Raw genomic sequence first — 144,179 nt, forward strand, 5'->3', positions numbered from 1 at the left:
AGAACACTAGAACTCGCAAAATCACAGGAATACGAAGAGCGAAAGAAGTAAGGAAAAGGAAAATCATGGACCAAGGGTGTAACACTCCACTTTCTCGGACATGTTATAACTCAGGACAATTCTGGAATAATAAAAAAAAAATCTATTTAAAACTACAACTAAACCATATAATTGCTCTTATCCATCTCAAAATTTTTATACATTTATTTCAAAAGAGAATCATCATAAACATCAAATGCGGAAGCTAGAATCGAATCTAACATCTTAACATTATTCACAAATAAGGTTATACATCATTATTAACCATAAATGAGGTTATACATCATCATTTCTCAAAAAGTTCAGAGTTCAAAGTAGGAGAACTTAAATACATGAGCTACATAACATACATTCAATTCATCATGCACTTTGCTAAATGCCATTTCATGTCTCATTCATCCTCGTTTCTGCTACAATCTCCATTTGAAATGTTTGAAGGGGCAAAACCTAAGTTAGATAGTGAATCATCTAAGTAAAAGAACAAAACATTTAATGCACGCGTATAAATGCAATGCACATATCATCTTTACTCTCATGTTTGGGTCGACCGCACCCAACTGTTGCCATCCATTTTTACAGTCTCCCTTCCAAATCGAAGTGTATGGGTGCACCTTTAGCAAAGCAATGATGCTTGCCCCTAATCCCAAACCCATGCAATGTATGACCGTGAATCTTATTGTACTCATATGCATATTTTATCATCAATACATGTAAATATAATCTACATGACATGTTCACATCAAGACATGACAACATGATATAATTATTTACATAAAATCAAGTTTTGGGGTCGAACCACTTACCTTCTCAACTTATCGGGCTACCTTGATATTCACACATTGCCTCAAAATATGTGTATCATCTCGATTTGCGTGCCAACCTCAAAATTCGCACAAGTCACTTCAACTTAAGCCTCAAAGCACTCTATTCATCATATTTATTTAAACAAGCATTAAAACCTATTTTTTCATAATTTCTTGCATTTTCTTTATTATTCTCTCTATTTCTTCCTATTTTTCCTCAATAAATTCAAACTAAATATTTTATCAAAGATTTCACTATAAAAATTAATAAAATAACATTCCTGAATTTTTAAAATTTTCTAAAAAAATTTACTCAAATTAACTTAGACTCTTAGGCTTCATCGATATGTGTGTCATAACCTCAAAACACATGCTCGATCAATTTCCTGTTTTCGGGTATGCTCCTCAAGCACCAAATAAATTCCCATAATTTTTCATGATTTTCTCCATTTTTCTATTTTTTTCTTTTTCGTTATTTCTCTATTTTTTTCCCTTTTTTTTTTCTTTTTTTTTTCTTCTTCCTATTCATCTTCTTATTCATTGCACGCCACTGCGCGTGCACAATTCCGCCTCAACCTGCCCGATTTACGCCAGCCCAGTCATCACCGGTCGCCTCTCACTGCCCCGCGGCCATCGCCCGATTCCTGGGCATAGCCAGCGCGCACATGCATAACAGTGTCGCCAACTATTGCTGGCCTCCGCCAGGCCTTCACAGCCTCGCTAGACATTGCCGCAACAGCTACCGGTCGCGCCCTACCCACTCGAGCTGCTGCTTCACTCGGCCTCCCCTTGTTATAGCCACTTTTAGCCACCCATGGCAGCACGTCTGTTTCATCTTCATATCGCCATGGCTAATCAGCCTTGCACTGCCACCAGCCGGCCTCTGATGAGCTTTAGGCCACTTTTTCTGGCCAGCCATGATGGGCTTCCATCCCTCTCTCTCGATCTCACCATTTCTCTCTGCATCTCTCGCATTTCAAATCCAAATCTGAAGAAAAGAATCCTAGACAACCTGATGCGTATAGTGTATATATATTCACGTAAATTACACATCTAAACCTCAATTTTGTCTCTATTTCACCTATGAAATTCTCTAATTGCAATTACCCCTTAAACATCAAATTAATTTGTATTACGATATCGAAAATCCAAAATTAATAACTCATGGCTTATTCGATAAGGACGATTTTATCCTTGCGCCCTCACTGGACCCTTGTTTTATCCTGAAACCATTCCAGGGTTTATCCTTACACGAAACTAGAGCCTCTTTAGGGTTTCATTGATTTCTCGGGAGTCCCCTACGATGATTCGATTTTTCAGCCTGAATCGAAGCTATATTTTAGGTGTACCAAAAATCGTCTCAATTCCGATTTCTTTTAATACCATAAATCCTATCTCGAAACACTTATCGAGACCATATCATTTTTCTTAGACAATACACTCCGAGACATTCCTTGCAATCAATTAGGTACTTATAACTGCTATCAAGCCAATTTTTCGATATTCTAAATTTGCTTAAATTATGTGACAATCTAACAAAAATATGGGATCTTATAATGGGGAACCTTTATAAGGGTTGCCAAACAACATCCGACGGTCAAAAAGTTGTTTGTCGCTGATCTACCCCTAAGAAGCCGCCACCTGTCACACATTTAAAGAGCTACCAGCTACATGTCTATAACACCCCACCTCCTGATTGTAACGCCTCGAATCTCGAAACCACGCAACCACGAATCAAAGCGCGAAGAGAAATGCTTCATTACAAGACCCAAGCTGGCTCTAGATGCCTTTAGAACCAACATCTGTTCAAACAAGATTGTGCGTCAACTTAGCCATCCATCTCGGCTGAGTTCTAATGATATCGGGTCCTAACGACAATCCAACTCTCCAAAACTGGCCAATGCAGCAAAAATCACCCGGACTTCACTTTTCTAGCTCAAACGCTCGCTTCTCGAGCATCCAACATGGGGGGTTGTGGACCGTCCGAGCCTAATCTCGGCCTGGTCCTAGCCCTGCACTAGCTTGCAGCACCATCATTACAACCCCATGACAGGTATCTGCGTACCCGCTAGAAATCTCATCCTCATTAATGGCAGATCTCATTCTCATTAATAGCGGATCCCATCCACATTAATGAGTGTCCCGTCGACACCATGCCACCACCTGAGAAACTCCACTGGCGTCGTATACTCAGTCTCATCGCCTACAAACACACGACGCATGCATGCAGGAGGATATCTCCTCCTCATATATCAACCAGCTCTTTTCAAAGTCAAGGTATGTTCTTCTTTCTGACCTATTGACTCTCTGCCATTTTTCTACTCCCTTACTTACTCGAGTATCGGAGTACTTGCAGGTGCTAGCTGCCCCTCGGATGGATCCATTGCCAGAGCCCACTCCCTGCCGTTGCCGTCCTTCCTTCGATCGCTCCTTTCGGTCAGGAAGGAATAGTTTCCAACTTGACAAATCAACCAAAGTTGCTATCCAAAGTACTGACTCATCTTATTTTACGTTTTCTTTATATGTTAAACTATAAGATTAAATTGACTCGAAAATTCAGATATAAGAATACAATCAAAATAACGAAAAATTTGAGATGCTACACGAAAAAAATGTCAAAATATAAAAATTAAATTAATTAAAAAATACATGTACAAAAGTATAATCAAAATAATAAAAAGTTTTGATAATCACAAAAAAAAAATGCAAAAATACAAGAGGAAAAATATGAGTTTGGGCATATTTTTCGACTTCTATTTATTATTGTGCTGTAAAGGAGATATGTCATTTGAAGAACGAATAACTATTGAAGGAGAAATGTCATTTGAATAACTATTGAATCGGACCATTTATTTTGATAGTTGATTTTTATATATTAACCAAACTAGGGTATCAACTAGTAACTAATTTTTCAGTCACACATAATGGTTCGATCTAATTCCAACAAGATTGTTTTTTTTTTTTTTTTCCCTAATAACTAAGCATTGACAAAATTTATGCATAATAAATTATTTTATACTTATGTGTATAGATATCAGGCATATATGTATTACTTTTTGTTATATTAAATTTGTATTTAATATTCATCATTAAATCATATGAGCTTAATAATTGTCTTTACTCATGAGATCACATGCTTTGACACGACATATCAATTTCAATAATTAATTACATAAATTTTACTAAAACATCATGTAATTTGGTATCCTAAATACATATAAATGCCCTTAAATTCAAATAGATATGGTAGATTTTTGTAATGTTGCTTAAACTTTTTAACATTGTTCTTCCATTGATTTATTAAAAAAATATAATTATAGATTGGTTTATTGGATCTGACTTGCTTAGATTCGTCTCATATTTGTGGTGAATCATTCCCTATCAAAGAAAGACATGGAGTGAATTGTACAGCTATTAAATATATTTAGGTCTAATTAATTTTAATTAAATTATCAATTTATATTATTTTATTATAATTGTGACTTGCCATTTGATCCGAACACGGGGACAACAAATTTACTCATCTCCATGAGTATATGATAAAGTTTATTTATTAGGGTAGTATGGATTGAATTGTAGTGCCATGGCACAATTCAACTGAATAAATTTTAAAGGCTTTAAATTGGTTTGATTTTGGAGTATTTGGTGTGGATGCTTGCTAAACTTTGTTGCATTCCTGGTGATCTATAAATAAATATATATATATATATTATAACAAAACAGCCGTCAAACTTTTTTCCACCCATTTCCCGTTACTATTTTGATGTTTTATTATGTTTTTTTAATTTTTTTTGCTTACCCGAAATAGAATTTTTATAAGTCATTAAATAAGTCTAAATTTATGAAAAACTAGTTCATGGAACATGTAAATGATTTTTTTCATGGCTAAATAATGTTTAGAGAATGTGTAACCATGCTGGTATATGAAGAGCCAAAATATAATTAATATTATTAATTTTTAAATATTAACATAAAATTTTAATTGAAATAAATTACAGAAAAATTATACTTTTTTAAAACGGGAGAAATCTTGAGATATCAAGTAATACCGTCGAATACCGACTGCCAAGTAAATTTTTTATTTTATTTTTGTTTTATATGTAATTTAATTAATTTAAATTTATTTTTTTATAATTTTATATATAACTTAAATGTTATAATTTTATTTTTTTTTTGTTGCTTTCTTAAAAATGTGACATCTCTTAAATGTGATAATTGATTGCTATGAGGAATATGTAAAGTTATGTATGGATAATCAATTTTAAAATTTTGATTATTATTATTTATATAATTAATTATTTATTTAAATTATCTTTATTTTATATAATTTAATTATTTTAAAATTATTTTTTATAATTTTAAATGTTATAATTTTATATATAACTTAAATGTTATAATTTTATTTTTTAACTTTATTTTTGTTTGTTTCTTTCTTAAAAATGTGACATGTCTTAAATATGGTAATTGATTCTCAGGAGAAATATGTAAAGTCATGTATGTATAATTAATTTTGAAAATTTGATTATTATCATTTATATAATTAATTAATTATTTAAATTATCTTTATTTTATATAGTTTAATTAATTTAAATTTATTTTATTATAATTTTAAATGTTATAATTCTATTTTTTAACTTTATTTTTTTTGTTGCTTTCTTAAAAATTTGATTTGTCTTAAATATGGTAATTGATTATCAAGAGAAATATGTAAAGTCACGTATGGATAATTAATTTTAAAAATTTGATTATTATCATTTAAATAATTAATTGATTATTTAAATTATCTTTATTTTATATATAGTTTAATTAATTTAAATTTATTTTATTATAATTTAAAATGTTATAATTTTATATATAATTTAAATATTATAATTTTATTTTTTAATTTATTTTTTTTGTTGCTTTCTTAAAAATTTGATCTGTCTTAAATATGGTAATTGATTGTCAAGAGAAATATATAAAGTGGATAATCAATTTTAAAATTTTGATTATTATCATTTATATAATTAATTAATTATTTAAATTATTCTTATTTTATATATAGTTTAATTAATTTAAATTTATTTTTATATTTTTAAATGTTATAATTTTATATATAATTTAAATATTATAATTTTATTTTTTAACTTTATTTTTTTTTTTTGTTGCTTTCTTAAAAATTTGATCTATCTTAAATGTGGTAATCAATTTCTAAGAGAAATATGTAAAGTCATCGATAATCAATTTTGAAAATTTGATTATTATCATTTATATAATTAATTAATTATTTAAATTATCTTTATTTTATATATAGTTTAATTAATTTAAATTTATTTTATTATAATTTAAAATGTTATAATTTTATATATAATATAAATATTATAATTTTATTTTTTAACTTTATTTTTATTATTGCTTTCTTAAAAATTTGATCTGTCTTAAATATGATAATTGATTGTCAAGAGAAATATGTAAAGTCATGTATGGATAATCAATTTTAAAATTTTGATTATTATCATTTATATAATTAATTAATTATTTAAATTATTCTTATTTTATATATAGTTTAATTAATTTAAATTTATTTTTATATTTTTAAATATTATAATTTTATATATAATTTAAATATTATAATTTTATTTTTTAACTTTATTTTTTTTTTGTTGCTTTCTTAAAAATTTGATCTATCTTAAATGTGGTAATTAATTTCTAGGAGAAATATGTAAAGTCATCGATAATCAATTTTGAAAATTTGATTATTATCATTTATATAATTAATTGATTATTTAAATTATCTTTATTTTATATATAGTTTAATTAATTTAAATTTATTTTATTATATTTTTAAATGTTATAATTTTATATATAATTTAAATATTATAATTTTATTTTCTAACTTTATTTTTTTTTGTTGCTTTCTTAAAAATTTGATCTATCTTAAATGTGGTAATTAATTTCTAGGAGAAATATGTAAAGTCATTGATAATCAATTTTGAAAATTTGATTATTATAATTTATATAATTAATTAATTATTTAAATTATATTTATTTTATATATAGTTTAATTAATTTAAATTTATTTTATTATAATTTAAAATGTTATAATTTTATATATAATTTAAATATTATAATTTTATTTTTTAACTTTATTTCTTTGTTGCTTTCTTAAAAATTTGATCTGTCTTAAATATGATAATTGATTGTCAAGAGAAATATGTAAAGTCATGTATGGATAATCAATTTTAAAATTTTGATTATTATCATTTATATAATTAATTGATTATTTAAATTATCTTTATTTTATATATAGTTTAATTAATTTAAATTTATTTTATTATTTTTAAATGTTATAATTTTATATATAATTTAAATATTATAATTTTATATTTTAACTTTATTTTTTTTTGTTGCTTTCTTAAAAATTTGATCTATCTTAAATGTGGTAATTAATTTCTAAGAGAAATATGTAAAGTCATCGATAATCAATTTTGAAAATTTGATTATTATCATTTATATAATTAATTGATTATTTAAATTATCTTTATTTTATATATAGTTTAATTAATTTAAATTTATTTTATTATAATTTTAAATGTTATAATTTTATATATAAATTAAATATTATAATTTTATTTTCTAACTTTATTTTTTTTTGTTGCTTTCTTAAAAATTTGATCTGTCTTAAATATGATAATTGATTGTCAGGAGAAATATGTAAAGTCATGTATGGATAATCAATTTTGAAAATTTGATTATTATCATTTATATAATTATTTGATTATTTAAATTATTCTTATTTTATATATAGTTTAATTAATTTAAATTTATTTTTTATATTTTTAAATGTTATAATTTTATATATAATTTAAATATTATAATTTTATTTTTTTTTGTTACTTTCTTAAAAATTTGACCTGTCTTAAATGTGGTAATTAATTGCCAAAAGAAATATGTAAAGTCATGTATAATCAATTTTGAAAATTTGATTATTATCATTTATATAATTAATTAATTATTTAAATTATTTTTATTTTATATATAGTTTAATTAATTTAAATTTATTTTCTTATAATTTTTAATATAACTTAAATGTTATAATTTGTTTTAATTTTTTTTTTTTTGCTTTCTTAAAAATTTGACCTGTCTTAAATGTGGTAATTAATTGTTAGGAGAAATATGTAAAGTCATGTATGGATAATCAATTTTGAAAATTTTATTATTATTATTTATATAATTAATTGATTATTTAAATTATCTTTATTTTACATACAATTTAATTAATTTTTAATAATTTTAAATGTCATAAATTTATTTTTCAACTTAATTGATTATTGTCATTTATTTAATTCTCCTTTTTCCCATTAGTCTACTCCGAAGATGTGTTATATGTTGGACTTGGAGAAATTAAATGCAAATTAAATTTGTGTTTTGAAAATTATGTTAAGTAAGTAAGATTCAAATTGTGTGGCAAAGCGTGGGAAAAAAGAGAAATTTAATGGTGACATGTGATTTGATAAATTGAGAGAAATAGGAAAATTTGAAAGAATAGAAATTAATAAAAGAAAACAAATATCTCTCTCTTTTCTTCCTCTCCATTCCCGTTCAACCTTTCCATTTCCTCTCTTCTCCTTTCTCAATTCTTCTTCTCAAATTTTCTCTTATTCTCTACTTTTATTTAGTAAATTTTAACCTTATTTTTTTACCCAGTTTAGTCTTCTAGTGTAACATAGCATCACTATTATGTCAAGTGAGTGATGTGAATGCAATTAAAAAAAATTAGGCCTTGAGGGTTCATGTGGTACGCACATTTGAGACAAATATATACACTTGAAAATCCAAAAAAAAAAAACTTTTACCCTTGAATACATATTTTAGAATAAAGAGGTTGGTTATTGTTTATTCTTTTTTTTTTCTGTTATTGTGTAATTTTTGTACTTTTTATGCATTGCTTATTATATTACATGTTAATTTAGATTTATTTTTTATATGATTTCGCGATAGAGTTATGTGCTTTTAATTGTTCATCTACCCTTGAATGCATATAAGGAAATTTTTCAAAATTTGTAATCCTTTTGTTATATTCTATTATTTTATTTATTTTTTACTTCTTTATTACGATTTTCATTTATTGTAACTAATAAATTATATAATTTTCACTTTAATAATTTTTTTTTTTATGATATCCATGCATTGCATGGGTGATCCACTAGTATTAATAAAAGCTTTAAGTTTATCATCTAATGAATGATAGTGGAAATCCTATTTTACCCTCATTTTCAAGTTGAGTCAACGAGGGTAAAATAGGATTTTCAAATATTATTGCAAGGGAAATTGGTTGAGCGTAGTGCTGGCAATTTTTGACACGATCCAACTACATGACACGAAATAACATGAAATTAAGCGGGTTAGGATTGGGGTTAATCGGATTCGGATTATAAACGGGTTGATTATTTTCGTGTCTTAGATAGGTCAATTTGTTTAGACACGTAATGACCTATTTAATTAAACAGGTTAATGGGTTGACCCGAACACGTTAACATGATTATATATGAAATGACACGTTTAATTAAAAGAGTTAGTGGGTTGATCTGAACAGGTTAACACGATTATATACAAAATGACACATTTAAGACTAATTTATAAAAATAAATTAAAAATAATTATAATATTAAAAAAACTATTACGTATTAAAAAATTTATGATTATAATTTAATATTTATAATTAGTAGATCAAATATATAAATTTTTAAATTTTTGGATCTCATGGTTATAAAAATTATAAAATGAAATAATTATAATTAGTATATCTAATATATGTGTTGATTGTTGAGAATATTCCTATTTTAACAGGTTAAACGTATTTTATTCATATTAATAGGTTTTTATTCGTGTTAATGTATCGTGTCTGTTTAATAAGTGGGTTACCGTGTCGTGTCTGTTTAATTTGTTTGTTAAGTAAGTTATGCCTATTGTGTTGTATAACCTATTTAATAAATATGTCCGTGTTAGGATTGAAGATTTTGACACGATTAATTAATCATGTTGTGTTCGTGTTTATCATAATCATATTATATATGTGTCGATATGACACAATTATGGCTCGTCAATCTATTTTGCCACCTCTAATTGACAGGGTAAATTTAAAATTATTATTATTATTGCTCCATCTGTGTGCAATAATACTAAATCTATTTTGCTGCTTGCTTCTTGCATCTACCTGCATTTGTGATAATTAAATAAATAAATACTAAATTTTTTAGCCAAAATAAATGTATAAAGGACACTTATCATCCGTCGTCCTCCTCCAAGTTCAAGCTCTCTTTACGCTCATTTCTGATCCCAGATTTGACTTGTCTTTCCTTTTTCTGTCTCGTACTTCCTACCTGCTTGGAATGCAATTCTAGTTTATTGGCTGCTGGATTTCGCGGGATTTCGGTTTTGCGAGGCGAGTGGTGCTTGTGAATTGTAGAGCTATGATGAGATCACTGACATTTGTTCCGTTTTTTCTTGGCTTTTCAGATCATTGGAGGTTGGTCCGTGGGCAATGTGATGAGAGGTGGCTTGTTAGAAAGAGGGAATTGAAGCGAGAGGCTGGGTTTGAATGATGGCTAGCAAGAGATCTGCTGTAAATTGTCTGAGCTGTGCACAGGTCTTTACGGCGTTTGTATTGATCTATGCGGCACGACTTTTGCATGGATATACTAATCCTGCCGACGGTAAAGATGAACTCACTCAAGTACTTCTTACTTTCTTGTGCTGGTTGGTTGATTAGAAATTGAAGGGGAAGAAAATAAACAAAAACAAAAAAGGAAAAGAAAAGGAAGAAAGAGACAGGCTTCTGTTACCATGCCTCCTTAATTAAAACCGAAAGCTCATGCACAGTAAGCTAGAGGGTAGTGCTTTCTTGGTTCAATTGGACCAGTAATTTTTTTTTCTCTTTTTTTGGCTATTTTTATTTTCCTGGGGTGGCGTTAAATGAATTGTGTAATATTTACTTTGAATATTGTTGTCTTCCTGTGCTTCGGCTACAGCTCCTGAGTGATAGTCTTAAAATTCTGATGCATTCCCTCTCTAAAGCATTTTTGCTTTTGAATTTCTTCTTGTTTATGAATGCGTTTTCTACAACTTTTGGATTGTATAACTGGTTGTTACTTTATGCCCTCCATTGGAGTTTAAAGTTGATAAGTTTCTGAAATTTTCTCACAAACGTGGTGTATTATGCCATTCTTTTCCGTTGAGACAGAAAAGAATGGCATGTCATTTTCTTTTTCATGTTGAGACAGATAAGTTACTTCTTACTTTCTTGTGCTGGTTGGTTGATTAGAAATTGAAGGGGAAGAAAATAAATAAAAACAAAAAAAAAAAAAAAAGGAAGAAAGAGAGAGGCTTCTGTTACCATGTCTCCTTAAAACCGAAGGCTCATGCACAGTGAGCTAGAGGGTAGTACTTGCTTAGTTCAATTAGAGCTGGCCCAACAAAACTGGGGCCTTAGCGAAAAGGTTCCTTGAGGCCTTCGAGTATTAATATAAAAATAAATAATATATTTTTTTTATACAAATATTTTATTATTTTATTAAAAAAATTAAAATTCAATCAAATATAAAATATAATAATCTCTTAACAATAATAAATTTTTAATTAAAATATAATATCTAAGATATAAAAAAAAATCAAAATAACTTATTACAATAAATAAAAAAAAATAAAATTAATTTTTCTTGAAACTCTAAGAAGATCAATGGAAGAAAAAATCATACATTCATGATTCTCTTATAGAAGAAATCAAAATAAACTATTAAATTGATAGTATTAAAAAGATAAAATTCATCAATAATTAATAACTTTTCATTTTACAAATATGTGTTGAATAAAAAGTATATATTTTATTTGATTATCCAAGTCAGTTAATAAAATATTATTATTAAAAATATATGTATTATAATTTTTAAAATTTGAGACTTTTTAAATTTGGAAGTCTTATGCCATGGCATAAATGGCTTAATGGTTGGGCCGGCACCGAGTTCAATTGGAGTAATTATTTTTTTTTCTTTTTTTTGGCTATTTTTATTTTCCTGGGGTGGCGTTAAATGAATGGTGTAATATTTACTTTGAATATTATTGTCTTCCTGCTTCGACTACAGCTCCTGAGTGATAGTCTTAAAATTATGATGCATTCCCTCTCTAAAGCAATTTTGCTTTTGAATTTCTTCTTGATTATGCGTGCGTTTTCTACAACTTTTGGATTGATAACTGGTTGTTGTTTTATGCCCTCCATTGGAGTTTAAAGTTGATAAGTTTCTGAAATTTTCTCACAAACGTGGTGTATTATATCTTCCTTTGTTTCTCTTGTTTTTTCCGTTGAGAATGAAAAGAATGGCTTGTTATTTTCTTTTTCATGTTTCACATTCCCCGAAACTATATCTGCCTTTCTGGGAACTTTCTCCTAATTGCCTCCTAGATTCCTTCTTGCGGCATCTTTGATGCTTTACTAAAATTTTTCCCATTGCTGCCTCTTTTCCTATGGAATTTCTCTATCATTGTTCACTGGATTCATTTTCTATGCTGGATCAGTTGCTGCAATTAATGGTTTATATGCTGCACTTGGATGCCCGTCGCTTCCTGGATGGGTTCCTAATGGTGGAGACCCATGCACTGAGTCTTGGCAAGGAGTTGTATGTAACAATACAGATATTAGTTCAATGTATGGAAACCCTTCTGCTATTGCATCTTGAGATATGATTTTGTCAACAATGCCAACTTTCAATCCTCATACAATTGTACAATTTTTCAGAATTCTTATTGATGCAAATTTGGGAGGAGAACTAGGTGACAGCTTAAGCTCATTTTCTTCTATCAAAGATATGTATGTTGCAACTCTCTCTCTCTCTCTCTTTCTCTCTCTCAGACACACACACACAGTATGATGCGTGCACTTTAATTTCTCTATTAATGCCATCCCAATGCTTTTGCTATTATTTGTTGCAGACAACTGAGCAACAACAACATTGGGGGTAGCATTCCTTCCAATCTTCCAGTGACCTTGCAGACCCTGTACGTAATGCCATATTATATTGTGTTGGATTTGTTTCATTTTGTACTTCAGGTTATTTATGATCTTGAATTTCCTTAGCATTTTCTATCCATTTATGCAGAACATATAATAGCCTTTACCTTTGACAGTTTCCTTTCAGATAATGAGCTAAGTGGAAGCATCCCAAGTTCTTTGTCGTCTCTAACTCTACTGTTCGCTATGTAGGTTTTCTCCCTCTTTTCTCTATGTTATCAAGGTTGCTTGTTGCAAAGAGTTTGGTTCGCTGACAATATATCTTTTCATGTTTCAGGTCTCTCAACGGAAATCAATTGACTGGAGAAATACCCGACGCCTTTCAGAGCCTTATAGGGTTGTTCAATCTGTAAGGCTTTATTCTTTTGATAAGTGTCTACCATCACGTTTTACTTCCCCAGTTGTTGGTTATTCTTAGACTATTGATCTTGATGCAGAGATTTATCCAACAACAATTTGAGCGGGCAACTTCCACCCTCACTGGAGAATTTGTCATGTCTAACTACTCTGTGAGTAATTTATCTCACTCATGCACTTGCTTTACACCCATTCCATCTGTGTGAATGAAGCTAACATTGTAATTGACTTGACAGTCATTTGCAGAATAATCAGCTTTCTGGGACTCTTGATGTTTTGCAAGATCTTACACTCAAAGATTTGTACTCTTCTCAACCATGAAACTGTCGTAGAATGCTTATGTTTCAAGAAAAATAACTGTATAACTAAGTTGGTAGGGTGAGATACTGTCAGTCTGTAGTTTCTTGACCTACATTTTCTTTTCCCTTTATTTTGAACAGGAACATAGAGAATAATTTGTTCAATGGGCCTATACCTGATAAGTTGCTGAGCATTCCCAATTTCAAGTAAGAGCCTCAGCTCTAAAATTTTGGCTTATTTCTTCTTTTTATGCATACTTTAACATATGAGGTTGGTGTAGATGTTTGATATTCTCTTTTCTCTGAAATTTCATTATTTGTAGTGAGTGTACTTATGAGAAGCACCTCATAATAAGATAGCAGTTAGATACCTGAAGATCATCTTACCATTTGTTAGAACACTTCACCTTTATTTACCAATTTTGTAAAAGTCTTCATTGCATCTGAGATTCCTAGCTTTCATATTTTCTAAATGAACAAATTTTTTAGTGTTGTTAGTGAATTCCAAAAAAGTAAAGTTGTCTTAAAAGAACAGGTAAAAAAAGACCCGGTCATATATGTAATTGTGTAATTGTCTGAATAGATAAAAAAAGATTGTTTTATGTTGAACGCAGTGTCATTACATGTAATGTAACACTTCTTGTTGGTTTACTTTATCAATCTGATGAAATGCAATTTCCTTGACTAGTAAGTTATGGAATGTAATGTAACACTTCTTGTTGATTTTAATTAGCATTATCTTAAGATAGACATTAATGCATACTGTTACCACATCTAGCTGTGTGAGCTCCTGCATTTTCCGAAAATCACCCTGTTTCCTTTGTGTTGGTTGTCATGGCACTCTTGCTTCGAAGTGATACATTTCATAATTTAATAATTACAAAATTTAGGATCCTTAGATGGAGCTCCAATTATGTTTCACCTATCATTTAAAAGTAAATATGCTGCAAATATCCATTCCTAATGCCACAGAAATTTGAATGGAGTGCAGATTTTTTTCTTTCATTTTTAATTTTATCATCACTGTACGTCCACATACCTACCCTGTATAGGTTTCTAAAGCACTAATTAATCAGAATAATAAGGCTCTCTGCAGACTGTTATTCTCAATTGAAACTGTTGCTTCAAGTCATATCTGATATACAAATCAATTACGTGTTCTCATCTTTTTGGTCTTCGCAAACTTTTTAGGATGTACAGAGGAGACACCTAAGAGATCAATCTAAATTTGTTTTTTTATACTCGTAATTTCCAATTTTATTTTTGTCTTACAGAAAAGATGGGAATCCATTCAACAGTACTACTATTGCTGGGCCACCATCCTCGACAACACCACCATCAACTCCAGCCCCACCATTTCCTTGGCCACCATGTTGTGGAAAAGCTCCATGGGGAGAGGCTGATGGACCATGTGATGGACCATGTGATGTACCATGTGATGGACCATGTGAGGAATCAAAGGCCAAAGATGCAAAAAAAACTACCAATAGGGTAGCTTGGATAGCAACTGCTGGGGTGGTGTTATCACTTGGAATTTCGGTATTAACAATTTTAAATTTCAAGTCAGGGAATAGCTTGAGCGGTAAAATAAAGAGTGCGCTGGAGTTCCTTCGGGAGGTCCTGCAGTTAGAGTCCAACATAGACAGTGCTATAAAAACCCAATCCTCCGACCTAGGTGAGATAAAAACCCGGTTGTCCAACCTAGGCAGTGACATAAAAACCGAATTCTCCCACCTAGGCAGTCAGATAAAATGCCAATTAAGCTTCCGCCCATGCCCCTGCCCCTACCACTACCCCAAGCCTTGCTGTTGCCCCTGCCCCGGACACCCGTTCTAAGTTTTATCTTGCTTATGCTTCTCCTCTTTTACAAAAAGAAGTAACTTCCACCCAATGGATAGCTATTGCAATAGTCTGGAATGTTCAAAATTAATAATTATGACGATTTAGCTAAACTGAGTATTCGAAAAGGGCATTTCTTTTGACTTGTACTTTTGGAATTGTTGAATTTTATTGTCAACTTTATAAATGAATTCAAAATAAATCATTTTTCGTGGTCAAGATGTTATATATTTAAAAATAAATATTATATTATTTAAAATAAATTGCACTCTATGTTTGGCTTGACTTGACTTCATTGCATATTAATTAATACTAGTGGATCATCGCATGGATATCGTAAAGAAAAAAAAAAATTATTAAAGTGAAAGTTATATAATTTAATAGTTACAATAAATGAAAATCAAATAAAGAAGTAAAAAATAAATAAAATAATCGTGTTACAATCATGAGAATACAACAAAAGGATTATAGATTTTGAAAGATTTCCTTATATGCATTCAAGGGTAGACGAACAGTTAAAAGCACATAACTCTATCCCAAAACCATATAAAAAATAAACCTAAATTAACATGTAATATAATAAGCAATGCGTAAAAAATATAAAAATTACACAATAACAAGAAAAAAAAAAAGAATAAATAATAACTAACATTTTTATTCTGAAATATGTATTCAGGGGTAGATGTTTTTTTTTTTATTATTTTCACGTGTATTTGTTTCATATGTGTGTACCACACGAACCCTTAAGGCCTAATTTTTCTTTGTTGCATTCACATCACGCACTTGACAGAATAGTGGTGTTATGTTACACCAGAAGACCAAATTGGATAAAAAAATACAGTTAAAATTTACTAAATAAAAGTAAAGAAAAAGAGAAAATTTGAGAAGAATAATCAAGAAAGAAGAATAGAGGAAATGGAAGGGTTGAACGAGAATGGAGAGGATGAAGAGAGAGATATTTGTTATCTTTTATTAATTTCTCTTTCTTCAAATTCTCCTATTTATCTCAATTTATCAAATCACATGCCACCATTAAGTTTCTCTTTTTTCCCACGCTTTGCCACACAATTCGAATCTTACTCACTTAATATAATTTTCAAAACACAAATTTAATTTGCATTTAATTTCTCCAAGTCTAACATATAGCACATCTTCGAAGTAAACTAATGGGAAAAAGGAGAATTAAATAAATGACAATAATCAATTAAGTTGAAAAATAAAATTATGACATTTAAAATTATAAAAAATAAATTTAAATTAATTAAATTGTATGTAAAATAAAGATAATTTAAATAATTAATTAATTATATAAATAATAATAATCAAATTTTTAAAATTGATTATCTATACATGACTTTACATATTTCTCCTAACAATTAATTACTACATTTAAGACAGGTCAAATTTTTAAGGAAGCAAAAAAACAAAAAAAAGTTAAAAAATAAAATTATAACATTTAAGTTATATATAAAATTATAATATTTAAAATTATAAGAAAATAAATTTAAATTAATTAAACTATATATAAAATAAAGATAATTTAAATAATCAATTAATTATATAAATGATAATAAATATAATTAAACAGAGGTAGAATATTATTTTTGCTCTCAGCACATTCCTTATGATTGTTATTCTCAATAGAAGCTATTGCTTCAAGTCATATCTGATATACAAATCAATTAAGTGTTCTCTCTTTTTGGTCTTCCCAAACTTTTTAGGATCTGCAGAGGGGACACCTAAGGGATCAATCTAAATTTGTTATTTTATACTCCTAATTTCCAATTTTATTTTTGTCTTGCAGAAAAGATGGGAATCCATTCACCCCATTACCTTCACCCACATCCCCCACAACACCACCTCCACCCCCACCATTTTCTGGGCCACCATGTTCTGGAAAAGCTCCAGGGGAAAGGTTGATGGACCATGTGAGGAATCAAATGCCAAAAGATGCAAAAAAAAAAACTACCAATAGGGTAGTTTGGATATCAACTGCTGGGGCGGTGTCATCATTTATAATTTTGGTATTAATAATTTTGTGTTCCATGCCAAGGAAGCCAGAATTACCAATTTTCTTTGTCGCCCCAAGGGCGCCCGAGCAGCTTCCATCGAGGGTGAAAAAGCTCAAAAATCCATATTCGAATTCCCCTACACCCACTTGCTTGGATGTGCCGCAATGTCCCTGCCCTCCACCGACTAGGGTCTCGGTGAGACGCCCGCAAAGTTGCGCATGTAACGACTTGTTAGTGAATTAAGAGTTTTATTTGAATTATGATTCATTATGTAAGATAATTTAGCATCGAGAATTTAGTGCTAGAAATATTGTGATTTAATGAGATCATGAGTGAATTGATTTAGATGTTGAGTATTAAGGCATGGGCCTTAGCAATGAATTGAAAATTCTTAAATACTGGGCCTAAATTAGGTTTAGGCCAAGGGTTGAAAGGTCTAATGCAATGGATAGTTGGAAAAATTAAAATAAGCCCATCGCTAATGGATTGTGGTACTGGAATTAGGTTAACTTCAAGTGCAAATTGTGTTGTATTTTGTTAAGTTAAAAGGAAATGAGTTGAACCCAAGTTGAAAAGTTAATCCATTGGGCCTAAAAATGAGTTGGGCTATTGAATTGGGCTTGAGCCCATGTGCATAATATGAGATGTTTTAATTAAATGAAAATGAAATGGTGAAATAATCAAAGAGGGTTTGCCTTATATGTTGAGTGTGAAAAAGCAAAGGGTAAAATGGAAATTTCATAAATGGGTATTTTATATAAATAATTTTATGTGTATTATTGGGTGAAAAGAAAATGAGAAAAGAAAAGAAAAAAATACAAATGTCCAAAATGGGTTTAAGGAAGGCATTGGGTGTGTTTTAAAGAGAAGAGCAAAGTGGTAATTGGCCAAGGGGATAGTTGGAGAGCTAATGGCAGCACATTTCTCTCCCATACCTCCTCATTTTTCTTGTCTTTTTTTGCTCTCTCTCTTCCCTCCTTTCCCGATCGGCCATCTCATTTTCTTCTTCTTGGTGTTCTTATTCATCTCTTCTTTCATCTTCTTTTCTTCTTCCTCCATTGTTAATCTCCATTGAAGCTTCAAGTGAAGGGATTACAGCTGGTTGTTTCTTATTCTCTTGGTTTAAGCATCATTAAAGCAAGTTCTTATTGCATCTTTTTTTGGTTATGTAAGCTTTCTACCTATCTTTCTCCATTGAGCAAGTCTACTTCCCTTGTTTCTCTTAAAAATGTAAGTTCGTCTATCTTCGGTTAATTTTTCATTTCAAGGGAAAGCTCTTTTAAGCTTTTGAAATTACTTAAATCTCAAGCTTTATCTCTTTTAATCTTGATTGCAAAAAAAAAAATCTTGAAATTCCAGAAGGATTAGATCCACCAAGAACTCAACTTCTCCTATTTGAATCTTCCTATTTTTGTATCCTGAAGAAGTTTCTAGAGACTTCCCCATTGGGGTTGCCACAATCATACGACAATTCAAGTTTTCTGATTTTTCTTCTAATATTTCAGCAAATACATGTGAAATGAATGAGTGACTTGCGCCTGAATCCATCAAAACATGCATGGGAATACCAGATAATAACATAGTACCTTCAATTATGGCTGAGTCTTCTGTCGTATCTTGTCGTGTCAGATGAAACACTCTTCCTTGCTGTACTCTAGCATTCTTGGACGTCCCCGGAGATTGGCTCATCAGTCGCGGTTTGGGACAGTCTTTTGCAAAATAACCCGTCTGCTAGCAGTTGAAACAAGTGATTCCTCTCTTTGGATAGTTTTGGTTGAGATGTCCTTCTTCTCCGCAGTTGTAGCAACCTTTCATTCCAAGTCGGCACAGCTTCTCATGGTGTTGCCTCTGGCATCTTTGGCACGAAGTACTAGGCTTGAACTTCGGCCTCTAGAGTTCCAGCTTCTTGCCTGCTTTATGACTGCTCCCTTGCTGACTTTCGCCTTAGATAGCTTCGATCCGGCTTAGGTTAGCCTCAATGGTAAAGGCTTGCAATACCACTTCTGTATAGGACTGAGTACTTATACTACTCAACGCCCTTTGAATCTTCAGATTCAGCCCTCCCAAAAACTTCTGAGCTTTGATCCTTTCGTCCCCTTCATAAATAGGCATGTACCGGATTAATTGGCTAAAAGCATCCTCGTACTGGGCGACAGTCATGTCCCTGGTTTGACTTAGCTCCATGAATTCTCTTTCCTTCTTCATTCTTAAATTCAGGGGAAAGCACTTCTCATTGAATAGTTCCTTGAATCATTCCCAAGTGATGAAGGGTGCCCTAGCTCGAGGGGTTATTGCCTTCTTGACTCTTTTCCACCATCTATCTGCTTCGTCTTGAAGCATGAAAGTGGCACAGTTGATTTTCTTTTCTTCTCCACAATGCAGGTGGTCTAATAGCTTTTCTGTTTGCTCAATCCAGAATTCCCCTTCGCTGGGGTCTGCGCCAAGTTTTCCTTGAAAGATGGGAAGGTTCTGTCGACGATAAAAGTCGAGCATGTTGACCGTATGGCTGTCTCGGGAGTGAGTTTCTTGTATGAATCCCACCATACTCCCCAGTATTCACTCAATTTGATCCAGTTGACTGCTTCCAATCTGCTGGCTAGAGTCGCTTTCCGGGTGCCCACTTGTGTTCCCTTCTATATTGCCAACTTGTTGGTTGGGCGTCCTAGGTCCTACTGCTAACCTCCTTTGAGTATTCACCATCTAAAAGAAAGTAACATTTTGGATTAGATAATAAAGTCTTGCCATCCAATAAGGTAACTCCTTCATTAATTCTACAGATATTATATATTCGGCTGCAAAATGTCATGGGTACATACTACATTAGTCACATAGATCATAAGCAACACGTTATATAAGTCACGTAGATAGTTAGAATATTTCTGGCTAGATCTACTTTGGTCCCGATGACCTCCATATCCAAACGTTCTTCTCATCTTTAGAGTCGTATGGTGGTGCCTCGGGATCGTTCATCACTTCTTCAATCTCTTCCTTGTCTTCAGAGTCCGTGTCCTCGAACTCGAGAAGGTCATCTCCGGCCCAGAATATAGGTATGTTGTCTTCCTCTTCTGCTTCAATCGGATCACCCATTCCTTCATCCCCTTCTGCCTCAATCGGAGCTTCAATTCCTTCCTCCTCTTCCTCCTCAAGCGGGTCTTCCATCTCTTCGTCGGGCTCATCCGCTAGCACCAGCTCTTATAGCTCTACTAGTAGCTCACGAATCCGTGCACAATAAAGACGAAAATTAAGGAACTGCCTGCCATGTCGAACCCAATCTGCAAAATCCTGCAGGTCGCCTTCCAAGACACCGACCATCATATCTATTTAGAGCTGGACTAGGTTAGGCCAGAGTCGATAACTCAGGGGTACATCGTTAAGGATCTCTTCCATTTGGACTAGGTGTTCCATGACACCTTCGTTTGGTTCTGGGATCCGATTCTCCAGACGATGGGTCCAATGATAAAGCAAGACCTACTCCGAGAAGTTTCCAGCCATCCTGTCATTACAACTTCCATTAGTACCCCTAACTGTCCTCAAGTTGGTACTTCTCACCTGCTAGACTTAGTCTAAGTTTTCCTTCCTAGGTACCCTACTTGGTTGAGCTCTGATACCAACTGTAACAGCCCACCTTCTCAGGGCGTGTTATGCCTTAGGAAATTTGGACTTTTTTTTTTTTTCTAAGTTACATTATTCCCGAAATTTCCTAAGACCTATCTAGTGCTTAATTTACACACTAAAGATAAATACAATTTTATAAAGCAGAAGCTGAATCGAACCTGCTCATGGCATTACATAAATAACTGAACATGACATTTATTACAAAATTGATACATCAATTACTTAAAATAAATTAAAACGTACATAATTCTTGAACTATTAACATTTCAACATACCATGGTACATTTACTTGTTTTTTGACATCTCGTGTCACTACACATCTCCAACCTCTGTATCATCACTGCAAATCCCGACTAGAACGTTGAATGTTCCAGGGGCGAACCCAAGTTAGATAATAAATCATCTAAATAAGGGTACACAATGCTATGTCATGTGTGTATGCAATGTCTTACCTCGTAGGTGTCAACTGCACCCTCATGCTACCTACCATTCTAGCGGCCACCTCTATCGAAGCTGGGGTGTATGGGTGCACCCTTGGTAAGGCAGCGGTGCCAATTCGTACTCCCTACAGCCTCATATGCATGTGATCAATGACATTAACGTGTATTTATGCATTTCATAGTCATATCATGGATGCAATCTACATGATGGGTACATTTCATAGTATGTCAATATGATGTAAGCATTCTCGAAGATATAATAGTACTAAGCTTGAAATGGTACACTTACAGCTAAGTTGTCTCGAAAAGCATGCCGGTCTTGAAAATCATGCCGAGCGGCTATTTCTCAATCTTCTTGCCCTCAAGGACTCCTAAAACATCAATTTATTTTTAGAATATCATTTTACTATTTTTTTCATAATTCCTTCAATTTTTCTTTTATTTCTAAGCCTTATCTCTTCAAAATTATATAATAATTATCTAAACTTCCAAAAAATCTAATGTTTATTTACTAATATTCCTTAAATAATATTTCTAGTATTCTGGAATTTTCTTGGAATTTTTCAATTTAAATTCCTATTTTTTCCTTATTTCAATAATAGAAAAACTACTTAAATAAATAATAAAATTAGCATTTTCCAGAAAAACTTTCACAAAATAAGAAATAAACAATATTCCAAATTTTTTGGAAATTTTTGAAATATTTTCAAAATTTTTTTCCGATTTTATTTCATTTTCTTTTCTTTTCTTGCTAGTGCGTGGGAGGCACGCGCCTTCTTCCCACTCGCGGGCGAGTGCAGCCACGCGCCCGGTCTGGTTCTTTTTCTCCAGCGGCTTCCTCGCCGCCGACGAACCTCCCGAGCTTCGAAACGAGGTCCTAACCCCCCTAAACTCGACCTCCCGAACCCAAATATGGCCTTAAAATTGAGAAAAAGGCACAAGAAGTACCTCGATTTGTCGATCAAAGGCGTGGCTCCGGCGACTTGCGCATTTTCCGGCGAGCTTGATTTCTTCTTCTTCGCTGCTCCGTTAGCCACCAAATGCTCTAGGAAGTTTTCCCACGATGCAAGGATCACAACCCTACTTTCAAAACTCGCAAACGCTGCCCCAATCGACTACTTTAAGAAGTAAAAATTTTTGGATGAATGGGGTTGCTTGATCGCGGCTATTTATAGCCAAACTCGACCGCGAACGGTCAAATCAAGGGTGCCACGCGTCCCTGAGGCCATTCCTAAGGTCATTTCCCATTAAACGCCCCCCTCTTCCTGATTTCTTATTTGCAGGCGCGGCCAAAGCATGGCGTGCGCATACTCCGATCTTCTGCCAAATTTTGCATTTTTTTTTTATATACAGATATATATATATATACCTATACATATACACCTTTATATTATACATATATACATACGCATACATTTATACATATGCCTATTTATATTCATGCATACATACCTATACATATACATTTATGCTTATTACATGCCTATTTACATACTTATATTTACATATACATTCATACTATATTTTCTGGCATAAGCATATAAATTAATTACATATCATATAAACATAATTAAACTAAATTAATTACATAACACTAAAAAAATAAATTTAATAAACATTTAAAACTCTAATAATTTCTTTAGGGACACATACCTTATATCATTAAATAAATTTCGCTACTAAATTTATACATACTCATTGAAATTTCTCTAGAGCCTAAAATCAGGATATTTACGGTATCTCAGGGTATTACACTAACCCCACTGAACTTGCCCTCCATAACTAATTTTTCTTTACCTGAAATGACAAGAATAAGTAAGATAAGCCACAAGGCTCAGCAAGTATATATATAACAAATGAAGTAATGGAATCAAGGCATGGATGAACCAAAAATAAAGTACACTCGACTCCCTGGATATAAATAAGAATCATTTATTCGTTCCCCGTCATTATCATTATCCCCATGCCATCATCATTATGCATTTTATGCAACATCTCATTCTTATGAATACATAGGTTCTCATGCATCACATCGGCCCTCAAGGTCTTCCATTGACATGTTTCATGTCGGCCCACAAGACCTTCCATTCACATGCATACATATATATATATATATATCATATGCCATATCACACATCATGCCATGTGCTCATATGAAACTGTAATATCCCGAGAGCCCAGGGTTAGGTCTAAGAAAGGACTTTAGAGAGGCTAGTATATATATTGATGATAGTAAGGAAGGAAACAATACCAACTGGATACTTTTTGAGTTGAATGTGAATAAATAACTCATGGGTTAAGCATGCTTGAGTTAGGGTAGCTCAAGGATAGGTAATCCCTAGAAAATTCATGTAGTCCCATCAAGGTAAGTTAATCTAGTCCTTCCTATACTCGATGCGGGATGTTACACGTGGTATCAAAGCTGACCCTTGGAGAAGGCGGTCCGATGAGGGCGAGGAGTGGCGTTGGGGTATGAGGGCCCGAACAAGAAGTGGTTCCTAGCAGATTTCTTGGATGGCAGCCCCCAAAAAAGAGAAGATCTATGACCAATTGTAAGGTCAGCCCCCAAAGGAGAGAAGATCTGTGACTAATTGTAAGGTTACATAACGAGGACGTCATATGCTCAAGGGGGGAGAATGTAATACCCCGAGAGCCCAATGTTAGATCCAAGAAGAGACTCTAGATGGGTTAGTATATATATTGAGGATAGTAAAGAAGGAAACAATACCAACTGGATACCTTTTGAGCTGAATGTGTATAAATAACTTTCAGGTTAAGCGTGTTTGAACTAAAGTAGCTCAAGGATGGGTAACTCTTGGAAAGTTCACATAAGGCCATCAGAATAAATTGATCTGGTCTTTCTTATCGTTCGATGCGGGACGTTACAGTGCATTCCAAGAATTAGCAATTTTGTTTTGGAATTTGTAATTATGAAAATAAATTCAAAATTGAAACATGAAAAAAATATCACTTAAGGTTCCCTTTCTTCTTTATTCTTCTCTCTATCTCTTTCTCTTCTCTTGTCTCTTCTTCTTTGTGTCATCACCTATCTCTTTGTCTCTAATAAGCAAAAGCAATAAAATTTTCTCTCATGTAATGGAACCCAAAATGAGTATGTGCGAAATTCATATTGGATTTTAACAGTATTTTTGTTGTAATTTCAAAAGGAGAAAGAGGAGAGCATTTTGAAAATTTTATAAAATTAATTAACATTAATTAGTGGCAAGAAATTATGAGTTATGTAGAAGTTAAGTTCAAAGGAAATTAATGATATTTCTGTAAATATATGATGGTTGGCGTCTTTTAGCCAAACTTTAGGGATACGTAAAATCTACCACATATATATATATATATATAGATCAAACACTTATTTATAATAATATTATACTGATTTTTATTGAAAATAAAATATATTTAACCCAAGTAATATAAAGGTAAATTGATTAAATACTCTATGAACTTTGATTACTTGGTTCGAGCATATCCTAAATTTTAAAATTTATGAATTAATTTATATATATATTTTAAATTAGCCATAATATCCCTAAACTTTGTCCATCTAAAAAAGTGTCATGACTAATTTTAAAAAATTTAAATATTGATTGGGCGAATTTTAATTTCTTTTTTCTGTAAATAGAATTTTAATTTCAGTTAGTGTTTGATCCAAATGGACAAAATTAAAGGGATATATGGTCAATTTATCTAGATACACAAGGAATTTATGAAAAAATATCATCGTAATAATTGATAAATTATAATTTATTTAGTTAAACCCATTTATTTATTGTTGTTGTTTGTATATTTTGATTGCTACACACACTATCGTCTATAAATACATTTACAAGAATGCAATGATTTTAAAATTCTTGAGTAATTGAGAGATAAAAATTGATTTGGGCTAAGTAGATAAATTAAAATATTCATATAATAAACTCGTAAAAAGAGTCTAACATTGTTTTAGACATATTTGTCACGAGTTTTTTAATGTCTAAATAATCTACAATATCTATCTAGTTAGACTTAGTCTAACATTGTCTTAGACCCATTTGTCCAAATTGAAAATTAATGTGCCACGTGACAATATATAGCAAATAATCACATTAATATTAAGATATATAAGACAATAAATATAATTAATTTGTTTACAAAATTATTGCTTAAAAATTCACACATTTGAATTGTAAAACACTAATTTATTTATACACTAACTTTTAACACTTACATAAGGAGAGATACTTTTTTAAGAAATGAATAACATTTATTCATAAATTATTAAATATTTTTCAAAAATTATAAGTGTTTTCAATTTTTTAAAATTATAAACATTTTTACATAATAAAAAGTGTATTTTTAGAAAATTATAAACACTTTTTATGAAATGTAGTTGATAATTTATAAAGAAGAATTATTAATAATTTTAAAAAAATAATTATAGTTTTGTAAGTATAAAAAATTAAAATATAAATAATATTATGATTATAAGAAAACATCTTTAAAAGTAATGTACACTACAAAATGTTGGGTTTCACAATTAGTTAAATTAATTTTGTAACAACCTGTGTATATTTCAAAAATTAGAGATAGATAATAATTATAAATATCAATATTGCGGTCATTATTGGGTATTTGGAGATTTAAGAAAAAATAATAATTTATGTTGTTTTGTGGAAATAAGAAATTAAGGGTAATTAATTAAATTATTTAAAACTATTTATGGAATTAATTAGGTGAATTTTTAGGAATGTTTGGGATATAAGTGTTATTAATAAGTGGGGTGTATGTGATAATTTTTGAAAGTTATGGGGTCTTCATGTAATTTTTGAAGATTGTGCTAGGATTACATTAAAATTAATTAGGTGAAAGAATATATTGAAGGAGTAGCTAGGTGGGGCGGTCCCGCGCACGAGGGAAGAAGAGGAGGTCGTGGGTTCGACCTGAAAGCAGGGCACGCATGCGGAGGAAAAATGCTGAATTTTTCCAGCAAATCAAGTGCCTAAACGGTGCCATTTCAGGGGCGCACACTAGGCACCCATGTGCGGTCCAGCTACGCGCCACATGGTGCACGTTGGTGCCTTGCGCTTCCCTTCTTTCTTTTTTTCTTCCAGCTTCATTTTACTCCATTTTCAATGCAAATTTGATCAGACAAATTAGGATAGCTTCTGTTGACTTTGTGGGGGCAAGTATGGCCAAGAATTAGCAATATAATTGGGGCGCTATGAAATTAATTAAATTAGACTTGATGGCTTAAATCATAGCTTATTGGGGAGCGTGAATTGTTTGGTTGACAAGGAAATATAAGGGCTATAAAATGAGTAAATTGGGCTGCAAAAGAAGAGCGTGGTGAAGAAGATGGTCGTCTGCAATGAGAAATGAAGAAATACAAAGAAGAAATGACGCGTTAAACCTGTAAAAGTGGGAAGAATTTAAGATTAAACTTGGTTTAATCTAAGTTTAATTAGCCAAGTAAGTAGAGAAATATGTATTAATCATTCTGTACAGTTAGAATTTTATTTTGGGTCCGATTTTATTAATTTTGAGAGTTTTTGTTAATTTGCAACGTGTATTAATTTGGTGGTGTGCAAGCATGAAAATGCTGGACACAACTAAATAGAGGCAAGCTCCTTTCTACATTTGTGAATTCCTTTCATTTTATGAATTCCGCGTCTTTCCTTAATTCGTTTTGATTTTGCGTATTAATTATACAAATCGATGATTTTATTAGGGTTTTATTTGTTGTGTGCCTACGGGGTATTGTGTACCACCCCCATTCTTTTCGGAATAATACTGAACCCAACTTGGGGACTAAGTTCGTAGAGGTACGGGTTTATTTATGGATTTCTTGGGTATGGATCGGCTAGGGCTATCGATCAGTGGGGCAGGGGTTGGCTGTTTGGTGACGTTGGGGTAGACTATTGTACGGCCTTGAAGTGAACCGTCGGGCAGACACTCCTAGTCACTGACCGTTAACCAGTGCCGAATGCTGCTGACTAGCTCTACCAGTATGTGATTTACTACATGATTTGATATGTTGTATTACCGTTCATGATTTGATATGTACATGGGTACGGGATGCATATTAGGGGATTTATTTATTGAGTATGCTTGGACACGGACATTCTAGCATGGTTAGATTACATTAGGTACAGGCATATGCATCGCGTGTGGTTTACTATGTGAGATGACCGACGCCTGATGCCTGGATGTATGGGCGCCAGTGTAGCACGTTGATACTCACTACGTCATTGCATCTTATGTGCATTGCATGGTTACCGACAATTCACAGGTCTCAGACGGGAGGACTGTTCCGATGGAGCCTATGGCTCGATTATTCTACAACTCAGGTATTGGGAGGACCGACGCGAGCACTCGGGTGACAAGAGCATCGATCTGGGACGACACGCACAGGTTTGTTGGAAGTATATGTTACCTTTCAGGGTAGTGGCATGTTAGTATGGGACTTGAGTGCCGTGTGTCTTGTGTGCGTCCCAAGGACTGATACGTGCTTTTATTTACGCTTTTATACTGTGTTGGGCATCTCATGGCTTGTGTGTGCCTGGGAGTTAGTGTTTCGGGGAAAGGTTACTGGATATGTTCAGCCTTCAGCTTTCCTTTCTTTATGCTTGCTGAGTCTCTCGATTCACTTTTCTTTCCATCATTCCAGGTAGTGGCAGCGTGGGTGTAAGCACCCCCGCTCGGATATCCCAGCCGCCCGGACTACCCGAACGGGAGCGCCTACGGGAGGAGAAAAGTAATAAACACAGAGACAAAAACCACCCCGGCATGCATACTCAAAGATGAGAGCAACGGAAGCGAAGAAAAACACATGCATGCACTACGGGTACCCCGCTAACACAGCGGTCACAAGATAAATAAACAAACACAAACTCCTGTGCCGAAATACACAAGACTCGAGAAAACACCTGGCACAGAAGAAAATAATAGAGTAGACCCTACACAATCATCAGAGTTGACAGGGATTGACGAGACTGCCTGTACACCACACCGACTCTGCCGTTAAAGCTGACTCCCTTGCTATGGCCCACGCCGCCCCTACCTGGAATGATGGAAAGCAAGGTGAGTCGAGAGACTCAGCAAGCATAAGGAAGAAAAGGCATAAGGCTACACAAAACCAGAAGTCTCACCCCAGAATAAATCCCCAGGTACACACAAGCCATGAGACGCTACAACACAACAGCTCAATAGCATAATAAAATAAAAGCACATACCGGTCCTTGGGGGCCCACATAAGACACTTGGCACCCAAGTCCCATACCAACCTGCCGCTGCCCTGAAAGGCAACAAATGTCTCCACAAACCTGCGCGCGCTGTCCCAGGCCGGTACTCCCGTCACCTGTATCCGTCGGTACTCCCGACAACCGAGCCATAGGCTCCCTCGGAACGGTACTCCCGTCCGAGAACTAAATACTACCAGTATCCATGCAATGCACATAGAAATGCAATGGCGTAGTGAGCATCAACGTGATACAAGGCGCCCATACATCCAGGCATCAGGCCATGCTCCGCCCACATAGTAAACCACACGCCATGCATATGCTCGCGCTGGATGCAACCTAACCAAACTAGAATGTCCGTGTCCAAGCATTCTCAATAAATGGATATCCCAATATGCATCCCGTACCCATGTGCATATCAAATCATGAACAGTAATACAATGTATCTAATCATGCAGTAAATCACATACCGGCAGAGCTAGTCAGCAATGCCCGGCACCGGTCAACGGTCAGTGACTAGGGGTGTCCACCCGACGGTCCACATCAGGGCCGTACCATAGTCTACCCCAACGTCACCAACAACCGACCCCTGCCCCACTGCTCGATAGCTCTAACCGAACCATAAATAAATCTGAGAAAAACTGTAAGAAAACCCAATAAAATCGTAAATAAACCCTCACGTCTAGGAACCTAGTCCCCAAACTGGTTCAGCATCATTCCTGAAAGGTGTGGGGGCGGTACAAACCCCCTTAGGCTCACAACGAATAAAATTATAGAAGCCTCAGATTTAATTTAAATTAAAACAAATGAATAATAGTTCAACCAATAAGGCAATGTGCCGAATTAAAGTAAGGGAGGTGATAAAATACAGGAAATCACGGGGTTTCTCACGGGAATTAAAGAATACGAGGAAAGGGATTGGAACTTGCCTGAAATTAGCTGATTCCGACCTCACTCGAGCTCCCGATGCAAATTAAATCATTTCCTAGCAAATAACACAATCGGGACTCAAATTAATTAATTCTAATCGCGTAAAATTTATAATTTAAACGTAACATGCTTTTACAAATTTTTACCCAAGTAACTGATCACTTCCCTTGTCGAAAAATCCCAAAATTCCTTTATTTTTTTCTTTATTTTCTTCCTCTTCTTCTTCTTCTTCTTCTTCTTCTTCCCTGCTTCACCCGCGCCTGCAACTCCATTTCTTCTTCTCCTTTCCTTTCATTCTTCTTCTTTTCTTCTTCATTTTCCTCTTCTTCCTTTCTTCTCTTCTTCTTCTTCTTCTTCTTCTTCTTCTTCTTCTTCTTCCCCGCGCTGCTGCCTCCTTCTTCTCCTCCCACGCATCCGGCCGCCTGCAACCACGCATGGCTGCGGCCGGCCTTCACTGTCCGGCCCTCCGCTGGTCGCCGGGCCTGCCTCCGGCCATCACCGCGCGCCACCGCGCCGCCCCGACTGCCGCTGCTTCACGTCGCCATGGCCGCGACTTCTTCAAGCCGCGGCTGCTCCTCGTCGGCCATGGCAGTGGCTGCCATGGCCGATTGGCCATCCCTCTCTCTCGATCTCTCTTCCTCACTCTCTCGGTCTCGATCTCACCCCCTCAATCTCTCTCGGTCTCGATCTCTCCCCCTCAATCTCTCGTGAGCTCTCTCCCTGCTCGCTCCCTCTGTCTCTCACTCTCTGTGTTTAGATTTTTTTGGAGAAGGTCACTGTGTCAATCTTGGCCTCCAAGCCATTCACGCGCACCACAGCCACAAATTAAACTTATTAATTAATTAATTTAAGTTAATTTCTTAACTCATTATTATTATTTTGATTATATTATCAATATGTATTAATTAATTAATTCAAATTAAGTTAACATAATTTACACATTTTTTATTATTAGCAGTATTATTTTTACCACTCTTTGATTACCTTAAATCCTCAAATGCCAAAATTTAATAATTAATCAAAATTTAATAATTAATATCATTACCGAAATTTCGGGATATTACAGTGGGTCAAGGGCAAGGGAGTCAGCATCTGGCAGCAGAATCGGTATGGTGTACAGGTAATTCCGTTAGTCCCCATCAACTTTGATGTTTTCGTAGGATTTACTCTATTACTTCTGACTGTGCCAAGTCATTCCCCGTGCCTCATGTATGTTGGTGCAGGAGTTTGTATTTCATTTATTTATCATGTGACTGCTGTGCTAGCGAGGTACCCGTAGTGCATGCATGTGTATAGTTTAACTTCCGTTGTTTTAATTTTTGTGTATGCATGCCAAGATAGTTTCTATCTTGTGTTTTATTTTTTCTCCTCCCGTAAGTGCTCCCATTCGGGTAGTTCAGATGGTTGGGATATCCGGGCAAGGGTGCTTACAACCTGCCTCCCAGAGCCCCCGCTAGCATAGAGGATCTGTGAGAGGGTCATTAATAGGATGATATAGAATAAAAACACACCCCAACAACTCACATCTACTCAATGCAAAACGAACCATGACTTTCTTGTCACACAATTAGCAATGAGTTATATAGACGAGGTTAACAACGAAGTACTTAAGTTCCAAAAACCAACAAGATAAATCAAAGCCCAGGACCCCATCTTCAGGAGAGCTCTGCACACGGCACTATAACCCGACGAACCAGTCCCACCATCACTGAACGAACCCGCCAACTGAGGCGTTTCCCTTACCTGGAATAATGGAAAACAAGGGTGAGTCACAAGACTAAGCAAGTGAATACAAGAAATAAAGGCTAGGGCTTCAAGAGAATAACCCAATGCAACTTGCACACCCCGTGCGCAAGACGTACACATTCACATCATGAGACACCAGACAAAGATTAATTGCATAAGTAAATGTGCACATAATTGTCATTGGGGCCCACATAGAAGACACTGGCACCCAAGTCCCTAACAAACCTACTACTGCCATGAATTGGCAAGCAATAAATATTATGTGCTCACACGTTGAATTCTAACCTTCCGATACTCTGTGCTCCAACACAGGAGCCTAAGTCTTCTCGGGCCCTCCACTTGTAAATCACGCACACAGATCTCCACATCCAATTAAGTCTTCCTTCAAGACCTTCTCGAGTTAATCTAACAGTCTTCTCTCGGGATTCCCCCGAGCTAGTTTAAAAATCAAGTTGAAGCTCCCCTAGGCCGGTACTCTCGTCACCCGGATCGGCACGGTACTCCCGCCTAGAATAACAATAATAATAGTATTAATAATAATTGCGTGCAATGGAACTATGCAATGCATAAATAAGAATGCAATGGCGTAGTAAAAAAAAACGTAATACAAGGCCCTCATAAACCAGACATCATGCTTCGCCCACACCCTAGACACCCTAAGATGCCAGTACTCAAGCATTCACAGGAAATGACCCCACATTAGTGCAATTCCCAACCCCGACACACACTGTCAACATCAATTGTAATTAAATAAGTAATAATTTCACACACAAAAACCCAAGATCCACAACCGACACACACATTCTCATCTGGAACCTAACCCAACCAAGTACGGCATCATTCCCAGGGAAATGGGGCTATACAAAGCTCTGTGTCGATTAACAAGAAACATTGCACCAATGATAAAATGGTTGTCGCGCGTGGTTACACAATTAATGTGTGGAACTAAATAACTACAATGGAGGGAATAAAATATGAAAAACGACAAGGACTTGTAAAGGGATTAAAGCGCACTAAGAGAGGGGTTATGAACTTGCCTTTATTCGATCAATTTTTGCCTACCACACTCTTGCTACAGAGTAAAATATTTTACATAAAATAATAAGATTACGGCCTAAAATAATCAAATCTAACTGTAAAAAATGTATAATTTTCACATGCAATACTTTTAATAATTTTATCCACGTACCTAGCCACTTTAAACACCAAATAATGCCAAAGTTCCTTATTTTTTTTTTCAAAATTTCTCATTTTTCCTTCCTCTGTGTGCGTCCTCTTCTTTTCCCCACTTTTGCTGCTTGAAAATGCTCGAAATGGGCTTTAAAACAGGCAAAAATGAAAGGTTGAGGCGCGGCCACGTGGGGCAATAGTAGCTGCGCAAAGCTGCCACCGCCTTGCCCAAAAACATCGTTTTGAGATTGGCCTTGCTGGAAAATCAACAAAATCCCCCTTGCCTTCCCACGCACGCACCACCACCCGAGTTGCGATCATCTTCAACATATGTACGCACACCATTAATTTTAAAGAAATTCCTAGCCCACTTTCAGAATTTACATTTAAATCCCATAACTTTTAAAACCCTACACTTACACCCGATACTTTATTTCTTTCTTATTTGAGTTGTGCCTCAAAATTTTCAGAAATCACCAATTTAATTTATTTTATTCTTTTATTATTTTCATAAATACTTCCAAATAAAATCATTAATTGCCCTAATTGTCTATTCCCTAAAAATAACATAAATTAGTATTTTTTCTTAAATTCTCAAATACTCAATAATGACCTCAAGCATCAAAATTATTAATTATTATTTATCTTTAAAATTTTGACATGGTACAAATTTGCTTTGAACAATTCAATTTGGATGAGGCAACATTAGGCTTTAACACAAAGGCCCGGGAGCCCAAACGAGAACCGGCCCATCACTTTGAAGCTAAGTAAAAATAGCAATGACTTTCTGCCGTAATGTGTAGGATTTTTTTCCCCGGGATTTTCTTTGATGCGTTAAGGTACATTTAATGTATTTTTATGGTATTTAAATATTTTTATTACATTTAAAAATTAATAAAATATTTAAATGTTAAAAACTTATAAACTTGAAGGAGCATTCGTCATACATTCATCATTAAAATCCCATTAAAAAATAAATCAAATTCTTTTGAAAAACAGTTAGTTTTATATAATTTATATTCTTGTATACAAAAATTAATTTATAAAAATATTTTTTTTTTATTTCTGAGTTGATCTTATTTCTTACTAAAAAAGATCAATATTTTAGATTGAAGAGATAATCTTAAAAAATTAAAAACCCAGTTAAGCCCCTGCCCCTGCCCCTGCCCCTGCCCCTGCCCCTGCCCTAAGTTTTACCTTGCTTATGCTTCTCCTCTTTCACAAAGAGAAGTAACTTCTACGCAATGCATAAGCAATAGCCTGAAAGGTTCAAAATTAATAAGACAGACGACTTGCCTAAATTAAGTATTTGAAAAGGGCGTTTCTTACTACTTGAATTTTAGGATTACTGGATTTTATTGTTAACTTTATAAATGAATTTAAAATAAATCATTAGATATCGTATATTTTAAAATTAATATTATATTATTTAAGATAAATTATATTCTATGTTTGACTTGACTTCATTGCATATTAATTAATATTCTCATGTTCTAAAATTATATTATTTCTTATTTTACAAAATTCATGTCACTTTTTCACCCCTCCTAACTACTAAATTTACATTAACCATCCATCTCAAAATTTATGTATCAATTAGCACATTTTTTCAATATCTTTCGTAATTTACATTAACCATCCATTTCACTTTTTAATCAATTTTTTTCGCTGTGTATCTTTCATAATTTACTTAATGTTGAGTATTTGGTTTAGATGTGTGTTAAATTTTAAAATTTATCCAATCAATGCTTAAATATTTCAAAATTAGTCACTATACCTTTATGTTACTTTGACATTAAGTAATTTGACTATGTATTTCATAAACTTTGAATTTCTTGAACTTTTACTTTTTTTTTCCACAGTAGTCCTTCAATTTTTCTAAAAAGACTACGACGCTACTTAAACCTAAATCTTAAACGATATGTAAGAAATAAAGTTAGTTGACTTAATTTAGTTTAATTAGTGTTGATAGATATGTAAGGGTGTTCTGGCCATTTTAAGAAAAAAATAGAGATTGATTTGGTGTAAAATAAAAGACTAAGAGGTGTTTACGTTAAATATTTAAAATTTAGAAGGAATTTGTGGTCAATTTACCTATTTATAGTGTCATGGCTATTTTTTTTTTAAAAAAATAAGGTGATTAAGTAAATTTTAAAGTTCAAAACTATGGGTGTTCAAAAAAATCGGTGTATTGTGAAAACCGGCCAGACCGAACCGAACCAGACCGAATCGATCGATTTTTTATTTTTGCAATCGAAAATGGTTTATATGTTGTACAAACTGTGCAGTTTGTGATTTGTACAGTTGACGATTCGGTTTTAAATCGAATCGTCCAAGAAAATATAAAAAATATATAAAAAAATTATTATTATAAAAGTCACCCCAACAACATCTTTTCCCACTTGCGCAACCTTAATCGGCACCCCAGCCCCTGCAATTGCAAATCCCTCGACACCTCAGTGACCTAGCCCCTGCAATCGCACTCGGCACCCCAACCCAGCCCCTGCCGCCAGCGCCATACCCTTCCTCAATTCCCCCCAATCCTAATCATCTGATCGCCCCTACTGTTGCACCTTTCCATTACAGGTTAATTTAATAATTTGTTTATTTTCTAAACAGGTTAATTGCATAATTTATTACTAAACAGATTATTTTCTGCTTCAATATTGAAATGTTATATGTTGAATTACACTGTTTTGTCTTTATTTTTTGCTCCTATTTATTTACATTTGATTGTCTTTATTTATCATTTTTAAGTAGCATTTTTAGTGATTTTAAAGTTCACTTATACCAGATTTTTAAATCGCGGTGAACCGCACCAATAGTTTGGCACTGAAATAGTTCAGATCGACCAAACTGCATCGCGCACACCCCTATTCAAAACATATATTTAAACTAAATTATTAAAGTTTAAAGGATATAATCAACTTACTATTTTAACAATCATAATATTTACAAAATTAAAAACAAGAGCATTATTAGACATTTGGCAACCTAAAATGATTTGATTTGAACTAAATATTTTTGTTTCTATTTTTACACTTTTATAAAGATCTAAGAAGCAATGTCATGAGGAGATTCGACACATCTAAGAAAGATCGGAGAATCCGCGGTGGTATTGGCTAAACGAGAAACCAATCATAATCAACGGCTAAAAGCAAAAATGACAATCCAACACATTACGGCAAATAATTAATTATTCCTTGATTGAACTCGCTTTTGTATACGTGTTAGTTTTCGATTGCCCATCTCTGGGCACCAACTAGCAGCCTTATCTTTTCTTCTCTCAGAAAGCATCAAATGCAGGGGGGCTCACAACATGTTTGCAGTTAGAGACTCCTTTTTCTTTTTTAGTTTTTTATAAATATAAGAATATTTCAACCACAATTACATAACACAAGTTTAAAAATTATAAAAAAAAAAAAACCTATATAACAATAATTCTGCTTGAAACTTCTGAATTTTACGGGACTCGTAATTTTTGCCAATAAACTGAAATTACATTAATCGTCTTAATTTTAATTTAAAAATATAAAAACATGTTTTTTTATATTTTTAATTTATTTTTTTATTTTTTTACTATACTAAACCATTATTATATTTCAATAATATCCTACCATGTTTTAATTTGAATTTTATCTTTCCTAATTGGCTACAATGAATTGATAGTGAACAACTTGTACGACTGTCATTTTCATGTAGCATGGGATGGCCTCACGCTGAGAATTAAAAATATCCAAAATGCACACTGAATTGTGAATGGAACCCAACAACCTTAATTAACTGTTAATGCTGAAAACAGTGTCTGAAAGTGGGCTGTCTTTTGTCTATATTGTCATGTTTTCTGAGGGCTCAGTTGCCCCTGTCATCAAATCAAATCGAATGTCTAAATTAATTTGAGTGTGACCCATATTTTTGTTCCTTAATTTAATCCTATGAAAATGATAGCGAGACAGTCCGATCGATATGTAATGTTGCGGTTGCAATTATCAATTTGGATGTGATGCATCAACCTATAGTTTGGACTTAATTTTTTTTATTTATTTATCTTTTTGACAAAAAATAGACAATAATTTTGATAATGTTAATTCAATCACACACCCTCTCAAGATTCATGAATCGAAGGAGGATCTCACATATTGTCAAAAAAAGATTTCCTTTTTAACACTTGAGTGGACGTAGGGATAAAGCAATGTGAATGAGTTGTAAATGTACGACCCATAAACGTGCATTTAATGTCATAAATGTACGACTTTTAAATGAGGATTAAAATTAATAAATTTATAGTCGAATTGTATATTATATGAATAATTGAGTTTAAATAATTTAATTTGAACCAAAAAATTCAAATTAAATTACTTTAAACAATTATGAAAATTATTAAATTATAACCAACTGCTGCTCATTTAATAAAATCACGATTTAACAAATTGATTTGGTGGGTTTCTAACTGTATAATGTGAATGGTCCTTCGTCCGGGTGACAGACGACCTTTCACTTGGGGGCCAAAATAATAATTTAGGCGGTGGAGTGGTGGTGTTAAGATAAAGATAAAACACAAAGGCGAGGCTTTTCGTCTTCGGTGATTTTGGCAGCGTCCAATGAAGAAACAGATTCCCTGTTAATTTAGGAAAAAGACCACAAATGGCCGGAGCCCTTTTCCGCTCCAAGAAATATCTTCCAATTTCTTTTCTTAAAATGTAGTTTTCTCCTCATAAAGTTGGGAAATTTTTTATAACCATCCTTTGCAAAAAGTTGCTTTTTCTTGAGAAAACCTATTTAATTACTTTCTCTCAATTGGGTTTAATATGATAATTTTTTAAGATATTATATAATATTTCTTAATTAATATATAGACTCAAAAACTTAAAATATAGAAAATATTTCAGACTTTTATCATTTTTAATGTGTTTGTTAAATTTATCTAACAACTCTTAAAAAAGAAATCACAGAACTTCTTATCTGATATTTTTTCAAATATGTTTATCTTTCACTCTCTTTAAATAAGTATAGATTAGACCTTATAGATAAAAAAAAAAAATTACATATATGTTCTCCAATGTATTCTAAAAAATTTAACAAACAGTTTAATAAAAAATTTAAAATGTTTTCCAACCTTATTCTAATTATTTTATATTTTAATTCAAAAAATATTCAAATTTTATTTTGATATAACTTTATCTTACTTATTTTAACAAATATTACTTCAAAATATTAATAATAAGTCATAGTAATAATAGTAGATTTATTATTACATTTATTTATAAATATAACATTTCCTTTAATTTTCGATAGATTAAATAGATTAGAAAAGTATGTATTTTGATTTTCCGATTCATACATGGCTAATCTCATAATTTGTTCTACGTAATTAGCAAAGGTAAAAGTAGAAGAAAGCAAGTAAAGATTCCATTGGTGTCCCACTTTTCACCGTTCCTTTTGAGATGTATGATAGAAAAGTAATTGATCTTGAAAATCTTGTGAAGCTTGATGAAAATGTTAATGAAAAACTTATTAGCAATTCGTCAAATTATTCGTGTATTATACATGAATTATTTCATATTTTTATTAAAAGTATTATACTCATGTATTTTTGAAATATTTGAAATAATTTGTGTACTTTAAATTTAAAAAGTATAAAACGTGTATTAGTCAAATTTTTCAAAAATTCGACTTAAAAATCTATTGCGTGCTCCCATAAGTCCATGTGCAAAGCAAGAAGACCTTGTTTGATCAGAAATTTTTTTAATTATTGTAATGGCACTAATGGTTCATGATGACTATGACTAATGGCTAATGGCTCTGTTGCTAATAAGATTCTATCGGTTTCCCACTTTTCACCCACCTCTCTTTTTGAGATGCATGATAGAAAAGTAATTGATCTTGAAAATTTTATGGAGCTTGATGAAAATGTTAATGAAAGACTTGTTAGCAATTCGTTGAATTATTCGCGTATTATGCGCGAATTATTTCGTATTTTTATTAAAAATATTATGCTCACGTATTTTTGAAATATTCAGAATAATTTGAGTATTTTAAATCTAAAAAGTATAAAACGTTTATTAATTTTTGAAAAATTCGGTTCAAAAATCCATTGCGTGCACCCATAAGACCATGTGCAGAGCAAAAAGACCTTGTCTGATCAAAAAAGTTTTTTTAATTATTGTAATGGCACTAATAACTCATGATGACTTATTATGATTATGACTAATGGCTCTACTGCTAACAAGATTCCATCGGTGCCCCACTTTTCACCCATTCCTTTTGAGATGCATGATAGACAAGTAATTGATCTTGAAAATCTTGTGGAGCTTGATGAAAATGTTAATGAAAGACTTGTTAGCAATTCGTCGAATTATTCGTGTATTATACGTGAATTATTCCATATTTTTATTAAAAGTATTATACTCACGTATTTTTGAATATATTTGGAATAATTTGCGTACTTTAAATTTAAAAAGTATAAAATGTGTATTAGTCAAAATTTTCAAAAATTCAGCTTAAAAATCCATTGCGTGCTCCCATAAGACCATGTGCAGAGCAAAAAGACCTTGTATGATTAGAAATTTTTTTTAATTATTGTAATGGCACTAATGGCTCATGATGACTATGACTAATGGCTAATAGCTCTGCTACTTACAAGATTCCATCAGTTTCCCACTTTTCACCCACCTCTCCTTTTGAGATGTATGATAGAAAAGTAATTGATCTTGAAAATCTTATGGAGCTTGATGAAAATGTTAATGAAAGACTTGTTAGCAATTCGTCGAATTATTCGTGAATTATTTCGTATTTTTATTAAAAGTATTATACTCACGTATTTTTGAAATATTCAGAATAATTTGCATATTTTAAATCTAAAAAGTATAAAACGTGTATTAACTGAATTTTTGAAAAATTCGGCTGAAAAATCCATTGCATGCTCCCGTAAGACCATGTGCAGAGCAAAAAGATCTTGTTTGATCAAAAAAGTTTTTTAATTATTGTAATGGCATTAATGGCTCATGATGACTCATTATGACTATGACTAATGGCTTTGCTGCTAACAAGATTCCATCGGTGTCCTACTTTTCACCCATTCCTTTTGAAATGCATGATAGAAAAGTAATTGATCTTGAAAATCTTGTGGAGTTTAATGAAAATGTTAATGAAAGACTTGTTAGCAATTCGTTGAATTATTTACGTATTATACGTGAATTATTTTGTATTTTAATTAAAAATATTATACTCACGTATTTTTGAAATATTCAGAATAATTCACGTATTTTAAATCTAAAAAGTATAAAATGTGTAATAATCGAATTTTTGAAAAATTCGACTAAAAAATCCATTATGTTTTCCCATAATACCATATGCAGAGCAAAAAGACCTTGTCTTATTAGAAAAGTTTTTTAATTATTGTAGTGACACTAATGGTTCATGATGACTATGGCTAAGACTCTGTCACTAATAAGATTTCATCAGTTTCCACTTTTCACCCACATCTCCTTTTGAGATGTATGATAGAAAAGTAATTGATCTTAAAATTCTTGTAGAGCTTGATAAAAATATTCACGAAAGACTTGAGGAAACTGCAGATGAAGGTCTTGAGGAGAATTGTAACGCTCCATTTTCCTAGAACGTGCATTACCTCGAGATCTTGGGAATTTTTTTTTTTTCAATATCATACAACATAAGCCTCTCGACATACATACCCTCATCATAGTCATTTTCCGACAATCCAGATCATACCTTCTCAGCATATCAAAATTTAATAGACTAAGACAGGTATTATCAATTACATTAGCGGAACCAAGATCGAAACCTCAATGATATATATAACTGACAACTCCTTTTACAATAACCAAATCGATGTTTCACATGAAAATATTAAAATATTACATCATCTCTGAACATCGTAATCATAGACAAAACCTACGAAAACTGAACATAACAGTTACATCTCGACGACATCCTTTCTCTTGGCGCCACTGCTTTCACCTGGAACGTTTGAATATTCCAGGAACATATTCCAAATTAGATGCTGAATCATCTAAGTGAGAGTTCAAAAACATTTTCATGCAGATATACAAAATCATATGCATAAAACCGATAAATCCTGACATGCATCAGCCTAAGAGAATACCACACAGCATTTAACCCTAACCGGGAAAAATGCAATCTCTCTAAAGGCGACACGACCACACCGACCCATTAACAAACCAGTCCTGCTTAAAAGGGACAACCTCGACATATGAACCCGGGAATCACCCCATTGTCATTGTTAAGCTTTACGCTCCTACTCAAAAGCATTCCAAAACCCATCGCAACCCTAGCCCCAAGAGTGTCACATCAGCACTATCCCCGGAATCAACGACACCTCGGCCTTAATGCTATTGCTCAAAGGAACTTGGGGTGGTGTCCACTCCCAGTCTCGCCACTTGAGCCAACAATCGGGGTGGTGTCCACTTTCAGCCCCGTCACTTGAGTACCATAGGGTGAAGTCCGTTTCAGCTCCGTCCCAAGTGGGTCTCATAGCATTAACCCTAGGCATGCATCCCGAGTGTTGTCACTCAAGGACTACGTCACAGGTTAACAATCTACGTCCCACATGGACGACACAAACAAGCCAATGTCGAAAATCATAACATGCATAGCTTAAAATCAACATTTCGATGTATGCAATTTACCGTACGAAATTTAATGCATGTGTAAATAACCGTTTGGACAATCCATCACAATAAACCAAGCCATAGGGATGAACACTCATAGTAAACCATTCACATGTCACTTAAAGTCTTTTCGGGTAGAACCACTCACAGTAAACCATTCATATACTACTATAAGTCTTTGCGGGCAGAACCACTCACCTTTGGATTAAGTTCAAGATTCCTCGAAATGCGTGCCCGATTGACCTCGATTCTCTTTCCAGGCGCTCTATGGTTCAAATTCGAGCCTCAACGATACCCTAGACATCATGTGCATTCAAAGGAAAATTAATATCTATTTTCCCAATTTTCTCATTATTTTTCTCTAATTTCTCCCTATTTTTCTCTCAATAATTTCAAGTAAATACCTCTTCAAGCATTTTTTTCTAAATTTTTCTCCACAAAAATTCATAAAACAATATTTATAAGCTTATGGGATTTTCTGGAAATTTTTCAGATTTTTCTCCTATTTTCTAAAATTTCCATAATTACTTTTCCTTGAGAAAATTTATTTCTCATAGATTTACTTCGAATATACTTCAAGAAAAATCACCAAAACTCATAAAATATATTCCTTATCCTTATGGAATTTTTTCAGAATTTTCTAAAAATCCCTCCTATTTATTTTCCATTTACCTTTCCTTTCAAAAATCCAAAATAATTATCTCCTCAAGAAATTTCCAAGATAAAAATTTATCAAAATAAACTATTCATCTTTCTTGAATTTCTGGATATTTTTTCATAATTTTAATCCCTTTACTTCTATTTTTCCTCTAATTTTCTTTATTTTAAGTATTTAAAAAATACAAAAAATACCTCCGATCATCTTCTCCAGCGACAGCGACCGGCGACTTGCTCCGATGGCTGATCCGACGACACCACCTTGAAGCTCTCCTCAATTCGATCACAATGGCACCTTCACATGGCCAAAAAACTCACCAGAAATAGCCCAATTTGACGATTTACAGTCCGGCTCCGGCGAAGCTTTGCGTTTTCCGGCGAGCCAAATTGACATTCGATTCGAGCTCCGATTGACACGAAACTTTTCAGATCAGTTATCGATAACCTCGCGAACAAAAGCCCCTTATTAGATCCCTCGATCAATCACTCTACAATCCGATTTCACCTTCACTCGATATATATATATATATATACATACGGCCGAATGCAAAAACACCCCTATACCACTCCAAAAATTCTCAAAATCTCCAAAAATGATCCTCTTCCCTCAAGAATCAAAAGCCTCTTATTGGATTCCCTCGATTTGCCCTCAAAACCGAGCAATTTGTTACTTCATTTTCAGCCAAATCCCTTGATATTTATAGGCTAAATCCAACTCCCACGTGGCCGATTTCCTACCAAATCTTCTCCTACACGCCACCAAGATCATCCTTGGCCATGCCCTGACGAGATTTACTGCCATTTTTCCTGGATTTTTCGGCCAAATCCACGGCCAAATCGGCCATGCATGTGCTAATTTTTGAAAATTGCAATTTGGCCCCCTTGAAATTTTCTTTTGCATTTTGGTCCTTATCCTCAAGCCCCTAATCTTTCCAACACCATCACTAAGACCCTCAAGATTAGTACTTCTCATTTCTCCTTGGAAACTTCTGAAAAATTATCGTTTTGACCTCCCTCGAGCAAATTTAGAAAATTGCACTTAGGCCCGATTGATCGATTTGACTTCAAATCCACTCGATTCAACCTGAAACCACTTAAGGGTTGTTCTATACATCAAATATTAGTCCTAGACACACTCCGTTGATTTTTCGGACATCATCTATAACAATTCGGTAATACGACCTAATTGGCAGCTGTATTTTTGCTGTACCGAAAACTGTTCCCGATCTCATTTCTTCATCACCAAAAACCATAATTTATTTTACTCGATGATACTATACCATTTTCCTTGGCTATCTAGGGTTCGGGGTACTCCCTCTGACTAATTCGGTCGTCCAAAGTTGTGTTAGTATGCCCTATAGTCTTATTTTTCCCAAAATTCCATTTATGCCTTTTATCAAATATCATTTTTATCCTCAAATTATTCCCGGGTATTATAAGAATGTAATAGATAATATTGATGTTGGTGATACTTTGTGGCTTGATAGAAGACTTGGCATTGGATCATCTATATCTCGATCATTTAATTATGATTTTTTTTAATTCAATCAAGGAACTGACTTGAGTATTTGGATTTTTGACTGTATAAAAATTCTCATTTCGTGATATTGGGTAGCTTAGAATTTTAAATTGTGCAAATTTTGTAACGCCCCATTAATGGTGATTTAATTTAATTTTGGGGTAATTGGATTTAAAAGAAATATCAAAATAATTTGTTGTGATTAAATAAAATTAAAATTTATGATTTTAAGGAAATAAGGAATTAAGATAATTAATTTTGTATTTTAGAAATTTTTGGAATTAGAGAAAAATTAAAATAAAATCAATTGTGGGATTTCCAGAAATTTCGGGTGTTAATGTAATTAATTAAGTGGGTATTAGTGTAATTAATGGAAGTTTGGGGGAGGCTGGTGTGAATCGCGGAAGAGGCCAAAAGTCTCTTTAAATATAACTGAAGTTATATATAAGTTGAATGAGCATGCGGGCGCGAGCAGTCGCGCACGAGGCGGGCATAGGCGAGGTCATCGCAGGGGGACGCTATGCGCGAAGGCTGATTTCTAATCAGCCAAGCACCCCCAAAATGACGTCGTTTTGGGATAGAGGCGGTGGCCTTCAGCGGCTGCCCGCGCGCTGCCACGTGGCGCCCCCTCACTCGCTCGTCTGTTGGCCGCATTTAAGCCCAATTTTGGGCGTGATTTCTACAGTGCGAGCAGTAAAATTTTACAGAAAATACAGCAGCGTGCGCGACGTAAATTTGAGAAATTTTGAGGCCAAAAATCAGATTAAACTCTGTTTAATCCCTGATTTAATTATCCAGGTATGTAGAGCAACTAGTAATTAATATTCTGTGCGGTTGAAATTTTATTTGGAGTCCAATTTTATTAATTTTGTCAATAATTGGAATATTGTAGTTTATATAACTTTGACCCCGTTGGATCAAATTGAGCCTAAGACTATCTTCGGAAAGGCAAATTCTTTATACCCTTATTGTCGATTCTTTCGATGTCAATTTATTTGACCTCCCTTCGTTGATTTCGGCTGTTAATAAATTATGGAATTTAAAACGGTTTGTTTTAAAAATTAATTTATTAAATTAGTCTCGAGGGTTTTATTCGTTAGTTGCCTACGGGGGTTTGTGCCACCCCCAAGCCTAAGGGAATGATGTCGTACTCACCCGGGGCTAAGTTCTTAGCTGTCGGGTATTATTATTGGATTTTTGATTGTTTATTGGCTAGAGCGGTTGTGCAGTGGGGGCAAGGATTAGCTGTTCGGTGACGGAGCGACTGTCGTACGGTCTATCTTAGGCCGTTAGATAGTCTCTCCTAGTCACGGACCGCTGACCGGTGTCAGGCACTGCTGACTAGCTCTGCCATTATGTGATTATTTCATGCCTGTTTATGTTTTATTCTTGTTGCATAGTTTGATATGCACATGGGTACGGGCTGCATGTTGGGATAATCATGATTTGGTTATGCTTGATCACGGACATCCTAGTTTGGTCAGGTTGAATCCAGCACGGGCATATGCATCGCATGTGGTTTACTATATGGGCGGAGCATGGCCTGATGCCTGGATGTATGGGCGCCTTGTATCACGTTGATGCACATTATGCCTTGCATTTTATATGCATTGCATGGTTACTGGTAGTTATTAGTTCTCGGACGGGAGTACCGTTCCAAGGGAGCCTATGGCTTGGCTGTCGAGAGTACCGGCAGGGATACGAGTGACGGGAGTACCGACCCGGGACAGTGCGCACAAGTTTATGGAGATTTATGTTGCCTTTCAGGGCAGTAGCAGGTTGGTATGGGACTTGGGTGCCAGGTGTTTTATGTGGGCCCTAAGGACCAGTATATGATTTTATTATGCAGCACTGTTGCGTTGTTGCGTCACATGGCTTGTGTGTACATGTGGGTTTATATTTGGGGTGATCTCCTCTTCTGTTTCATTTACAGCATTCCTTTTCATATAAACTTGCTGAGTCTTGCGACTCATCTTGCTTTCCATCATTCCAGGTAAGGGTAAAGCAAAAGTTGAAGGAGAGGACTGCGCCACCTAGCAGCCAGCCGTGTCGGTAGGGTGTACAATTAGCTGCTCCCGTCTTCTCTGATGTTTTGTTATGAGTTCTGACTCTCATTTTTTACTGTGCCCAGTTGTTCCTTGTATCTTTTATTGTTGGCACAGGTGTCTGTATATTTTTATATACTTCTTGACTATTGTTCCAGCAGGGTACTTGTGGGCATGCATGTATATTGTTTTGCTTCCGCTGTTGTATTTTTCGTATGTATGCATGCCAGGGTATTTTTGTCTTATGTCTATTTCTCTTTCCTCTATGTAAGCGCTTCCGTTCGGATAGACCGGGCGGTTGGGGATATCCGGGCAGGGGTGCTTACAATGTTGGTATCAGAGTGTCATTGAGTCAATTTGGGGGACAAGTAACTGTACACCAAGGCTGTTAGGTCGAGTTAGAGTGTTAGGTCGTGTCCTTAATTTCGAAATGCGTTCTAATTAATTTTGGTTATGTAGGACTCATGGACGCACGCTGTGGACGAGGTCGTGGTAGACCACCGATGTGAGGTAGAGGGCATCTTGTTCCTACTCCCGAGGTACAGGCGACAGATACAGGAGATGAGAGACAGCCAGGGCCTCCGGACATGCAGGAGACATTGGCAGGTCTTCTACGGGCTGTGGACGTATTGGCGACATCTCAATTATATCAGGAGCGCAGTCATGATGGTAGGACCGCTACGGCCCAAGCGTCACATTTAGGTACACCGGGAGTAGGGGACAGTTCTGGTGCCGCATTAGTTAAAGACTTTAGGGCCCTACGTCTACCAGAGTTTAGTGGAGGCGCAGACACGACAGAGGCCGAGAATTGGCTACTGGCTGTGGAGAAGCATTTGCGATCTATAGGCTGTGCAGAGGCCCATAGGGTTCGATTGGGGACCTTCCTGTTGCGAGGAGACGCCGAGAGATGGTGGGAGACCACCAGACAGTGATATGGTGATGGGGGCCCGACATGGGCACAGTTTGTCGCAGCGTTCAATGAGACTTATATACCGGCTTGGGTTAGAGAACATAAGGTGTTCGAGTTTGTTGACTTACAGCAGGGAAGCAAGACAGTCACACAGTACGAGACTGATTTTGTGGCATTATCTCATTATGCTCTAGAGTTAGTGACCCCTGAGTCACGCAGAGTCAGCAAGTTTCAGAGAGGGCTACGACCAGAGATTCGTCACGCCATGGCTGGTATCGAGGCACCCGACTTTCCTACGGCTGTATAGCGGGCTCATGCAGTAGAGAGGGACCGATTGGAGGCACGATCAGATCAGTCAGTCATGAAGAGTGCAGGGAGCAGTAGTAAGAAGAGGAAGCGGGATGCGGGCAGTAAGAGTTTTGGGCTTCCATAGTGCCGGCAGTGTGGGCAGAGACACCAGGGTCAGTGCCGAGATGTACGTCGGGATGTATGTTATCGTTGTGGTCAGCCGGGACACTTGAAGAGAGATTGTCCACAGGCGCCTAGACTGGCTACACCGGCCCCACCAGCTACACCGGCCACAGGGCAGGATGTCATTTGCTTTCGCTGTGGACAGAGGGGCCATCGAGCGAACGTATGTACCCAGCCACCACAGATTGGAGGGCCACGGATGGGAGGTGTAGGGCCCAGACCAACTCAGAGACAGTTTACACCTAGGGCACAGGGTCTAGGAGCACCACTACCCCTACCAGCAGCACAGCGCCCAGGCCCCACAAAGAGAGTACATATGCAGGGGAAGGCGTTTGCGGTGACAGCCGCCGAGGCAGCTGAGGGCAGTGATATGGTACAAGGTATACTTTCTCTTCATGGCCATGATGTACGTGCTTTATTTGATACAGGTTCTACCCACTCTTTCATAGCACCCCATTTGTTGCATAAGATCCCGATCCCGTGTAACCCCTTACCATATGATTTATCTGTTTCGATATCGGGAGGGATGGTATTGTTGGGGAGTGAGATGGTCAGGGATTGCGAGATAGGGATTCATGACCAGGTATTTTTGGGAGATCTTATTGTTTTGGCGATTCAGGATTTTGATTTACTGTTGGGTATGGATTGGCTCTCACGGCATTATGCTCGAGTTGATTGTCGTCGGAAGGTGATTTCATTTGAGCACCCGGGGAGACAAGTTGTTACATACCGGGGTGTGAAGCCTGTGGTGACTACGCCGATGATATCGGTTATGCACGCCGAGAGGCTTATACGACGTGGGTGTGAAGCCTATTTTGCATTCGTGACCGTGATAGCTGGGGAGAAGAAGGAGTTGGTTGCCTATCCTGTGGTGCGAGACTTTCTAGATGTGTTCCCAGATGAGTTGCCGGGACTACCACCGCACTGAGAGATTGATTTTGCAGTCGATATGTTGCCAGGTACACAGCCTATTTCCAAGAGTCTTTACTGTATGGCTGTTAATGAATTGAAAGAACTCAAGGTGCAGTTGCAAGATCTTTTGAAGAGGGGGTTTATTCGGCCAAGCACATCGCCATGGGGGGGCTCCAGTATTATTTGTGTGTAAGAAAGATGGGTATATGCAACTGTGTATAGATTACCGACAGCTTAATCAGGTAACAATTAGGAATAAGTACCCATTTCCCTGTGTGGATGACTTACTGGATCAATTGCGTGGTGCATCGGTGTTTTCCAAGATAGATTTGCAGTCAACTTATCATCAGGTGCGAGTCAGAGATGAGGATATTGCGAAGACCGCATTTCGTACACATTACGGCCATTACAAGTTTGTGGTCATGCCATTTGGGCTGACCAATGCACTTGCAATATTTATGGATTTGATGAATAGGGTGTTTAAGGAATATTTGGATTCTTTTGTCATAGTTTTCATTGACGACATCCTAATTTACTCACCGAGCCCTGAGATACACGAGGCACATCTGAGCGTGGTTTTGCAGAAACTTAGAGAGGAGCAGTTATATGCCAAATTTTCGAAATGTGAGTTTTGGCAGACCCGAGTGGTATTCTTGGGACACGTGGTCTCAGGTGAGGGTATCTCAGTAGACCCAGAGAAGACTAAAGCTGTGATGGATTGGCCGAGACCGGTTACAGTGACGGAGATTCGGAGTTTTCTTGGCCTTGCCGGGTATTATCGACGATTCATAGAAGGCTTTGCACGGCTTGCATCACCCATGATGAAGTTAACGAGAAAAGACGTCAGATTTATTTGGGACGAGTCTTGTGAGAGGTCTTTTCAGGAGTTGAAGCGGCGTTTGACTTCGGCGCCAGTACTGACGATACCCAGGTGTGGTGAGTTATTTACTGTATATAGTGATGCCTCGTATGCAGGGTTGGGATGTGTTTCGATGCAGGACGGCCGAGTGAATGCTTATGCATCCAGACAATTGAAGAGGCACGAAGAGAATTACCCTACACATGATCTGGAGTTAGCGGTCGTAGTGTTTGCCTTGAAGATTTGGAGGCATTATCTTTATGGTGAGAGAGTCCAGATTTACATTGATCACAAGAGTCTTAAGTACCTCTTTTCTCAAAGGGAACTCAATATGAGACAATGCCGTTGGTTAGAGCTGCTTAAAGATTATGATTGCGAGATCCTCTATCACCTAGGTAAAGCCAATGTGGTAGCGGATGCATTGAGTCGTCGTGGAGCATCAGCTGCAGCTATGATGGTGCAGGAGTGGTTCTTATTGGAGCAGATGAGTGATCTTACTATCTCATTGGCATCAGACAACCCTACACTTTATTCTGCTGCCATGAGTATCCATTCAGATCTAGAGGGTCAGATTCGTGATCGACAGCGACAGGATGTGAAGCTTGGTTGGATCATGGCTGATATGGAGAGATTTGATCCACTGGGGTACAGCCAGAGGGACGATGGCCTGTTATTGTTCCATGGACGGATTTGTGTGCCTAATGGCAGTGATATCAGGCAGAGGATCCTAGAGGAAGCTCATCGTTCTCCCTATACTATCCACCCTGGAGCAACGAAGATGTATGAGGGCTTACGGCGTCAGTATTGGTGGAGCGGCATGAAGAGGAGCGTAGCAGAGTTTGTATCGCGATGTTTAGTGTGCCAGCAAGTTAAGGTTGAGCACTAGAGGCCTGCGGGATTGCTACGACCTTTATCTGTGCTGGAATGGAAATGGGAGCGCATAGCTATGGATTTTATCTTGGGATTGCCGCGATCTAGCCGGGGGTACGATTCGATATGGGTGATTATCGATCGGTTGACTAAATCAGCACATTTTCTACCTGTTAAGAAAACCTATCCTATTCATCGACTGGCCACGTTATACATTGATGAGGTGGTGAGACTGCACGGAGTCCCAGCTAGTATTGTGTCAGACAGGGATCCTCGATTTACCTCACGATTTTGGGAGGCGTTGCAGAGTGCTATGGGGACTCAGTTGACTTTCAGTACAGCCTTCCACCCTCAGACTGATGAGCAGTCGGAGCGGACCATACGGACTTTGGAAGATATGCTCCGCGCCTGTGTACTGGATTTGTATTGGAGCTGGGATGATCATTTGTCCCTAGTGGAGTTTGCCTATAATAATAGCTTCCAAGCTAGTATTGGGATGGCACCATTTGAGGCATTGTACAGGCGACCATGTAGATCACCGCTTTGCTGGACCGAGATTGGGGAGTGAGCGTTGCTTGGACCGGAGTTGGTAGAGCAGACATCAGAGAAGATCCAGTTGATTCGGGCTAGGATGAAGGCAGCTTAGGACCGTCAGAAGAGTTACGCAGACAATCGACACCGGGATTTGGAGTTTGATGTTGGTGATCATGTTTTTCTTCGAGTCATGCCGATGAGGGGTGTTCGACGCTTTGGAGTATCTGGCAAGTTGAGTCCTCGCAATGTGGGACCGTTTGAGATATTTAAGCGAGTCGGACCATTGGCTTACCGGTTAGCTTTACCCCCTCAGTTAGCCCACGTACATAATGTCTTTCACGTTTCTATGCTTCGTAAGTATGTGGCAGATCCCGGGCATATCATTGACTACCATCTGCTCGTGGTGCAAGAGGATGCGTCATATACCGAGTTGCCTGCTAGCATTGTGGATCAGAAAGAGAAAGTGCTCCGTAACCGTACGATTCCCTATGTGAAGGTCCAGTGGCAGCGACATACCCCTAAGGAGGCTACTTGGAAGCTAGAAGAAGAGATGAGTCGACTTTACCCTCAGTTGTTTGCCTAGCTAGGTACGAATTTCGGGGACAAAATTCTTTTAAGGGGGGAGGATTTGTAACGCCCTATTAATGGTGATTTAATTTAATTTTGGGGTAATTAGATTTAAAAGAAATATCAAAATAATTTGTTGTGATTAAATAAAATTAAATTTTGTGATTTTAAGGAAATAAGGAATTAAGATAATTAATTTTGTATTTTAGGAATTTCTGGAATTAGAGAAAAATTAAAATAAAATCAATTGTGGGATTTTCAGAAATTTCGGGTGTTAATGTAATTAATAGAAGTTTGGGAGAGGCTGGCGTGAATCGCGGAAAAGGCCAAAAGTCTCTTTAAATATAACTGAAGTTATATATAGGTTGAATGAGCATGCGGGCGCGAGCGGTCGCGCGCGAGGCGGGCATAGGCGAGGTCAAGAGATCGAATCGCGGGGGGAGGCTGCACGCGAGGGCTGATTTTTAATTAGCCAAACGCCCCCAAAACGACGTAGTTTTGGGATAGAGGCGATGGCCTTCAGCGGCTGCCCGCGCGCTGCCACGTGGCGCCCCCTCACTCGCTCGTCTGTTGGCCGCATTTAAGCCCAATTTTGGGCGTGATTTCTACAGTGCGAGCAGTAAAATTTTACAGAAAATACAGCAGCGTGTGCGACGTAAATTTGAGAAATTTTGAGGCCAAAAATCGAATTAAACTCTGTTTAATCCCTGATTTAATTATCCAGGTATGTAGAGCAACTAGTAATTAATATTCTGTGCGGTTGAAATTTTATTTAGAGCCCAATTTTATTAATTTTGTCAATAATTGGAATATTGCAGTTTGTATAACTTTGACCGCGTTGGGTCAAATTGAGCCTAAGGCTATCTTCAGAAAGGCAAGTTCTTTATACCTTCATTGTCGATTCTTTCGATGTCAATTTATTTGACCTCCCTTCGTTGATTTCGGCTGTTAATAAATTATGGAATTTAAAACGGTTTGTTTTAAAAATTAATTTATTAAATTAGTCTCGAGGGTTTTATTCGTTGGTTGCTTACGGGGGTTTATGCCACCCCCAAGTCTAAGGGAATGATGCCGTACTCACCCGGGGCTAGGTTCTTAGCTGTCGGGTATTATTATTGGATTTTTGGTTGTTTATTGGCTAGAGTGGTTGTACAGTGGGGGCAAGGATTAGCTGTTTGGTGACAGAGCGACTGTCGTACGGTCTATCTTAGGCCGTTAGATAGTCTCTCCTAGTCACGGACCGCTGACCGGTGTCAGGCACTACTGACTAGCTCTGTTGTTATGTGATTATAGCATGTCTGTTTATGTTTTATTCTTGTTGCATAGTTTGATATGCACATGGGTATGGGCTGCATGTTAGGATAATCATGATTTGGTTATGCTTGATCACGGACATCCTAGTTTGGTCAGGTTGCATCCAGCACGGGCATATGCATCGCGTGTGGTTTACTATATGGGCAGAGCATGGCCTGATGCCTGGATGTATGGGCGCCTTGTATCACGTTGATGCTCATTACGCCTTGCATTTTATATGCATTGCATGGTTACTGGTAGTTATTAGTTCTCGGACGGGAGTACCGTTCCGAGGGAGCCTATGGCTCGGCTGTTGGGAGTACTGGTAGGGATACGGATGATGGGAGTACTGACCCGGGACAGTGCGCACAGGTTTGTGGAGATATATGTTGCCTTTCAGGGCAGCAGCAGGTTGGTATGGGACTTGGGTGCCAGGTGTTTTATGTGGGCCCCAAGGACCAGTATATGATTTTATTATGCGGCACTGTTGCGTTGTTGTGTCACATGGCTTGTGTGTACATGTGGGTTTATATTTGGGGTGATCTCCTCTTCTATTTCATTTACAGCCTTCCTTTTCATATAAACTTGCTGAGTCTTGCGACTCATCTTGCTTTCCATCATTCCAGGTAAGAGTAAAGCAAAAGTTGAGGGCGAGGACCGCGCCACCTAGCAGCCAGCTGTGTCGGTAGGGTGTACAATTAACGGCTCCCGTCTTCTCTGATGTTTTGTTATGAGTTCTGGCTCTCATTTTTGACTGTGCCCGGTTGTTCCTTGTATCTTTTATTGTTGGCACAGGTGTCTGTATATTTTTATATACTCCTTGACTGCTGTTCCAGCAGGGTACTTGTGGGCATGCATGTATATTGTTTTGCTTCTGCTGTTGTATTTTTCGTATGTATGCATGCCAGGGTATTTTTGTCTTATGTCTATTTCTCTTTCCTCTATGTAAGCGCTTTCGTTCGAATAGACTGGGTGGTTGGGGATATTCGGGCAGGGGTGCTTACAAATTTCGTTTCTATTCTTAAAAAAATAAATAATTAAAAGGCTAACCCAGATCCACGGTGTGGTTCATTGTTCCATCAGATCCTCTCTATCGGCCCTTCTCCTTTAAAACCCTCTCTGTTTTCTCTTGTATCAGCTTGTCGATTGTTGACGTCGTTCTCTCATTCTCCTCTCACCCGAATACCTTTCTCTCTCTCATTCTTTTGTTCCAACTCTCTCGTTGCCAACGTTATCTTTGTCGATTGTCGTCACTGATGTTGTTATCATTTATATTTTTGGTATTAGCAATTTTGCTTTTCATGCCAAGAAATGAAAGGAAAAGGCAAGAACGAACCCTATTAGCCTTGTTTGGGGAACTGGTATGTTTTGGGAATACCAATTCTGAATAAATCCAGAGCTTAAAATTAAAAGCTAAAATACGAAGAGAACACCACCTAAGGTTTCCTTTCTTCTTTATCTCTCTCTTCTCTTGTTTCTTTCTCTTTGTGTTATCACCTATTTCTTTGTCTCTAATAAGAAAAGGCAATAAAAATTTCTCTCATGTAACGTAACCCAAAATGAGTTTGTGTGAAATTCATATTGGATTTTGATAGTATTTTTGTTGTAATTTCAAGAAGATATAGAGGAGAGCATTTTGAAAATTTTATAAAATTAATTGACATTAATTAATGACAAAAAATTATGAGTTACGTAGAAGTTAAGTTCAAAGGAAATTAATGACATTTCTGTAAATATATGATGGTTGGCGTCTTTTAGCCAAACTTTAGGGATATGTAAAATCTACTATATTATATATATATATATAAATACAGATCAAACACTTATTTATAATAATATTATAGTGATTTTTATTGAAAATAAAATATATTTAACCCAATTAATATAAAGGTAAATTGATTAAATGCTCTATGAACTTTGATTACTTGGTTCGAGCATATCCTAAATTTTAAAATTTATGAATTAATTTATATATTTTTTTTAAATTAGTCATAACTTTGTCCATTTAAAAAAGTGTCATGACTAATTTTAAAAAATTTAAATATTGATTGGGTGAATTTTAATTTCAGTTAGTGTTTAACCCAAACGGACAAAACAAAGGGAATATATGGGAATTTATGAAAAAAATATCACCTTAATTATAGATAAGTTATAATTTATTTTGTGAAACCCATTTAGTTGTTGTTGTTATACACCTTAATTATAGATAAATTATATTTTCTGTGCTATACACACTATCGTCACGAGTAGATAAGTTAGAATATTCATATAGTAACCTATCTAACATTATTTTAGACATATTTGTCACTAGTTTTTTAATGTCTAAATAATCTACAATATCTATCTAGTTAGACTTAGTCTAACATTGTCTTGGACCTATTTGTCCAAATTGAAAATTAATGTTCCACGTGGCAATATATACCAAATAATCACATTAATATTAAGATATATAAAATAATAAATATAATCAATTTGTTTATAAAATTATGACTTAAAAATTCACACATTTGAATTGTAAAACACTAATTTATTTATACACTTACATAATCATATATACTTTTTTAATAAATTAATAAAATTTATTCATAAATTATTAAATACTTTTCAAAAATTATAAGTGTTTTTAATTTTTTTAAATTATAAACATTTTAACGTAATAAAAAGTGTATTTTTTAAAAAAATATAAACACTTTTTATGAAATGTAGTTGATAATTTATAAAGAAGTGTTATTAATTATTTTAAAAAATAATTATAATTTTGTGAGTATAAAAAATTAATGTATAAATAACATTAGGATTATAAGAATACATCTTTAGAAGTAAGGTACACTACAAAATATTGGGTTTCACAATTAGTTAGATTAATTTGCTTTGAACAATTCAATTTGGGCGAGGCAACATTGGGCTTTAACACAAAGGCCCACAAGCCCAAACTAGAACTGGCCCATCACTTTGAAGCTAAGTAAATATAGCAAAGACTTTCTCTGGTAATGTGTATGATTTTTTTTCCCAGGATTTTCTTTGATGCGTTAAGATACATTTAATGTATTTTTTATGGTATTTAAATATTTTTATTATATTTAAAAATATTTTATCAATTAATACAAATATTTAAATCTTAAAAACTAAATATATTAAATAAACTCTAAGGAGTATTCTTCACACATTCATCAATAAAATCTCATTAAAAAATACCTTCATCAATTTTTTTTTATGAAAACAGTTAGTTTTAAATAATTTATATTCTTGTATACAAAAATTAATTTATAAAAATACCTTTTTATTGTCTCTGAGTTGATCTTATTTTTTATTTTAAAAAAATCAATCTTTTAGATTCAAGAGATAATCTTAAAAAATTAAAAACCCGGTTAAGCCCCTGCCCCTGTCCTTTGCCCTAAATTTTATCTTGCTTATACTTCTCCTCTTTGACAAAAAGCAGTACCTTACACGTAATGGATAACAATAACAATATTAATAATAAAACTAAATATAAAAATGATAATGTTATTTGTACATAAACATTTTTATAGGTAGATTTACATAATGAAAATCTAGCGATAGATTGAGGATTTATCGCGATACTTTCTTCTCTTCTCTTTCCCCTTTTCCCTTCAGCATTGCCTCTCACAGCCTTCATCTTGCCGCTGCCTTGTCTCTTGCCTCTCGCCTGACCGATTGTCGTCTCGCCTTTCGCTTCTCACTTGACTGACTGTCGTCGCTCACCGCCTACTGCATCCTCACCTAGCCACCTCACCTCTCGTGACGACAGTTGGCCAGGCGAGAGATGAGAAGCAAGAGGCGAGATGTCGACCAACAGCTAGGCGAGGCAGCCACAGGAGTAGGCAGGTGATGAAGGCTAGGCAGGCTGTGATGAGCGGTGCTAAAGGAGGAGGAGAGGAGTGAGAGAGAGGATGAAGGGGGAGAGAGATGATAGAAAGGGATAAACTAGTCATTGAGATAAGAGAGAAAGGGATAAAATAGTCTTTTTAATTTACCTATAAATGACCTTGTGTACAAATAGCATGGTCCATATAAAAATATATTAGCTGTTGCAATAGTTTGGAAGGTTCAAAATTAATAATTACAGCAACTTGCCTAAACTGAGTATTCGAAAGGGGCGTTTCTTTTGACTTGAATTTTTGGGATTATTAGATTTTATTGTCAACTTTATAAATGAATTCAAAATAAATCATTGTCACAGATCAAGATGTCATATATTTTAAAATTAATATTATATTATTTAAGATAAATTGCACTCTACATTTGACTTGACTTCATTGCAACCGATAAATATTCTCACGTTTTGAAATTATATTATTTCTTATTTTACAAAATTCATGTCACTTTTTCACCCCTCCTAGCTACTCTCCTCCTAGCTATTTTGATTGCAAGTAAGAAATTTACATAAAATATATATATATATATATATTTTAAGTAATTTAATTGTCTAAAATTAAATTATAGGAAAAATGTCAATTAAATATGTTTAATTAATCTAATTTGTTACCTAAACATATTATATTTTTTATCTTTTGATATTTCATTATCATTATTTTTTATAAAAATAATTACACACATGCAAATAATCAATAATTAAATATACAAATTAATAATCAACTCTATAAAATAATCAAATATATACATATTCAAAAAATAAATTAATATACATACACAAAATATTTAAAAAACTAAATCAAATAAACATACACCCATAAAAATCTGCCACAGCCACCGTCACTGTTTTTCCATGGCCGATGGCTGCTGTTGTTGCTTGCCCATGGCCAATGGCCTCCGTCGCTACCATTCTCCAATCACTACCCATGTCATCATTGTCGCCTCTACAAGTCTTTGTTGATAAGCAATGGTAGAAGGGGAAGGCTAGCTACTGGGTGGGTTTTTCATTTCATGAAAAATCAATTCCAATATGTTCTGAGAATTTGTTTTCCATAGGGTTGGTAATGGTTTAGTTTGATTTTGATTTTTTTCAAAACCATAACCAAACCAAAATTAAATTACTAAAATCAAAACCAAACCATAACCCATTGGTTTTAAAAATTAAAAACTAACCATTCGGTTTCGGTTTTAATCATGATTTTTTTAATTTGATCCATACCAACAAAGAAAGACAAACTCTTACAAAGAGTATTCATAAAAATTTTTGATAACTCTACAACAAATAAAGACAAACTCTAATAAAGTTACGGGAAATTCTATCCCCAGCTCGCGAAATTACTTTTCACAGCCCACCCCATGTAAAATGCTCCACTAATTTTAAAATTCCAATTCTAACCCTAGTTGTAGCAGAGATGAGAGAGAGAGAGAGAGAGAGAGAGAGAGTGGGTCGACTGCCATGGCCGACCCACACACACACACACATATATATATACACACTCACACACACACACACAAATATATATACACACACGATTCGGCCATGGCAGCTGCACAAAGAGAAAGAAAGAGAGAGAGAGAGAGAGTGGGTCGGTCATGGCCGACCCACACACACATATATATACACACACATACACACACACACACACTCACACACACATATACACACACACGCACGCATGGTCGCGGCCATGGCAGCCGCGGTCATGGAACCTAGCCATGGTAGTAGTTGGGGAACCCAGCGTTCCCCTACTTGGGGCGATGGTGGCGGTATCGCGGCTGCCACCATAGCTGCTGACGAAGGCAGCGATGTTGCCATCGTCGCCGAGGTGGGGAGGGGTCGAGGTAGAGGTTTTAGAAACCTCCGCAGCCTCGCATCTCGAGGTGCGGAGGTTGGAGAAACCCTCCCACCTTGCGATGCGGGGGTTGCTGAAACCCCCGCATCGCGAGGTGCGGGGGTTACTGATGGCCGCAGCTGCCATGGTCGCGGCCATGCTTTCGTGTGTGTGAATGTGTGTGTGTATATATATAGGTGTGTGTGTTGGGCTGGGTTCCATGGCCGCGGCTGCCATCATCGCGGCCATGTTATGTGTGTGTATATATATATATGTGTGTGTGTGTGTGAATCGGCCATGGCCGACCCACTCTGTGTGTGTGTGTGTGGCTGCCATGGCCGAATCGTGTGTGTATATATATATGTGGGGGGGGTCGACCATGGCAGCCAACCCACTCTTTCTCTCTTCTCTCTACTACAACTGGGGTTAGAATTGGAATTTTAAAATTAGTGAAGCATTTTGCATGGGGTGGACTGTAAAGAGTGATTTCACGGGCTAGGTATAGAATTTTCCTAAAGTTACCTTCTTCTTACATAAAGTTACAAATTAACTTCAAACTTCTTGGATATAATTATTTGATTGATAAAAATAAAATAATTTAATATTAAGTTTTATTTTTATTTATTAATTACTTTATAAATGTTAAATATTTTATATATTTGTAATGCATTAGTTAAAATACTTGTAAGAAAATACATTAGTCAATATATATATATTATGTGTATATATAATATATTAAATAAATAAATATTTATTATATATATGTATATTCGGTTCGATTTGGTTCAATTACCGACACATTCGATTCGGTTTCGCTTCGAGTTTTGGTTTGAATTTAATGAAAATCATAACCAAACCATACTCATTGAAACAGTGTTCGATTTTTCGTCAAACCAAACCATTACACAGTCAAACGATTTTTAACCGCGTTGACCAGTTCTATTTCGATTCAATTCCTCACAGTTTCAATTGCAATTGCATCCCTAGTTCTCCAACAAAAGTGAGAATTAACCATCACATGATCAAAAGATGAAAATCAATTTTTTATGAAAAATTTGAGTAATCAAACACATCAAAATCTAGAATTTAAATGGAAAATATGACTAATCAAATAGGGTCTAAATTTACATTAATCATCTATTTCACATTTTAATCAATTCTTTTCGCTATATATCTTCTTAATGTTGAGTATTTGGCTTAGATATGTGCTAAATTTTAAAATTTGTCTAATCAATACTTAAATATTTTAAAATCAGTCACGATTCCCTTCTATTACTTTACATTAAGTAAGTTGACCATGTATTTCATAAACTTTGAATCTCATCAACTTTTACCTTTTTTTCAAAGTAGTCCTTCAACTTTTCTAAAAAGACTACGACACCATCTAAACCTAAATCTTGAAGATATGTAAGAAATAAAGTGAGTTTAGCTGATTTAGTTTAATTAGTATTTTTTTTTTTAGATTATGCGCTATCATTTGGGACCTCGCTGCTCGGCCCCATGAATCCAGCAAGAGAGGTAAGTCAGGGAATCCCATAGACAGGTTTTGACCCCTAATACAACAACAAATGTGAGGGCGGCAAGCACTTTTTTATTTTCAGGGTTAGTTTAATTAGTATTGATAGATATCTAAGGATGTTCCGACTATTTAAAGAAAAAATTGGAGATTGATTTGGTATAAAATAAAAGGTTAAGAGGTGTTTAAGTTAAATATTCAAAATTTAAAAAGAGTGTGATCAATTTACCTAATATCGTTATTTACAGTATCATGGCTATTTTTTTCTTTAAATAAGGTGATTTAGTAAATTTTAAAGTTCAAAATATATATTTAGACTAAATTATTAAAGTTTAAAGGATATAATTAATTTACTATTTTAACAATCATAATATTTACAAAATTAATACAAGAGCATTATTAGACATTTGGCAATGTAAAATGAATCGACTTGAACTAAATATTTTTTTGTTTCTATTTTTACATTTTTATAAAGATCTAAGAAGTAATGTCACAGGGACATTTGAGACATCTAAGAAAGATCGGAGAATACACGGTGGTATTAATTGGCTAAACGAGCAACCAATCATAATCAACAGCCAAAAACCAAAATGACAATCCAATAATACATTACGACAAGAATAATGTTATTGATATACCTTTGTGTATATCTTGGGCTACACAAAGGTGTCCTAATAATAAAAAAAAATCTCTCATAAGGTGCATAGAAGCGTATGGAGGCGAGAGGTATTTTGGTCATAATACCCTTCTATGTAGCTCATAATGTACAAAAGTGATGTACATGTAGCATGATTCTTACGAAAAATAATTAATTACTTGTAAGCACCCCCCGCCCGGATATCCCCAATCACCCGGACTACCCGAACGAAAGCATTTACAAAAGGAGAAAGAATGGAACACGAGATAAGAACTACCCTAGCATGCATACACAAGACTTAAAACAACAGAAGCGAAACCATATATACATGCATGCACTACGGGTACCCCGCTAGTACAGCGGTCACAAGATAAATAAAAGAATACAAACTCTTGTGCCGACATACAAGAGACCCAAGAAATGACCTGACACAGTAAAAAAATAATAGAATAAATCCTACTCAACCATCAGAGTTGATAGGGATTGACGGGACTGCCTGTACACCATACCCACTCTGCCGTTAAAGCTGACTCCCTTGCTCTTGACTCACGCGGCCACTATCTGGAATGATGGAAAAACAAAGTGAGTCGAGAGACTCAGCAAGTATAAGAAAAGAAAGGCTAAAGGCTGCATAGAACCAATAAACGTCCTCTAGAATACCAACCCCCAAGTACACACAAACCATGAGACGTTACAACACAATAGTATAGCATAATAAAAGCACATATCGGTCCTTGGGGCCCACACAAGACACATGGCACCCAAGTCCCATACCAACCTGTCGCTGCTCTGAAAGGCAATAAATATCTCCAGCAGCTTGTGCGCGCCATTCGAGAACTAATAACTACCAGTAGCCATGCAATGCACATAGAAATGCAATGGCGTAATAAGCATCAACGTGATTGTAAGCACCTCCGCCCGGATATCCCAACCAGTCGGACTATCCGAACGGGAGCGCTTACGGGAGGGAAAAAGAATGAACACAAGACAAAAATCACCCTGGCATACATACACATAAATAAGAACAGTGGAAACGAAGCTAAACACATGCAAGCACTATGGGTACCCCGCTAACACAGCGGTCACATGAAAAATAAATGAAAACAGACTCTTGTGCCAACATACACAAAACTCGAGGGATGACCTGGCACAGTAAAAATAATAGAGTAAATCCTACTAAACTATCAGAGTTAACGGGGACTACCTGTACACCATACCGACTCTGCCGCTAAAAGATGACTCCTTGCCATGGTCCACGCTTCCACTACTTGGAATGATGAAAATAAGGTGAGTCAAGAGACTCAGCAAGTATAAAGAAAGAAAGGCTGAAAGCTGTATAAATCCAATAAACTCTCCCTAAGATAAACCCCCATGTACACACAAGCCATAAGACGTTACAACACAATAGTATAGCATAATAAAAGCATATTCCGGTCCTTGGGGCCCACACAAAACACACGGCACCCAAGTCCCATACTAACCTGCTGCTGCCTTGGACGGTAACAAATACCTCCAGCATACCTGTGCACGCTATCCCGGGTCGGTACTCCCGACATCTGAGCCATAGGCTCCCTCGGAACGGTACTCCCGTTCGAGAACTAATAACTACTGGTAACCATGCAATACACATAAAAATGCAATGACATAGTGAGCATTAACGTGATACACCGGTGCCCATACATCCAGGCATCAGGCCATGCTCCGCCTACATAGTAAACCACACGCAATACATATGCCCGTGCTGGATGCAACCTAACCAAGCTAGAATGTCCGTGTCCAAGCATACACAATAAATGAATATCCCAACATGCAACCCGTACCCATGTGCATATCAAATCATGAACAACAATATAATGAATCTAGACGTGCAGAAATTACAACCTGGTAGAGCTAGTCAGCAGTGCCCGACACCGGTCAACGGCCAGTGATTAGGAGTGTCCACCCGACGGTCCACTTCAGGGCCGTACAATAGTTTACCCCAAAGTCACCAACAACCGACCCCTACCCTACTGCTCGATAGCTTTAACCGAATCATAAATAAATCCGAGAAAAATTGTAAATAAACCTGATAAAATCATAAATAAACCCGCACGTCTAGGAACCTAGTTCCCAGGCTGGTTCAACATCATTCCCAAAAGGAGTGGGGGCGGTACAAACCCCCATAGGCTCACAACAAATAAAATTCTAGAAGTCTCGGATTTAATTTAGATTAAAGCAAATGAATAATACTTCAACAAATAAGGCTAGGTGCCGAATTAAAGTAAGGGAGGTGATAAAATACAAGAAATCACGGGATCTTTCACGGGAATTAAAGATCATGAGGAGAGAGTTAGGAGTTTACCTTTACACGGTCGTTTCTTACTTTTCTTGCACTCCCGCTACGAAGTAAAATGTTTAATAGCAATTAATAAAACCATGGCTCGCATTAATTAAATCTAACCGTGTAATATAAATAATTTAACCGCCTAAAATCCTACGTAGGCGCACCTCAAATAAAATCTCAATAAATCTCATATTTATTTTAAATTAAATAACGCCAATAATATCCTCAATTTATATATATAATTTATACGCGATACCAAAACGAGTTAAGGGAAGACAAGGGGTTTATAAAATGGAAAGAAATCGCAAGGATAGATGAGAGCTTGCTTGTATCTAGCCGTTTATAGTGTTTCCACTCTTAAACACTACCAAATTAATACACGCTGCGTAACAACAGTATAATCAACCAAAATTAATAAATTTACACCCTAAATTGAATTTCAAACCGTATAAATTTATTTACATAACTCACACAACTTACCTGAATTTATAAACCTCAATTAGAAGGAATTTTTCACCACTTCCTTCGAATTTTCCCCTCATTTTTACCCTCAGAGCACTGTTCTTCTTCATTGAAATTTCCTTACTGATGCTGTTAATTTCCCACCCCAATTGCACGTTCAATTCTCGGCTTAAAAAGAGAGAGAAGACAGCGCTAGAGACTACCGCGTGGTAGCCAACGCATGACCGCCTTCAGACCACGAAACAACGCCGTTTTGGGCGTCTTCTTAGTGAAAAATCACAAATTTCCTCCCAGCCTCGCGCGCACCCTCAGCCACTCGAACCCGCGACCTCCGGCTCCCTCGTGTGCGCGCGCGACCGTGCGATCTGGCTGCCCTCACTCAACATATATGCATACATAATTATACTTAAAGTGATTCTCTACCACTTTCGAAAATTTCATTTTAACACCATAACTTCCATTAATCACACACACACCCCCAAACTCCAATGTCTTCTTATTTCACTTACATCCAAAAACTTCCAAAAATTCACAAATAAATTTATTTTACTATTTTCATAAGTACTCCCCAATAATAATTATTTTCCTTAAATCCTCAAATATTTAATAATCACATTAATTACAATAATTAATAATAATTAACCATTCCCAAATAATTTAATTAATTACCTAAATTTCCTATTTCCTCAAAACATCATAAATTACTATTTTACTTTAAATTAACCCAATAAATAATTATTTTCCTTAAACAATAAACACAAGTAATCACCAAGATAAAAATTAAATCAATATTTCCTTTAAACCCATAAATATTCAATAATGTCCTCAAATACTGGTTTGAATAATTATTATTTATTTCTAAATTTTGGGATATTACAATTCTCCCCTCCTTAATAGAATTTCGTTCTCGAAATTCGCGCTCAGTCCATGTCCTCATGATACGCTTACAATTCCCTTGATATTACTCAACAACACCTCTGGGACATTCCATATCATCATTTTCTAGTATTTCCACAAGTCTGAGTTCACGACATATCCTACTTGACTTACTACACTAGCACATCTCCTTAATAATCACTACAATTACAATAATTAATAATGATTGGTTATTCCCAAATAATTTAATTAATTACCCTTAATTTCTTATTTTCTCAAACAACATAAATTATTATTTTTTCTTAATTCTTCAAATATTTCGTAATGGCTTCAAACACCAAATTAATAGTCATTATTTATTTTTCAATTTTTGGGATACTACATTACTCTTTCATTGAACTTACTTCTACATACGTGTCAGTTTTCGATTGCCTGTAAGGGGGCACCAACTAGTCACCTTATATTTTCTCCTCTCAGAAAGCATAAAATTCAGGGGGGCTCACCACATGTTTGCAGCCAGAGACTCCTTTATTTATTTATTTTAGTTTTTTTATAAATATAAGAATATTACAACCACAATTACATAACACAAGTTTTAAAATTATAAAAAAAAATATCCAAAATGCACACTGAATTGTGAATGGAACCCATCGACGTTAATTAATTATTAATGCTGAAAACAGTGTCTCAAAGTGAGCTGTCTGTGTCTATATTGTCATGTTTTCTGAGGGCTCAATTGCCCCGGTCATCAAATCAAATCGAATGTCTAAATTAATTTGAGTGTGAACCATATTTTTGTTCCTTAATTTTATCCTAAGAAACTGAGAGTGAGATTGACCAATATGCAATGTTGAGGTTGCCAATATGCAATGTTGTTGCACGCGCCTCAATCGCGTCTGTAATATATGTGTTGACCTAGGTGTCTCTAAGATACAAAATTGAAAGTTGAGGGAGTTAATAGGTTCTTAATTAAATTAAAAGAACAAAATAGTTAAATGATAAAAGATGAGTAGGCTGGATATGCCTTTAGCCAAATTAATTTGAGTGTGACATTTGACCACGTGGGGATAAGGCCATATGAATGACTAGTATATCTGGTTTTAATTTCAGAAATTTATGATTTTTTTAATTTATATAAATTGTCTAAATTTCACCTAACTAATTTTTAAAAATGAGTGATCTTTTCCCCTAATACACTCTCTCGATTAAATTCGGATGCAGACACAGTTTGTATATATTTAGAGTTAGATATTTGATATAATTTATATGAAATTTGCCTTGTAATAATATTATTATCTTCTAATTAAATATTATATTTTAATAATAAATCTATCTTTTAATATTAATTTAAATTTTAATATTTTATATAAAATTTAATTACTTTACCACTGTATAATGCCAATGACTTTTAATCGTGTATATTTGTGTATGTTCTCAAAAAGTCATATGATGATGGGAGGCTATAGCCATGACTATGGAGGTTGTGGTTCACATAAAAGATATTTAATACCTTTATAAAATAAAACAAAAGAAATGTTAATAACGACTAGCTGTATTTCTTCACGTAAAAGCAACCATAAAAGGATATGAAAAGAAAAATAAAGTAAAGATGGGAGATTGTGCATTTTTATGAATCATGTCTAAGGAAGATCCGAAATGAGAGATTTCCACATTATACCCATAAACGGTACTAAATTGAGGATTAAAATTAATAAATTTATAGTTGAACTGTATATTGTATGAACTAAAATTACATTAATCATCTTAAAATAAAAAAAAATGTTTTTAAAAATAAAACAATAATTTGAATTTATTTTTTTTACTATACTAAAGCGTTATTATAATAATCCAATAATATCATGCTATGTTTTAATTTGAATTTTATCTTTCCTAATTGGCTACAATCAATCAATTGATAGTGAACAACTTGTACTGCGATTGCCATTTCCATGTAGCATGGGATGGGCTGACGCTGAAAATTCAAAATATACAAAATGCACACTGCATTGTGAATGGAACCCAACCACCTTAATTAATTGTTAATGCTGAAAACAATGTCTCAAAGTGAGCTGTCTTTGTCTGGGTAACAAATTGATTTGGTGGGTTTTTAACTGTATATGAGTGGTTCTTTGTCTGGGTGACTGACGACCTTTCCCTTGGCCAAAATAGTAATTTAGGCGGTGGAGTGGTGGTGTTAAGATAAGATAAAAGGAAAATTCTATCCTCAACTCATATTTTTACTCTTTGTAGTAACTATCAATTGCTCATTGCAACCTAAATATCCTAAATTTGCCCTCTACTTCTACATGTTCCTCTTTGCACTCATCTCTCCAACTCTAACAAATTCAATTGATGACAATGAAGCTTCAGAAAAGTTAGACTGTAAAATCAGAGGTAGTTTTACATTAATGTGTGTTTTGTTGGCTAGGTTAGAGGTTCATGGCGATGGGTCAATTATGGATATAGGTCAACCCATCGCCCGACAATCATGGAGAGTTCAAGGAACTCTTGATTGTCGATCGCCACTCGTTAAGGGTTTGAGGAATTGCAACTCCCGATCGGCCCGAACCCCCGAGCTTGGGTAGTCGGGGGATCCTTGAGTCCCCGACAACCCACGATTGAGGACTCATGGAGTCGGTAATTAATTATAATTATTTCTACCCCAATTAGGCGATATGTGCAACACTTGAGTTTAGTTTAGTGATGATGATAAGTAAAAAGTAAAAGGTCACAGCAAAAGAACATAAAAAAATTAAAGATATCTAATTAAGTATTATTCCCTTGCAACCATAATGGCCATCAAAAATCGTAAGTGCCAAGCTTTAAACACACAAGACGAGACTGCAATTGTAATATCCCGAAAATTGAGAAAATAAATAATGAATATTAATTTGGTGTTTGAAGACATTAGTGAATATTTGAGAATTTAAGAGAAATAATTTATTTATGTGGTTTTGAGAAAAATAGGGAATTAAGGATAATTAATTAAATTATTTAGAAATGATTAATCATTATTATTTATTGTATTTGGGGTTTAAAGGAAATATTAATTTATTTGGGTATTTGGAGATTTAAGAAAAATATTTATTTATGTTATTTTGAGAAAATAATTATTTAATTGGGAGTATTTATGAAAATAAGAAAATAAATTAATATAGTGATTTCTGAAAATTTCAGGGTGGAAGTGTAATAAGTAGAAATGGAAGTTGGGTGTATGTGTAATTAATGGAGAATAAGGGTTGCTGAAATGTAAATTATGAAAGTGGCTGAGATTATCTTTAAATTTAATTGGAGCGCTATAATGGTTGAATGTGCAGCTAGATCGCGCGGTCACGTGCGCGCACGAGAGAGTCGGAGGTTGCGGGTTCGATTGGCCGTGTAAGCACCCCCGCCCGGATATCCCAGCCGCCCGGACTACCCGAACGGGAGTGCCTACGGGAGGAGGAGAAAAGTAATAAACACAAGACCAGCACCACCCTGGTATGCATACACAAAAATAAAAGCAATGGAAGCGAAGCGAAACACATGCATGCACTACCGATGCCCCGCTAGTACAGTGGTCACAAGATCAATAAATGAAAACAGACTCCTGTGCCAACATACACGAGACACAAGAAATGACCTGGCACAGTACAAAAATAAGAGAATAGACCCTACACAACCATCAGAGTTGACAGAGATTGATGGGACTGCCTGTACACCATACCGACTTTGCTGCTAGACGCTGACTCCCTTGCTCGGACCCACGCTGGCACTACCTGGAATGATGGAAAGCAAAGTGAGTCGAGAGACTCAGCAAGCATAAGGAAAAGAAAGGCTGAGGGCTAAATATAACCGGAAAACTCTCCCCAAAATAAACCCCCAAATACACACAAGTCATGAGACGCTACAACACAATAGTAGAGCATAATAAAAGCACATACCGGCCCTTGGGGCCCACATAAGACACACGGCACCCAAGTCCCATACCAACCTACCGCTGCCCTAAAAGGCAACAAATATGTCCACAAACCTGCACGCGCGATCATGGGCTGGTACTCCCATCGCCCATCCCCGTCGGTATTCCCGACAACCGAGCCATAGGCTCTCTCGGAACGGTACTCCCGTCTGAGAACTAATAACTACCAGTAGCCATGCAATGCACATAAAAATACAATGGCGTAGTTAGCATCAACGTGATACAAGGCGCCCATACATCCAGGCATCAGGACATGTTCTGTCCACATAGTAAACCACACACGATGCATATGCCACGCTGGATGCAACCTAACCAAACTAGAATGTCCGTGTCCAAGCATACTCAATAAATGGTTATCCCAATATGCATCCTGTACCCATGTGCATATCAAATCATGAACAGTAATACAATGTATCTAATCATGCAATAAATCACATACCGGCAAAGCTAGTCAGTAGTGCCCGGCATCGATCAACGGCCAGTGACTAGGAGTGTCCACTCAACAGTCCACTTCAGGGTCGTACCGTAGTCTACCCCAACGTCACCAACAATCGACCCCTGCTCTACTGCTCGATAGCTCTATTCGACCATAAATAAATCCGAGAAAAACCGTAAATAAACCTGATAAAATCATAAATAAACCCACCCGTCTAGGAACCTAGTTCCCAAGTTGGTTCGGCATCATTCCCAAAGGGAATGGGGGCTGTACAAACCCCCATAGGCACTCAACGAATAAAATTCTAGAAGTCTCAGATTTAATTTAAATTAAAACAAATGAATAATAGTTCGACCAATAAGGCAAGGTGCCGAATTAAAGTAAGGGAAGTGATAAAATACAGAAAATCACGGGGTCTTTCACGGGAATTAAAGATCAGGAAGAGATGGTTAAGAGCTTGCCTTTACACGGCCGTTCCTTACTTTTCTTGCACACCCGCTGCCAAGAAAAATGCTCGTTGACAATAAATAAAATCGCAGTTTTAATTAAATAAATTTACCGTGTAATATAATTAATTTAGCTGTCTAAAATCCCACGTAAGCGCACCACAATTAAAATCTCAACGACTCTCATATTTATTTTAAATTAAATAACGCTAATAAAATTCTCGAAGCCAGCTTAATAAATTAAATTTTAAATCAAACAACTCAAAATTCCATAATTAATAAACGAGCCGAAATAGACGAAGGGAGGGTATAAAATATGAGAAATCACAGGGTTTCTCACGGGAATTAAAGAATACGAGGAAAGGATTAGGAACTTGCCTGAAATCGGCTGATTCCTGTCTCTTTCGAGCTCCCGATGCAAATTAAATCATTTTCTAGCAAATAACACAATCGGGACCCAAATTAATTAATTTTAATCGCGTAAAATTTATAATTTAAACACATAATACTTCTACTAATTTTTACCCACGTACCTGATCACTTCCCTTATCGAAAAATCCTAAAATCCCTTTATTTTCCCCTTATTTTCTTCTTTTCTTCTCCTTTTCTTTCTTCTTCTTCCCCCTGCTCCTGCGCGTCCTGCTCTTACTCTTCTCTTTTCTTCTTTCCTCTTTTCCTTCTTTCTTCTTCTTTTCTTCTCTTCTTCTTCTTCTTCTTCTTCTCTTCTTCCTTTCTTCCACTCCCCTGTTCTTCTCCCAGCGGCCGCTGCCCCTGCTGCTGCTGCCGCGTCGCTCATGGCAACGACTTCTTTAAGCCACTGCTGCTCCTTGTCGGCCATGGCAGCGGCTGCCATGGCCGATTGGCCTTCGAGCTCTCGAGCTCGCTCTCTCTCTCTCTCTCTCTCTTTCTCTCGGTCTCTCTCCCTTACTCTATCTCTCACTCTCTGCTCACTCTCTGCTCACCCTCCCCCTGTCTCTCCTCTGCTCACTTTGAAAAACATGGCCACTGGCCATTCCACAGCTTCCACGCACATGCACACTGCCACACAAAATTATAACACATTGATTAATTAACTAAATTTAATTTAGGTAAATTTAATTTACACTTTTATTAGTTTTAGGATATTACAATTCTCCCCTCCTTAATAGAATTTCGTCCTCGAAATTCGCATCTAGTCTATGTCCTTAAGATACGCTTACACCGCTCGTCATATTACGCAACATCACCTTCAGGACATTCCATATCATCATTTTCTAATTCTCCCAAGTCAAAGTCTACTACACATCCGGTTTGACTTAATATACTAGCATATCTTCCCAATTGGAACACGATATGACCATTAATACCTTAACCCGCTTAAGGAACTTCATCAATCATATTACCTACAACCACAAAGTTTACCTATTATAAAGTCATAATCCAATCGTTCCTCAAGGCTATCTCGCATTTTCATTGCATTTCCGTTTGATACAATCGCGACTACATATCCACCAAAAGGTAACTCATAGTTCAGAGGTATTCAATCCCAATGATAACCTAATTCGCAGCCCTAAGCTCAATGCAGAAGCAGATAACTACAAATATTACCGGAAACGACAGGAGTGGGGCCATCCTCTTGCATAACGAGAGGCTAGTACTCAGTAACGTGACGCGAACCTGTCACGTACTTACGATTCATAGGAGCGTGGAAACGACACGACATACTCAATCAAGAATTCAATAACAATATCCTTTAGTCTGACTCTTTCCAACTGATTCTTAACCAGATACACAACATTTTCTCGGCAGTACTTTCTTCCACAATTTGCCGCGTATGCCCGAGGTTCTGTCAATAAGTAGGGGTGATCATTTAATTAGGACTATCTAGGAATAATCGTTATCCAGTCAATATATATTGAGGTCTAGACGTCACCAGATCTCCCCTCCTTAAGGAAATCGGCGTACCTAATTGTGACTTATTCGGTGACTACTAACCCTTAATCTTGTCCTGCTGCTGATTTTAACTCCCAATAGCTAGTTGGGTACACCTCATCTCGATCGCTAAGTACAAACCTTGACTTCCTCGAGATTTTATACGGTAGCTAGGACTCAATCTTTAGAACCGGTGTTATCTGCTCTGTAGCCTGCGCGACTAAAAGCACCTCGCCGTATCAGTAGCCCTTCTAATCCGCACGGCGTCTCATAAGTCTCCTCACAACGAGAAGTAACTGACGAGGGTAAAACATGCCGGGCTAGCATAACAAGCCATCTCATGTTTCTGCCGATGTACCACTTGACCAGCACCCAGAGGAGTCTCATCTCCTCAACCGGTCAATAACCGACCCTAGGGCATGTGGTCTGTGATTAGTACCGAACGTACTCATAGCAACCACTATTCCTACAGCAAAACCCAATAGTTACTTAACCCTATAACTAACTTCAGTCCTAGCCATACACCCTGGTATCTCCCACCACATCAAATCTTAGAGGGGTTTTCTTATTTCCAATTCACTTTACCAAATATGCTCCACGGCAGCTCAAAACATCTACCATCACCTTTGCCTTACCCTATTTATTACAGAATCTTACAGCCTTAGCTCTTCGTCACACCAACTGCGACGTCACCCGTACTCCGCTCTACTTGTGAGAACTAAACACCTACACCCTATCTAGGTAGTAATGCTAAATCTCCAAATAACATGACCGCTGTAAACTCCAAGTTCATAAGTCCATAATAATCCCTCAATAAATTCCCATCACAGATCTCTCTTGGGACTTCGTATTGATGTTCCAATTTATCCTTCTAGATTCGATTAAACTTAGGGTGGATGCTCTAAACCTCCAAGGAAATGCAAACCCCTCAGAACCTCAATTTACCATCAGACTTCTATAGCACATTCCCACATAGTGGGACCTTTCCGTGCCACTCTTGGTAAAATCCAATCACAAACCTCCAACTCACATGAAATTGACACTAGCCTTAATAGGGCATCGACAACACCTAGCAAGACCAAGGGAACTCCGGACCTCTATCTCTGTCACTGGTCCCGACCAATCCATAAATATTGCGAAGGCGACGGTCAGCCCAAATGGCATGGCCATGAACTCATAGCAGTCGTACAAGTACAACAAACAATCATTAAAAAAACACCTCAGAATTAGCCCAACAAATCATCTGCTCGGAAGGGAAGACATTTATGCCTCAAGTCTGCCCGGTTCAATTGCAAGGTCAATCCCTTACTAAGGCAAATCTCTAAGAAAGTCAAGAGTATCCCTATCTCATTCGCAACTGGGGAAAGAATCCAGCCGCACACACCCTTATCATGAGCAACGTGCGCCTTAAACGCAACTTTAAAAGTTCCCTTAATCACTTCCCTTAGACGAGGTACGTGTTATCTCTAATCTACATCACCAATAGACAATGATTAGAGGCCCAACAAGTCCATCACAAGTCAGGTATCCAATCCACTTGGTCCCAGCAAAAATTATCTGCAACCAAATGTCCATCGCAGGTCAAACCTGTGACTTTCCAGGTCATACTATTCATCACATCAAGTCACTAGGATACTCTTTGCTAATAGCAATGCCTACTTGATTCGTAGGGATCCCAAGGCTCATAAGTTTACTAAATATATCTCATTACATGATACCCTCAAGCATTGTACCTGGTGTTTCCCACACCATTCCCATCCTTACCAAATTCATAAGTTACAATCATACACTTACATTATAGCCCTCTAATAATCTCACTAAGTACTCTTCTTTGTCTTGCTTGCCTCCCCATCCCGAAGCAAACTCCTGTTCCCACCGACACCATAAGCAATCCAATGCTGGGAGATCATCCTGATTGGGTAGGGATACACCGAGATCTGGGCCTCCGGGTTCTATTGGGAATACTCAAAATCTGCATACAACACCAAACATCAGGCAACTTTATTAAGGCGAAACTACCATCTTACCCAAACACCTAGGGATAGACACAAGTCCTAAATAAACCCTATTCATACCACCTCACGGTCCCATCCTAACGTGCCTTATCACCCATGCACGAACATAAATTGGGACACAGTCTCTCACACGAATAAAAAAAAACTCAACTTGACGCAACCTAACCCTATTCAGTTCACCTAGACCTCCCTAATTCTACCCAACAACCTTGGTGTACAGGAACTTGTCCCTCAAAATTGGCTCAAACTACGCTCTGATACCAACAATGTAAGCACCCCCGTCCGGATATCCCAGCCGCCCGGACTACCCGAACGGGAGCGCTTACGGGAGGAGGAGAAAAGTAATAAACACAAGACCAGCACCACCCTGGCATGCATACACAAAAATAAGAACAACGGAAGCGAAGTGAAACACATGCATGCACTACCGGTGCCCCGCTAGCACAGCAGTCACAAGATCAATAAATGAAAACAGACTCCTGTGCCAACATACACGAGACACAAGAAATGACCTGGCACAGTACAAAAATAAAAGAATAGACCCTACACAACCATCAGAGTTGACAGAGATTGATGGGACTGCCTGTACACCATACCGACTTTGCTGCTAGACGCTGACTCCCTTGCTCGGACCCACGCTGGCACTACCTGGAATGATGGAAAGCAAAGTGAGTCGAGAGACTCAGCAAGCATAAGGAAAAGAAAGGCTGAGGGCTAAATATAACCGGAAAACTCTCCCCAAAATAAACCCCCAGATACACACAAGTCATGAGACGCTACAACACAATAGTAGAGCATAATAAAAGCACATACCGGCCCTTGGGGCCCACATAAGACACACGGCACCCAAGTCCCATACCAACCTGTCGCTGCCGTGAACGGTAACAAATATGTCCACAAACCTGCACGCGTGATCCCGGGCTGGTACTCCCATCGCCCATCCCCATCGGTACTCTCGACAACCGAGCCATAGGCTCCCTCGGAACGGTACTCCCGTCCGAGAACTAATAACTACCAGTAGCCATGCAATGCACATAAAAATGCAATGGTGTAGTGAGCATCAACGTGATGCAAGGCGCCCATACATCCAGGCATCAGGCCATGCTCCGTCCACATAGTAAACCACACACGATGCATATGCCGCGCTGGATGCAACCTAACCAAACTAGAATGTCCGTGTCCAAGCATACTCAATAAATGGTTATCCCAATATGCATCACGTACCCATGTGCATATCAAATTATGAACAGTAATACAATGTATCTAATCATGCAATAAATCACATACCGGCAGAGCTAGTCAGCAGTGTCCGGCACCAGTCAACGGCCAATGACTAGGAGTGTCCACTCAACGGTCCACTTCAGGGCCGTACTATAGTCTACCCCAACGTTACCAACAATCGACCCCTGCCCTACTGCTCGATAGCTCTATTCGACCATAAATAAATCCGAGAAAAACCGTAAATAAACCCGATAAAATCATAAATAAACCTGCCCGTCTAGGAACCTAGTTCCCAAGCTGGTTCGGCATCATTCCCAAAGGGAATGGGGGCTGTACAAACCCCCATAGGCACTCAACGAATAAAATTCTAGAAGTCTCGGATTTAATTTAAATTAAAACAAATGAATAATAGTTTGACCAATAAGGCAAGGTGCCGAATTAAAGTAAGGGAGGTGATAAAATACAGAAAATCACGGGGTCTTCCACGGGAATTAAAGATCAGGAAGAGATGGTTAAGAGCTTGCCTTTACACGGCCGTTCCTTGCTTTTCTTGCACACCCGCTGCGAAGAAAAATGCTTACTGACAATAAATAAAATCGCAGTTTTAATTAAATAAATTTACCGTGTAATATAATTAATTTAGCCGTCTAAAATCTCACGTAAGCGCACCACAATTAAAATCTCAACGACTCTCATATTTATTTTAAATTAAATCACGCTAATAAAATCCTCGAAGCCAGCTTAACAAATTAAATTTTAAATCAAACAACTCAAAATTTCATAATTAATAAACGAGCCGAAATAGACGAAGGGAGGGTATAAAATATGAGAAATCACAGGGTTTCTCACGGGAATTAAAGAATACGAGGAAAGGATTAGAAACTTGCCTGAAATCGGCTGATTCCTGTCTCTTTCGAGCTCCCGATGCAAATTAAATCATTTTCTAGCAAATAACACAACCGGGACCCAAATTAATTAATTTTAATCGCGTAAAATTTATAATTTAAACACATAATACTTCTACTAATTTTTACCCACGTACCTGATCACTTCCCTTATCGAAAAATCTCAAAATCCCTTTATTTTCCCCTTATTTTCTTCTCCTTTTCTTTCTTCTTCTTCTTCTTCTTCTTCCCCCTGCTCCTGCGCGTCCTGCTCTTCCTCTTCTCTTTTCTTCTTTCCTCTTTTCCTTATTTCTTCTTCTTCTTCTTCTTCTCTTCTTCCTTTCTTCCTCTCCCCTGTTCTTCTCCCAGCGGCCGTTGCCCCTCCTGCTGCTGCTGCAGCGTCGCTCATGGCAGCAGCTTCTTCAAGCCGCTGCTGCTCCTTGTCGGCCATGGCAGCGGCTGCCATGGCCGATTGGCCTTCGAGCTCTCGAGCTCGCTCTCTCTCTCTCTCTTTCTCTCGATCTCTCTCCCTTACTTTATCTCTCACTCTCTGCTCACTCTCTGCTCACCCTCCCCCTGTCTCTCCTCTACTCACTTTGAAAAACATGGCCACTGGCCATTCCACAGCTTCCACGCACATGCACACTGCCACACAAAATTATAACACATTGATTAATTAACTAAATTTAATTTACACTTTTATTAGTTTTAGGATATTACAGGCCGAGGGTGCACGCGAGGCTGGGAGGAAATTTGTGATTTTTTTTCCAAAGAGACGCCGAAAACGGCGTCATTTAAGGCTGAGGCGGTGGGCTGTGCTGGCTGCCACGCGGCAGCACCTGATGCTCCAATTTCCTTTCCTTTTTAAGGTCGAGAACGGGTGGTAATTAAGGGGATTTTAACAGCAAGCAAAGGGAGAAATTACAGAGGAAAAATGGCGCGCGCAGAAGCTAAAATGGAGGAGAAAATTATGAAGAAATTGGAGAGAAACCCAGTTTAATTAAAGTTTAAGTATGCAGGTAAATTAAACAAATTACGTGAATTAATTTGTGTGGTTTGAAATTCAATTTAGGGTGTAATTTTATTAATTTTGGTTGATTATACTGTTGTTACGTAGCGTGTATTATTTTGGTGGCATTTAAGCATAAAAAGGGTGTAAACGACTAGATACAGGCAAGCTCTCATCTACCCTTAGGATTTCTTTCCACTTTACGAATCCCTCGTATTCCCTTAATTCATTTCGGTTTCTCGTATTAATATATATATATAAATGGAGGATATTATTGGCGTTATTTAATAAATATGAGGTTTATTGAGATTTTATTTGAGGTGCGCCTACGTAGGATTTTAGACGGTTAAATTAATTATATTACACAGTGGATTTATTTAATTAAGGCTGCGATTTAATTTATTACCAGCACACGTTTTACTTTGCAGCGAGAGTGCAAGAAAAACAAGAAACGGCCGTGTAAAGGTAAGTTCTTTATACCCTCATTGTCGATTCTTTCGTTGTCAATTTATTTGACCTCCCTTCGTTGGTTTCGGTTGTTAATAAATTATGAAATTTTAAACGGTTTGTTTTAAAATTTAATTTATTCAACTGGTTTCGAGGGTTTTGATCATTGGTTGCCTACGGGGGTTTGTATCACCCCCAAGCCTATGGGAATGATGTCGTACTCACCTAGGGCTAGGGTCTTAGCTGATTATGTAGTATTATGGATTTTTGGTTGTTTATAGGCTAGAGCGGTTGTGCAGTGGGGGCAAGGATCGGCTGTTCGGTGACGGTGTGACTGTCGTATGATTTATCTTAGGCCGTCGGCTGGTCTCTTCTAATCACTGACTGCTAATCGGTGCCAGGCACTGTTGACTAGCTCTGTCGTTATATGATTATAGCATGCCTGGTTATGTTTTATTTTTGTTGCATGATTTGATATGCACATGGGTACAAGCTGCATGTTGGGTTTATCATGATTTGGTTATGCTTGGTCACGGACATGCTAGCTTGGTCAGGTTACATCCAGCACGGGCATATGCATCGCGTGTGGTTTACTATATGGGCGAAGCATGGCCTGATACTTGGATGTATGGGCACCAGTGTATCACGTTGATGCTCGCTATGCCATTGCATTTTTATGTGCATTGCATGACTACTGGTAGTATATAGTTCTCGGACGGGAGTACCGTTCCGAGGGAGCCCATGGCTCGGGTGTTGGGAGTAACGACATGGACAGGTGACGGGAGTACCGACCTGGGACAGCGCGCGCAGATTTGCTGGAGGTATTTGTTACCGTCCAGGGCAGCGACAGGTTAATATGGGAGTTGGGTGCCATGTGTCTTGTGTGGCCCCAAAGAACCGGTATGTGCTTTTATTATGCTATGTTATTGTGTTATAGCGTTTCATGGCTTGTATGTACATGGGGGTTTATTCCAGGGAGAGTTTTCTGGATATGTTCAACCTTCAGCCTTTATTTCCTTATGCTTGCTGAGTCTCTCGACTCAGTTTGCTTTCCATCATTCCAGGTAGTGGCAGCGTGGGCCATGGCAAGGAGTCTTCTTCTAGCGGCAGAGTCGGTATGGTGTACAGGCAGTCTCGTCAGTCTCTGTCAACTCTGATATCTGAGTAGGATTTACTCTATTATTTTGCACTGTGCCAGATCTCTCCTCGAGTCTCGTGTATGTCGGCACAAGAGTCTGTGTTCATTTATTTATCATGTAACCGTTGTGTTAGCGGGGTACCCGTAGTGCACGCATGTGTTTAGCTTCGCTTCCGTTGTTCTTAATTTCTTGTATGCATGCCAGGGTAGTTTCTGTCTTGTATTTCATTCTTTCTCCTCCCGTAGGCGCTCTCATTCGGGTATTCTAGGTGGTTGGGAATATCCGGGCGAGGGTGCTTACAGCAATTCCTTATTATTCTCTCTCTCTCATCAATCAACTTCTTCGGCCCGCTTTTCCCGTCACTAGCACATTCTTTGCTTTTAAATTATTTATCAAATAAATTATTTGTTATGATTAATGAACACGATTAATCATGATGACTACCATCCATATATATTACTGGTTTTGCAAATGCACACAATAGGGAGCCCTTGGGTTTCCCCACCATGGGCGGTCACGGAAACCTAGGTTCTCCGACCCTTCACGGTTGGGAAAGCCCATGTTCCCCAGTTCTCACACCGTGGGTGGTCAATGAAGCTTAGGTTCCCCGATCGCGAGGTGTCAAGGAAGCTTGAGTTCCTCAACCCCAGCCCCCATGGTTGGGAACTTGTCCATTCTCAATCGAGGTCTGACGATACTTGTTTTGAGCATTTTTTTTGTGAGAGGCAACAAACGACATTGACAACCCATTTCATTTTCGAACTCTGGGTTCCTATGTCATCAATATTTTTACATAATCATTCAATGTATAGAAGAAAGTAGATAAAAATGAGAAAAATGGGAGAAATGACTGTAACTGATAGGAGAAACTCATGGTAAGTGATTGGAGAAATGGCTATGAAGAGTAAATAAGAAAGAAAGAAAAAGTGATTGTTAGAAAGGTAATAAAGAGTTTTTAAGTGATTGTTAGAAAGGTAATAAAGAGTTTTTAACGCATAGTAGTTGAGGAATATCAAGAGTGGATTGTAAAGAGCAATAAAATGGCTGTCAAAAGAGTAATAAAGAATTTTTAATGTAGAGTAGTTGAGGGATATTAAATGTTAACTTTGAAAGAGCAATAATATGGAATGAGGATAGAATTTTCCTAAGATAAAACACAAGGCCCTCTTCGTTTTCGGTGATTTGGCTGTGTCCAATGAAGAAACAGATTCCCTGTTAAGTTGGGAAAAAAAAAAAACTAATGGTCGCAGCCCTTTTCCTCTCCAAGAAATATGTTCCAATTTCTTTTCTTAAAATGTAGTTTTTCTCCTCATAAAAGTTGGGGACATTTTTTACATCCATCCTTTGCAAAAGTTGCTTTTTCTTGAGAAAACTTATTTAATTGCTAGCTCCCAATTGGTTTTAATATGATAATTTTTTAAGATGTTATAGATTATTTATTAATTAATATATAGATTGAAAAGGTTAAAATATAAATAATTTTTTAAATTTTTTTTATTTTTAATGTATTTGTTAAACTTATTTAACAACCCTTAAAAAAGATATCGCGTAATTTCTTATCTGATATTTTTTAAATATATTTATCTTTCACTTTTTCTAGATAAGCATATATTAGACTTTATTGATAAAAAAAAATAACATATGTCATTTAATGTATTTTAAAAATTTTAACAAATAATTTGATAAAAATTTTAAAATATTTCTCAACCTTATTTTGACTATTTTATATTTTAGTTCAGAAAATATTCAAAATTTATCTTGATACAACTTTATCTTACTAATTTTAATAAATATTACCTAATAATATTAATAATAGGTCATAATAGTAGTAGGTAGATTTATTATTGATTTTAAGCTAATCTCATAATTTGTTCAACCTAATGAGCAAAGGTAAAAGTAGAAGAAACCAAGTAAAGATAAATTTATTTATAACATTACTTTACTCATTATTTCTTGAAAATAATAACATCAACCACTCAATCAATGCATGTAATACCCCAAGAGTTTAGAGAATAATAGTATATATCGAGGATAAATAAAAAAGAAAATAACACCAACTGAATATTTTTTGGACTGAATGTAGGAAAGAAACTCCGAGGTTAAGCATGCTTGAGCTGGAGAAACTCAGGAATGAGTGACCTCCTAGGAAGTTCGTGTAAGCTTATCAGGGTAAGTGTTTCGATTTGTTTTATCGCTCGATATGAGATGTTACAGGTGGTATCAGAGCCAACTCGGACTGTGTGGTGGGACCGTGTACTAGCCAAATGTTTAAGGTATTGGACTGGAGACCATGTACTAGCCTAAGACTGGGGATACTGAACGAGAGAGAGTTGGGACCAGTTGTAAGGTCGCATGATGAGAACATCATGTGCTCAAGAGTAAGAATGTAATACCCCAAGAGCCTAGAGAAATGTGATATATATCGAGAATAAGTAAGGAAGAAAATAACACAGCTTGATATCTTTTAAGTTAAATGTAGACAAGAAACTCTCGAGTTAAGCGTGTTTGAACTGGAGAAAGTTAAGGATGAGTCACCCCTGAAAAATTCATGTAGACCAATCAAGATAAGTTTTTATGGTCCTTCCTATCACAGGATGCTAAAAGTTTCAATACACTTGTGCCTACCCCTCTCTAATACTAATAATAAGGTGTTCACTGTCCACATTGAATTTAAAATGTGTTGTTTAAATTAAATTTTATTTATATTTAAATTATTATATACTTGAAATGATTTGAAAGGACCATTCTTGCACAACCACCTGTATTCGTACCCTCAATTTATTAGGAAACATAAATCACAGATTTACTTTACTCATTATTTCTTGAAAATAATAACATCAACCACTCAATCTATGCACTTGCGCCTACCCTTCTCTTAACACTAATAATAGGGTGTTCACTGTCCACTGGTAGATTTAAAATGTGTTGTTTAAATTAATTTTTATTTATATTTAAATTATTATATATTTAAAATTATTTGAGATGATCGTTATTGCTCGACCTCTGATACTCGTGCCCTCGATTACGTTAAAGGAGATAAATTACATTTTGAACTTTTAACCCTTATGTACAGTAAATATTGAATTCGCAACACACCAAATTAATATTGACATATTACTCATCCGACTACTTGAGTTATGCCGTGGGGGTTATACTTGAAATTACTCATATTATAATTTAGTGGTCCGAGAGATTTAGGTCATTTTAATTATGATGATTAATAAAAAATAAGAAATATATTAGCAATAATATTTTTATTTTCGGTTAAGAGTGAGGTAAAAAAAAAATCAATGATATTTTAATTCATTTAAAACTTTTATTTTAATTATGAATCTATTATTTTAATTGACAATCAATCAACATTTATAAATTTGTGGATAAATAAAAAATTTAATTTTTCTGATCCATCAATTTGGAGATTTACCAAAACACAAAGCATAAGCTAAATAAATTTAGGCAATTTTAAAAATGGTAGAATAAACAACCATTAAAGAAAGAGAAATAATAGAAATGTGTACGACAATAAAGTTCTCATTGGGTTGCTAATTATTTATAAATTATGACTATTGTTATAAAAATTAAACAGGGTATCCAATTAAAAAGGGAGAGGAAGGATTATTGGGGCATATGCAACTACCATTAGATTAGATGGCAGGTGTGGCACAATCAATGCGTTAAGTGTGCCATCAATAGAGTCTCCCCCCTCCTCTCAAATATGTTACATGGATGCATTAATGGCACGTAGAGAAGAATTCATGAGTGATAAAAGAATTCATTAGATGGCAGGTGTGGCACAATTAATGCGTTGAGTGTGCCATCAATTGAGAGTCCCCCTCTCTAAGGGCATCTTCAATGTTGAATACCTAACAATATACGTTGGATACCTAATAGTATTTTACGCCAAATTTTTCAACATCAAATTGGTATTGTCTAACACCAAATTTGTGTAAAGAAAATCTTTAAAAAATATTCTATAAATAAATATTAATTAATTTATTTAACTTAACATAATAAAATTAAAAATAATTAGGCACATTTTATTAAAAAAAAATAAAAATTACTCTCATAATTTTTTTAATTTTTTTACAAAATATGTTTAAACTTTTTATTTATTTTCATCATGTGTTTTTAATTTAAGTTAATGAAAATGTTATTTTTTTATTATATTATTGAGTTTTTACATTAAGAATATTTTCTTTCTTTCAAGAAATTATTAAAATAAAAAACTTTCAAATACATAAACAAACTTAGTTCATTTTATATTATTATGGTATTTATAAAATATATTAAATATTTTAAAATATATTCAACATTATACTCATTTTATAGATCTTAATAAAATATTTCCATCGGTATATATTTTTTATAACAATTTAATTTATATTTTTAGTTATTAATCAAGATATACAAATATAATAAAAGTGATAAAGGATATAAAGGGAATAAGTTGTTTTGAAATTACACAAAGAGGTGCAAAATTAGAAATAAAATAAAAAAGAAAATTTAGTGTTGGTGAATAGTATAATACCAAATTTGGTATAATTATTCACTCAACACCAAATTTGATGAATGAAAGTTGTGCCCAACACTAAAATGGAAAAATTCTTGAGAGTCAGACAGGTTAACAGACAGACTTATAGAATAAAAACAGAAAGAGTAAAATACCCTCGCCCACATTATATTGCACTTTTTCCAATGCAATGTGGGTGAGAGCATTTTAATCTTTTAACCTTCATTTTGTAAGTCTGTCTATCAACATGTCTGGCCCTATAAAATGACTTTACTAAAATGATATATTCGTTGAAGAGCTATTTTAGATCAAATTGACATTGACACTGAATTTGGTGCTCCATTAAAGTTGCTAAAATATATTACATGGATGCATTAATCGCACATAAAGAAGAATTCATGGGTGATAAAGATTTCATTAGATGGCAGGTGTAGAACAATGTATTGCTTTTTTTTAGAATCTTTCATCTCTTTGGACTTTAATCCCTTCCACTCTTGAGTGATAAAGTTTTTGATTTGTCCTATTTGGTGGATCAAAATAAGGGGTAGAAGTGATTAATTTGGGCAAGAATGATTCTTTTAGCTCTTTTTATTTGTGTGATTGTTCATAAATAAATGATTGTCACCATTATTATGGGTAAATGTGATGTTTTCAGTCTTCTCATTTTTCAATCTTTTTTTAACTATATTTTTTTTAGATAAAATTTATATTTTTTATAATTATTTAAAATTTTCATTATTTTAATTATATTTATTGTAACAGCCCGCCTCCCAGAGCCCTTATACATTAAAGAGGATCCGTGAGAGGGTCATTACTAAAATGATACCGAATAATAATACAACTACAACTCACACACAACCCTTATTTAGGTCATAATCTTTCTTTAATATCACATCTTATAATCGTCATTACATAGCTGATCACCGTGAGCCCATTTGGCTTACATAATACACATATATCTCAAAAATATAAAACATTAACCTTCAAGTACAATGACACCTAGAATTTAGTTTCGGAAGAGCTCTGCACTTGCTACCATGACATGACGGTTTGGACCCAAACCCTGCTGAACGTACCTGCTATCACAGGCGTTTCCTTTACCTGAAATGATAGAAAGCAAACGTGAGTCGTGAGACTCAGCAAGCTCTAGAAAAAAAGGCTGTAGGGTACAGACAAAACTCTTCCCATAATATCCTATGTAATTCATGCCAATGCAACGTCATGTCATGACATGCCCAATACTTGCCTTATTTTTAGATGCATAAACATATAATAAACTTCACGTAAACAGTCCTTGAGGCCCACATCAAACACACATTGGCACCCAAGTCCCACATACAAACTTGTTGCAGCCTAACATAGGCTACCATATCCTTATCCATAAAGACTCGCATTTTCCTGACCTTGGTCGGCTTTTCCCGACATCATAACATGTGTATAGCATGAGACCATTCACCCTTAAGTTCGGAACCCGCATTCCCCGACTAATCTACTAGGTCTGTGCCATCATCATAGCCTTGCACTCCCCGACTAACCTACCGGGTCCATGCCACACTCCCCGACTAATCTACTGAGTCCGTGCCATCATCAAAATCACTCTCCCCATTATGCAATGCAACACATAAGAAATGCAATGGCATCTGTAGCATAAACGTTATGTCAAGGCCCCCATAAACCAAGCATCAGGTCATGCTACGCCCACATAAGAATATACACATGCGAAATGCTTCTAAATGCACCGGCTTACCTAGAGAACCCAAATCGGCTCTTAGACCAACTGGGTCATGCAGATGTTCACACATCCCAACATACACAAAGCATGTCCCCGAGTGAATGCAACTCAAGCCCTATGCAACACACATATCATGATATGCACAAACCAAGGCGAGAATCTGGCAGTACTAGCTCTTCTGGCCCGTCTAGCGCTTATTGTAATAGTCGATGACTGGCGCTCATACATCTAGCCATCAACTGCCACAACCAACGGTCGACAGTCAGTGGATTTGTACCCCATACCCTTAAGACACACATAGACACTATTAACTTTATATCTTCCCAGCTTAACTTTACACAACATTTCTCTATAACTCTTCATGTACATAATTGCATAACATCGTGATACCATTCTCATTCCTTCTCATTTACATAAAACCATCTCAATATACATAATAAATTATTAAGATAACTCCATAATCTTGTCCACATTCTTTTTCTAAGAACTTAGCCCCAACGGGTTCGGCATCATTCCCAAGGGAAGCGGAGCGGTACGAAACTTCGTGACGGTCAAAATGAAAGACACCAAGAAATCACTGCTTAGCTCATTCCATTAACAATAAACTCATTAATAAAATAAAAGTCATAAAGTGGTTATTATGCAAATTATTATTATTTATATGTAGAACCGAGTCACGGTGAGAAAGGGAAAAAAAAAATGAGAAACTACTGAGACTTTTACAGGAAATAAATAACGTGAGGAGAGGGTTAGGAGCTTGCTTGAAATCGGCTGATTCCGACCTCTCTTATGCTCCCATTGCCAAGTAAAATATTTTGCTGCGACTAGTAGAACCATGACTTAAATTAATAAAATTTAACTTTGAAAATTGCATAATCTAACAGTAAAAAATTCATAATTTAAATATATAACACTTCCAATAATTTAACCCATTTATCAAAATATTTTAAACACCGATTAATCCCCAAAATTCTTTGATTTTCTCCCCCATTTCCTTCTATTTTCCTTCCTTTTCGTTGTTGAAGTCGAGCCTTCTTCTCGCTGCCTTATTTCTCTCCTTTTCCCTCTTTGCTTGCAGCCCATGACACTCCATATATATAGCAAAATTAAGTGGCTTGGAAGCCACAAAAAGGAAGGGCATAGAGGCAGCCACGTTTGCTGCCCATTTCCTATAATATAATAATATAATATTAATCCTTTTTAATATAATATAACCTATTTCCCTTACTATATAATATATATATTTATACACCATATTATACATATATATATGTACGTGCAGCCCCTTAATTTCCCAAATACCTTTGCTTCACTTGGCTTATTAAACTATTATTTTATTATTTATATAAATTAACATATTAATATTTATAATATTTTATTTATTTTAAACACTTAATAGTAATCTAAGTTCTAAAAATTTCCCAAAACTTTCGATTACTTTCCCATTCGAGAATACAATAAATTTAATATTTTTCTTTAAATTTCTCTAAGTCACAAATATTCCATAAATCACTAATCAATCTAAAATGTCAAAATTAATAATTATTATTTATCTCTAAAATTTTGAGTTATTACATTCATACAATTGCATTTTCAAGTTAATTTAACCTTTTTATTTTAATATTTTTTTGTGTGTCAAGTCAAATTTTTTATTATTTCAATTACACTCATGTACCTGTATTTTCAAGCAAATTTAACTGTTATATTTTTATGTGTAAAAAAAAATAAGATAAGTCAGTACTTTATCCCTCTTCTTCTCTTTGTTTTTCTCTGTTTCTTTTAGCTTACTCTTTCTTCTCTATCTATTCTTTGAAATATTAAAGTAAAAGATCATAATATGTCTCATGAAGAAAGTAAGAGAGTATGAGAACGAAATAAAACAGTTGCTGGCAATGTTTATGTTCATTCTTGACCAAAGAGAGCGATCAGAAGCGGGACCGTAACAATAGGGAATGGGCTCTGGCGATGGGTTAATTCGGGAGGCTGCTGGCACTTGCAATCACTCCGATGCTCGAGTAAGTAAGGGAATAGGAAAATGGCAGAAAGTCAGTAGGTCAGATAGAAAAACATATCTTGACTTTAAGAGAGTTGGTTTATATAGGAGGAAAAGATGTCTTCCTACATGCATGCGTCGTGTGTTTGTAGGTGATGGAATTGAGTATCTGGTGCCCGTGGCAGTTCCCAGATGGTGGCATGGTGTCGATGAAACCCTCATTAATGTGGATGAGATCCGCCATTAATGAAAATGAGATCTACCATTAATAAGGATGGAATTTGGAGCAGGTGCGCGAATACCCGTCATGGGGTTGTAATGATGGTGCTGCAAGCTGGCGCAGGGCCAAGATTGGGGCTGATCGAAGTTCTGCACCGATTCGTCTTTGGGGGAGATGAGGAAGAGGTTCTCGTCCTGGGTTAAGGATGGAAAGGAGAAAGATGGGGAGGGGAAGTTCATCTACCGCCCCTATGCGAGAGAAATGTGGGTTTGCCATTTATTAACCTCAAGGGTAAGTAAATATCATTTTGATGATAACAAAAATATTTTTATGATATAAATGTATTTTTTATTCATGCAAAATGTAAATTTATTTTGAATTAAAAGTGGGTACAAAGAGTAAATTTATTTTGTATTAAAGGTGGATTGTCTTTAAACTTGTTTTCTTGTTTTGATAATTTATATCTCAAAAGTTTATGTTTAAATTTCATATTTTGATAAATGCATTTCTTACTCATACATAAAGTAAATTTATTTTGAATTAAAGGAGAATTGTTTTGAGACATGTTTTCTCTTACTCATGTAGAAAGTAAATTTATTTTGAATTACAAGAGAATAGGTTTTCTTGTTTTAATCATTTATGTCTCAAAATGTTATATTTAAATTTTCAAATCTTGAATCAAAGAAAAATTATTTTTAAACATTTTTAAACACGTTTTCTCTTCGTACCCCTTCCCTTTGGCCTCGTCGGCCTTAACTCTCGCTCTCGTCGCCTAGGCCTGAGCTGCTATCATCTCAGCCTTTGCTTTCATGTCCTTCTCAATCACCTCAGCTCTGGCTACTGCCAATTTCGCCTGCAACCTAGTCAACTCCGCGTCAGCATCATCAAGCTGGCTTTGGAGAACGCCAACTATGGGTTCAACCTTGTCAACCTATTTCTTTACCTCAACAGCAGTGGCCTCCGCGAACCTTTTTACTTCTCCTTTTGTCAACTCTCGGGCCTGGCATAACTTCTCGTTGTAGTCTACTTTCATCTTGGCAAGACGAGCCGTGCTGCCTGCCTCAACCAATCGATAATCTACCGTAAGGTGGAGCACTGAATGCTCAACCTGGTGGAATGCAGCTGGTGGCTCGAGATCCGATAACCTTCGCTTTAATAGCAGATCAAGATAAGCATCAATAAAGAGCTCACTAGGAATTCGGGGTCCCGAAACGGAACCAAGTAGCTACCACACCCAGCAAGACTCGAACCACTAGACGGTCGAATCTCTCCATTGGGACTCTTTTGTCGCTTCTTATGATGAGCCAGCTCCTCGAAAATGGTAGGCTCCCCAGAGTTAGGGACTGGAGCCTCGGTGGCAACAACCATAGAAAGGGGCTGTGTGGCGGAGACAGCCGACGCTGGCGTAGCTAGAGCTCTCCTGGTTACCTTGTCCATTAGCACAGAACTCGACATTGGCACAGCCAGAGCCCTCCCATTTACCTTACTTGTCAGCATAGAGCTCGACGCCAGCACAACTGAGACCTTCCCAGCTGCCTTGTCCACCGACACAGAGCCCAGCGCAGATTCTGCTTCCTCCTTACGAAGCATCTCCAACTCTTCCCTAATATATTTCTTACGAAATGCCAGCGCCATTTTTTTCCCACAAGAAGGAAAACACAGATATGAGAGTAAGCAAAGAAATAGGATGCTCACACGCTTGGCAGGATTCCCCGTAGCACCTAGCATAGGTCCACCGATAACCAAAAGGGCTTAAGCACGATAAGTTACTTGGTCAAAATCGCGGGTGGAAGAAGAACACAAAGGGGTAGCTCAGTACTAGTCGAAAACCTCAAAGAAAAATGGAGAACACTAGAACTCGCAAAATCATAGGAATACGAAGAGCGAAAGAAGTAAGGAAAAGGAAAACCCTGGACCAAGGGTGTAACACCCCACTTTCTTGGACATGTTATAACTTAGGAGAATTCTGGAATAATAAAAAAAAATTCTATTTAAAACTACGACTAAACCATATAATTACTCTTATCCATCCCAAAATTTTTATACATTTATTTCAAAAGAGAATAATTATAAACATCAAATGTGGAAGTTAGAATCGAATCTAACATCTTAACATTATTCACAAATAAGGTTATACATCATTATTAATCATAAATGAGTTTATACATCATCATTTCTCAAAACGTTCAGAGTTTAAAGTAGGAGAACTTAAATACATAAGCTACATAACATACATTCAATTCATTATGCACTTTGCTAAATGTCATTTCATGCCTCATTCATCATCGTTTCTGCTATAATCTCCATCTGAAATATTTGAAGGGGCAAAACCTAAGTTAGATGGTGAATCATCTAAGTAAGAGAACAAAATATTTAATGCACGCATATGAATGCAATGCACATATCATCTTTACTCTCATGTTTGGGTCAATTGCACCCAACTGTTGCTCTCTATTTTTACAGTCTTCTTGCCAAATCGAGGTGTATGGGTGCACCATTGGCAAAGCAACGACGCCAATCCCTAATCCCAAACCCATGCAACGTATGACCGTGAATCTCATCGTGCTCATATGTATATTTTATCATCAATACATGTAAATACAATCTACATGACATGTTCACATCAAGACATGACAACATGATATAATTATTTACATAAAATCAGGTTTTGGGATCAAACAACTTACCTTCTCAAGCTTATCAGGCTACCTTGATATTTGCACATTGCCTCAAAATACGTGCATCATCTCGTTTTGCGTGCCAACTTCAAAATTTACACAAGTCACTTCAACTTAAGTCTCAAAGCACTCTAATAATCATATTTACTCAAATAAGTATTAAAACCTATTTTTTCATAATTTCTTGCATTTTCTTTATTTTTCTCTTTATTTCTTCCTATTTTTCCTCAATAAATTCAAACTAAATATTTCTCAAATATTTTATCAAATATTTCACTATAAAAATTAATAAAATAGCATTTCTGAATTTTTAAAAAATTTTACTCACATTGACTTTGCCTCTTAGGCTTCATCGATATGTGTGCCCTAACCTCGAAACGTGTGCTTGATCAATTTCTTGTTTTCGGGTATGCTCCTCAAGCACCAAATAAATTCCCATAAATTTTCAAGATTTTTCTCCATTTTTCTTTTTTTTTTTTCGTTATTTTTTTATTTTCCCCCCTTTTTTTCTTCTTCTTATTCATCTTCTTATTCACTGCGGGTACACAATTCCGCCTCAACCTGCCTAACCTACACTAGCCCAGCCATCACTGGTCACCTCCCACTGCCCCACAGCCACCGCCCGATTCCTGCGCGTAGCTTGCACGCACACGCATAACAGCGTTGCCAGCTACTGCTGGCCTTCGCCAAGCCTCCACAGCCTCGCTGGACATTGCCGCAACTGTTGTCGGCCGCACCCTACCCACTCAAGCTGCTGCTTCGCTCTGCCTCCCCTTGTTACAGCAGTTTTTAACCACCCATGGCCGCACGTCTGCTTCATCTTCATATCACCATGGCTAATCAGCCTTGCATCGCCACCAGGCAGCCTCCGATGAGCTTCAGGCTGCTTCTTCTGGCCATCCATGATGGGCTTCCAGCCCTCTCTCTCGATCTCACCATTTCTCTCTGCATCTCTCGCATTTTAGATCCAAATCTGAAGAAAATAATCCTAAACAACCTGATGCGTATATGTGTATATATATTCATGTAAATTACACATCTAAACCTCAATTTTGTCTCTATTTCATCTATGAAATTCTCTAATTGCAATTACCCCTTAAACATCAAATTAATTTGCATTACGATATCGAAAATCCAAAATTAATAATTCATGGCTTACTCGATAAGGACGATTTTATCCCTGCGCCATCACTAGACCCTTGTTTTGTCTCGAAACCATTCCAGGGTTTATCCTTACGCGAAACCAGAGCCCCCTTAGGGTTTCGTTGATTTCTCAGGAGTCCCCTACGATGATTCGATTTTTCAGCTTAAATCGAAGCTGTATTTTAGGTGTACCAAAAACCGTCTCAATTTCGATTTCTTTTAATACCATAAATTCTATCTCGAAACGCTCATCGAGATCATATCATTTTTCTTAGACAATTACACTCCGAGACATTCCCTACAGTCAATTCGATACTTATAACTACTATCAATCCAATTTTTCGGTATTCTAAACTTGCTTAAATTATGTGGCAATCTCACAAAAATATGGGATCTTATAATGGGGAACCTTTATAAGGGTTGCCAAACAACATCCGACGGTCGAAAAGTTGTTTGTCGTAGATCTACCCCTAAGAAGCCACCACCTGTCACACATTTAAAGAGCTACCAGCTACATGTCTATAACACCCCACTTCCCGAGCGTAATGCCTCGAATCTCGAAACCACGCGCACCACGAATCAAAGTGTGAAGAGAAATGCTTCACTGTAAGACCCAAGCTGGCTCTAGATGCCTTTAGAATCAACATCTGTTCAAACAAGATTGTGCGTCAACTCAGCCATCCATCTCGGCTGAGTTCTAACGATATCGGGTCCTAATGACAATCCAACTCTCCAAAATTGGCCTATGCAGCAAAAATCACCCGGACTTCACTTTTCTAGCTCGAACGCTCGCTTCTCGAGCATCCAACCTGAGGGGTTGTGAACCGTCTGAGCCCAATCTCAGCCTAATCCTAGCCTTGCACTAGCTTGCAGTCCCATCATTACAACCCCATGATAGGTATCTGCACGCCCGCTCCAGATCTCATCTTTATTAATGGCAGATCTCATTCTCATTAATGGCGGATCCCATCCACATTAATGAGTGTCTCGTCAACACCATGCCATAACCTGAGAATCTCCACTGGCGTCGTATACTTAGTCTCATCACCTACAAACACACGACGCATGCATGCAGGATAACATCTCCTCCTCCTATATCAACCAGCTATTTTCAAAATCAATGTATGTTCTTCTCTCTGACCTATTGACTCTCTGCCATTTTCCTACTCCCTTACTTACTCGAGCGTCGGAGTACTTGCAGGTGTCAGCTGCCCCTCGAACGAACCCATCGCCAGAGCCCACTCCCTGTCGTGGCGGTCCCTCCTTCGATTGCTCCCTTCGGTCAGGAAGGAACAGTTTCCAACTTGACAAATCAACCAAAGTTGCTATCCAAAGTACTGACTCATCTTATTTTATGTTTTTTTTATATGTTAAACTATAAGATTAAATTGACTCGAAAATTCAGATATAAATGTAATCAAAATAACGAAAAATTTGAGATGCTACATGAAAAAAATGTCAAAATATAGAAATTAAATTAATTAAAAAATACATGTACAAAAGTATAATCAAAATAATAAAAAAATTTGATGATCACAAAAAAAAAAAAGCAAAAATACAAGAGAAAAAATATGAGTTTGGGCATATTTTTCGACTTCTATTTATTATTGTGCAGTGAAGGAGATGTGTCATTTGAAGAACGAATAACTATTGAATCGGACCATTTATTTTGATAGTTGATTTTTATATATTAACCAAACTAGGGTATCAACTAGTAACTAATTTTCCAGTCACACGGAATGGTTCGATCTGATTCCAACAAGATTGTTTTTTTTTTTTTTCCTAATAACTAAGCATTGACAAAATTTATGCATAATAAATTATTTTATATTTATGTGTATAGATATCAGGCATATATGTATTACTTTTTGTTATATTAAATTTGTATTTAATATTCATCATTAAATCATATGAGCTTAATAATTGTCTTTACTCATGAGGTCACATGCTTTGACACGACATATCAATTTCAATAATTAATTACATAAATTTTACTAAAACATCATGTAATTTGGTATCCTAAATACATATAAATACCCTTAAATTCAAATAGATATGGTAGATTTTTGTAATGTTGCTTAAACTTTTTAACATTGTTCTTCCATTGATTTATTAAAAACATATAATTATGGATTGGTTTATTTGGATCTGACTTGCTTAGATTCGTCTCATATTTGTGGTGAATCATTCCCTATCAAAGAAAGACATGGAGTGAATTGTACAGCTATTAAATATATTTAGGTCTAATTAATTTTAATTAAATTATCAATTTATATTATTTTATTATAATTGTGACTTGCCATTTGATCCAAACACGGGGACAACAAATTTAGTCATCTCCATGAGTATATGATAAAGTTTATTTATTAGGGTAGTATGGATTGAATTGTAGTGCCATGGCACAATTCAACTGAATAAATTTTAAAGGCTTTAAATTGGTTTGATTTTGGAGTATTTGGTGTGGATGCTTGCTAACCTTTGTTGCATTCCTGGTCATATTAACAAAAGCTTTAAGTATATCATCTAGTGAATAATAGTGGGAAATCCTATTTTACCCTAGTTTCAAGTTGAGTCAATGAGGGTAAAATAGGATTTTCAAATATTATTGCAAGGGAAGTTGGTTGAGCGTAGGGTTAGCAATTTTTGACACGATCCAATTACACAACACGAAATAATATGAAATTAAGCGGGTTAGGATTAGGGTTAATCGAGTTCAGATTATAAACGGGTTGGTTATTTTCGTGTCTTAGGTGAGTCAACTCATTTAGACACGTAATGATCCATTTAATTAAACGGGTTAATGGGTTTATCCGAACACGTTAACATGATTATATACGAAATGACATGTTTAATTAAAAGAGTTAGTGGGTTGATCTGAACAGGTTAACACGATTATATACGAAATGACACATTTAAGACTAATTTATAAAAATAAATTAAAAATAATTATAATATTAAAAAACTATTATGTATTCAAAAATTTATGATTATAATTTAATATTTATAATTAGTAGATCTAATATATAAATTTTTAAATATTTGGATCTCATGGTTATAAAAATTATAAAATAAAATAATTATAATTAGTATATCTAATATATGTGCTGATTGTTGAGAATATTCATATTTTAATAAGTTAAACGTATTTTATTCATGTTAATAGATTTTTATTCGTGTTAATGTGTCGTGTCGTGTCTGTTTAATAAGTGGGTTATCATGTCATGTCTTTTGTCTATATTTAATTTATTTGTTAAGCAAGTTACACGTATCGTGTCGCATAATCTGTTTAATAAATATGTTCGTGTTAGGATTAAGGATTTTAACATGATTAATTAATTATATTATATTCGTGTTTATTATAATCATATTATACATGTGTCTCGATTTGACATGACTACGACTCGTCAATCTATTTTGCCACCTCTAATTGAGAGGGCAAATTTAAAATTATTATTATTGCTCCATCTGTGTGCAATTTCGGGTGTACTTTAATTTGCTGCTTGCTTCTTGCGTCTACGTGCATTTGTGATAATTAAATAAATAAATACTAAATTTATAAGTCAAAATAAATGTATAAAGGACACTTATCATCTGTCGTCCTCCTCCAAGTTCAAGCTCTCTTTACGCTCATTTCTGATCCCAGATTTGACTTGTCTTTCCTTTTTCTGTCTCGTACTTGCTACCTGCTTGGAATGTAATTCTAGTTTATTGGTTGCTGGATTTCGAGGGATTTCGGTTTTGCGAGGCGAGTGGTGCTTGTGAATTGTAGAGCTATGATGAGATCACTGACATTTGTTCTGTTTTTGCTTGGCTTTTCAGATCATTGGAGGTTGGTCCGTGGGCAATGTGACGAGAGGTGGCTTGTTGGAAAGAGGGAATTGAAGAGAAAGGCTGGGTTTGAATGATGGCTAGCAAGAGATCTGCTATAAATTGTCTGAGCTGTGCACAGGTCTTTACGGCGTTTGTATTGATCTATGCGGCACGACTTTTGCATGGATATACTAATCCTGCGGACGGTAAGGATGAACTCACTCAAGTACTTCTTACTTTCTTGTGCTGGTTGGTTGATTAGAAATTGAAGGGGAAGAAAATAAACAAAAACAAAAAAAGAAAAGAAAAGGAAGAAAGAGACAGGCTTCTGTTACCATGCCTCCTTAATTAAAACCGAAAGCTCATGCACAGTAAGCTAGAGGGCAGTGCTTTCTTGGTTCAATTGGTCCAGTAATTTTTTTTTCTTTTTTTTTGGCTATTTTTATTTTCCTGAGGTGGCGTTAAATGAATTGTGTAATATTTACTTTGAATATTGTTGTCTTCCTGTGCTTCGGCTACAGCTCCTGAGTGATAGTCTTAAAATTCTGATGCATTCCCTCTCTAAAGCATTTTTGCTTTTGAATTTCTTCTTGTTTATGAGTGCGTTTTCTACAACTTTTGGATTGTATAACTGGTTGTTGCTTTATGCCCTCCATTGGAGTTTAAAGTTGATAAGTTACTGAAATTTTCTCACAAACGTGGTGTATTATGCCATTCTTTTCCGTTGAGACAGAAAAGAATGGCATGTCTTTTTCTTTTTCATGTTGAGACAGATAAGTTACTTCTTACTTTCTTGTGCTGGTTGGCTGATTAGAAATTGAAGGGGAAGAAAATAAACAAAAACCAAAAAAAAAAAAGAAAAGGAAGAAAGAGAGAGGCTTCTGTCACCATACCTCCTTAAAACCGAAGGCTCATGCACAGTAAGCTTAGTTCAATCAACCCAACAAAGTTGAGGCTTAGGCAAAAAGGTTCGTTTAGGCCTTCGAGTATTAATATAAAAATAAATAATATATTTTTTATATAAATATTTTATTATTTTATTAAAAAAATAAAATTCAATCAATTATAAAATATAATAATCTTTTAACGATAATAAATTTTTAATTAAATTATAATGTCTTAGATATAAAAAAAAAGTGAAAATAACTTACTATAATAAATAAAGAAAAACAAAACTAATTTTTCTTAAAACTTTAAGAAGATGAGTGGGAGAAAAAATTATACATTCATGATTCTTTTATAGAAAAAATCAAAATAAACTATTAAACTGATAGTATTAAAAAGATAAAATTCACCAATGATTAATAACTTTTCATTTTACAAATATGTGTTGAATAAAAAATATATATTTTATTTGATTATCTAAGTCAGTTAATAAAATATTATTATTAAAAATATATATATTATAATTTTTTAAAATTTGAGACTTTTTAAATTTGGGGGCCTTATGCCATGGCATAAATGACTTGATGGTTGGACTGGAACTGAGTTCAATTGGAGTAATTATTTTTTTTCTTTCTTTTGGCTATTTTTATTTTCCTGGGGTGGCGTTAAATGAATGGTGTAATATTTACTTTGAATATTATTGTCTTCCTGTTTCGGCTACAGCTCCTGAGTGATAGTCTTAAAATTCTGATACATTTCCTCTCTAAAGCATTTTTGCTTTTGAATTTCTTCTTGTTTATGTGTGCGTTTTCTACAACTTTTGGATTGTATAACTGGTTGTTGCTTTATGCCCTCCATTGGAGTGTAAATTTGATAAGTTACTGAAATTTTCTCACAAAGTGGTGTATTATATCTTCTTTGTTTCTCTTGTTTTTTCCGTTGAGAATGAAAAGAATGGCTTGTCATTTTCTTTTTCATGTTTCACATTCCCCGAAACTATATCTGCCTTTCTGGGAACTTTCTCCTAACTGCCCCCTAGATTCCTTCTTGCGGCATCTTTGATGCTTTACTAAATTTTTTCCCATTGCTGCCTATTTTCCTATGGAATTTCTCTATCATTGTTCACTGGATTCATTTTCTATGCTGGATCAGTTGCTGCAATTAATGGTTTATATGCTGCACTTGGATGCCCGTCGCTTCCTGGATGGGTTCCTAATGGTGGAGACCCATGCACTGAGTCTTGGCAAGGAGTTGTATGTAACAATACAGATATTAGTTCAATGTATGGAAACCCTTCTGCTATTGCATCTTGAGATATGATTTTGTCAACAATGCCAACTTTCAATCCTCATACAATAGTACAATTTTTCAGAATTCTTATTGATGCAAATTTGGGAGGAGAACTAGGTGACAGCTTAAGCTCATTTTCTTCTATCAAAGAAATGTATGTTGCAACTCTCTCTCTCTCTCTCTCTCTCTCACACACACACACACACACACACACACACAGTATGATGTGTGCACTTTAATTTCTCTATTAATGCCATCCCAATGCTTTTGCTATTATTTGTTGCAGACAACTGAGCAACAACAACATTGGGGGTAGCATTCCTTCCAATCTTCCAATGACCTTGCAGACCCTGTACGTAATGCCATATTATATTATGTTGGATTTGTTTCATTTTGTACTTCAGGTTATTTATGATCTTGATTTTCCTTAGCATTTTCTATCCATTTATGCGGAACATATAATAGCCTTTACCTTTGGCAGTTTCCTTTCAGATAATGAGCTAAGTGGAAGCATCCCAAGTTCTTTGTCGTCTCTAACTCTACTGTTCGCTATGTAGGTTTTCTCCCTCTTTTCTCTATGTTATCAAGGTTGCTTGTTGCAAAGAGCTTGGTTCGCTGACAATATATCTTTTCATATTTCAGGTCTCTCAATGGCAATCAATTGACTGGAGAAATACCCGACGCCTTTCAGGACCTTATAGGGTTGTTCAATCTGTAAGGCTTTATTTCTTTGGCAAGTGTCTATCGTCACGTTTTACTTCCCCAGTTGTTGGTTATTCTTAGACTATTAATCTTGATGCAGAGATTTATCCAGCAACAATTTGAGCGGACAACTTCCGCCCTCACTGGAGAATTTGTCATGTCTGACCACTCTGTGAGTAATTTATCTCATTCATGCACTTGCTTTGTACCCATTCCATCTGTGTGAATGAAGTTAACATTGTAATTGACTTGACAGTCATTTGCAGAATAATCAGCTTTCTGGGACTCTTGATGTTCTACAAGATCTTACACTCAAAGATTTGTACTCTTCTCAACCATGACACTTTCGTAGAATGCTTATGTTTTGAGGAAAATAACTGTATAACTAAGTTGGTAAGGTGAGATACTGTTAGCTCGTAGTTTCTTGATCTATATTTTCTTTTCCCTTTCTTTTGAACAGGAACATAGAGAATAATTTGTTCAATGGGCCTATACCTGATAAGTTGCTGAGCATTCCCAATTTCAAGTAAGAGCTTCAGCTCTAAAATTTTGGCTTATTTCTTCTTATTATGCATACTTTAACATATGAGGTTGGTGTAGATGTTTGATATTCTCTTCTCTCTGGAAATTTCATTATTTGTAGTGGGTGTACTTATGGGAAGCACCTCATAATAAAGGATAAGCAGTTAGATACCTAGAGATCATTTTACCATTTGTTAGAACACTACATCTTTGTTTACCAATTTTGTAGAAGTCTTCATTGCATATGAGATTCCTAGCTTTCATATTTTCTGAAAGAACAAATTTTTGATTGTTGTTAGTAAGTTTCAAAAAAGTAAAGTTGTCATAAAAGAACAGATAGACACGTTAAACTTTGAGCACTCTCGTACTGACCCGGTCATACATGTAATTGTCTAAATATTTAAAAAAAAAAGATTGTTTTATGTTGAATGCAGTGTCATAACATGTAATGTAACACTTCTTGTTGGTTTACTTTATCAATATGATGAAATGCAATTTCCTTGACTAGTAAGTTATGGAATGTAATGTAACACTTCTTGTTGATTTTAATTAGCATTATCTTAAGATAGACATTAATGCATACTGTCACCACATCTAGCTGTGTGAGCTCCTGCATTTTCCGAAAATCACCCTGTTTCCTTTGTGTTGGTTGTCATGGCACTCTTGCTTCGAAGTGATACACGCTATTTCATTTCATAATTTAATAATTACAAAATTTAGGATCCTTAGATGGAGCTCTAATTATGTTTCACCTATCATTTAAAAGTAAATATGCTGCAAATAGATGCAGGCTTTATTATATTATTAAAATTTAAAATATAGGTCCGTCCATCCCTAATGCCACATAAATTTGAATGGAGTGCAGATTTTTTCTTTCATTTTTAATTATATCATCACTGTACGTCCACATACCTACCCTGTATAGGTTTCTAAAGCACTAATTAATCAGAATAATAAGGCTCTCTACATACTGTTATTCTCAATTGAAACTGTTGCTTCAAGTCATATCTAATTTACAAATCAATTAAGTGTTCTCATCTTTTTGGTCTTCGCAAACTTTTTAGGATCTGCAGAGGGGACACCTAAGGGATCAATCTAAATTTGTTATTTTATACTCGTAATTTTCAATTTTATTTTTGTCTTGCAGAAAAGATGGGAATCCATTCACCCCATTACCTTCACCCACATCCCCAACAACACCACCTCCACCCCCACCATTTTCTGGGCCACCATGTTCTGGAAAAGCTCCAGGGGGAAAGGTTGATGGACCATGTGAGGAATCAAATGCCAAAAGATGCAAAAAAACTACCAATAGGGTAGTTTGGATATCAACTGGTGGGGCGGTGTCATCATTTATAATTTTGGTATTAACAATTTTGCGTTCCATGCCAAGGAGGCCAGAATTACCAATTTTCTTTGTTCCCATAGGGGCGCCCGAGCAGCCTCCGCCGAAGGTGGAAAAGCCCAAAAGTCCATATTCAAATTCCCCCGCACCCACTTGCTTGGATGTGCCGCAATGTACCTGCCCTCCACCAACTAGGGTCTTGGTGAGACGCCCGCAAGGTTGCGCGTGTAATGACTCATTAGTGGATCAAGAGTTTTATTTGAATTATGATTCATTATGTAAGATAATTTAGCATCGAGAATTTAGTGCTAGAAATATTGTGATTTAATGAGGCCATGAGTGAATTGATTTAGATGTTGAGTATTAAGGCATGGGCCTTAGCAATGAATTGAAAATTCTTAAATAGTGGGCCTAAATTAGGTTTAGGCCAAGGGTTGAAAGGTCTAATGCAATGGATAGTTGGAAAAATTAAAATAAGCCCATCTCTAATGGATTGGGCTACTGGAATTAGGTTAAGTTCAAGTGCAAATTGTGTTGTATTTTATTAAGTTAAAAGGAAATGAGTTGAACCCAAGTTGAAAAGTTAATCCATTGGGCCTAAAAATGAGTTGGGCTATTGAATTGGGCTTGAGCCCATGTGCAAAGGGTAAAATGGAAATTTCGTAAACGGGTATTTTATATAAATAATTTTGTGTGTATTATTGGGTGAAAAGAAAATGAGAAAAGAAAAGAAAAAAAGGCAAATGTCCAAAATGGGTTTAAGGAAGGCATTGGGTGTGTTTTAAAGAAAAGGGCAAAGTGGTAATTGGCCAAAGGGATGGTTGGAGAGCTAATGGCAGCACATTCCTCCCCCATACCTCCTCATTTTTCTTGTCTTTTTTTGCTCTCTCTCTTCCCTCCTTTCCCGATCGGCCAACTCATTTTCTTCTTCTTGTTCTTATTCATCTCTTCTTTCATCTTCTTTTCTTCTTCCTCTATTGTTAATCTCCATTGAAGTTTCAAGTGAAGGGATTACAGCTAGTTGTTTCTTCTTCTCTTAGTTTAAGCATCATTAAGGCAAGTTCTTATTGCATCTCTTTTTTGTTATGCAAGCTTTCTACTTATCTTTCTCCATTGAGCAAGTCTACTTCCTTTGTTTCTCTTAAAAATGTAAGTTCGTCTATCTTTGATTAATTTTTCATTTCAAAGGAAAGCTCTTTTAAGCTCTTGAAATTACTTAAATCTCAAGCTTTATCTCTTTTAATCTTGATTGCAAAAAAAAAAAAAAATCTCTCTTTGAATCTAAATGGGTTTTGTTTTCCATCCTAGTAAATCCTTATGGGATTTTCTTGACGAAAATGTTGGTTTTCTTAAAAACTTTAGTATGTCTCATTGGAAGTCTCGATAGGGTCTTGAATCACCCTATATGTTTTTCAAGGAATGAGATTTGTTGAGTAGAAGCTGTAGGGAAGCAAGGTTTTGGCTTATCTTGCTTCGGAGGATTAAAAATTTTGTGTATGTTGTGTGTTTTTGGTGTTTTGATTTTTGTTAGTCGACTATTTGTTTGCATTTGTCGACTAAGTGGGTGTTTTAGATTCTGTTAGTCGACTATATTTTTACATTTGTCGACTAAGTTGGTAATTTGGCTTTTGTTAGTTGACTAAGTGTTTTAATCTGTCGACTAAGTCTTCTCCATCTGTTGACTAAATTCCCAGTTAGTCGACTAACTCTTTTATTCTGTCAACTAACAAAATACATAAATTCTTTCTGTCAACTAACCTTCTGTTTCTGTCGATTAGGTGGTTTGTGGGCTTCTGTTAGTCGGCAGATTGGCTTCCATCTATCGACTAACTCTTTCCTTTTTTGTCTTATTCTTCTCTAATACTTGTAATCTCTTCCCCCCAAACATCTTGTAGTGTTCAAATGAGTTTTAAAATGCTTCTTGATGATATGTGGGTGTCTTAAAAAGGGAAAATTTATCAAGTGTAATAAGAAATGAAAACCATGAGATTTTAATAATGAATTTATGCGATGAATTTGCTCGATATTGAGAAATGTGATTACCTTGGCATGGAAATGATTATTATCGGTTTATACAATGGCATGTAATTGGAATTGCAATAAGCGATGTTGGAAATATTTAAATGGGCATGATAATCATCATGTGAGATTTGTCATTAATCATTCATGTTGGCATGTATTTGTAAGTTCATGAGAAATGGTATGGAGATGAAACTCAACAAGGGATGCTAAATCTTCTTGATGAAAATATCAGTGGCTCATGAGAGGATATGATCTTGAAGTGTCTAAGTGAATATGATGATCGTGATATGAGCATCTCTAATAAAGAAGCATGTAGGATATATCTATTTGAAACCTTCATTGTATTACATGGTGATGTTGGGCCATGAGTTGCATGCATTCGTGGGTCATATGTTTTGTATGTGTTGGGAGCGCGAGCATTGGCATGACAATGATGGCCTGTGAGTGCTGACTTGTGTATGATAGACGAGCATATGCATGTAGAGCATTCGCAAATGTGAATTACTATGTGGGCGTAGCATGGTTTGATGTTTGGCTTATGAGGGCTTTGCCATCACATTAATGCTGCAAGAACCATTGCATTTCTTATATGTTGTATTGCATGGTGGTATTAATGGTGGGAATTAGCTTGTGACTATGATGCGTAAGACCACTACAAAAAATTTGTCGCTAAAACATCAAAATCTGTCGCTAAATTTTTTAGCGACGGATTTAGTGACGGGTACCTTTCCGTCGCTAAAACTAGTGTCGCTGAAATTTAGTGACGGGATTAGCGACAGGTATTTTTTAGTGACGGAATCAGCGACGGGGTTGACCCATCGCTAAATTTGAATTATTTTATTTAATTTTTTTTTATTTTTTAGCGACGGGATTGAGCCCGTAGCTAAATTTTAATTAATTTATTTATTTATTTTAATTTTTTAGCTACGGGGTATAGCCCGTCGCTAAATTTTAATTTTTTTAATTTTTTTATTTTTATTTTTTAGCGACGAGTGTGAGCCCATCGCTGAATTTATTTATTTTATTTTTTTTAGCGACGGGTATGACCCCGTCGCTAAATTTTAATTTTTTTATTTAAATTTTTTTATTTTTTAGTGATGGGTGTGATCCCGTCGCTAATTTCGTCGCTAAATTCAACCCCAAAATTCAAAATTCAACTCGCACTAAGCTCCGACCTCATGTGCGCCATGTGGCTGCGCCTTCGCTTGTCATGTGGCAACGCTGGATTTTACTCCCCCAGCTATTATTCTCAATCTTTCTACCAGATTCTAACCCCCAACCTCTTGTGACCAATTTAACAAGCGAGTCAGTCGATCTGGAAGCCTTCTTGTTTACTGTTATACATAAAATATATTTATAGTATTCTCTTCCAAATATTTTAGAATTATATTTATACACCAAAATTTCATAAACTTATTTAATAATATTAATTTTAATACTTAATATTAGTAAAGGGAAATGAATATTAATTTTAATTTTATTTCATTATTAATTCAAATAAAACTTTATTAATTATTATATTAGCAGTAAAAAATTATGTTTTTATTTTAATTTTAATTTTAATTTGTAATATATTTAAAAATTATTAATTTAATTTTTACTAATATTAATATTAGTAAAAATTATTATGATATGTTTAAATATAAAATTTTTATTTTTTATTTTTTTTTTATTTTTTAGCGATAGGATTGGTCCCGTCGCTAAATTTTAATTTATTTATTTAATTTTTTTAGTTTTATTTTTATTTTTTAGCGACGGGGTTGAGCCCGTCGCTAAATTTGAATTATTTATTTAATTTTTTTTATTTTTTAGCGACGGGATTGATCCCGTCGTTAAATTTTAATTTATTTATTTATTTATTTTTTATTTTTTATTTTTTAGCGACAAGTGTGACTCGTCGTTAAATTTTAATTTTTTTATTTAATTTCTTTTATATTTTATCGAATTTGAATTTTTTTATTTTTATTTTTATTTTTTTAATTTATTTATTTAATTTTTTTTGTTTTTAGCGACAGGGTCAACTCCGTCGCTAAATTTTAATTTTTTTATTTATTTATTTTTTATTTTTAGTAACTCGTTGCTAAAAAATAAAAAAATTAAAATTTAGCGACGGGTTACTCCCGTCGCTAAAAATAAAAATAAAAAAATAAATAATTTAAATTCGCTAAAAAATAAAAAATAAATAAAAAAATTTAAAATTTAGATATGAAAAAATTTAATAAAAAAATTAAAATTTAATGATGGGGTCAACCCTGTCGCTAAAAAATAAAAAAATGAAAATTTAGCGACGAGTTACTCCCGCCACTAAAAATAAAAAAAATAAAAAATATATAAAAAAATTTAAAATTTAGATATAAAAAAATTAAATAAAAAAATTAAAATTTAGTGACGGGTCAAACTCGTCGCTAAAAAATAAAATAAAATTATTAAAAAATTAAAATTTAGCGACGAAAATTTCGTTCTAAATTTAGTGACGGGTATTCCGTCGCTAATTCCGTCGCTAAATTAAAAATAATTTTAAAAAATTAGCGATGGAAATTTCGTTACTATCCGTCACAAATTAGTGATGGAATAATTCCGTATCTATATTCTGTCGCTAAATATGATTTTTCTTATAGTGGACTGTGGGGTGATTCCCACAACAGCTAGATTATGTGATGTGTAAGACTATGGGTGGAAGTCCACAATAGCTAAATCTTGTAATGCGTAAGACTGTTGGTGGAGGCCCACAGCAGCTGGATTTTGTGATGGTAAGATTAAGGGGTTTGATGAGACCCACAATAGCTTGAGATCTTGATGAGATTGTGAGTGCTTTGGCACATGATGACGATGGTGATGGATATGATACTAGTGGATGTGATTTGAGAGCTTCAGACTCATGTTATTGATTTGATAGCCTATCCTTGATTGGTAACAAGTTTGTATACAAGTCTTGGGCGTCAATGCGTGCATCTTTTGTGAGCTCCAATGACCCTATATGTGCATATATGCATTTATGATTATAGCTTGGTATTGTTTCTATAGTGGCCCTTTCTCGAATAATCCAGTTAGCATAGGAAATCCGAAAAGAAGTTGTCACAAAAGTGGTTACAGGAACTATACTCAATGAAACACCTTTTTTTTTTTTTTTTATACTTGCTCATTTGTCATCAGGAGCCAAAATAATACTTTTTCAACGACAATTTGATTTACATATCCCCAAAATAATACATTTTCAACGACAATTTGATTTACATATCCCTTTGGGCACATTGGCCACACAAGTCCAAATACATGGGTATTAATGAAAATTTACAAAATAAAATCCTCGCTCTATATGCCTTACCAACAAAACTCTCCCAATGACCTTTTGGCTGGGACGTCTCTGTACACATCTAGACTTAGGCTCTAACTCCACTAGACTTGCCCTCCATAACTATTTTTCTTTACCTAGAATGACAAGAATAAGTAAGGTGGGCCACAAGGCTCAGCAAGTATATATATAACATATGAAGTAATGGAATCAAGGCATGGATGGACCAAAGTTAAAGTACACCCGACTCCCTGGATACAAATAAGAATCATTTATTAGTTCCCCATCATTATCATTATCCCCATGCCATCATCATTATGCATTTTATGTAACATTTCATTCTTATGAATACATAAGTTCTTTGCACCACATCGGCCCTCAAGGTCTTCCATTGGCATGCTTCATGTCGGCCCACAAGTCCTTCCATTCACATGCATACATATATATATATATATCATATGCCATATCACACACCATGCCATGTGCTCATATGAAATTGTAATATCCCAAGATCCCAAGGTCAAGTCTAAAAAGGGACTCTAGAGGGGCTAGTATATATATCGAGGATAGTAAGGAAGGAAACAACACCAACTGGATACCTTTTGAGTTGAATGTAAATAAATAACTCCTAGGTTAAGCATGCTTGAGCTAGGGTAGTTTAAGGATAGGTGATCCCTAGGAAATTCGCGTAGGCCTATCAAGGTAAGTTAATCTGGTCCTTCCTATCGCTTGATGCGAGATGTTACATATGGTATCAAAGTTGACCCTTGAAGAAGGCAGTCCAATGAGGGCAAGGAGTGGCAATGGGGTCCGAGGGCCTGAACAAGAAGTGGCTCCTGATAGACTTCTTGGATGGCAGCCCCAAAAAGAGAGAAGATATGTGACCAATTGTAAGGTCAGCCCCCAAAGGAGAGAAGATATGTGACCAATTGTAAGGTCAGCCTCCAAAGGAGAGGAGATCTGTGACCAATTGTAATGTCACATAACAAGGACGTCATGTGCTCAAGGGGGGAGAATGTAATACCTCGAGAGCCCAATGTTAGGTCCAAAAAGGGACTCTAGATGGGTTAGTATATATATCGATGATAGTAAGAAAGGAAACAACACTAGCTGGATACCTTTTGAGCTTAATGTGGATATAGAACTTCTGGGTTAAGCATACTTGAACTAAGTTAGCTCAAGGATGGGTAACTCTTGGAAAGTTCACATAAGGCCATCAAAATAAGTTGATCTAGTCTTTCTTATCGCTAGATGCGGGATGTTACAGCGCATTCCAAGAATTAGCAATTTTGTTTTGAAATTTGTAATTATGAAAATAAATTCAAAATTGAAAACTAAAACACGAAAAAAATACCACTTAAGGTTCTCTTTCTTCTTTATTCTTCTCCCTATCTCTTTCTCTACTCTTGTCTCTTCTTCTTTGTGTCATCACCTATCTCTTTATCTCTAATAAGCAAAGGCAATAAAATTCTCTCTCATGTAATGGAACCCAAAATGAGTTTGTGTGAAATTCATATTGGATTTTGACAGTATTTTTGTTGTAATTTCAAAAGGAGAAAGAGGAGAGCATTTTGAAAATTTTATAAAATTAATTAACATTAATTAGTGGTAAGAAATTATGAGTTATGTAGAAGTTAAGTTCAATGGAAATTAATGATATTTCTGTAAATATATGATGGTTGGCGTCTTTTAGCCAAACTTTAGGGATACGTAAAATCTACCACGTATATATATATATATAGATCAAACACTTATTTATAATAATATTATAGTGATTTTTATTGAAAATAAAATATATTTAACCCCAATTAATATAAGGTAAATTGATTTAATACTCTATGAACTTTGATTACTTGGTTCGAGCATATCCTAAATTTTAAAATTTATGAATTAATTTATAATTTTTTTTAAATTAGCCATAATACCCCTAAACTTTGTTCATTTAAAAAAGTGACATGACTAATTTTAAAAAATTTAAATATTGATTGGGCGAATTTTAATTTCAGTTAGTGTTTAACCCAAATGGACAAAATTAAAGGGATATATGGTCAATTTATCTAGATACAAGGAATTTATGAAAAATATCACCATAATAATTGATAAATTATAATTTATTTAGTTAAACCAATTTAGTTGTTGTTGTTGTTGTTGCTATATTTTTATTGCTACACACACTATCGTCTATACATGCATTTTCAAGAATCCAAAGATATAAAAATTATTGAGTAATTGGGAGATAAAAATTGATTTGGGCTAAGTAGATAAATTAGAATATTCATATAGTAAACTCGTAAAAAGAGTCTAACATTGTTTCAGACATATTTGTCACGAGTTTTTTAATGTCTAAATAATCTACAATATCTATCTATTTAGACTTAGTTTAACATTGTCTTGGACCTATTTGTCCAAATTGAAAATTAATGTGCCACGTGGTAATATATAGCAAATAATCACATTAATATTAAGATATATAAGATAATAAATATAATCAATTTGTTTATAAAATTATGACTTAAAAATTCACACATTTGAATTGTAAAACACTAATTTATTTATACACTAACTTTTAACACTTACATAATCAGAGATACTTTTTTAAGAAATTAATAACATTTATTCGTAAATTATTAAATACTTTTAAAAAATTATAAGTGTTTTCAATTTTTTAAAATTATAAAAAAAATTACATAATAAAAAGTGTACTTTTAGAAAATTATAAACACTTTTTATGAAATGTAGTTGATAATTTATAAAAAATAATTATTAATAATTTTAAAAAATAATTATAATTTTGTAAGTATAAAAAATTAATGTATAAATAATATTATGATTATAAGAATACATCTTTAGAAGTAAGGTATACTACAAAATATTGGGTTTCACAATTAGTTAAATTAATTTTATAACGTCTTACCTCCCAGAGCCCCCGCTAGCATAAATGATCCGTGAGAGGCTCATTAATAAAATGATATAGAATAGAAATACACGCCAACAACTCACACCTACTCAATGCAAAACGAACCATGGCTTTCTTATCACACAATTAGCAATGAGTTATACAGACGAGGTTAACAACAAAGTACTTAAGTTCCACAAACTAACAAGATAAAACGACACCCAGGACCCCATATTCAGGAAAGCTCTGCACACGACACTATGACCCGATGAACCAATCCCAACACCACCGAACGAACCCACCAACTCAGGCATTTCCCTTACTTAGAATGATGAAAAATAAGGGTGAGTCACAAGACTCAGCAAGTGAATATAATAAACAAATGCTAGAGCTTCAAGAGAATAACCCAGTGCAACTTGCATACCCCGTGCCCAATATGTACACATTCACAGCATGAGACACCAGACAAAGATTAATTGTATAAGTAAACATGTACATAATGATTTTTGGGGCCCATATAGAAGACACCGACACCGAAGTCCCTAACAAACCTGTCGCTACCATTGTAACACCCCGTGTAAGCACCCCCGCCTGGATATCCCAACCGCCCGGTCAATCCGAACGAGAGCGCCTACATAAGAGAAGAGAAACAAACACAAGACAAAAATACCCTGGCATGCATACATACGAAAAAATACAACAGCGGAAGCAAAATAATATACATGCACACCCTCAAGTACCCTGCTGGGACAGCAGTCAAAAAGTATATAAACACATACTGACACCTGTGCCGACAAATAAAGATACAAGGAACAACCGGGCACAGTAAAAAATGAGAGTCAAAAACTTCTAACAAAACATCAGAGAAAGCGGGGGCAGCTAACTGTACACCCTACCGACACGGCTGGCTGCTAGGTGGCACGGTCCTCACCCTCGATTTTAGCCTTACCCTTACCTGGAATGATGGAAAGCAAGGTGAGTCGCAAGACTCAACAAGTTTATATAATAAGGAAGGCTGTAAACGAAACAGAAGAGGAGATCGCCCAAAATATAAACCCACATGTACACACAAGCCATGTGACGTAACAACACAACAGTGCACAATAATAAAACACATACCGGTCCTCGGGGCCCACATAAAACACCTGGCGCCCAAGTCCCATACCAACCTGCCGCTGCCCTGGATGGTAACAAATACCTCCAGCAAACCTGTGCGCACTGTCCCGGGGCGGTACTCCCGTCACCCGAATCCCTGCCGGTACTCTCGACAGCCGAGCCATAAGCTCCCTCGGAACGGTACTCCCGTCCGAGAACTAATAACTACCAGTAACCATGCAATGCATATAAAATGCAAGGCGTAATGAGCATCAACATGATACTAGGCGCCCATACATCCAGGCATCAGGCCATGCTCCGCCCACGTAGTAAATCACACGCGATGCATATGCCCGTGCTGGATGCAATCTAACCAATCTAAAATGTCTGTGATCAAGCATAACCAAATCATGATGATCCCATCATGCAGCCCGTACCCATGTGCATATCAAACCATGCAACAAAAATAAAATAATCAGGTATGCTATAATCACATAACAGTAGAGCTAGTCGGTAATGTCTGACATCGGTCAGTGGTCGGTGACCAGGAGAGATCATCTAACGGCCTAAAATAGACCGTACAATAGTCACACCGTCACCATACAACTAACCCTTGCCCCCACTGCCCAACCACTCTAGCCAATAAATAACCGGAAGTCAAATAATAATACCCGACAGCTAAGAATCTAGTCCCGGGTGAGTACGACATCATTCCCATAGGCTTGGGGGTGATACAAACCCCCGTAGGCAACCAACGATTAATACCCTCAAAACCAGGTTAATAAATTAAATTATTAAACACACCGTTTAAATTCCATAATTTATTAACAGCCAAATCTAAAGAAGGGAGGCCAAATAAATTGACATCGAAAGAATCGACAATGAGGGTATATAGAACTTGCCTTTCCGAGGATAGCCTTAAGCTCAATTTGACCAAACGCGGTCAAAGTTATACAAACTACAATATTCCATTTATTGACAAAATTAATAAAATTGGGCCCCAAATGAAATTTCAACCGCAGGAAATATTAATTACTAGTTTAATTACATACCTAGGAAATTAAAATGCAAATTAAACTTGATTTAATCAAGTTTTCAGCCTTAAAATCGCCCAAATTTCCCAGCTTTTGCTCGCGGAAATTCTCCAAATTTTGCTCACTGTTCGCATGCCAAAGAAAGCCCGAAATCGGGCTAAATTCACGGCCAAAATTGGCCAAAATGAGTGGCCCGCGCGCGGCCACGTGGCAGCGCTAGGCGGCCACCACCTTCACCCCGAAACGACGTCGTTTTGGGGTGCTTGGCTGATTAAAAAACAGCCCTCGCGTATAGCTGCCTCCCCCGCGTTTCGATCCCTCGACGTCGCCTGTGCCTGCCTCGCGCGCGACCGCTCGCGCCCGCATGCTCATTTAACCTATATAGGTTTCAACTTATATTTAAGGTGACTTTTTCCCTCTTCCGCGATTCATGCCAGCACCCCACAACTTCCATTAATCACACAATCACCCCCCTATAATAATTACAGAACTGCCCAAAACTTCTAAAAATCCCACAACTTGATTTATTTTAATTTTTTTCTTTTTCCAGAAATTCCTAAATAACAAAATTAATTATCCTAATTTCTTATTTCCATAAAAATCATATAATTTAATTTTATTTAACCACAACCAATTATTTTACTATTTCTTTTAATTTAAATTACCCCAAAAAATTAAATTAATTAATATTTACGGGAATTACAAATCCTCCCCCCCTTAAAAGAATTTCGTCCTCGAAATTCATACCTGGCTAGGCAAACAACTGAGGATGAAGTCGCCTCATCTCCTCCTCTAGCTCCCAAGTAGCCTCCTCAGGGGTATGTCGCTGCCACTGGACCTTCACATAGGGAATCGTACGGTTACGGAGCACTTTCTCTTTCTGACCCACAATGCTAGCAGGCAACTCGGTATATGACGCATCCTCTTGTACTACGAGCGGATGGTAATCGATAACATGTCCGGGATCTGCCACATACTTGCGAAGCATATAAACATGAAAAACATCATGTACGTGGGCTAACTGAGGGGGTAAGGCTAACCGGTAAGCCAACGGTCCGACTCGCTCAAATATCTCAAACGGTCCCACATAACGAGGACTCAACTTGCCAGATACTCCAAAGCGTCGAACACCCCTCATCGGCATAACCCGAAGAAAAACATGATTACCCACCTCAAACTCCAAATCTCGGCGTCGTCTGTCAGCATAACTCTTCTGACGGTCCTGAGCTGCCTTCATCCTAGTCCGAATCAACTGGATCTTCTCTGATGTCTGCTCTACCAACTCCGGCCCAAGCAATGCTCGCTCCCCAATCTCGGTCCAGCAAAGCGGTGATCTACATGGTCGCCCGTATAGTGCCTCAAATGGTGCCATCCCAATACTGGCCTGGAAGCTATTATTGTAGGCAAACTCCACTAACGACAAATGATCATCCCAGCTCCCATAGAAATCCAATACACAGGCGCGGAGCATATCTTCCAAAGTCCGTATGGTCCGCTCCGACTGCCAATCAGTCTGAGGGTGGAAGGCTGTACTAAAAGTCAACTGAGTCCCCATAGCACTCTGCAACGCCTCCCAAAATCGTGAAGTAAATCGAGGATCCCTGTCTGACACAATACTAGCTGGGACTCCGTGCAGTCTCACCACCTCGTCAATATATAACGTGGCCAGTCGATGAATAGGATAGGTTTTCTTGACATGTAAGAAGTGCGCTGTTTTAGTCAATCGATCGATAATCACCCATATCGAATCGAATCCCCGAATAGATCGTGGCAATCCTGAGACAAAATCCATAGCTATGCGCTCCCATTTCCACTCCGGCACAGGTAAAGGTCGTAATAATCCCGCGGGCCTCTGATGCTCAGCTTTGACTTGCTGGCACACTAAACATCGGGATACAAACTCTGCTACGCTCCTCTTCATGCCGCTCCACCAATATTGGCGCCGTAAACCCTGATACATCTTCGTCGCCCCAAGGTGGATAGTATAGGGAGAACGATGAGCTTCCTCTAGGATCCTCTGCCTGATATCACTGTCACTCGGCACACAAATCCACCCACGGAACAATAGCAAGCCATTGTCCCTCTGGCTGTACCCCAATGGACCAAATCTCTCCATATCAGCCATAATCGCGACAAGCTCCACATCCTGTCGCTGTCGATCGCGAATCTGATCCTCAAGATCTGAATGGATACTCATGGCAGCACAATAGAGTGTAGGATTATCTGATGCCACTGAGATAGTAAGATCACTCATCTGCTCCAATAAGAACCACTCTTGTACCATCATAGCTGCAGCTGATGCTCCACGACGACTCAACGCATCTGCATCTACATTGGCTTTACCTGGATGATAGAGGATCTCGCAATCATAATCTTTAAGCAACTCTAACCAACGGCGTTATCTCATATTAAGTTCCCTCTATGAAAAGAGGTACTTAAGACTCTTGTGATCAGTGTAAATCTGGACTCTCTCACCATAAAGATAATGCCTCCAAATCTTCAAGGCAAACACTACAGCCGCTAACTCCAGATCATGAGTAGGGTAATTCTCTTCGTGCCTCTTCAGCTGTCTGGATGCATAAGCATTCACTCGGCCGTCTTGCATCAAAACACATCCCAACCCTGCATACGAGGCATCGCTATATACAGTAAATAACTCACCACATCTGGGTATCGTCAGTACTGGCGCCGAAGTCAAACGCTGCTTCAACTCTTGGAAAGACCTCTCACAAGACTCGTCCCAAATAAATCTGACGCCTTTCCTCGTCAACTTTGTCATGGGTGATGCAAGCCGTACAAAGCCTTCTATAAATCGTCGATAATATCCGGCAAGGCCAAGAAAACTCCAAATCTCCGTCACTGTCATCGGTCTCGGCCAATCCATCACGGCTCTAGTCTTTTCTGGGTCTACCGAGATACCCTCACCTGAGACCACGTGTCCCAAGAAAATGACTCGGGTCTGCCAAAACTCACATTTCGAAAACTTGGCATATAACTGCTCCTCTCTGAGCTTCTACAAAACCACGCTCAGATGTGCCTCGTGTATCTCAGGGCTCGGTGAGTAAATCAGGATGTCGTCAATGAAAACTATGACAAAAGAGTCCAAGTACTCCTTGAATACTCTATTCATCAGATCCATAAATACTGCAGGTGCATTGGTCAGCCCAAATGGCATGACCACAAACTCGTAATGGCCGTAAAGTGTACGAAATGCGGTCTTCGCAATATCCTCATCTCTAACTCGCACCTGATGATAACCTGACCGCAAGTTTATTTTGGAAAACACTGATGCACCACGTAATTGATCTAGTAAATCATCCACACGGGGTAAGGGGTATTTATTCTTAAATGTTACCTGATTAAGCTGCCGATAGTCTATACACAGTCGCATAGACCCGTCTTTCTTACGCATAAATAATACTGGAGCCCCCCATGGCGATGTGCTCGGTCGAATAAACCCCCTCTCCAAAAGATCTTGCAATTGCACCTTAAGTTCTTTTAATTCATTGGCAGCCATACGGTAAGGAGTTTTGGAAATAGGCTGCGTACCTGGTAACAGATCGACTGTAAAATCAATCTCCCGGTGCGGTGGTAGTCCCGGCAACTCATCTGGGAACACATCTGGAAAGTCTCGCACCACAGGATAGGCAGCCAACTCCTTCTTCTCCCCAGCTATCACGGTCACAAATGCAAAATAAGCTTCACACCCACGTCGTATAAGCCTCTCGGCGTGCATAACCGATATCATCAGCGTAGTCACTACAGGCTTCACACCCCGGTATGTAACAACTGGTCTCTCCGGGTGCTCAAATGAAATTACCTTCTGACGACAATCAACTTGAGCATAATGCCGTGAGAACCAATCCATACCCAACAGTAAATCAAAATCCTGAATCTCCAAAACAATAAGATCCCCTAAAAATACCTGGTCATGAATCCCTATCTCGCAATCCCCGACCATCTCACTCCCCAATAATACCATCCCTCCCGGTGTCGAAACAGATAAATCATATGGTAAGGGGTTACACGGGATCGGGATCTTATGCAACAAATGGGGTGCTATGAAAGAGTGGGTAGAACCTGTATCAAATAAAGCACGTACATCGTGACCATGAAGAGAAAGTATACCTTGTACCGTATCACTGCCCTCAGCTGCCTCGGCGGCTGACACTGCAAACGCTTTCCCTTGCATCTGTACTCTCTCTGTAGGCCCTGGGCGCTGTGCTGCTGGTAGGGGTAGTGGTGCTCCTGAACCCGGTGCTCTAGGTGTAAACTGTCTCTGAGCTGGTCTGGGTCCCACACCTCCTGTCCGTGGCCCTCCAATCTGTGGTGGCTGGGTGCACACGTTCGAACGATGGCCCCTCTGTCCACAACGAAAGCAAATGACATCCTGCCCTGTGGCCGGTGTAGCTGGTGGGGCTGGTGTAACCGGTCTGGGCCCCTGTGGACAGTCCCTCTTCAAATGTCCCGGCTGACCACAGCGATAACACACGTCCCGACGAACATCCCGGCACTGACCCTGGTGTCTCTGTCCGCACTGCCGGCACTGTGGAAGCCCAAAACTCTTACTGCCCGCATCCCATTTCCTTTTCTTACTACTGCTCCCTGCGCTCTTCGTGACTGACTGATCTGATCGAGCCTCCAATCGGTCCCTCTCCATTGCGTGGGCCCGCTGTACAGCCGTAGGAAAGTCGGGTGCCTCGATACCAGCCATGGAGTGACGAATCTCTGGTCGTAGCCCCCTCTGAAACTTGCTGACTCTGCGAGACTCAGGGGTCACTAACTCTGGAGCATAACGAGATAACGCCACAAAATCAGTCTCGTACTGTGTGACTGTCTTGCTTCCTTGCTGTAAGTCAACAAATTCGAACACCTTCTGCTCTCTGACCCAAGCCGGTATATAAGTCTCATTGAACGCCGCGACAAACTGTGTCCATGTCGGGCCTCTATCACCATATCGCTGTCTGGTGGTCTCCCACCATCGCTCGGCGTCTTCTCGCAACAGGAAGGTCCCCAGTCGAACTCTATGGGCCTCTGCACAGCCTATAGATCGTAGATGTTTCTCCACAGCCAGTAGCCAATCCTCGGCCTCTGTCGTATCGGCGCCTCCACTAAACTCTGGTGGACGTAGGGCCATGAAGTCTTTAAGTAATGCGGCACCTGAACTGTCCCCTGCTCCCGGTGCACCTGAATGTGACGCTTGGGCCATAGCGGTCCTACCATCACGACTGCGCTCCTGACGTAACTGAGATGCCGCCAGTACGTCCACGGCCCGTAGAAGACCTGCCAATGTCTCCTGCATGTCCGGAGGCCCTGGCTGTCTCTCATCTCCTGTATCTGTCGCCTGTACCTCAGGAGTAGGAATAAGGTGCCCTCTACCTCACATCGGTGGTCTACCACGACCTCGTCCACTGCGTGCGTCCATGAATCCTACATAACCAAAATCAATTAGAACGCATTTCGAAATTAAGGACACGACCTGACACTCTAACTCTACCTAACAGCCTTGGTGTACAGTTACTTGTCCCCCAAATTGACTCAATGACGCTCTGATACCAACATTGTAAGCACCCCCGCCCGGATATCCCAACCGCCCGGTCAATCCGAACGAGAGCGCCTACATAAGAGAAGAGAAACAAACACAAGACAAAAATACCCTGGCATGCATACATACGAAAAAATACAACAGCGGAAGCAAAACAATATACATGCACACCCTCAAGTACCCTGCTGGGACAGCAGTCAAAGAGTATATAAACACATACTGACACCTGTGCCGACAAATAAAGATACAAGGAACAACCGGGCACAATCAAAAATGAGAGTCAAAAACTTCTAACAAAACATCAGAGAAAGCGGGGGCAGCTAACTGTACACCCTACCGACACGGCTGGCTGCTAGGTGGCACGGTCCTCGCCCTCGATTTTAGCCTTACCCTTACTTGGAATGATGGAAAGCAAGGTGAGTTGTAAGACTCAGCAAGTTTATATAATAAGGAAGGCTGTAAACGAAACAGAAGAGGAGATCACCCAAAATATAAACCCACATGTACACACAAGCCATGTGACGTAACAACACAACAGTGCACAATAATAAAACACATACCGGTCCTCGGGGCCCACATAAAACACCTGGCGCCCAAGTCCCATACCAACCTGCCGCTGCCCTGGATGGTAACAAATACCTCCAGCAAACCTGTGCGCACTGTCCCGGGGCGGTTCTCCCGTCACCCGTATCCCTGCCGGTACTCCCGACAGCCGAGCCATAAGCTCCCTCGGAACGGTACTCCCGTCCGAGAACTAATAACTACCAGTAACCATGCAATGCATATAAAATGCAAGGCGTAATGAGCATCAACGTGATACTAGGCGCCCATACATCCAGGCATCAGGCCATGCTCCGCCCACGTAGTAAATCACACGCGATGCATATGCCCGTGCTGGATGCAATCTAACCAATCTAAAATGTCCGTGATCAAGCATAACCAAATCATGATGATCCCATCATGCAGCCCGTACCCATGTGCATATCAAACCATGCAACAAAAATAAAATAATCAGGTATGCTATAATCACATAACGGTAGAGCTAGTCGGCAATGTTTGACACCGGTCAGTGGTCGGTGATCAGGAGAGATCATCTAACGGCCTAAAATAGACCGTACAATAGTCACACCGTCACCATACAACTAACCCTTGCCCCTACTGCCCAACCACTCTAGCCAATAAATAACCGGAAGTCAAATAATAATACCCGACAGCTAAGAACCTAGCCCCGAGTGAGTACGACATCATTCCCATAGGCTTGGGGGTGATACAAACCCCCGTAGGCAACCAACGATTAATACCCTCAAAACCAGGTTAATAAATTAAATTATTAAACACACCGTTTAAATTCCATAATTTATTAACAGCCAAATCTAACGAAGGGAGGCCAAATAAATTGACATCGAAAGAATCGACAATGAGGGTATATAGAACTTGCCTTTCCGAGGATAGCCTTAAGCTCAATTTGACCAAACGCGGTCAAAGTTATACAAACTGCAATATTCCATTTATTGACAAAATTAATAAAATTGGGCCCAAATGAAATTTCAACTGCAGGAAATATTAATTACTAGTTTAATTACATACCTAGGAAATTAAAATGCAAATTAAACTTGATTTAATCAAGTTTTCAGCCTTAAAATCGCCCAAATTTCCCAGCTCTTGCTCGCGGAAATTCTCCAAATTTTGCTCACTGTTCGCATGCCAAAGAAAGCCCGAAATCGGGCTAAATTCACGGCCAAAATTGGCCAAAATGAGTGGCCCGCGCGCGGCCACGTGGCAGCGCTAGGCGGCCACCGCTTCACCCCGAAACGACGTCGTTTTGGGGTGCTTGGCTGATTAAAAATCAGCCCTCGCGCACAACTGCCTCCCCCGCGTTTCGATCCCTCGACCTCGCCTGTGCCTGCCTCACGCGCGACCGCTCGCGCCCGCATGCTCATTTAACCTATAAAGGTTTCAACTTATATTTAAGGTGTCTTTTTCCCTCTTCTGCGATTCACGCCAGCACCCCACAACTTCCATTAATCACACAATCACCCCCTATAATAATTACAGAACTGCCCAAAACTTCTAAAAATCCCACAACTTGATTTATTTTAATTTTTTTCTTTTTCCAGAAATTCCTAAATAACAAAATTAATTATCCTAATTTCTTATTTCCATAAAAATCACATAATTTAATTTTATTTAACCACAACCAATTATTTTACTATTTCTTTTAATTTAAATTACCCCAAAAAATTAAATTAATTAATATTTACGGGCGTTACACCCCGCCTTCTAGGGCATTAATATATGATAGGATTTTTTTTTTTTTATACATCAAATATAAACTGATAATAAATCCTCAACATAACCTTTATATATATCACTCCCAAACATAGAGAAAAAATGATACACTTAAAACATAAACGGAAGCAAGATCAGAACCTATAAGAAACCTCGAAAACATAACATACATGGATTTATAAATATCGTTTACCCAATACATCATACAAATATTGATAAAACCTAACAATATAGCCGATAGCAATAAATGGTCCTGGCCCCACATGGGACCCACAAAATTTCCATCGCTCATGCCTCGATCACTTCCTTGCCCTTCCGACCGCTTAGAACATGGAATATTCCACGGACATAGTCCAATATTAGAAGATGAAATCTTCTAAGTGATGGTTAGATAAGCATGAATGAATAAATGGATGATGTATAGACATTTATAAACAGATAGCCTAATGTAACTTCCCAGACCCACCAGCCCGGCACGGAACCCTAGCTAGAATCTCGAACCTCTACAGGATAAGCCTAACGTTGTTCTATTAATTTCCTTAGGGAAATTACGGTTACACTCTCAGGGTAACATCTCAACCCCATGCACGAGTTTCAATATGTCAAAAATATCGTATTATGCATATATCACGATTTCCCATGCAATAGTATATGAACAAGTATGATGAAAATGATAATGTATGTAAATATCATGCATAGAAAGGTAATCATATCGAATATGATTTATAGGGACAAAATAACTTACATTTCACAATTATCATGATACCTCGAAAAATGTGCAAACTATCTTGATTTGCGTGCTAACTTTGAAATTCGCACCAAATATTTCACCTCAATTCCAAAAGTACCCTAGGCAATATATTTATTTAAATAATCAATAAAAAATATTTTTTCTCATTTTTCTTGCCTTTTTTCTCTATTTTTTCTCCAATTAATTTCTCTAATAATCTAAAATAAATACCTATATCACTTTTTTTCAAAATATTTTTACATAATAAATCTTAAAATATTTTTCTAATAATATTAAAAAAATTATAGAAAAATACAAGGCCGCACGCGCCGGCGCGTGGTAGGGTGTGTGAGACTGGCACGTGAGCTTCACGCGCCAGTCATCTTCTCCGCGACGCCACATCGAAAAATCTAGATTTTTGCACCTCATGAAACTACATGCTATATCGATCATGATGGTACCTGAATAAGTTTGAAAGGATGTTCGAAAGCTCCTCAACTTGAAGCTCGAATTCTCGGCCAGGTGGACAACCTAGGTTTCCGATGAAGCTTCGGATCTCTTCCGTTCTTGCTCCGTTGCTCACGAAATGCTCCAGATATGACCTTCAACCTATGGGCAACAAAAGCCTTCTATCATTGCCTATCAATTTGTTCAAAAACGCATTTGATTTGAGCCTCCAATCTTTGAAATTTTCGGCCAACACATGTATTATTTATAGGCAAAGTCAAACCTCGAAATGGCCTTGGCCGCCTTGCCCATTGGCTTAGGCGTCTCCCCCTCCCCTGGATTGACCTGGAACCGTCCTCAACCGACCGTAAAAGCAAGTTGCAGGCCTTGACATTTCGGCCAGCTTTTTGGTCCGATTTCTCGAAAATTCGGCTACCCCGATGCCCAATGACGGCCAATGATCACACCTACGAGATCCCCAACCATCCCTCGTGCTGGTCCAATGCTTGAAATGGCTGGTCGGCGACGATCTGTGGCCTGGTCGGATTCCATGGCCGAAGTTTCAAGTTTTTGCACTTTTGCCCATTCAATTTTGGTTTTCTCAGTTTGCCCCTTTTTCTCACAACCCCTAAACTTTTCATAATTTCTACTAAGTCCCTCAAGTTCCAATCTTTCAATTTCTCCCTAAAAAATTTTGGAAAAAATAACATTTTGACTTCTCGAGTAACTTTGGAAAATTACACTTAGGCCTACTTCTTCGTTTTGGCTTTAAACCTATTCGTTTCTTCCTGAAACTTTTAAAGGGTTGTTCTACTTGATAAATTACCGAAGCTTCCTAAGGCTTCCGTTATCTTTTCGTTAGTCTCCTACGAGAATTCGATTTTTCAACCTGATCCATAGCTGTACCGAAAACGGTTTCTGATTCAATTTTTTTTAGTCTTAAAAATTATGCCTCGATATGCTCGTTAGAGACGTTCCTATTTCCTTAGACATTTAAGCTTTAGGGTACTCCCTTCGGTTGATTCAGTAAATTTTTTTGGCTTTTCAGATAACCATTTTTCCCCGAATTTATATTTTTCCTTTAAAATAATAACCCAAAGTTCTTGGGTATTACAGCCATGAATTGGAAAGCAATAAATATTATGTGCTCCCACGTTGAATTCTAAGCTTCCGGTACTCTATGCTCTAACACAGGATCCCAAGTCTTCTCGGGACAATTCCTCCACCCATAAATCACGCACACAAATCTCCACGTCTAATCAAGTCTTCCCTCGGGACCTTCCCAAGCTAATCTAACAATCTTCCCTTGGGACCTTCCCAAGCTAATCTAACAGTCTTCCCTCGGGATTCCCTCGAGCTAGTCTAAAAATCGAGTCGAAACTCCCCTAGGTCGGTACTCCCGCCACCCGACCTGAGTCGAAGCTCCCCCAGGCCAGTACTCTCATCACCCGAACCATCATGGTACTCCTGCCCGAAATAACAATAATTATAGTATTAATAATAATTGCGCGCAACGGAACTATGCAATGCACAAATAAGAATGCAATGACGTAGTAAGTATAAACATAATACGAGGCCCTCATAAACCAGACATCATGCTTGGCCCATATAGTAATACACATTCAATGCAATGCTCATGCAGGACACACCCTAGACACCCTAAGATGCCAGTACTCAAGTATTCTTAGGAAATGACCCTCCATTAGTGCAATTCCCAACCCCGACACACACTGTCAACATCAATTGTAATTAAATAAGTAATAATTTCACACACAAAGACCCAAGATCCACAACTAGCACACACATACCCATCTAAAACCTAACCCAACTAGGTGCGGCATCATTCCCAGGGAAATGGGGCGATACAAAGCCTTATGTCGGTTAGCAACAAATATTGCACCAATCATAAAATGGTTGTTACACGTGGTTACACAATTAATGTGTGGAACTAAATAACGACAATGGAGGGAATAAAATATAAAAAATAGCATGGACTTGTAGAGGGATTAAAGCGCATGAAGAGAGAGTTAGGAACTTACCTTTATTCGGCTGATTTTTGCCTTTCGCGTGCTCCTATTGCGAAGTAAAATATTTTACATAAAATAATAAGATTACGACCTAAAACAATCAAATCTAACCATCAAAATGTATAATTTTCACTTACAATACTTTTAATAATTTTACCCACGTACCTAGCCACTTTAAACACCAAATAATGCCAAAGTTCCCTATTTTTTTCCATAATATCCCCATTTTCCTTCTTTTGTGCGTGTTTTCTTCTTCTCCCTACTTCTTTCCTCACTTTTGCTACTCGAAAATGCTCGAAATGGGCTTTAAAACGAGCAAAAATGAAGGGTTGAGGTGCGGCCATGTAGTGCAATAGCAACCGTGCAAGGCTGCCATCGTCTTGCCCCAAAACGATGTCATTTTGAGGCTGGTCTTACTGGAAAATCAACAAAATCCCCATGCCTTCCCACGCGCGCACCACCGCCCGAACTGTAATACCCCTTGATGAGTTCATGATAAAATTGATAATTAGGAGAATAGTGGTATATGAAAATTTTCATAGCTGCCCTTGAATCAAGGGAGAGACGTATAAAAATATAGGATGCCTTAAGAAGTGCAAATTGGTAATTTGGAGTTCCTCAACATAAAAGTAAATTATTTTTGTGAGAAAAATACTTATATAGTGGGAATTGGACTGTTGGGAGAGTTTAATTCTTGCTTAAGTCCATGGAGAAAATATATGGATAATTAAGAATTAAAAATGGAAGCTAAGTAGGAGTAAATTGGTGACACTTGGTAAGATCTTATAAAAGGACTCTAATTAAAGTATGAAAATAAGAAATTAGCCTAATTGAGTGTAAATAAGACACTTGGTAAGATCTTGTGAAGCAAGATGTGGAATTTAAAAGAAATTCAAAAAGAAAAAAGAAAACACTAGAAGAAATTTAGGATTTTGTGACAAAAATAATTGTGATGGATTAAATTGTCATGAAAAATATTCTTTTTGTGACAAAATTGTGACAAAATCGAATTTTCTCATGCAAAATTCAAAAAGTAAGTAAAATTATGACAAACAATATTTTGACATAATATTTTGTCATTATATAATGATGTAGATAATTTATAATGATAAAATAATTTTTGTCACAAAATTTTGTCACATCAAGTTGGCGCCAAATTTTTGGCTCCAATTCAACTTACATAATATGACAGAATAATTTTGTCACAAAAATTTTTGTCACAATATTTAATTATATAAGATGTAATTACAAAATTTTTTAGTCACAATAAGTAATAATTTTTATAACAAAAACAATTTGTCACAACATAGTATTATAAAAAAAATATATATGTCACAAGAAATTCAATTTTTTGTAACAAAAATAATTTTAGTGACAAAAATAATTTTATTAAATTTAATTTTTTCATAAAAATACGTCATATTAGTCATAAAAAATAATAATCTAGTGACAAAATAAAAAAACAAAAGACATGTAGTGACAAAAATATTTTGTTATAATATTTTGCCATAAAATATTTAGCCCTAATATTAATTTTGATGAATTCATTTTTTTCATAAAAATACATATAATAAAATAATAATTTAATGACAAAATAAAAAAATTCAAAATATTATCACAACAAAAAAACAAAAGACATGAAGTGACAAAAATATTTTGTTATAATATTTTGTCACAATGGGGCCAATATTAATTAAATATCTTGACAAATATATATATATTGTCAAATACAATTTTAGTTACTATATTTTATCATAATATATATATACATATATCAATCCATCTCAACCCTTATTAGTTAAAAATGTTTAAAAATTTTGATCAACTCCCCTAAAAAGAAGAAGGATTAATTTAAATATTTTATTATAAATTTTTACATATCATGTTTCATGGGTGTAAATGAATTTTAACTAGAGATATGTTATTCTGTTGTTAGATCATTGATTAAAAAATCACAATCACATACATATTTATCAATTAGCAGTTCAATTAAATGAGACGAATTAAAGTTAATGACAATAAGTCAAATCAATATATATCATGATAAATTAATTTACTCAATTTGACTGATTGCCCGGCAAAACTAGTTATGGAAAAAGATCTTGGATAATGAAATGATAATAGGTAAATATTTTATTTATGAATATTGAAAATAAATTTATTATTTTCATAGCAAAGTTAAATAATTACAATAAAAATCTATGCTATAAAGTAATGTGATCTCCTAAAACATCATCTTTCCCAATATATGATTAAATGACAGAGTAAAATCTTATTATGTTACAGCATGATGTCATGACTTCCAAACATGCCTTCCTTCTTTTACAACTATACATTGTTTTGTTTCTCATATATTACAACACAAATTGGATAAAATTCAGCAAAGCATATTGAAAATGAATATCACTAAACAGTCACTTCATTTTTGGCATATCCAAATGAACTGGCATATCCAAATGATCTATGAAGGTCAAAAAGCTATCCAACTCATGAGCAAAAATCCAAACGGACAAAACAACATGCCAAATGAATTAGGTAGGAACAACCCAATTCAAAACCAAACCAAATAGAATAGTTAACCAATTGAAAATAACAGTAAAAATATCTCCACTGTAAACCAAAATGCAATTTGCCAAGAAAATAAGCTAACAACTACAGTTCGCATAGCACATCAGCGCTGCACAATCGAACCACCAACAGTAACCCGTGCTACTGCTGGAGACCAAAAATCCAACATCCACCCGTGTTTCTGCTTCTTCTTCCAATTAAATTAGAACAGAACAGCTGCCCATCAATTGTAAAACAGAAAATCCCAGGAAGGAAAAGAAACACCTTGCAAGTAGGAATCGAGATTGGAATACCAATCATCATCAAAACAAAACAACCAATGGTATAGTTTGCAGCATCTCCTCCCAAATCAAAGGATATGTGGTTCCATTGAGATCAAAGCTGTTAATGGAGAGCCCTTATATAGTGCCAAGAAAATTATGTCAGTGCTAACAAATGAAAAACACCATATGGCCAGCTTCTCTAAAATATCTAACCAGAGCTTATAGTGAAAGTTTGATCTACTCAGCATTTTAAAGAACAAAAGAACATGTAACAGTGAGTAATTAATTTGATGAATTGATTTTATAAATCTATATATCTTAAGATGCTAGGCATTTAAAATTTTCACCTAAAAGCTTGGCAACTTCATCATCAGTTAGCCTTGCTGCGAATCCATTCAAACTTCTTCCGTAGCTATATACTAGCGTGTCTTTGGTGGATGAACCACTGCATGCAATCCACACATTAAACTTAAACAACCTCTTGTGATCATTCAAAAATTTTGCAAACTTTTATTCTTCAGTACTAGATATGATCAAAACATAAATTGATCTTGTAATCTCTTCTTGAAAAATTATCCTATAAAAAAATTTAAAAATAAAAATAAGTGAGATTGTACATAATAATTAATAATAAACATCATATATAATTGTGATCTTAATAATGTATGAATTAAAATTTTGTTAAATAATATGTAACACAGTATTAAAACTTACCGTCATCTTCATCATCTTCGCTACCACCATCATCATCTTCTTTATCATCAACATCATCATCACAATAATCAATAATAGTATCATCTTCTTCATTGTAATCTTCTTCGTCACTACAACTATCATCAATTTCATCTCTTATTTGGACCAATTTCTTATTTGGAACAACAATGCTAGCATCTATTTCATCTGGAAACACATATTCTCAGAGCAATGATCCTATATTTTCTGCATCTATTTGTTCAACCTCAATAACATCATTTACCTCATATTGTTGATATTGTTCATCATTCAAAATTAACCTTTCACCTTGTTCTACATTTTCTGGAACATCATATACATTTCTAGGACATACTTTCTGCACAATTTTCCAACTACTTCCATTTTCCATGTCACCAATATAAAAAACTTGTTATGTTTGTGTGGCTAGCACATCGGGATCATTAGCATACCATTTTCGACTCGTATTAACACTCACTAGTTGACCATGTCTTCATTCCGTTTCTTTTATCTCCTACATTCCACCAATCACATTTAAACAAAAAAACACGATTTCCATAACAATACTCAAGCTCAATGATATCCACCAAGACACCATAAAAATCAATTTCTTCTCAATTATGTTCTCCTTTTACCATAATACCACTATTTTGTGTACGACGATACTTATCACTCTCAATCGTGTGAAATCTAATTTCGTTAACTATTATACCGCTATATTTTGCAACATGAATATTAGGACCCAATCCTAATGCATATAATTGATCTTGTGATCCAACTGAGCCATTTATATTTAAGTGTGCCATTTGTAAAACAAATCAAACAAATTATCCAATAGAAAGTTTTTTTTAATATTAATAATTAATGCTTAATAAAAAGCACAACATATATACGTGTACACGTTGCTTAAACCAAGATGGAAATTCATTTTCATGTCTTTCTTTCACATCAATCAAGCTTTGCCTTTGAACTTCTTCCTTATGTAAACTGTATGTATAGCAACAAATAAAATACTATAATGAAACAATAATATTTATATAAATGATCTATTAATATTAATCTTATAACAAAAAATAGACTTATTTTAAATAAAATTCTATCTCTTCACAATTATTAAGTATATACCACTGAATTTTCTTGAAATCAAATGAGGATAACACATGATATGCCGGGGCTCCTAAAGCTCTTGCCTTTTGTGTGAAAATTGAAAGATCACTATCTATCTCCAGTTGAGGTCCATCATAATTTCTTTCTAGCTGATTGTGCTTAGTTCCAACTCCACGAAAGTACATTGAACAAAAATAAAGACATTCTTTGTTAATATATGCTTTAGCAATGGAACCTTCTGGATGAGCTTTGTTGCGTACAAATTCTTTCAAAGTATAGAGATACCTATTCACAACCATAATGTAATAAAAAGAACGAATAATATAACATAGACAACAATACACATATACATGTTTATTGTTGTTCATGAAGTGCATCTAACAATAATAAATTGAAATAATGTTCCAATACCTTTCAATAAAGTACATCCATCGATAATGAACCGCTCCACTTAATTCAACTTCACATGGTAGATGAATTGGTAAATGTACCATAATCACAAAAAATGATGGAGGATATGTCATCTCAAGCTTGCATAATATTAAAATGATGTCGTTTTGTAGCTTTTTCAACATAGCTCTCTCTAAAGTTTTTGAACACAGATCCTTAAAGAAAGAACTCAACTCTGACAATACAATATATAAATCATTTTTTAAATAACCAAGTGTTGTAGCTGCAAGTAACTGCTGTAAGAATACATGATAATCATGACTTTTCATACCCGATATTTTGCCATCATTAACATTTACGCACCGAGCTAGATTTGATGCATATCCATCTAATAATTTAATTGAATTTAACCATTCACAAAAATTTTTCCTTTCTGTCACTGACAAAGTGTAACAAAGTGTAGATGAGGGTTGCTATTTGATTTTCATTTTCATTGGGTAATCGCAGCCTCAATTATAAGTTTATGCATTATTCAGATTGATGTTGCTATTGCTATTTAATTTTCATTTTCATTCAGTAATCACAGCCTCAATTATAAGTTTATGCATTATTCAGATTGATGTTGCTATTGCTATTTAATTTTCATTTTCATTTGGTAATCGCAGCCTCAATTATAGGTTTATGCATTATTCGGATTGATGTTGCTATAGGTATAATCATAAAGTTACTGGACTGTTCCTTTTGCAAGATGTTTTGCATAATCAACAAGTGTTGGCATGTGTTACTATAATGATTGTTTTCTTATTGTCATTTGGTGTCATTTTTTGAAGTTCAGGATGTGTTGGCTGTTGAAGAATGTGTGAGGAGTCAGAGCATTGCCCATTATAGAAGCTCAATCGCTTAATTTTCTCACATAAATTTGTCTTTTAATGTTTGTATGGATATTAATATTATCATTATTCATATTAATCCTTTCAATATTGTTGTCGTTGATAAATAAGGGGGAAATGATAGATTAAGAAATTCAAAAGGAAGCTTGGAAAGAAGTATTGAGTTATTAAATTAAAAGGGTAGTTGACATAGGATAAGTAGCTAAATCAAGCAGTTTTGCATCCTAGACCTTGCACAACATAAAGATGGAGATTATTGGTGTTGATATGACCAACAGAGGGAAATACACTTCAAGTGGTTTATGACCAAAGGGTGGCCGCAACCGCATTGCCATTCCAAACAAAAGGCTATAAAACAACAAACAATAAAAACAAAGCAAACACTGCCAGTTGCCGTTGCCACTAATGCCGGACGTTTTCCAGGGATCAGAGGTAACTATTTGACACCCTTACCCCATCGACCAACATACCCAAAAACCAGCAAAATCCAATGGTCAGATCTTTGTAGACCTATGTTTAAACTCCCGCATATATGTGTGTGTATATATATATATCATGGATATATATTGAAATAAAGTATCCTGGTGAAATTGAAAGACTTACCTACTTATAGATCGGGGCCATTTACACAGTGAGAACGTGGTCGGATCGACGATCGGACGGTTGGATTTTGCAAAAATCGGTTGTTTTCAAAGGGGTTATTGAGAGAGAATGCTAAGATAGCAAGCCAAATTGGTGGGAGAGACTTCTCCATTGGCATCGTCCCCCTTTCCCCTGCCCCGCGGCTATTTATAGCCGACCCGTTTGGGACGGGTCGACCTGCTCTCTTGGTAGGCGGATCTAACCCGATTCGCTTGCCTTCTCTCTTTCTTTTTTTAATATAGATAATTGTATATACATATCTATTATCATCATCATCATCGTTGTCGTCATCATCATCTTATTGTATTTTATATTTAAATTTATTATTTATATTTTTATATACATCTCTAATAATAATAATAATAATAATAATTATTATTATTATTTTTATTATTATTTTATTGTATTACTTATATATATCTCTAATTATTACTATTATATTGTATTTTATTGTATTATTATGGGGAGTATTATTGAAATCTTTAGTGACTAAATTTATAACTTGTTATTGATTTTGATTGTGTTAATTTGTAATTAGATTGGATATAACACGGTCATTTTGTATATTAGTGTCAAAGATTTATAGTTGCACAATAACATATGAAGACAAATGATTGCTAATTAATGAGATCTAAAAAGGGTAACATTTTTTAGAAAAGCAATTCTTCTGGGAAGGTCCTTCCAAAGGGATCTTGCTAGAACTTTTTAGGACTAATTGCTTGAAGTGTATTTTATAGAATATTAATCTTCCTGATCAAATCTAGTCAGGTAGTAATATCAATTCAGTAACTCATAAAAATTATTGTAGTCGTAGATTTTTAAGCCACCTCATGATTCCAATTATTAAAATCGATTATTGGATTGCCCTAGCCTTGGTGGTTTATATATTTAAAAAATAGTATGATCCAATAACTGATTTTTTGTAATATTAAAATTATTTTTTTATTATCAAAATTTGCTTTTTGAGAAAAAATGTCATATGATGATTAATTTATTTGATTTGGAATTCAATTATTTTATATTAATTAATTTGCTCCAATACATCAATTGATCATTATATCAATAATTATATGCTTTGAGTGAGAGGAAGGTAAACTAATTATATATTTTTTTCTTCCAATTTATAAGATGGATTCAACTATTTTATATTAATTAATTTACTCCAAGACATCGATTGATCATTATATCAATAATTATATGCTTTGAGTGAGCTAAAGGTAAGCTAATTATATTTTTTTCTTCATATTTACAAAATGGATTCAACTATTTTATATTAATTAATTTGCTCCAGTACATCAGTTAATAATTATATATTTTGAGTGAGCTTGACGGAAGCTAATTATATTTTTTTTCTATTTACTAAATTTTAATATTTTTTTCACTAATTTTAACATGTATTGCTGTACTCATTTTTTCTTCATTGTTTGTCTAAAAAATACAATATTTTTAGGAGAAATAATTCTTTTAGAAAACTCTTTCCAAAAAGATTTCTCAATCACTTTTTTGATACTAGGTTTCGAAAATCATATTTAGGTAGCATAAGAAGTTCCATTATATTTTTATTGATTCATACATAAAAATTAATTATATATTTTTAATAAGTAAAAATTAATTTTATTTATTATTGCAATTATTAAATTGATTAAATTTAAATTTAATTATTTTTAATTATATGGTTAAATATTAAGTTTCAAACAATTATATATTTTAAATTTATTAATAAATTACAAAAGAAACACTGAATAAATGTGTTTTAAAAATTTATCTCCATATCCTTTTTCTCTTTATTAATTTTTTATTCTCCCATTTACATGCTAAAAATAAATTTCCTTATTTGATAATTTTTTATTCCCTCCACATACCAATTCACCCAAATTTCCCCCCTCTCTTTTTCACAACTTTTCCCTTTAATAATTTTCAACTCCCTCCATGCACACCCTCGAAACCCTTAGGGTGCGTTTGATAAAGCTAAAAAATAACGGTGAAATTCATTTTTCATCTAAATTCCTAAAAATTCTATCAAACAGTTTTTTTCTTTTTTTCTATGAAATTTGAATTCTATCTTAATTAGAAAATTGAAAATTTTTCTTGAAATTAAAAACTTGAAATTCCTAAGGGGTGGGGTGAGAATTAGAATTCCACCCCACTTTTCACTTTCTAATCAAACGCATCCTTATATTTTATGCCCCCACCAATTGCTTTTATGTAATGGCCCATCTCCCGGAGCCCCTATCGCGGATAGAGGATTCGTGAGAGGGTCATCATTTAAATGATATCGAACAATGACGCATCTACAACTCACACACAACCCCTATTAAAATCATAATCTCTTTTTATTATAACATCTCATAAACATCTTTACAAAACCATTCATCTCTTGGGCCCACCTGGGCTTACATAACATACGACAATCTCAAAAAAACATAAACATTAACCTTAATAGAAGTACAACGACACCCAGGATCTAATTTCGGGAGAGCTCTGCACTTGCTATCATGACACGACGGTCTGGACCCAAACCCCGTTGAACGTACCTGCTATCTCAGGCAATTCTTACCTGGAATGATGGAAAACAAATGTGAGTCGCGAGAATCAGCAAGCTCATGAAAAAAAGGCTATAGGTTTAGGATTTGACTCTTCCCATAACACCCCATGCAATTCATGCCAATGCAACATCATATTATGCCATGCCCAATACCTTCTTTACTTCTAGATGCATAAACATACAATAAACTTCACATAAACGGTCCTTGGGGCCCACATAAAACACACATTGACACCCAAGTCCCACATACATACCTGTTGGTAGCCTCCCATAGGCTACCATTCCATTCTCCTTTCACGTCCATTTCCCTGTCACTGTCGTCTAATCCTTTCGTTGCCGTGGGACTCTAACCCCCGGTCGTCTTATCCTTTCGTTGTCGTGGGACTCTAACCCCCGGTCTTTTCCATTGCCGTGGGACTCTAACCCCCCGTCTTGTTGTTGCCGTGGGACTCTAACCCCCGGTCTTATCGTGGACCACGCTGCCGTGGGACTCTAACCCCCAGTCTTACCGTGACCACATCCACCACCCATACTCAACATTTAAAACCACACATTCTCACCATGCAGTGCAACAAATAAGAAATGCAATGGCTTTTGTAGCATAAACGTGATGACAAAGCCCTCATAAACCAAGCATCAGGCCCTGCTACGCCCACACATAAGAATTCACACATGCGAAATGCCTCTAAATGCATCGGCTCACCTAAAGAACCCAAGTTAGCTCTTAGACCAACCAGGTCATGCAGATGTTCACACATCCCAACACATACAAAGCATGTCCCCAAGTGAATGCAACCCAAGCCCTATGCAGTATACACATCATGATATGCACAAGCCAAGGCGGGAATCTGGTAGTACCAGCTCTTCTGGCCCGTTTAACGCTTATCGTAACAGTCGATGACTGGCGCCCATACATCCAGCCATCCACTGCCACGACCAACAATCAACAGTCAGTGACTTTGCACCCCATACCAACATAGACACCGTTATGTCATTCATGTTCTCGTCTCTTCTCATACATAGAAAACCATCTCCACATTCATAACAAATTATTAACATAACCCATTAAACCATAATCAACTCTTCTAAAAACCTAGCCCCAATGGGTTCGGCATCATTCCCAAGGAAAATGGAGCGATACGAAGCTCCGTAACGGTCAAAATGAAAGACACCAAGATATCTTTGCTTAATTTATTCCATCAACAATAACCTCATTAATAAAATATAAATCATAGGGTGGTTGCCACGCGGAGTATTATTATTAATGCGTGGAATCGAATTAAGGTGAGGAAGGGTTTTGAGTAAAAGAAACCTCGAAAACTATCACGGGAAATAAATAACGCGAGGAGAGGGTTCAGAGCTTACTTGGAATCGGCTACTTTCAGCCTCTCTTGTGCTTCCGATGCAAATTAGAACGTTTTACATAAAATAACAAGATAGCGGCTTCAATAAATTAAATCTAGTCACATAATCTGCATAATCTAACCACGAAAAACCTATAGTTTGAATATATAACATTTCTAGTAATTTTACTCACTTATCAAAATATTTTAAACACCGAAAAATCCCAAACTCCCTTGCTTTTTCCCCTCTTCTCCTTTCTTTCAGTTGCTGCGTGTTCTTCCTCAAAATCCTCCTCGCTTGCTGTTGGCCGATCCCTTCTTTCTCCCTCTCAATCCCTTAATTTCTTCACTCTAATTAGGCTTCAATCTTCACATTCTGCTTGCTGCCCAAGATTGCCTTTTATACCAAATTCAAGTAGCCTATAAGCCATAAAGAGAAACGGCCAAGGATAGGCCACACACACACACATACAAATATATATATATATATATATATGCACACCACTCAAGTGGCATTAAGGCCACAAAAGGAATTGGCTGGGAAGCAGCCACGCACACACTCACACAAACAAGTATATATATATATATATATATTAATTAATTAGTTTAATTTAATTTAATTTGATTAACTCTTTTATTATTATCATTATTATTATTATTATTATTATTATTATTTTTATAAATACTTCCAATTAATTTAATTAATCACCTTAATTTTCTATTTCTTCAAAATATCATAAATAAGTATTTTCTCAAAAATTTTCAAATATTTTAAAATATCCTCAAACACCCAAATTAATTATTTTTACTCGTCTCCAAATTTTGGGATGCTACATTTTACGTGGTCAAACGATTTACTGAAACATCAAATCTAGTGTCGTGCACACCCTCAAAACTCTCTCTTGTATTTTATTCTCCCCTTGCTTTACGCCGTCAAAGGTTTATTGAATCATGAGATCCAGTACCGTCAGTACCAATTTTTAGCGTGTCTTTTTCTAAATCAGGTTTGATTTTTATGTTATCTATTACTATATGCATTTTTCTTTTGTTAAAAAATAGATCTTGATTTTTTCATATTCATCATCTCTTGTTCAACTTTTTTCGAGTCAAATAGGTTTGATTTCTATGTTTCTATCTATTACAATTTGTATATGTAATCATATATGTGTTATTTTTGTATTTAGAAATAGATCTCAATTTATTCATATTAACCATCACATGCTCAATTTTTTTTTTGTTCAAATCAAACAAATTTAATTTTTACGTTTTTATCTATTGTAATTCGTATATGTAATGTATAAGTATTTCTCTTGTATTATGATTTGTCATTTATTTATCTTTAATATGAAAAATCCCTACTCATATACATGTATGTAACTACATACACAGTTGCTTATGTACGTGTATAATCTGTATAAATAATCTGTATATAATCTATATGTGTATACATATATATAGATTATATATAATCTATATATAATCTGTACGTGTATACAAATTATATATGTTACAAAAAACTCTACAAAACAAACGAGTTAGAACTCAATCGAAATCAAACCAAAACAACCGAGTGTAAGAACAAATCAAGGCAGAAAAATAAACTCCTTGTTTCGGCAACAATAGCAGTCACGAAGACTGCTCCAAGGCTTAGTTGCTTATTTATTTACTTATAAAATAAATAAGTATTTTCCTTGAATTTGGAAAAATGGATGGAAAAGGGTTGTGATTTTGAATCCCAAAAATTTATTTATTAAATGATGGAAATTTGGTGTATTTTGAAATAAAAAAAAAGAGAAAATAAATGGAGGTTTGGCTAAGGAAAAATGGATTAAACTTTTCAAGATGAGATTAACCCAAATATTTTTCTAAGGGAATTTGGAAATAAGAAAACGGGTTAATAATTGGGCCAAATATGTTTTTCTAATAATTAAGCTCTTGTGCCATAGTGAAGTAAAGCGTGTTGGGGTTCGTTTGTTTGTCGAGTCCTGAGTAAGTCATCCTTAGCTTATCATTATGGGCGAGAAAAAGGTGACGCTATAATATCCCGAAATTTGAAAATAAATAATAATTATTTAAATCGGTGTTTGAAGACATTATTGAATATTTGAGAATTTAAGAGGAAGTATTTATTTATGTGGTTTGAGAAAAATAAGGAATTAAAGGTAATTAATTAAATTATTTGGTTGATAATTATTAATTATTGTATTTGTGGTGATTATTGAATATTTGTGGGTTAAAAGGAAATATTAATTTATTTGGGTATTTGGAGAATTAAGAAAAATGTTTATTTATGTAATTTTGAGAAAATAGGAAATTTAGGTTCGATTAATTTAATTGGGGGTATTTATGAAATAGGAAAATAAATTAAATTGGTGAAATTTTGGAAATGTCAGGGTGTAAGTGAAATAAGAAGGAAATAGAAGATTAGGTGTATGCGCAATTAAAGGAAATTAAGAGTGCTGAAACGTGATTTGTGGAAGTAGCCGCAACTCACTTTAAATTTAATTTCAGCGGATATATGTATGAGGGAGCAGCTGGCCCGAGCGACTATGCGTGCACATGTGCAGGTGGCTGGTGCGGGTTCAAGACTTAGAGGGAGCTGCGTGCGGCTGAAGAAAATTGGCTAATTTTTATCAACCATAAGGCGTCCAAAACGGCGTTGTTTTGATAAGGCGGTGGAGGCGGCGTGGCAGCCACAGGCCGCGACATGTGGCGGCCTCTGGGCCGCCTATCACGCCTTGCACTGAAGCAGCATTTTGCTACGATTTTAAAGGCCATTTTCGGCCATTTTCGAACCAAAATAGAGAGCAATTGAGGAAGAAAATTGCAGAGAAGAAGAAGATACACGAAGAAGGAAATTTTGGGAGAAAATTAAGATTAAATGAGGTTTAATCAAGGTTTAAATTAGCCAGGTAAGTAAAGAATTATATATTAATCATTCTGTACGGTTGAAATTTTATTTTGGGTCCAATTTTATTAATTTTGGGAGTTTAATCTTTTTTTCAACGTGTATTAAGTTGATGGTGTTCAATTGTAGAAACGTTGTAAACAGCTAAATAAAGGCAAGCTCCCTCTACCCTTGCGATCTTTTTCCATTTTGTGAACCCCTCGTCTTCCCTCAATTCGTTTCAGTTTCGCATATTAATTATATGAATTAAGGATGTTATTGGCATGATTTAATTTAAAATAAATATGAGACTTATTGGGATTTTATTTATGGTGCTCCTACATGAGATTTTAGACGGCTAAATTATTTATATTACACAGAAGATTTATTTAATTAAAGCTACGATTTTATTTAATGCCAAGAAAAGTTTTACTTCACAGCGGGAATGCAAAAAAACCAAGAAACAGCCGTGTAAAGTCAAGTTGCTAACCCTCTCCTCCTGTTCTTTAATTCCCGTGAGAGACTCCATGATTTCTCATATTTTATCCCCTCATTTACTCTAATTCGGCGTCTAGCATTATTTATTGAGTTATTATTCATTTGTTATAATTTAAATTAAATCTGAGACTTCTAGAGTTTTATTTGTTGTGTGCTTACGGGGGTTTGTACCGCCCTCAATCCCTTCAGAATGATGCTGAACCCAACTTGGGGACCAGGTTCCTAGATGTGCGGGTTTATTTATGGTTTTCTCGGGTTTATTTATGATTCGGTTAGAGCTATCGAGCAGTGAAGCAGGGTCGGCTGTTTGGTGACGTTGGGGTAGACTATCGTACACGGCCCTGATGTGGACCGTCAGGTGGACACTCATAGTCATTGACCATTAACCGGTGCCGGACACTGCTGGTTAGCTCTGCCAGTACATGATTTATTGCATGATTTGATATGTTGTATTACCGTTCATGGTTTGATATGTAATGACCCGAATTTAATTAATTAATGTTGTGTCATACCTTGTGGTTGAATTGGTTAACTTTAATGTGTAGCATAATTTTTTTTGCGGTTATTTCCTAAGTATTTGGGTGTAGCGTATGTGTATATATGTTATTTTGGGATTTTATTAATTAATTTTAGGGTATAAGTTGGAGTATTTTAGTGTTATAAAAGTTGTGTTTGGATTGGAATCATGTATTCGAATGGGAAAGTGATCCATTCGGATAGTTGGTGTAGATTTGGAAGGTTATTCGGATGGACAGGGGCTTATTCGGATGGTTTCTTTGAGTTAAGTGAGTGATATCTGGATGGTTAGAGGCATATCTGGATGTTTCTTTGAGTTTTTGTAAGTAACATCCGGATATGGAATTGTAACATCCGGATATGAATTGTTGATATTCGGATATGAGTTTTTACATCCAGATGGCCATGTTTCAGCAATGCGATTTTCATCTTATAGCCAGATTTTCGCCTAGATCCAGTTCGAATCTCAGAAAACTAAAAACATAAAAGTTGTAGATCTTTGTTTTATCTTTCTATATCATCTTGAATGACCTCAATCGGAGCTCGTATGAGAAAGTTGTGACCAAAATTATAAAGGCTATCGAATTTGCTAGAATTTCAATTTTTACCTCTCATATCCGGATATGGATATCCGGATATCCTCCACTTTCAGCGAAATTCCATAGCATTATCTCGGTGAAATGGAGCTTAGGCGGTGGAGAATCATCTTTAAAAGTTGATGCGTGTCCCACTCGTGTCCTAAGCGTTCTTATGATATATATATATATATATAGCTAAGAAAGAGAGCCCATTATAGTTCGGCCGAAAGATAACGGAAGAAGAAGAACAGTGGGTAGAAGAAGCACAGTGAAGAAGAAGAAGGAGAAGAAATTCTCAGGCAAGCTCTCCTCTTCCTAGTTACCCCTGATTTCCTAACTAAATGTGTATAATTTTGGTTAGGAGGGTGAGCTGTAATGTGTGCGCGTTGATGCTAGTGGTTCGCGGCTGTATATACATATTTACTTATATATATAGTTTTTTGTATCAGAATCTTTGTTGGCCAAAGGTGTAACAAGTTTCCTTTTCCTTCCTTCCATTAAGCTTTCAATCAAGTTTGGATTGTTACAATATGTGTAGTTTGTATCACTGGAGGCCAAGTCCAAAGACACCCGTGAGTTCCCCACTCACTTATACATATATATAAATATATATATATATAAAGGTCCATATTTGACTAAAATGGGAACCTTCTTCTTAAATGATGCATGGATTGACCGAATTTGGGTAGTGGCAAACTAAATTGTGGTAAATATTAGTTGAGTGTTGCCGAATTGTTGAGTCTTAATTTAGTGGCCTTGGGAAGAGTTTGTTCATTCTCCTATTTATTTGAGGAATGAAGCTAGGTAAATTTAGGTAGACTCCTGTGATGGGTTACACAAATCTTATTATGCACAAAAGGTTATTTTGGTATCATGACTTTTCTGGTTCCAACCAGTTGAACACAAATGTTATTTTCAAATGCATGTCTTGTATGCTCGAAATGGGTTTGTGCATTTTTGGGTTATCCATTTAATCCTGAGTGCTTATCACACGACCATTTATTTATTTATTTATTAGATGTTAAACATGAACATTTACATTTAGCGTGTGTTTTACTAGTTGGGCGAGGCTTGGCGAGATGCTTGGCTTATGGGGGCTTTGTATCTTATTCGGTCTACTACACCACCTCTTATTTGTTGCATTTGCACAATCTTGGCGCCAGTTCTTGAGATACAGCTGTACGGTGTCGGGCTTTTCCAGACCAAGTTATTAGGGATGCCTCGGCGTGCCCAGTTTTTATTGTGGTCGCTTATGCAGGCCAGAGGGTGTGGTCGCTCCCACCCAGGCGAGCTTCGACTCATAGTATAGGTACAGACCGCCTTCAGGGCAGTAGCAGGTTCGTGATAAAGACTTGGGTGCTAGTGCATTCTTTATTTGGGCTCTAAGATCCTATATATGTGCATTGTTACTTATGCAGGGATACTTGTGACAGTTTATGAGATTGCATGGCATGTTATGCATGAGTTTCGATTTGTTATGCATTTGAGACGCAAGTTTACTCTTAGCACTTATTCTATTCATCATTCCTTTCTTTATAAGCTTGTTGAGTCATTTGCACTCACCTTATTTTCTCTTCATTCCAGGTAAAGGTAAGGACCCAGTTGTGGGCGAGTCTAGCGGTTCCCGACTTCCAGGGTAGACGATGTACAGGGCCATGCAGACCTAGTAGTTGTTAGCCTGGGGGTTTCTTTTTGTTCATTTTGCTGCTTCCGGACTGTATTTCCTTCAGTTTATTTGGGTCTGTATGGTTTGTGTTTATTTTTTGGCCGGTGTGCCACTGTTGTACGTTATGCATGCCTAGGCTATGTAAGCCTAGTGATCAATTGTTGTATAGCAAGTTAAGGTTTTGATATGCATGCCGAGATGGCAAGTTTCCTTTAGCAGTTTTCTCTTGATATTTAACAGTGGCATGCATGACAGGTCCTTTCAGATCAGGTTGTCTCTATTTTAGTAGGGCACCCGCTCTAGTTCTTTGGGGACCTGGGTAGGGGCCTTACATTGGTTGGTATCAGATCAAGTTTGGGTTATCTCGGTCAAGTTGTCCCTGTACACCTAGGTTGTCGGGTAGAGTTAGGTTGTTTTGGTATTGAGTTGATCTTTGAAGTTGTATTTTGTCTCTGAGTATTATTTTTATATAGGAAGTATGAATACGCGTAATGGACGAGGAAGAGGACGAGGACGACCGCCTATGAGAGGTCGTGGGTAGAGTATACCTCATCTTGAGGTTCCCAAAGATGCTAAGGAGGCGGAACAGCAGGGTACCCCTGTAACACCCTATTTTTTCTCTTACCAAGCGTGTCACTATGCTGGAGTCCAAAATATAAATAAATCATTTTTTTCTTTCTTTCTCGGTACATAACTTAACCTGAAGAACCGAATTCCAAACAAAACCCCTAGGAAAACATTAAAGATGCGGAAGTAATAATCGAAACCTGATATGGTACGTAATCAATTTACTTTATAATATAAGAACTCGTACCATGTTTAACATCATATCCTCAATATTGAAATACATAAATACATGGAGATTTCATAATATTCTAACAAGGCTAATCATCAATAAAGCATCAACTAAACCATATCCGAGTCAACTCGCTGAATCAATCGACCACGCCATCACGTGCTATCATATCTCAACATGCTCCTTGCCTGAGCTACAAGTCTAAACTGGAACGTGGAATGTTCCAGGGGCATAACCCATTAGAAGATGAAACTTCTAGTGAGGGTCCAAAACATATATATACGAATGCATGATGTAATAACATGAACAACATTTGCCCTTAATGTAACTTCCCAGGCCTACCAGCCCGACACGGAATCCTAGGCAAATCCCAAACCTCTGCAGGATAAGCCTAACGTTATTCCATCATTGCCCTAGGGGAATTACGGCTACACTCTGGGGGTGACATCCTATTCCCATGGACAAATATAAATGTGACAATAATATCATGCCATGCAATTATCACAACTTTCAATGCAATATGACAAAATGAATCATATCTTTCGTAAATATTATGCATATATAAGCAATCATATCTTTCATAAATATCATGCATAATAAACAATCATATCATGTAGGATAGGAAAACTCACATTTGCCTTAAAGACCAAGATACCTCGAAAAGCACGTATCGCCTCAATAGGCGTGCCTGACCTCGATTTTTGTGCCAACTTTCAAAAGTTGCACCAATCACATTATCTCGATTACCTCAATCATAAAATAATATTTAATCACTAAATATCCTCAATATTCCATTTATTTCATTTTTCCTTCATTTTCTTTCATTTTTCCTTTCCGAAAATTCCAATAAATACCTCGGGACTATTTTCTCAAATCTAATTTCACAACAATTCATTATAGGTTATAAAATTCAAGGGTAAAATACTGGACTTACCCGGATGGTGCGTTTTCACGCAAAATGAGGCTCTTTGATGCTAAAATCGAGATATCAAGAATCCCAAATCCCAATCTTTTTGCACACACTTCAAGATATCAAATTTCTAGGAATTTAGAGATTTTTCCCAGAATTTTTGGACCAAGCACGCGCCCCCACACGCTGGCACATGGCTTTACGCGTGAAGGCAGCGCGTGAAGGCCACGCACCGGAGAAAAACCTTTTTTTCCGGCGCCGGCCAAGCCGACAATGTTGGTTTCTTCCACCAAGCTCCTCCTCTCTTCAAGTCAATCAACATGGCATGCTTTGTGCCTTGAAATAACAACCGAAAAGGCTCCGATTTGCCGGCCAAATATTCGGCCAGACCACCCGCCTCCAAACTCCGGCAAGCTTCGAAACCCCTTCTAACGGCCATGAAAATGGCTCTAACTCTCCAGATACTCTTTACATCTCATGGGCTTCAAAAGCCCCTTAAAATGGAGCCTCAATTCATTCATTATCACAGCCAGTTTTGAAGCCAAACTCCCCCACTTTTCGGTCACCTCGAATGCCTATTTATAGGCGAAATCGAGCCCTCAAACGCCCTTGGCCACTTGACCCACTTGCTTTAGAGCTTTTCCCACCCTTGGATCGACCTCGAGCAAGCCTTATCTGACCAAAAAAAGGAGTTGCAGGCGCACAAAAAATCCAGCCAACTTTTGGCCGCTTTTTCTTCAAAATCTGGCCACTATGATGGCTTTTGTCAGATCTTCATTTGCAAAAGTTGCCCCCCTGATTATTCCTCGTGCAACCCTGTGGCCAAAATCGACCATGGTCGACCGACCATGTGCTGGTCAGATTTGCCCATGCTACCATTTTTGAGTTTTTGCACTTTTACCCCACTGATTTTGGTTTTCTCATTTTGACCCTCTTTCACCAAGCCCCTTAACTTTTGATAATTGCTTTCAATACCCTCAAGTCCTAAAATATCAATTTGACCTCTAAAGATTCTAAAAAAATATCGTTTTCGGCCTCCCTTTAGCAATTTCAAAAAAAACTGCACTTAAGCCCGAATCTTCGTTTTGGCCCTAAACCTTTTCGATTCTTCCTGAAACTACTGAAGGGTTGTTCCTTATGAAAAACCGAAGCCCCCTCAAGCTTTTGTTGACTTCTCGAAAGTCGTCTATAACAATTCGGTATTGCAGCTTAATTGGTAGCTGTATTTTAGTTATACCAAAAATTATTCCCGATCCGATTTCTTTCGGCACCATAAATCCTATCTCGGGATGCTCGTTAATACCATGCCATTTTCCTTTGGCATCTTGACTCCAGGGCATTCCCGACAGTCGATTCAGTCATCTATACAGTAATAAATTACCGTTATACCCTTCATTTATCCTTAAATTCCATTTTTTGCCCCAAGATAAATTACCCTTGAGTCATTTAAAATTTCTCAGGTATTATAACCCCAAACGTGCAGGTTGCCCTGGCGAGTCTCGCACACGCCATGGAGGCCTTGACTACTGCTCAGTTGAGGCAAGGGCACCGAGAATAGGGGCAAGGTGAGGCATCTCAGCTAGTAGCATCAACAGGTGAGGGTAGTTCTGGGGCAGCTCTTCTGAAGACCTTTATAGCACTGCGACCCCTAGAGTTCAGAGGAGGAGCTGATGTAGTCGAGGCAGAGAATTAGCTACTTGAGGTCGAGAGGCTTATGTACTCCATGGGCTGTGCAAAAAATCAAAAGGTTCAGTTGGGTACTATTCTACTGAAAGGAGATGCAAGACGCTGGTGGGAAACCACCAGACAACAGTTTGGGAACCGAGCACCCACATGGCCAAAGTTCGAGGCATTGTTCCGTGAGATGTACATACCAGACTGGGTGCACGAGCAGAAGGTGTATCAGTTCATTGATTTGCAGCAAAGAGATATGACAGTAGCTCAGTATGAGGCAAAGTTCATCACTTTGTCCAGATACGCCCCTGAGATGGTGACACCAGAGGCCCGTAAGGTTAGTAAGTTTGAGAAGGGCCTAAGATCAAAGATTAGACATGCCATGATTGGTGTCCGAGTAGATGATTTTCCTACGGTGGTGAGATGTGCTCATGCAATAGAGAGGAATATTCAAGAAGCCAAAGTGGAGTAGGTAGCCAAGACAGTGGTCACGGGAAAGACAGGAGGAAACAGTAGCAAAAAGCGAAGATGTGAGTTTAGTTCAAGTAATAGAACAGTTAAGGCTACAGAATGCAAGACATGTGGAAGATGGCATTGAGGACAGTGTAAGATAGCACAGGGTAATGTGTGCTACCATTGTAGGCAGCCAGGTCATATGAGGAAAGACTGTCCGCAGAGGTCAGGTGTAGCATCTGGCTAAGGAATCACGTGTTATCGTTGTGGTCAGCCAGGTCACACATCCAGAGTATGCAGACAGCCAGCACCAGTTGAGGGGCAAAGGACCGGGGGTTCAGGTCAGAGGCCAGCACAGAGATCTACAGCAACTAGATGGCGAGGAACAACTTCACGACCTACCATTACTGACAGCCCCCATGTATCAGGCAGGATGTTTGCATTATTAGCTGTAGAGGCTGAGGGAGGCAATGAGATTGTACAAGGTATTCTCTCACTCTATGGCTCGGATGTTCGTGCTTTATTTGACACAAGCTCCACCCACTCCTTCATCGCACCATGTGTTCTGCATTTGGTACCTAGTGCCAGTAGTCACCTATCGTACATCTTATCTGTCACAACACCGAGTGGTAGTATGCTATTAGGAAGGGAAGTGGTGTCGGATTGTGAGATCATAGTCCATGACAGAGTTATGCCTGGTGATCTAGTAGTGTTAGCTATTCAAGATTTTGATCTTTTATTAGGCATGGACTGGCTATCTCGACATTATGCTAAGGTCGATTGTCAACATAAGTTGATCACATTTGAGCTTCCTGATCAGTTAGAGATTATGTACCGGGGAGTTAAGCCAGTTGTGGCGACACCTATGATCTCAGTGATGCAAGCAGAGAAGCTGATCCGACAGGGGTGTGAGCCATACATAGCTTTTGTAACAGTTACTCTTGGGGAGAGGAAGAAGTTAGTTGATCTTCCTATTATTTGGGATTTCCAGGACGTATTTCCGGACTAGTTATCGAGCGTACCACCCTACAGGGAGATTGACTTTTCCATTGAATTACTACCAGGCACTCAGCTCATCTCCAAAACTCCCTATCGCATGGCTGCTAACGAATTAAAAGAGTTAAAAGTGCAATTGCAAGACCTTTTAGAGAAAGGCTTTATCCGAACCAGTACCTCGCTGTAGGGAGCACCAGTGTTGTTTGTGCGTAAGAAAGATGGCTCTATGCGGCTATGCATTGACTATAGGCAGCTTAACCAGGTAACAGTCAAGAACAAGTATCCATTGCCTCGCGTGGATGACTTGTTAGACCAACTGCAGGGTGCCTCAGTATTCTCCAAGATAGATCTACGTTCTGGGTACCATCAGGTTCGAGTAAAGGATAAAGATAAAACCAAGACTACCTTCCGTACCAGGTGTGGACACTATAAATTTGTACTCATGCCATTTGGGTTGACTAATGTGCCAGCAGTGTTTATGGACTTGATGAATCGGGTGTTCAAGGATTACTGGGATAGTTTTCTCATTGTCTTCATCGATGACATTTTGGTTTACTCGCCTAGCCCAGTAGATCATGAGATTCATTTGAGGATGGTGTTGTAGCGACTTAGAGAGAAGCAATTATACCCTAAATTTTCCAAGTGCGAGTTTTGGCAGCCTCAAGTGATATTCTTGGGTCACGTAGTATCTGGGGAAGGCATATCAGTGGATCCTAAGAAGATTAAGGCAGTGTTAGATTGGCCAAGGCCTACTACGGTGATCGAGATACGTAGTTTTTTGAGGCTAGCTGGTTATTACAGGCGTTTTATTGAGGGTTTTGCACACTTAGCCTCTCCTATGACCAAGCTAACGTGCAAAGGAATTCCTTTCATTTGGGATGACGCCTGTGAGCAGTGCTTTCAGGAGTTGAAGCAACGTTTGACTTCGACCCCGGTATTGGCTATTCCCAAGAGTGGTGAGTTGTTCACAGTTTACAATGATGCGTCATATTCAGGTCTGGGTTGTGTATTAATGCAAAAGGGACGTGTTGTTGCCTATGCGTCCAGGCAATTGAAGAAACACGAGATGAATTATGTAAGCACTCTCGCCTGGATATCTTAACCACTCGGACTACCCGAACGGGAGCACTTACGGAAGGAGAAAGAATGGAACATACAAAACAAAAACTACCCTGGCATGCATACACAAGATTTAAAACAACGAAAGCAAAACCATATATACATGCATGCACTACGAGTACCCCGCTAGCACAGCAGTCACAAGATAAATAAATGGATATAGACTCCTGTGCCGACATACACGAGACTCGAGGAATAACCTGGCATAGTAAGAATAATACAGTAAATCCTACTCAACCATCAGAGTTGATAGGGACTGATGGGACTGCCTGTACACCAGGCCGACTCTGCCACTAAAAGCTGACTCATTTGCCATGGCCCATGCTGCCCCTACCTGGAATGATGGAAAGCAAAGTGAGTCTAGAGACTCAACAAGCATGAAGAAAGGAAGGCTAAAGGCTGTATAGATCCAATAAGCCTTCCCCCAAAACACCAACCCCCAAGCACACAACCCATGAGACGCTACCACACAATAGTATAGCATAATGAAAGCACATACCGGTCCTTGGGGCCCACACAAGACACACGACACCCAAGTCCAATACTAACTTGTCGCTGCCCTGAAAGGCAACATAAATCTCCAACAAACCTGCGCGCGCTGTCCCGAGTTGGTGTTCCCGTCACCCATGTGTCCATGTCAGTACTCCCGACATCCAAGCCATAGGCTCCCTCAGAACGATCCTCCCGTCCGAGAACTGATAACTACAAGTAACCATGTAATGCACATAAAAATGCAATGGCGTAGTGAGCATCAACGTGATACACTGGCGTCCATACATCTAGGCATTAGGCCATGCTCCGCCCACATAGTAAACCACACGCGATGCATATGCCCGTGCTGGATGCAAACTAACCAAGCTAGAATGTCCGTGTCCAAGCATACTCAATAAATGAATATCCCAACATGCAACCCGTACCCATGTGTATATCAAATCATGAACAGTAATATAATGAATCTAATCGTGCAGTAAATCACATACTGGTAGAGCTAGTCAGCAGTGCCCGGCACCGGTTAACGGCCAGTGACTAGGAGTGTCCACCCGACAGTCCACTTCAGGGCCGTACAATAGTCTACCCCAACGTCACCAAACAACTGACGCCCTAACCCACTGCTCGATAGCTCTAACCTAATCATAAATAAACCCGTGAAAACCATAAATAAACCCCCACGTATAGGAACCTAGTCCCCAAGCTGGGTTCGGCATCATTCTGAAAGGAATGGGGGCAGTACAAACTCCCGTAATCACTCAACAAATAAAACTCTAAAAGTCTCGGATTTAATTTAAATTAAAACAAATGAACAATAATTCAACAAATAAGGGTAGGCGCCGAATTAGAGTAAGGGAGGTGATAAAATACGAGAAACCACGGAGTCTCTCACGGGAATTAAAAAACAGGAGGAGAGGGTTAGGAGCTTGCCTTTACACGGCTGTTCCTTGCCTTTCTTGCACTCTCGCTGCGAAGTAAAACGTTTAATAACGATTAATAAAATCATGGCTCACATTAATTAAATCCAACCGTGTAATATAAATAATTTAGCCGCCTAAAATCCCATGTAGGCTCACCATAAATAAAATCCCAATAAGTCCCATATTTATTTTATATTAAATCATGCTATTAAAATCCTCGGTTCGTATAATTAATACGCGAAACTGAAACGAATTGAGGGAAGACGAGGGGTTCATAAAATGGAAAGAGGTTGCGAAGAATAGAGGGAGCTTGCCTCGTTTAACCTGATTACAACGTTTTTACGCTTGAATGCCACCAAAATAAAACATGCTGCAAATTCGCATAAACTCCCAAAATTAATAAAATTGGACCTAAAATAAAATTTCAACCGTATAGAATGTTTAATACATAATTCTTTACTTACTTGTCTAATTAAAACCCATTTAAATCTCATTTAATCTTGGATTTTTGCCCCCAAATTCCTCCATTTCTTCATCACGGTGCCGCTACTTTTTCTTCAATTTTTACTTGCTGCTTAAAATGATCCCTGATTACTGTTAAAATCGGGCTTTAAAAAGCCAAAAAGTGGGTGGCTCAGTGCGCGCCACGTGGCAGCTGCTAGCTGCCCACCGCTTTGCTGAAACAACGCTGTTTCAGGCGCCTAGAGGCTGATTAAAAATCAGCCAATTTTCCCCAGCCACGCGCACACCTCCAGCGATTCGAACCCTCGACCTGCCCGCCTCCCTTGCGCCCGCGTGCCACTCGGCTAGCCCATCTCTTCATACATATATATGCATATCATTAAATTTAAGGTGAATTGCGGCCACTTCCGCTATTAACATTTCAGCACCCCTAATTTCCTTTAATTGCACATACGCCCGAACTTCTATTTCCATCTTATTTCACTTACACCCTGACATTTCCAAAATTTCACCAATTTAATTTATTTTCCTATTTCATAAATACCCCCAATTAAATTAATTAAACCTAAATTTCCTATTTTCTCAAAATTACATAATTAAACATTTTTCTTAATTCTCCAAATACCCAAATAAATTAATATTTCCTTTTAACCCACAAATATTCAATAATCACCACAAATACAATAATTAATAATTATCAATTAAATAATTTAATTAATTACCTTTAATT

At 36.4% G+C, this 144,179-nt stretch overlaps 2 protein-coding genes across 2 annotated transcripts; both read left to right on the plus strand.

Annotated features, from left to right (window-relative positions):
* The first annotated feature begins 10,144 nt into the window (after positions 1–10,144).
* On the plus strand, positions 10,145–97,977 carry LOC127791648 (protein STRUBBELIG-RECEPTOR FAMILY 3-like). Its single transcript, XM_052321625.1, has 11 exons — positions 10,145–10,537; positions 12,393–12,522; positions 12,613–12,684; positions 12,807–12,872; positions 95,562–95,633; positions 95,723–95,794; positions 95,883–95,954; positions 96,039–96,104; positions 96,243–96,308; positions 97,452–97,851; positions 97,942–97,977. The coding sequence occupies exons 1-11, from the start codon at positions 10,423–10,425 to the stop codon at positions 97,975–97,977; spliced, it is 1,167 nt and encodes a 388-aa protein (XP_052177585.1). The 5' UTR covers positions 10,145–10,422.
* A 41,082-nt stretch (positions 97,978–139,059) lies between these two features.
* LOC127791649 (uncharacterized) lies at positions 139,060–140,472 on the plus strand. Its single transcript, XM_052321626.1, has 2 exons — positions 139,060–139,347; positions 139,738–140,472. The coding sequence occupies exons 1-2, from the start codon at positions 139,060–139,062 to the stop codon at positions 140,470–140,472; spliced, it is 1,023 nt and encodes a 340-aa protein (XP_052177586.1).
* Positions 140,473–144,179: the final 3,707 nt, after the last annotated feature.

This window comes from Diospyros lotus, chromosome 15, assembly GCF_014633365.1.
Source record: "Diospyros lotus cultivar Yz01 chromosome 15, ASM1463336v1, whole genome shotgun sequence".
Classification (NCBI taxonomy): domain Eukaryota; kingdom Viridiplantae; phylum Streptophyta; class Magnoliopsida; order Ericales; family Ebenaceae; genus Diospyros; species Diospyros lotus.

Excerpts from the sequence above, each read along its gene's own strand:
- LOC127791648 (XM_052321625.1), top strand. The coding sequence starts at position 10,423 with ATGATGGCTAGCAAGAGATCTGCTGTAAATTGTCTGAGCTGTGCACAG. Across the intron at positions 12,685-12,806 it reads TTTTCTTCTATCAAAGATAT|ACAACTGAGCAACAACAACA; the intron begins GTATGTTGCAAC and ends TATTTGTTGCAG. Across the intron at positions 96,105-96,242 it reads GATCTTACACTCAAAGATTT|GAACATAGAGAATAATTTGT; the intron begins GTACTCTTCTCA and ends TCTTTTGAACAG.
- LOC127791649 (XM_052321626.1), top strand. The coding sequence starts at position 139,060 with ATGGGCTGTGCAAAAAATCAAAAGGTTCAGTTGGGTACTATTCTACTG. Across the intron at positions 139,348-139,737 it reads TGACACCAGAGGCCCGTAAG|CCAGGTCACACATCCAGAGT; the intron begins GTTAGTAAGTTT and ends CGTTGTGGTCAG.